This window comes from Microtus pennsylvanicus, chromosome 3 (assembly GCF_037038515.1).
Source record: "Microtus pennsylvanicus isolate mMicPen1 chromosome 3, mMicPen1.hap1, whole genome shotgun sequence".
NCBI classification, from domain to species: Eukaryota; Metazoa; Chordata; class Mammalia; order Rodentia; family Cricetidae; genus Microtus; species Microtus pennsylvanicus.
Window position 1 is genome coordinate 125299105 of NC_134581.1, and position 144179 is coordinate 125443283.

At 45.9% G+C, this 144179-nt stretch overlaps 1 protein-coding gene across 5 annotated transcripts; it reads right to left on the bottom strand.

Annotated features, from left to right (window-relative positions):
- Positions 1–3818: 3818 nt before the first annotated feature.
- Positions 3819–110558, bottom strand: Lyn (LYN proto-oncogene, Src family tyrosine kinase). Of its 5 annotated transcripts, none has more exons than XM_075967056.1 (13): positions 110297–110558; positions 56066–56139; positions 52483–52528; positions 51680–51785; positions 49185–49283; positions 48958–49061; positions 47829–47978; positions 45997–46149; positions 35975–36157; positions 34283–34359; positions 9032–9185; positions 8151–8282; positions 3819–5167 (listed from the first exon to the last, which is right to left on the bottom strand). In XM_075967056.1, the coding sequence occupies exons 2-13, from the start codon at positions 56132–56134 to the stop codon at positions 4965–4967; spliced, it is 1476 nt and encodes a 491-aa protein (XP_075823171.1). In that variant the 5' UTR covers positions 56135–56139; positions 110297–110558; the 3' UTR covers positions 3819–4964. The 5 variants fall into 5 exon arrangements, with proteins under 5 accessions (XP_075823171.1, XP_075823168.1, XP_075823172.1 ...); XM_075967053.1 differs by having other exon boundaries at positions 56003–56139; XM_075967057.1 differs by lacking the exon at positions 110297–110558 and adding an exon at positions 82772–82861.
- Positions 110559–144179: the final 33621 nt, after the last annotated feature.

Sequence of the window (144179 nt, forward strand, 5' to 3'; positions counted from 1 at the left end):
AGTTACGATCTCAGGACAGCCATCACACATTCGGCACACAACGGCCACTCTCCCACGGCCCGATTAGAGGTGATAGAAAGCCTGTCTCTGTACGCAGTCCTTTTGAGCTCCTTTGGTTCCTCACCCTGCACTTTACCGTGGCTCCCACAGAAAGCTTGTTGTAGTCAGTCCATACCACGATTCCCCCACTGAACTGCTACGGAGCAAATGTCCCATGGTGCCGTTATATTAATTAGAATGTATTGTTTCAGAGGAGTGTAACTAAATGGCTGCTTCAAGAGGGTTTCGAGCAGCCAGCGTCTGGCACCGACACTAAAGCTCCTGCATTCCTCATGCCACTGAGAACAGGCCCGTGCCTCCATCCACAGTTCCGAGATCTCCACACCCCCAAACAAAAAGGTGGTCAAGGAACTCACCTGGTGGCGAAAACCAATCTGAATCTATTCATAGTCCTCATCCCACCTGTTGGGAGTGTCTAGGAACTTCTTCCCCACAGAAATGCCTTATTTGATTAAAAGTTTCTTAGTGCTCACTGAGGTTTTACCAGCAAATATTCAGCATATTAATTATATTAAGCCTTAAAAAAAACCCTAGTGGCAGCCACTAAGTGATAAAACTAAAAAGTAAATAGAACTTACAATTATTTATTTATTTTTATTTTTTCAAGACAGGGTTTCTCTGTGTAAAAGCCCTGGCTGTCCTGGAATTTGCTTTGTAGACCAGGCTGGTCTCAAACTCACAAAGATCTGCCTGCCTCTGCCTCCCGAGTGCTGGGATTAAAGGTGTGCTCCACCGCCGCCAAGCCAGTTATTCTTCTTGCTTTGGGACCTGGCATCTCTCGTGCAGATAACTCTAGCTCTATATTAAGACTATACTTGGCGGGGCTGGAGAGATGGCTCAGGGGTTAAGAGCATTGTCTGCTATTCCAAAGGTCCTGAGTTCAATTCCCAGCAACCACATGGTGGCTCACAACCATCTATAATGAGGTCAGGTGCCCTCTTCTGGCCTGAAGGGATATATTGTACACTAAATAAATAAATATTTAAAAAAAGACTATACTTGGCAATCTAGATTATTCCTAACGTCTTCCCAACAACTTAGATTATTCCTAACGTCTTCCCAACAACCTAGATATTATCACCATGGAGATTGCTACCATCATTTTCACACTCAGGCAAGTGCTACCATATTGCGGCCACCCCAGGAACTCTGTGGTACTTTTCGCATGTCTATCTGAAGTATTTAACAGACTCAAAAGAGCACAGGAAGTTAGGGTCAGTGGGCACCTAGGTGGGTAAAGTTTCCTGCGGCCTCATGATGCACACTTGATGGCCTGATTACATCTCTAGGACCTACAAAAGGTGAAAAAAGACACCACAGAGCTGTCCCCTGGTCTCAACAGACAATCCTGCACTTGTCCCCACATCTCTCTCTCACACACATACACACATCAAAAGCATAGGAAACTAAATTGGAAATCTTTCCACATAGCAGTCTATAACTTGCTGAATCAAAATGTTATCAGTTTTAATACCTCCTCCCTCATAAAATGAACCAGAAATACTAGCAAAACATTTAATTTGAAAGCTAGAGATTGTGTTTCCAAGTGTATTGGTATATTTAATGGTTACATGATCATTTTATTAGCTTTGCGAATCTCAATATGACATTGTGGTGGTTTGAATAAAATGGCCCCCATAGGCCTATAGGGAGTGGCACTATCAGGAAATGTGGCCTTGTTGAAAGAATCACATCACTGAGGCTGGGTTTTGAGGTGGCCCAGTAGCTCACTCTTCCTTCCTGCTGCCTGCCGATCCAGATGGAGAACTCTCAGTTCTTCTCCAGCACCATGTCAGCCTGCATGCCGCCATGCTTCCCGCCACGATGGCCTGAACCTCTGAACTGTAAGCCAGCCCCAGTTGAATGTTTTCCTTTATAGAGTTGCTGTGAGCATGTTGTCTCTTCACAGCAATAGAATCCCTAACTACGACAGTAGCCCAGGCTAGCCGCAAAACCTTGCTTGCATGGCATTTCATAGATATAATGAAAAATTCTTAGGGAAATTTCTCCTCATGTCTATGTGGACTTTAGTGGATCACTTTGAGATTTATACCCTTGCCAATCAGAACATCTAACCGAATCACAGCCAATCTGCTAAGAAGGGTCCTAATCGTTTGATTTCATGTGGTAGGTGCTCTTGGTGGCCTAGTAGTTGGAGTTTGCTGTTCTCAGTTTATCTCATAAGGAAAGAACAAGGAAAACAAACAAATAAACAGGCAAACAAAACCCCAGTTTTGTCCTTCAGTGTTGAATGCACCCGATCCCTCAGTCATGAAATCTTTCAAGAATTTCAGGGCTGTTGTGTGAGCTGGAGAAAATCCTGATAAAGTGTGAAAGGTTTAAAAAAAAAAAACTTAAGTATATTCCTCAATATTTCCTTCACCAAAAATAGCCAGGCTTACCTGCACCGAAGCTACAAGGTAAAAGGAATGAGGAGGTGAAGACACCAGGGGAAGGTAGGACCAGGAGAAGGTGGAAAGCAGCCCCACCCAGGTGACTTTCTGCTGAGAAGATGGAAGGCGGTCACCAGCTGGCCGTGGGAGCTGGTGATGCAAACAGGGGGGCTGGCCGTCAACACTGGGGTAAGCATGTCCTTTAGCACAGTTGAGTTGGGCAGGGTCATTCCCCACTGCAAACATTTTAGCAGCTGTGGCCCTTGGATGCCATTTATGAAGGGGCAGAGGACGGAAATAAGTTTATAATTGTAACTGTTTCTTTGCCATTGATGTAGCCACTATGTGACTACAGAAAAAGCAGCCACGCCTTTTGTTATTTGTTTTCTTAACCTGTGTGTGCATGATGTGTGCGTGTGTACAGTATGTGCGTGCACATGTGTGTGACCAGGGTCAAGACCGGGTAATGGTCTTCACTTTTTACCTTAACCAGAGTCTCTTGCTTGTTGCTGTATGTGCCAGGCTAGCTGAACATTAAGCTTTTGGGGACTTTCCCATCCCTGGCTCCCACCTCCCAGTAGGAACCCTGCAATTGCAGAAAATGCCTTCCTTTTACAAGGTTCTGGGATCTGAATGCAGGTCCTCAGACTTGCTTAGCAAGCATTTTACCCACTGAGCAATCTCCCCAGCTGCTGCCAGGTCCACCTGATGGCTCGTGAGGAAGCCGGCACGTGGGAGAAAGGATCAGCTGCGGGATGGAGGAGAGACGCCAAGTGGAAAATGGAAGCAGAACGGAGAGCAAACGGCAAGGAAAATGAATTCTTAGCAACTTTCAGGAGCTGTCTTTAGCTTTAGGGACTCTTTGCACTTCCGTTCCATGAAATAAATTGGAGCCCACAGGTGAGTTCTGAAATCAGCGCGTGTAGGGAAGGGCGTTAGAGAACCTGCTGTTGTAGATCACGTGACCAAAGGGACACAGGCAATGTTTGTAAACAGGGCACTTGGAAACGAAGGGCTTGAGAATACTTTGAAAAGATATTATTTTAAAAGTCAGGAAATAGACAAATTAAAGTTTAAGGAAAATTAGAATATTTAACTCCTTCCCCTAGGCATCCAGCTAAAGTAAACAAATTAAAATTCTAACATACCTGCAAAGCCCGTTAGAAAGCAGACCCTCGGGCACCCCGGCCATCGACTCCTCAGTCCTCCACCCTGAAGTGCTCCAGCCACGGAGGGACCTCCGCAAGCTCGTGCCATGTAACCGACTGTACAGAATTTCTTCCTGCCCTTTCCCCCACCAACCGGCTCCTGTCTATACACTGACAAGAGTCGAAAACCTCAAGTTGAAACACGAGACAAAAACCCTCAAGATGTTATTGAGTGTATTAAAATAAAATCAAAAATAGAATTATTAAGTATGTACACAACAGCGTAAGTGAAAGGGGCGGACACAGCGGTTTCCAACTGCAGTTTACAGTGCAATACCCAGGTGGGTCCTGCTGGAGGCTTCTCCGTGGCCACCTCCTTCCTACCTGCAGGTGTAAATAGTCTCTCACACATCTTACACAATTCAGAAAAGAGAAAAGAATCACAAAAATAGTCCCAAACATGGCATTTTTTCACTTCTTAGAGTACAGCTAAAATGTATGATTCATAAAATGTTCAAGTCATTTGAGGCAGTCAAAGAAAGACTACGTTTTTTGGAAGGCCTTGTAAAGATTCTTACGCTTACGTCAAAGTTCTCCCAAAGGACCCTGTCAGAAAAGCCTTTAGAGAATACTGTAATTGAAATACCCAGACCATTAAAAACATTTCCCCAGATGGCAGAACTCTCTTGCCGTCACTGGGAGGTCTGGGTGGTGGTGTAGCTCCAAAGGGCCCCAGTTCAGCAATGATCTCTGCCTGTCCATACATGGCGCTCCTGCAGGGTGAGCGGGTGCTACCTCCCGCCCGGCCGTCCGCCTTAGCATAAAGGAAAATGTTTAACAGTCTTAGACTGGAGTGGGGGTGGGGTGTGCTGGGGGTGACGGGGTGCGGAAGTGGGGAGGAATGAAATCTCCACAGCGAAAACATTCAAAGTTAGAAAAGATGTCTTAAAGCTGGTGGCTTCACGTGTAAAACCTAACAGGCTGTATTAGTAGTTTTTAAAGAAGTAAGCCAAAGCATGGAGGAGGTCAGGGAACATCTGCTTGTGCACGAGGTTATTTTTGCTAAGTGAGTTTAGTTCTTGCTGCATCTGGAAATTTGTGGCCGACAGTCTCTGAGCCGGAGTCACGTGTAGAGCCGGCGCAGTGCGTATTGGAGGGAGCGGGTGTTTGTATTCTGCCTGTGGTCCCACCGAGCAGTGGCCACCCGTGTAAGAAACAGCATCTCAAGTCCAGGGTGTTCTTCCTGAGTTAATCTGGCCTGTCCGTCAGGAACCAGGAACACAGGGGGTCCTGGCGCGAGATGATTGACTGCGCCCGAAGGCTGCTTTTCCTGCTAATTACAAGGGGCAGGACTCCGTGCCCACTACGGCTGCTGCTGGTACTGCCCTTCCGTGGCGGTGTAGAAGTCATCCAGGACGCTCTGTAGGTAGTCAAACGTCGGCCTCTCCTCCGCCTTTTCTTTCCAGCACATCTTCATGATGTCGTAGAGCTCATCTGGGCAGTTCTCCATGCGTGGCATCCGGTAGCCCTGGGACAGCGCACTCATCACGTCGGCATTGGTTCTCCCTGTGGCCCAGAACAAACAAAACAGCAGCCACAGTGAGGTTAGAAGCCCAGTTTAACGGCTTAGCACTGCAGAGACCAGCTTACTGCTGACAGCCTGGGGCTAGGATGGAAAAAAAGCTTCCTTGAATCTGCTTATGGGTTGGAGGATATTCTCCCCAAATTCATAGGTTGGCATTTTAACTGTCAGTCCCTCAGAGTGGTACTGTAATTGGAGATAAGGCCCATAAAGAGGTGATTAAGTTAAAATGAGCCCTGCAGGTGGGTTCTGTTAAGTTGGGAGCATCACTCTAGCCCCTGGCATCCATCTCAGGCCCTGGCCTGGGAGTTGCACGGGTCTGGACTCCAAATCCCAGCATGCCAGGGTATTTAAGTGGGCTGCCAGGGGAGGAACACGTGGTCCTGGGTTTGCAAGTGCTCCCTTTTCTGTCTCCCCTGCCATGCTATCTGCCACCCGAGAGCACTTACTAAGACAGAGAAGGAACTCTGCAGGCAGCTCAATCACTATGTTCTGGAATGGACACACGTGTCAAGGAATCAGTTTGCAAAGGCAAAAATCAGGCATATCTCATAGGCATCCTAACTGAATTAGACTCCCAGATTCCACATTAAAAACCCAGCAAGGGGGTACACACTTGTAATCCAAACTCTGGGGGCCAGTGGGGGTGGGGCAGCGGAGGCTAGCCCATCGCCAGCCAGTCTAGCCTACTTGGTGAATTCCAGGCTAATGAGAGATTGTCTGAAGAAAATAAAATAGACAGCACCGAAGAGTGAAGCCCAGTGCTGTCCTCTGGCCTCGACAAGCATGTGCACACGCGCATGCCTGTACGTCTGTAGATTACTCCCTCACACTAGCGCGTGCACACACACATACAGACGGATACGGGACTCGGCTGACCTTTCACATTAACCACACCAGCCCGATATTCACCCTCAGCTTCCCCTTTGGCAGGGCAGATTCTTTTTAGCATTCAAAGAAATTACAAATATCCTACACACATCTCATCCTTGGACGCCCCTCCAGCCCTTCACTGACTTCCCTCCATAGCACAGGGGTGCTAAGGAGCCTCCCCTGATGTAACCTGTGGAAGAATGCTTGTCCCTGCCCTGCAGGAACTCTGGTGTCTAAATGGAAAGAATCAAATAAGCTTTGTAATAGTCTGTATCTCTTTTCTAAAATTTCATCTATTTATTATGCCCGAGTGTATGTCTGTGTTATCTCATGCACACAGTGCCTAACGAGGCCAGAAGAGGGCATCAAATTCCCTGGGTCTGGAGTTATAGATGGTTATGAGCTACCACATGGCTGCTGGGAATTGAACTCTGGGCCCCTGGAAGAGGAGCCAGTGCTCTTACTGCTGAGCCATCTCTCCAGCCCCTTTCTTCCATTTGTATCTCTTCCAAGCTGTTTAAGTGGTGAGTTAATTTTCCTCAAGTCTACTCATGAAATGCCGCTTTCCTAGCTATCTCCTAGAGTCCTCTGACTGGAAGATTTCAGGCCTTTCTGCCTAGGCAAGGAGCAGGTAGGTATCACTTTTCTGTAACTGGAACTTGGGTCTCTACAACATTCTGTGACTCTGGCTATTGGGTCCACTTCTGAAGAAATGTCTGGTTTTACTTCTGCTTGAAGTTCTAGGGTGCTAGTGGGGCTGCAAGCTTGGTTAGGAATATCTCTCTCACTTCCTTCCTGAAGAATCCTTGGTTGCGTTAAAGGTCAGATGCCCACAGAAGATAAAGCTTTGTGTGGTCTCCTAAGCCTCCCTGCAGATTTTTCTAAAGAGCATCCTCAAAGCTGCAGACCAAGGGCAGCACGTGTCATCCTGCCTGGGGAATCCACTTTCGAAAGAGAAGAAAGAAGAATCCAAAACTTGTCTTCTCATGCTTGAGTGAACAAACAGCAAGCCATGATACAGCAAGTCTAATAGAAGAGCGGAGATGGGAGGCAGAGCTCCGACCCATGCTAAACCCATAGTTGCCGCTTAGTTTGTGGCTAGGCTAAAGAAGGCAAATGCCCATGGGCTGGAAGCCTCCAGGCTTTCACACTGCATCCTTCATTCCTTCCACAGGGCTTGCTACTAATCACCATGGGTTATGAAGGAGCACTAAGTTCCTTTCTCATAGGAACTAGTGCTTGTTCTTGCGGGCCCACATTAGTCACCCAGAGAGAGTTTTTAGGAAGTGAGGCCATCCCCTCCACTTAGCTCATTCTACACGAGCCTGCTCGCCCATCTGCTTTCTACCATGCATTGAAGCCGTACAAGTTCCTCACCCCATGGCAGCAAGCTCCTGAGTACTGGGTACTGGAGTTACAGACAGTTGTGAGCTATCATGTAGGTCCTGGTCATCAAACCTAGGTCCTCCAGAAGAGCAGCCAGTGTTCTTAACTGCTGAGCCATCTCTCCGGCCACTAAAAATTTAGCTTTAAATTCATCTTATTCACACAGTTTTGACTAAAAGACACTAGTGAGAAATTGGGAATTTTAGAAGAACCCTTCTTCGTGTCAATACAGACTCTGGAGGCAGGCAGAGCAGGTAGAACAATGGAATTCAGCTGTAGATATGAATGATGCCCTCAGTGACATCGAAGATGGGAAGTCAGTCCTTCACTGCTGAACAGTAGCAACTACCTCCTGAAGGGAGAGACTACCACCCTGCTCACCACCCGAGTTCTCACAAGTAGATGTTGAAGGCCCTGGTTTCTTGTACGTTCTGCTCCATCTGGAGCCCTGCCTTGGAGGAGGCCATCAGTGTCTAAGGTGCCTCATTAAGCACCCAGAGCAGTGCCAAGTGCACTCTGAAGAGTAGGATAAAAGCCAAGAAGGACCCACACATCTTTCAGAAAGATTTTCACAGAAGAGGACGTCCCGGAGCTCTGCCGGGAGCACGGATTTGGGGTAGATGGCGCTATTTCACTTTGTAAACGTCTTCAGGCTGTTTAGTTCTTCCTTCACACAGAACACGCGAGAGGGAAGTAGGCAAGCGATACCTGGGTAGGGGATTTTCCCGTAGGTGACGATTTCATACAGGAGAATTCCGAAGGACCACACATCAGACTTGATAGTGAAGCAGCCAAAGTTGATGGCCTCTGGAGCCGTCCACTTGATAGGGAACTTGGCACCTGCAGAGGGAGACACAGGCTTTTACTCAGAGCTCAGGCTGGAAGGGCATGGATCATTCTCTCCTTTGAGTTTTTAGAAATTCAAGTTATTTATTTGGACTAGGTAAGATACATGCACAGTCAAAACAGACGTGGTATCAAATGCCATTCCCTTTGGGCCCTCACTTCCTTAGAAGCACAGTTTCTTTTAGAGCGTGTAGGGGGCTCTGTAACTGGCCTAACTTTAACCGCAAAAGGACATGGCATACCATGTAAAGACATTTTGCTTAGTGTGTATTTTTGCCTGTCAAACCAGACTTTTTAGCACTGATCTTCGGTGTAGACATTTTATAGAGTTGAGCATGCTGGTGTTTTCCTGTAGTCTCAGATGAGGCAGAAGGATCTCTTGATCCTAAGAGTTTAAAACCAACCTGGGACAGTCAAGCAGGACCCCATCTCAAAACACCAAACCTAACAAAATGTCCCCACAAAACAGTTCAGATTTTTCTTTAATAAGAAAAATCATGGAACAGCTAAGGGTTCGTAGCCATCACTTGAAAACATTGCTTTTACTGTGTCTTGGCATGAAGTTTCATACATGTATTGGCTGCAAATCAAGGCCCTGTCTTGAAGGTGGAAGCAGGAAGGGAGGGAACACATGGTGGGCTGGTGTGGGGTGGGGAAGGAGAGGGCATCAGGCATGGGGTAGAAGGTGGGGGAAGTGCACGATATGCTCGCATAGAAAAGGCCCTGTAACTCCGCGTACATACCTTCCCGCGCTGTGTACTCATTGTCTTCGATGACTCTGGCGAGGCCAAAGTCTGCGATCTTGCACATGAGAGAGTCCGAGACCAGGACATTAGCCGCTCGCAGGTCCCGATGAATGTAGTTCTTCCGCTCGATGTATGCCATGCCCTCCGCGATCTGCAAACGGAATGGGCCCAGGTTTGAATTTTAGGTAAGCGATGTCATGGCTTGCCATCACGGAAAACTCAACAATCCTTGAGTGTGTGACATCCCTTTATGTGAATTATTCTGATTGCTTGAGGTTTTAAGATAGTGATAAAGTCACCCTCAAGTCCTTTCTAAAATCTCCCCCTAACATCTCTAACGGTGGTAGCTTTAAAGATTTTTTTACTACGTGTGTGCATATGCGACCATGTGTGCGTGTGTGTGTGTGTGTGTGTGTGTGTGTATTGTGTCTTTGGGCCAGAATGTAAACTTTGAGGGCAGGTGCTCATGGAGACCAGCAGGGGGCATTAGAGTCCCCTGGAGCTGGAGTTACAGGCAGTTGTGAGCTGCCCGACAGGAGCGCTGGGAACCGAACGAGGTCTTAACTGGGTAGCTATTTCTTCAACCCCATGGCAATACTGTTTGTTTTGTTTTTCTTAAATAACAGTATATTTCAACATTTTTTATTTATTTTTTTAAAAATATTTATTAATTATGTATACAATATTCTGTCTGTATGTCTGCAGGCCAGAAGAGGGCAATAGACCTCATTACAGATGGTTGTGAGCCACCATGTGGTTGCCGGGAATTGAACTCAGGACCTTTGGAAGAGCAGGCAATGCTCTTTTCTTTTAAATTTTATTTATTTATTTATTTATTATGTATACAACATTCTGTCTATGTGTATACCTGCATGTCAGAAGAGGGCACCAGACCTCATTACAGATGGTTGTGAGCCACCATGTGGTTGCTGGGAATTGAACTCAGGACCTTTGGAAGAGCAGGCAATGCTCTTAACCGCTGAGCCATCTCTCCAGCCCTCAACATTTTTTAAAGTGTAAAACTATTTTGCCTCTAAAATCTGCCCACGCTGATGGGCAGATGTCATTCTTCAGTGAGGAAACATGTTATGCTCCGGATGTTTCTGTCCCCCAAGTTTATATATTGACACAATGACCCCCAATATTATCCTTAATGTTTTGGCGGTCATAAAGTAATTGTGTAAGGAAGACAGAGCAGACTTGGTGACCTCATATGAAAGGCCGCATAGAGCTTCCTGGTCCCTTCTACCCCAGGCTGCCCTAGCTATTAAGAGGCTGTCTGTGAAGGAGAACCGGCCCATGCCAGTCTCTGAATGTGCTGACGTTTTTTCCTGGCTGTCCCTAGGACTGTGGGAAATAAATGCCTTTTGTCTGAGCCATCCAGTCCATGCTATTTTGTGGCAGGAACCAGAACTGGGACAACAGGAATGGAGAATGTGATGTCCCAATACAAGAACATTCAGAGGGCACCAGGAGCAGGATGTGAGCGGCGTGCTGGCTGGCGAGATCCTCTCTGTCAGGCTAAGGAAGGGGTGTGGTTCCAGATCGCCAGAGCCTCCCAGCACAGTCCCTCGGGATGAACGGAGCATACCGACAACCAAGCAAGACCATGGGGGAAGATGAGAATTCAAACAAACAGTAGCAGAGAGAGGACAAACGACCACTTAGTGCGCTGGGAGACAACGCGGCACAGCTCCAAAGTCAGCGAAAGGATCATACCGCCAAATCACACAGTCAAGGATAAGGAAGTATGTGTGCCCGTGTCTCTGTGTGTGTGTGCGTGTGTGAGAGAGAAGAGAGAGTTAGAGGAAGTCACCATAGTGAGCTGATTCTGGCAGATTCTGTGTGGCCTACAGCAGCTCAGTTGGGAGGACCTGACTTCCTCCTCCTCCTCACCTCACTGATGTGAACCCCATCCGAGCCCCTTCCCCCTCCGCTGCTCAGCAAAGGAGCGACTCTTTATCACTCCCTTCTCTGGGCCACATCCCCGTTCCCCTTCCAGGGTCATCCAAGCACACAGGATCTGGCAGGTGCCATTCTTGGGGTCACAAAAACCCGAGAACAGTCAATATGTCCCAGAACTACTTCAAAGTCTAGTCAACCCAGAACTTCACTCCTGATGGCCACCAAGGAATGATGTGGGGTTCCCCTCTGTAAGCTGTCAATACCGCTGATTAATAAAGAAGCGGCTTTGGGCCTATTGCGCACAGAATAGGGCAAGGCAGGAATCCCACGCAGACAGAGGAGAGAGTAGGTGGAGACAAAGAGAAGCCATGTGGCCACGGAAGGAAACAGATGGTGGATGGAATCTTACCAGTAAACCATGAGCCTTGTGGCAATACATAGAATAATGGAAATGGGTTAATTTAAGATGTAAGAGCTAGCTAGCAATATGCTTAAATGATTGGCCAAGCAGTGTTTTAATTAATACAGTTTCTGTGTGATCATTTCGGGTCTGGGCGGCAGGGAAATGAATGAGCAGTCTCCGCCAACAAAAGAACACTGTCCGGATGCCTTGACAAGGCTGCCACGGTTCTGCGCATCCTCCAGCTTCCTCACCATGACCACTCCCACAGCCTCCTGGCTACCACCCTTGTGCCCGTGCATCTCCACCATTCCCCATTCTACCTGTGGGCCCATCTCATGTGCCCACTGCCAAGTGCGTGCATCACTGGGCGCAGGCGAGCTGCACACACTCCTCCATCCAGCTCTAGACACACTTCAAGTGCAATGGCACGGGAACCTGGCCGCGGAAGGCGTTGTACTGACAATTGGTGAGCACACAAAGCAGAAGTCAGGTGTTGACAACAGGAAAACCTGAGGCTGAGCTGGATAGCAGTGACGGGGTGGCCCCTGCTTTCCCCCACTCTCAACGTCCCTAGGCACTCAGAAGATGCACTCTGATCTGGAAAATATTCAAAACAGCTTCAACAGGAAGTCCACAGAAGGTGGTGAGAACGAGAGTCCTGGTGAGGGCGTGCGGCATGCGTGACTTCCTCTTTGAAGACCAGTGGGCCATGGCATAGAGGGCACAGGATGATGTAATATGAGGGAGGTAGGAGTCAGCCTTGGTTTTTTTGTTTGCTGGCACGCCAGCCTCAACCAGGCTTACTCAGGAGGGCCGCTAAAGCTGGAGCGTGCAGAGCACGCTGGGACTAAGTAGAAAATGAGGGCAAGAAGTTGTCCAACTGGGTAGAATATTTGAGCTTAAGGAGACAGTGAGATGTCTCAATGAAAGGAGCCAGGGGCAGGTTCAAAAGGGACACCAAGGAGCCGGGCGGTGGTGGCACATGCCTTTAATCCCAGCACTCGGGAGGCAGAGGCAGGCGGATCTCTGTGAGTTCGAGGCCAGCTTGGTCTATAAGAGCTAGTTCCAGGACAGGCACCAAAGCTACAGAGAAACCTTGTCTCAAAAAAAAAAAAAAAAAAAAAGAAAAGAAAAGGGACACCAAGGGACCAAGCAATTGCGTGGTCTCTATGGACACTGTCTGGGCCTCTTTCTAGTACTCCTTAGCAACCAAGTCTTTGTGGAATTTTAGGTCACAGAGACCCACCTAGCTCCTGTTCTAATAGTTATATAGAACCTGGGCCAGGCGGGCAAAGGAGCTGGAGCTGGCAGAAACGCCAACTTGGGCTGGAACTGCGGGGAACTGGAAACCTGTGTGGGACACAGGATCTGAGCAGCAGCACAGGCAGCAAGGGCTCACCTCAACCTCATGCTTGTCCATGGAGTCCCACGCTCAGCTCATCCTAAGAACATTCTAGGAACCTGAAGGAAGGTTCGCATCACACCCAAGCCAGGCACCTGCTGCAAGGGTTTCAAAGCGATTCTCGGAAACAGTGAGTCTTGAATAGGCCTTGCTTACTCGGGCTTTCCATTCTAGTCAGAGAGTTTTGTGGAACTCAACTTCCAGACAGTAGTATGGGTGTGGCTGAGACAATATTCTGAGCGTAGCTCTAGCTGGGCTGTGTAAATTGTAGTAACCCAGTAAGGTGAAAGGCTATCACACACCATAGCTCCTCTTGTCCAGGCCCCTCTCTTCAGTCCCCATCTCCACTGTCTTGTTCTTTTCTGGCTTCTAAAAACCAAGCAAACAAAACCCTTTAGAATTAAAATCGTTTTGCTTTAGCCAGAGAAAATCTGGCTATGTCTGATAGCACCAGGAAGAAGCCAGAGCCAGCTCCCACTGGTCCAGTCTGGGGACGAGGCTCTGGTCATAGGATTCCTTCTCCCTCTTTCAGGACACTTAGCATTCTGCACTGCAGGAAGAACTGTCATAGAAATACATCAAGCTGGGCTGGAGAGATGGTTCAGAGGTTAAGAGTAGTGGCTCCTCTTCCAGAGGTCCCCAGTTCAATTCCCAGCAACCACATGGTGGCTCACAGCCATCCATAAGATCTGGTGCCCTCCTGCATGCAGGCAGACCACTGTATACATAATAAATCGATGTATTTTTTTCCTAAGGAAAAAAAATACATCAAGCCAAGGCATGGCTGTCCCTGGAGATCCTAAGACAGAAGAGCCCAAGCCCCTCATTTTCTATGTCCCAACACCTTAGTAAAGCCGCTGGTGAGGCAGCTACTGGAGAGGTCAAGTCTAGTGAGGAAGGATCTGTTGGGCCCAGGAGATGGTCTTGTGGTGTTATTGTTTATGTATATGATAATAGTGGTGGTGACGGTGGTGATGGTGGTGACAGTGGTGGTGGTGGTGGTGGTGTTGATGGTAATGGTAATGGTGGTAGTGATGATGGTAATGATGGTGGCTGCAGCGGCGGCGGAAGCGGCAGGGGAGTGGTGGCAGTGGCGATTAGTGATGTAATTGTGATGACAGGTAGTCAGGGAGATGCTAATAATCACCACTTCCTCTGCTACTAATTAAGAACTCATTGTGTTTTACGTCCTTTATGTTTAATTTATGTCTGTCCAGTAGGCAGGTTTTACTTCCACTGAACACATGAAAATGAGCTTAGAGAAGTTAAGGACTCCATAAAACACCAGGGTGAAGGAAGCCGTGGAGGTTCACTCCATGACCTGGACGTCTGTCCAGTATGATGACTGGCACTTGGAAGTATTTACGACTGAAACAAATGCTTCTCTTTCAGTGAAACACACCACGGCTGTGTGCTGCTGTCCTGGGAGGAAGGGCCGAGCTACCAGGCAAGGCAGAGAACTATGAACCACGGGGTCCACACCAGCTGGCACCCTAGGCACAGAAGGTTGTAATGATGCTACCTGGGGTGAAGGACGGCCTTGTCTTGTTAGCTGCTAGACAGACTTGCTGCGTCAGAGGGCGAGCAGAGACACGGCCTCTCCAATGCATCTTAGGATGGAAGAGAGGCTTCAGGGGCTGCCTCACCCAGTCCAGTCAGCTGACTCTCCTCAACTGACAGCCGGCCAGCTGAGCACCTTCAGCGCCCATCAGCTGAGTGGCCTGCGCTTCACAGACAGAGCCCAGAGTAACAGGCCAGAGACAGGAAGTATCGGCCGCTAACGGAAGCCACCCAAGGAGCTGCAGCAGGCAGGAAACACCGCTGCCTCTTCCAAGGAGAGGCTCAGTTTGGGGGGCTGTAGGGTGAGCTGGGTCAGGGCTGGCTCTCAGGCCTTGGTCGGAATCCCAGAGTCCACTATGGACTGCTAGCCTGTCATGTTTTAGTCTATTCATAGCTACGCAGTTGCTTGGCAACAGGGATTCATTCTGAAAAATCTATCATTAAGTGATTTTATTATTGTTCAAGCATCATGTGCTAAACTCACATAAACTAAGGTGGTGACATCATCACGAGGTGACATAATCTGTGACTGTAGTTGTATATGCAGCCTGTGGGTGCCGCACCATTATCATGCCGTGTATCACGGTGTGGCTTTTCACACCAAGTGGTCCTTACAGCATGATAGTTCTTGCTATCTCATTTCTCTACAGTTAGCACACACAGAGTCTTATATACACACATAGCCTTTATGTACACACACAGCCTGACATATACACACAGGGCCTTACATATACACACACAGCCTTATATGTACACACCAGCCCTACATGTTTAAACACATTTATGGTGAGTGGGGTGGGGTGGAGATAAAATATAAACTGCAGAGTCTTTTTGCTTTGCAAGTAATTTTCTCCTAGGATACAACTTCAGGAATGTTCAACCAGACTAAAGATTTAGAAGAAACTTGTTTGGACAAGCTCACATACATTTTCCATCCACTAAGTGGAAAATTGATCTTCCCATTCCCCAAACAAGGGGTGTCCACTGTGATCTGTCTCATCAGCCCCCTTGACACTGCGGCAGAGTTGGTCTGAGGAAGGCAGCACTGGCCCCTCTCCACCGTGAACACAAGCTTTCTCTCACCACTGCACGCTCTGAGCGCCACGCTGGGGTGTAGAGAACATGGAAGACCCTCAGTGACACACAAGAGGCCTTCTTTATGGAAATTTAACTCTAGCGAGAGAGGTCAATTGTGTCGCAAAGCCAGGCAGAGCCCAAATCATTCTCCTTGCAGGTGGCTTACTTATTCATGATGTTCATTCCCAGGTCTGTTACCTGCTTCCCCCATCACCCCACATGGCGCAGCTTCTAGCTAGGCTCAGTGCATGATGCTCGGGATGCAGGCAGTTCCTCTCCTACCTCATCCCTCGCGTGTTCATGGATGCTGGCTTGGCTGTCACTGAGAAACTTCCCGATGCTTCAGACAGATAACCAAGTGCCTCATGGGTGACCTGGTGTCTCTGCCCGTCCTAATTGCTACAGCGTTGGAGAACTTCAGCAAATGGAGGGCGAAAGGTTGTTGTTGGTTATAAGAAGACCCACACTAGAGTCAGCTGACTTGGGGAGAAAGGAATCATGGTACCACATGAAGGGCTGAATGCCTCTCTACCCTCCTCAGGAAATCCCAGCCTCAGTGAGAAGCCAGGACTGAAAAGGCAGCCTGCCTAGGAACGGGCTGTGAAAATACATCAGTCATTCCAGCAGGTAGCAAGAGACACTAAACACAGGGCCAGCAAATGGCAGGGGAGAAGGGCTCAGCCACCATGTGGCCTCAGAGGCTCTGCTCTGTGGGGCAAGCTCACCTCCCTCCCTTGTTTACCACTTGCTTCCTAGGGCTGAGGAAAATGCTCAGATAGTTAACTCCAGGCACCAGGAGCAGAGGGAGCAAGGACAACATCAGTTAAGAGAAAAATGAGCAACTGACATACATCTCAGTCTCTGAAGTGACGTCCCCAGCAGGGAGAAGCATCTAAAGACAAGAGCGGAAAACAGCGAGTTTGCAAATAAACCAAACAAGGACCGAGAGCACAGCATTTGTCTCATGATACCCAATTGCCACAGAGACAACAGATAGTAATAGTCATTGATTCCCCACGGGGGTCCCTACACTGCAATCTGTAAATGCAGTCGGGGGATCATGCAACAGAAAGCCCATCATTGCTGTGCAATCTTCTTTGTGTGTGTATGGCGGTGGGGGGTGTCAAACTTTCTTGGAAATTTTAGTGTTATTGAGTTATAATATTCAGATTTCCCAAGAAAGAACCAGTTAGAAATAAAATCTGCTTTGATGGAGGTGATGAGTACAGCTACCATTGAACAGTTTCTCCTCAGCCCAACACTGCGCAGCTTCTACCATAGCCGGAACTAGCCCACATGACAGGTTCTGTTCACAGCAAAAAAGAGGAGATGGAGGCCGGAAGTCTGTGCCAAGCGAGGCCAAGATCTGAATCCATGTCCAGAGGGCTCCATGTGAGCACACGGGCTTCCACCTTGAAAAACAGTGCTCACCAAATTGGCAGCACAGATAAAGGAGGGAAGGAGGAAGATGATGATGAGGTAACTTAAAAGCCAGTCAAGGCGAAGCCTGCCGTCTGGGAGCCTGTCCTCACAGCTGAGGGTGAGGGCGGAGAATGGCGCACACACCTACGCGAGGGCACTTCTGGGGCTGGTCAGAATGTAACTGGCCACCAACATACAAGAATCCCAGCTTTCCAAGGGTGGCTCCACCAGGCCACGGATTGTGTTTAAGTTAGTATGTTACCATTAAAAAAAATCACTTTCTTTAGGGGTGGGGAGGAACTGTCAGTTACTTAGACTTTCTCTTGTGAGGTCACCCACGTGTGTCTACTTAACACTGCAATCAAGTGTGTAAATGAGTGAGAAAAGAACAAGTTCTAGTGCTGGGGACCCGAGCAGATGCACACAAGCAGCTTGGTGGGCTGTTATTGTTAAAATAGAATTACTGTAGGCCCCATAAAGTCTTTCTAACGAAGGAGAACTGACTCCCAGAATCGACACAGAAAAGCTTCTAATCCTAGAGCTGGGGAGACAGAGACAGGAGGATCCCTGTGGCTTGCTGGGGAGGTAGAGACAGGAGAACCCCTGTGGCTCACTGGACAGCCAGTTCAGTGAGAGACCCTGTCTCAACAAAAGGTGAACTACTCCTGAGGAATGGTACATGAGGTTTATCTCTAGCCCTTCATACACACATGCACATATACCTGTACATGGCTGCACACACACACACACACACACACACACACACAACCACTGTAGGGCTTGAGCAAGACTTACACACTGGTGTTCTGAGAAGCACTGTTCACAGTAGCAGCCCAAATACCCACTGGTGGTTGAGTAGATAAACAAAACGCAGTATGTGCATACCATGGAGCACTCTTCCGTCAGCAGAAGGTGTTGGGAGCCGGGCAAGCCAGTCTCGGAGCAGCGTATGACTATCTGTCCATCGGGTTCCCGCAAGGCACCCATGGCAACGGATTCTCACTTGGCAAGGACCAGGAGATCATGGGACAGTGTTGTTCTTTCTTGAATATTTTCCCCTAAGATTCAGCAGTTGGCTAATGCTTCTCAGATTTCTTATCTGGAATTATTAATTACAACTCCCAGTCCTAGGAACTTTTCTGACTCATGATAGATAGTTTGATACCTATGAGAAAGCAACACTTTGAACATTGACCGTGTCTCAAAGTTCTGGAGAGGAGAGTAAGGCACGCAGACACAGAATAGGGAAAAGGCCTCAGGAACACACACAGCGCCAACTGTTGAAATACAACTGTTGAGTTCCTGGATACTGAGAATATAGAATCAATGATAAGATCTAGTGTATTCTGATGGGAATAATATGTAAATATAATTATTTTACATTAATGTAATGTAAAATATGGGATGATAGGTCCATCTTGACCATACATAGGAGCTTGTACTGGGAGAAGTATGGTCTAGTGAGATAGGAAAAGCCTGCCTTACCAAAGTCTGCCTTTTACAGAGAGATGGATACAGGGGCCCCTCTTGTAGAAAAGGGAACTGTATAAAGGCATTTCTTGCAGACATGAAAGAACTGTCCAGGTCTGAATATGGTCGTCCTTAAAGCATTGTACCCATGTCTATTACTTTTTAACTTTGTAACCTCAAGTAGCTGCCAGCTGACACCAGTGCTGTAGGAGCAGGATGTGTCTGGCTCGGTATTTACTTAAGTCTGTAAAAATGCTGAACTCTGTGTCTAGAATAAGATATGTAGGGGGTGGGAAAGTGCATTTGGGGAAGCATAAAGGGGAACAATGGGGACTTTTATAATCATTATGATGTATTTCTTAAAATACTATGTATTTCTTAAAAGTCAAAAATAGGAGCTAATAATAAAGGTATTCATTTAGCCTGGTAGGAAAAACTCTGTTAAACAGTAAATAAAGACGGCTTGAGCTACTCGGGGCCACCTGAGTGCAATCCACTTGGTGGTCGGAATTCCTCCTTGTGATGATGCCCCTTTCCTGTCTCAGAACCTGAACCTGAGCTAAGGCTAGACCTCGGCAAAAAGGAAAGAGATCTGATCAATGTTACAATACATATGAACCTTGCAGATATTAATCTAAATGGAACAAGTTAGTTAGGACCTTTAAATTGTTCAGTTCAGAGCTACAGAAAGTAGAGTGGCTAGCAGGCTGGGAAAGGAGTATGTGGCTTGGATGCAGGGTGTCAAATGGAAGATTCAGCATTTTAGAAGTGCTTAATCCCAGAAATTAATAGAGGGTTAGCACCCTGGGTGACAGGCCGTGTGGAGGCCCCGAACAGCAGGGCAGGACCAAACAGGAACTGTGGAAGAATCTCTTCCCTTTCCCTCAGTTCAGTCTCAAAAGTGCAAATGGGTCAGCGAGATGGCTCACGGGATGAAACCTCTTGTTCCTTAGACTGAGTTCAACAACCTGACTTCAATCCTTGGAACGTGCGTGCACACACACACACACACACACACACACACACACACAAGCACACACATACCACACACACCCCACACAAATACCAAAAACACACATGGACAGGAGAATCATCTGGAAGTTTCAGGCCTTCTAGCCTGGAGTAAATAGCTTCGTAGGAACAAAAGAGATTCTGCCTCAACAGGGCAGAAGGAGAGAACAGATTCTAGAAAGTTGTCCTCTGACCTCCATACAAATGACGTGGCAAATATGCACCCACAATCTCTCTCTCTCTCTCTCTCTCTCTCTCTCTCTCTCTCTCTCTCTCTCTCTCTCTCTCTTTCTCTCACTCACACACACACACACACACAATAATAATAATAAAATAGTAACAATATGCTTCAAATAAACAAGTGTGGCATTACACAGAGTTAGGGATTAGCAGGAAATGAGAAGATTAGCAACAGCATCTCAGACCTCAGTATTGTGAGGATATAGCAGAGATTTGGAGTCAGTTGCTTGAGTTTATGGGAAATGGAAGCAGATGATAAATTCTACTTTTAATTTTTTTAGACTTATTTAATTTTTTGTGGCTGACTGCTTTGCCACATATGTGTGCATGTACCACGCACACAAGTATGACATAGGGAAGTCAGAAGAGGAGGCTGGAACTCCTGGAACTGGTTACAAAGTTAGAAAGTAATAAACATGGGCACAATGATGCCACACTCTCAGGAAAGGCTACATTGTAACAGATACACACCCATTTATAGAATTTAAATACAAAATGAAAATAGAAAGCTAAAGCATGCAGTTACACGTCTGCAAACAGGTAATAGCACATAGAACACGAACCTACCATGAGATTCAAAGGACAGTATCAAAGGATTGCTGGCAAAGACATAACAAGACAGAGTACCCAAGAAACTCCCAGGAAAATAACTTGCAGTAGTGAATAAATAGAAGAAAAGACCCCTGGGCTCATACACAGAAAATAAACATGACCGGAGTAATGGAATAATAAGAAATTAGACAGCGGTAGAGGATTGCTGTTCTCGAGTGTCCTGAGACATCAGCGCTCACAACCTCCTGTAACCCCAGTTCAGGGCATCTGATGCTGTCCTCTGGCCCCCGTGGTACTGCACACACATGGTGTGCAAGCACACATACATACACATTAAATAACTTTAGAAATAAAATTATACTGGATTGGATCAGAGAATGAATAGCAATACTTAGTCTGGGGAAGAACATAAATAAGAAGATATTCCTCCTTTTTTAAGACTTTTATGAACAACTATCCAAATTAAAAATGAACACACACACTTTGGGAGTGGTTGATCTCCAATCAAGGATTTATCCTTCCAACATACTTCACAACTCCATGTACATGGGCATTCACATATCACCATCCATGTCTGTCATGGTAAGAAACCCCAGACCAAACCAAACAACGAAACCCTAAAAAAGCAACGTGAATGTCTAAGAAGAAAGATGTGGCTACATAAATCACAGTGACCACAGAAGAGGCCACTGAGTGTGGCTCCATGAACTACAGCACAGACGCAGGAGGATGCTGAGATGGCAAATAGAGGTACAAGGTCCCCTATGCTGGACTAAAAAATACCCCAAATGCGGTCATTGATGACATTGCAACATAAAATATATGGGAGGAGAGCACAATGTATCCTTCTGTTTGAAAGGAAGAGTTGGGAAATAAATTTGAGTTTATAATCTGCAAAGTAATTGATTTTCTTCTTTTTATCCATTATCCATTATTATTACTAGTTCTTAAAATATTAATCAAAAATAAGGTAAAATGTAAATAAGAATAAACAGATATTTGGAATCAGAATTTACGTTCTATTTTTCCTATAGTACTACAACAAATATACACTGACTATTTATATTATTATTATTATTATGATACTGGGGGCTGAGCCCTGGGCCTCAGGCATCCTAAGTATTGAGTTTTATTCCAGTATACCAGGCCTGTTTTTACATCTTAATAAAAATGTATTTATTTTTATAGTTTGTATAAGGGTGTTTTGTCTGTACATATTTGCACGACATACATGCAGTTCCTGCAGTGGCCAGAAGAGGGAACCTGGTCTTCTGATTACAGAAGCTGTTACAGAAGGCTGTTTAATTGCAGTGTTAAGTGCTGGGGACTGACACCAAGTCCTCTGCAAGAACAAGTGCTATTAACTGCCAAGCTGTCTCTCTAGTTTCTTTACATCTTTTTAAAATTATTATTTTTAAATTTCAAAGTCAGGCCCTCAGTAAGTTGCTCAGGATGGCCTGGAATTGGAACTGTTTCTGCCCTAGCCTTCCGGGCAGCTGGGATTACAAAGCACCCAAGCAGGCTAAAATGCTATTTTAAATAATTAAAATTCTGAACATACTTTCCCAGAACCTTCAAAGTGTGGTTGCTTGTTTCATGTTATATTAGCTTTGAAGGATTTCCAGTGTCATCAAGCTGTTTGTTTTTGTATAAGAATACCAATGTTAGGGGTTTAGGAGACAGCTTGGGACGTTCTTTGGAATTCTGGTCACTGTGGCTTCACTCACCCACAGCACGTCGCTGCTGTTAGCATTTTTGTTGCTGTTGCTGAGCCTGGACCCAATGGCCTCACCGTGACTCAGCTATACCAGCACTGTCAGTAGATCGAAGGGCAGAAGGTCATGGTCCTTCTGAGGCAGGAGACTGCATTTACTGATCCACCCACCCGTCTATCTGATGACACAGTCCTCCCACCTCCCAGACCCTTATTCTCGAGGCAGTGGTCCCCTAGAACAGGCCTTGTCTACCATGTCTACTTTCTAATAACAGAGACAGAAAGTAAGAATTTGGCAAACAGGCACCAAGCCAGAAACAAAGGAAACAGATCGCAGGCACAGTGCCTTTCAGCCTGTGCGCTGGGAAGGATCTCGAACTCACTCGCTCTGTGATGCACTGCAAGGGAGTTTGTAACAGGATCTAACAAATTCCAAATAAACCTGAAACAGATTCGGGGTCATTGTTATTTATATATATTTCTTCCCCTTTGAAGTGAGTTTTCAAAATAGCCCGTGTTTATGGATGAAGCCTGGGACGGTTTCCCCTCCACCTACAAAGCTTTCCCTTACGGATATGAAAGCAGGAGAGGTAGAGGCTGGAACCACACTGGAAGTTACCATGTCTGCTCACCAGTCAGAATTTACCCCAGCCCACTGGGTTGGGCAGACATCTCTGGGCTCCCCTGAGCTAAGAGTGTGACAAAAATCTAGTTCCCCAGCAGACGCACCTCTGACAGGTTGGCCTACAAACTGATCTCCCACCACCAAGCAACTTCCCAGCCGCAGAGCTCACACAAGCCCTGGGCACACCTGTGGCTTATCCTTCACTACAGGTAACAAGACCCGGGTATATACAGGTTTAAACAAAAGCTTGGGGGGGGGCGATAAGAGGGAGGAGAGGGAGAAGGGGGGGAGGAGGAACTGTAGTTGGTATGTAAAATGAATTTTAAAAGATGCTTAAATGAGACTTCAGATAAGAAATAACTTAGACCCTGTGACACAGATTTCCAACAAATAACAGAAATTCATGAAGAGAAATAGCATCTAATATAAACTGTAGACCAATGGTCTTTATCAGGGCTCTGCCTGTCCTGAGAGATCTACCAAGCTCCGGGCATCTCTGAGCAATACATGAGTCAACGCTTGTCACCCGACAGCACCCTGACAGTGACCAGCAGGCTCAGGAGCAGGGAAACCAGGAGCAACGAGCAGCCAGGCAGTTATTCTGTGGATCATCAGGAGAGGTGAGGTGCTGGAAGTTAGCAGTGTGGGTCACCTGTGCAGGACTGGGTGAGCGAGCGACAAGGTGTGGGGGCTTGGCGACCCTAAGGATGGTGCTGCCATCAAGGGAGGGGACGAGCCATGGGTGGGAATGGTTCTGGAGCAGGAAGAAAAGGCACTCAGGTTGGGCACGGTCAGTGTGTGGGGAGAAGCCAGGAAAGCTGTGAGCTGGAGGGAATCATTCGAGCTGGAGGCTCAGAGGTGGATAGTTTGACTAGATCTACAGTGTCCCCAATTTACAGTCCTTTAGAATGGAAAAAGTATGCGAGTCAGTGATTCTCAACCTGTGGGTCACGACCCTTTGGGAGTCGACTGACCCTTCCCCAGGGGTCACCTAAGACCATCAGCTAGTATTTATAGTAAAGTTTATAACAAGCAGAATTACAGTTATGAAGTAGTAATGGAAACCACTTTATGGTTGGGGGTCCCCACAACACGCGGAACCTTATTAAAGTGTTCCAGCGTTAGGAAGGCTGAATACCACCGTTGTATATATTAGAATCTTTGCAGATTTAATAAGTTAAAGATCTCAAGATGAAATCCCATCCTAGGCTCATGGTGGATCCTGTGTCCAGTGGTTAGTAGCCATTAAGAAAACAACAGAGGGAAGTTTTTATTCTCCTGCAAAGGAGTCCTGGTGAAAGACAAGGTTAGGGGTGGGCAGGGCTTACTGAACCCTGCCTCAAATTAGGGAGAGCCAGGAGCCACCAGAAGCTTAAGAACTAAGGCAAGGTTTCCCCCTAGGGTTGTAGAGCAAGCCAGGCCTTTTGACACCTTTATTACAGACATTTAACTCTGGTGTAAGCAGAGGCTAAATTCCCATGAGTAAAAGCCTCGAGGCTGCCTCAGGAATACAGTGGCTCCATAGGATCATGGGGGAAGATGAATAAAGAGAAAATGAATGTAGGAAGCTGGAGGCTTGAATTCTGGAGCATCACATATTAAAATGCTTGGGATATGGCAGTGAGGCAAGCTGGAGATCAGAAAAGGAGAAGGGGGAGGGGGAGCCTTTGCTCTTGTTGTGGCTGGTGGACCATCCAGGAAGAGGATGAGGTGTGTTTAGTATCCTGGAGCAGCTGATGACCTAAGAGCATTTTTGGCTGGGGGTGGTGGTGGCTTCAGAAGGAAGCAGGAAGGAAGGAAGCGAAAGAGGTGGGTACAGATATGAGTGCCATTTGCTGGAAGGCAAGAAGAAGCCCTGAAGCAGAAGGGGAGAGGGAGGTCACAGGGATGAAGGCCAAAACGAATGTAGAACTTCCCTGACAACATCTTGAGAGACTAGGGCTCAATGAGAAACAGTGTATCAAGAGAGGCAGGCTGGCAGAGACTACAGAGCGGCACTCAGGGAAAGGTCCAGTCTGGTGGTCCACTGAGAACCGGACCACCTGGGCAGTGTGCAGGTGAAGGAGAAACCTTGTCGCCCAGGACTTCATGAACCGGTTGGAACATGGACACCACAGATGAGTGGCCCTGAATCAGGAGTGTGAAAAACCAGCTGTTGCATTAGTACTGGGCATAGATGTTAGGTTAAGGGGCTAAGAGGCTAAGAGCTGGCTTTGTACATGGTTAGGAAGGATTTTACCAAGAAGGGGTGACCAAGGGGTGTGTGCAACACCGGAAAGCAGAGACTGCGTGGATGGATGATGAAGTGTGGGGGCTGGAAGAACCGGAGTGATGCCAAAGTTACATTACGGCAATGGTGACAACAGGAGCAAGTCCAGTGGAGGTACAACACTGCACAGGATGGCTCAAGTCCAGTGGAGGTACAACACTGCACAGGATGGCTCAGGGAGACAAGACAGAATCCCGGAGGGCAGGAAGTCAAGAAACAGGCCTGAGTCTGAAGATGAGGACTGCTGGGAACAATGGGAGGTGTGTTAGGAGCCCGCGAGGGAGCCAGAGTTCAGTGTCATCGTGAGGGAAGCATCCAGGGACCCCAGGATGACTACATGAAACAGAGGCTAACCGTGTGGGCTCCAAGGGAGTTGAGGGTCAGGGATGAGGCAGAGGGGCTACAGTCAAGAGGATCACAAGCCAGGAATGCACCAGGGAAGCTTGGGCTAAGAAACACTAGGCCAATAGACACATCTTAAAGGAACAAGGACTTGTTTCCATAACATAGAGCATGGCCCAGGAGAAGCAGCTGGAAATTTTTCTACCAGCTACAAATCCTAATTTTGCAGAGAAGGGTGCCTTTACCATGTAAACTCCAGAGTCTAGGTGAGCTCCTTACCAAGGGGCGGCCCAGAAAGGCTCCGACTTACCGAGGGAGAAACTTGTTCTGCTGTGCCCCCACCCCACCCCTCGCTCCAGTTTCAAATGGGCCATTTATAAACTCTTGCTTTTCCTGGTGTTATGTCACACGGAATGTGCGGCAAAGCCATTCTTTGTTTTCTCTGGCAGCGCAGGTCCTCAGGCTCCCCTTCCTTCTCACTTTTGTTTTGACACACCAGGCAAGTTTTGTGCAGGTAAATAAACACCCAGAAGACAGAGAGGAGAAAAGCGTTGTTCACGCCTGAGACCCGGACAGCCTTCAAGGTGACACACACTCTTCCAGTCACTGGTTCAGAGCTGTGTGAAGTGAGAGAGGTGTGCCCCTCTTTAAGTGGCCAGTGAAATGATTCGGCAAGTGTTGGCTCAGCACCTGCTGTCTTGGAGGTGCTGTGGCTGCATGCTGAGGATCCAGACATAAACAAGCAGTCACTGAAATATTAACGGCACACGGTATGGGAAGAAGCGCTCAGAGGCGACAACAGAGAACCATGGAGCAGGCACGGTTTTAGGTGGGAGAACACACACTGGCAACAAGAGTATGGCCGCGAGACAAAGGACAGGCGCTCCCAGGAAGTAAATCTGGGAAAGGCGCTGACATAGAAAAGCGCTTCTGAGCTGCAGCGCCGAGGAAGGAGGGTGGGCTCGACCGCTGAAACTCGAGGTCTGGTGGGAACACACTGAGGGAAGTGGCCAGGCATGAAAGCCATCCATGTGGTGAGACGCATACAGCAGTCAGACTTAGAAAGATGGATAAAAAGAGTAATAGGAAGGCGTAGCCGAGGGTCACGGAGAGACTACGGTGAGCTGCGATGGTGCGAGGTCACAGAGGGGCAACAGCTAGCAGTAATAGTGGGGGGTCACGGAGGGACAATGGTGAGCAGCAATTGTCTGGGGTCATGAATGGCAAGGGTGAGCAGTGATGGTGGGGGTCACGGAGGGGCAGCGGTGAGCTACAATGGTTAGTGCTTTGTTTTGGCTGAGCAAGAAGGAAGCTTCTGGAAGTGCTTTAGGTTTTGCAACAACGTGAGTGGACTTAAGGCACATTTGTGCGTGCGTGTTGTGTATGGGGGCAGGCATGAACATATGCAGAGGGCAGAGGGCAAGCTCAGGTGTCAATCATTGCCTTCCACTTTCCTAGAGACCTGGTCTCCCTGATTTCTGCATGATTGCTGAAGGTCCAAGGACTTTTCGTTTCCACCCCAGTTTTATCTGGGCTTAGGGGATGCGAACTCAGTCTTTTCACTTACGTGGCAAGTGCTTTACAAACCACGCCATCTTGGAGCGTCTATTCTACCACCATCTTTAAAATCCAAGAATAAAAGAGGAGAGAGAGAAGAAGGGAGAAAGTGGAGGAGAGGGGGACGAAAGGAGAAACCTGGAGTTGGCCTGCCTGCTCAGTGAAACTTGGGAAGAAGGAAGTTGAGGAGACAGGAGAAAAAAAGAGCTGGGAGCCAGCTTCCCTGTCTGCAATTCATGGGCTCAAGTCAGTTTTTAGGTCAACTTAACACAGGCCAGAGTCATTTACAAAGAGATAACCTGAACTTAAAAAGTGTCCTCATCAGATTAGCCTGTGGGCAAGCCTGTGGAACAATTTTGAAATTAGTGATTAATGGGGGAGGGCCCAAGGGCCCAGCCCACTGTGGGTGGTGTCATCCCTGGGCTGGCGGTCCTGGGCTCTATAAGAAAGGAGGCTGAGCAAGCCACGGGGAGCAAGCCAGTAAGCAGCACCCCACCATGGCCTCTGCATCAGCTCCTGTCTCCAAGCAAAACAAAACAGCAACAATCAATTATAATCTTAGTGAGAGGAGAGTGGTTCACTACTGGTTACGTACGGTGTGGAGAATATGCATGGATATTACAGCGACTGCAAACTCTATCAATCACTAAATGGCAAAATATTAGCAAAAAGAGCAAAACTGCTAAGTCCTGCTGTCCCGGTGAGAGCTTTGATTTAGCATGCTGGCTCATGCTCTAATATGGGTTTACCTAGAGTCATCTTCAAGCAGTTCATGGCTCCTCCTTTTGGACTCTGCTTGAGACTTCCAGGTTCCTTAAAGCCTACTTCTATCCTGCTCGATTGCCTCTCTCCTTTCACCTCAAGCTCCCCTCGCAAGCCTCTTGCTTTCTTTCCTAGGCACTAACTTCCTGCTGCCAAAGCTCACTTTCACAGTCTACCGCTTTTCCAAAGCCAAGGGGTAATTCTCGGTCCCCACAGCTAGCCCTCCTGACTGTTTGGCCTTTCCATCCATAGTGCTCTGAAAGCAGCATAAGGTGCTTAATCAGAAAGCTCTGGGAACCCTCCTGGTGCTGAACTCATCCTCATCCGTTACTCATCTGCCTCCCTTAGCCATTTTCTTCTGGGAGACAGGAATGTGCCTTGCTCATCCTATCCCCAGGAAGGTGCCAGGCGGTGCTCCCTGCATGCTGTGCTCCCTGCATGCTGTGCTCCCTGCATGCTGTGGGTGAAAGAGAGAAGAGATGGAGCTGTGTGGAGAAGGTAAAGAGAACACAGGTAGAACCTAAAAAAGGCTTTCCCAGGGTGGACAATGCAGCTTCTTTCAAAGTGTAGTGAATGTAACATCCGGTAATGACTCTAGTCCACCCCATTTAAGTCTAGCCTGGCAGGACACCATGACAAATTCCCAAAGGGGAAGCTGGTGTGTGACTTACGGTAACACAAGCTAGAAACTGTCACCCCCGGACAGAACGGTATCAGGGCTGGAGGCTGATCTGACTCACAGGTTCTCACTGGTGCTGGGAAGCTTTCTAGGCAGGGTATCCGTGAGAGCACACACCTTAACGCCAGCAGCCAGCAGCTGGATGCAGGAAAGTTCGAGGCCAGCTGAGGCTGAAGAGGGAGGCTCCTCCAGCCGGACCCCTCTGCCTTGTCTGCAGCCTGAAACCACACTCCCTCTGCCTAACATGTTACTCCCCACTACCCCCCCCAAAAAAAACCCCGAAGTTCCTGTTTTATGCTATTTTTAACTGGCAGTTAAATACTTTTCTATTTGTTTTCCTGGAAGAAGACTGCATATCATCTAGTTTTGCAATTCTGACACTGGCCACAGTTTTAGTTGTCCGTTTCGTGAGTTTTCATGACTCCCAGGGCTGCCCCAGGCTTAAAATGAGTTTTGAATGAAACTCATTATTCAAAATGGATAAAGAGAAATGGGGTTAAACGATAGTCAAATGTATGGGATGAATTCTAGTGTTCTAAAGTCCAGGAGGGTGGCAACAGTTACCAGTAACTTACTGTGCATCTCGACACACACTGAATGTTCCCTGAGATGACCGAGCCCGTAAGGGTGCCAGCCTTGATGATTTGAGTTTGCTGGCGGGACCCCACTGATGGAAGGAGAGAAGGGACTCCTGCAGATGGTCCTCTGATCTGCACACGGATGCATGTGCACAAACATGCACACAGGATCAAAATGTATCCATTTTGTAAAGTCACATTGAACTGGGGACAGCAGCACATGTCCTATAATGCCAGGACTTTCAAGGCAGAGGCAGAAGGACGGTGAGTTGGAGGTCAACCGGGGATACCTAGCAAGACTCTGTCTCAATCATAACAGACAAAAATAATCACATTGCACTGCACATTATAAATATGTATGACTATTTTTATCAATTAAAATGTTTTAAATTTTGAATAGAGAACATTGCCATGTCTGAATATGGTTACTAAAATAATGCCATATATTTATGTCCCTTTGTTTAGAACATCAAAATCATTAATTATAACAGAGGCACAATTCAAGCAGTCTCAGCACAAAAGGCTTTTCTGCGTCATGGAATATTAAGGCTGAGGCTGTGGGACACCTAACTTGGGCGTGTCGCCTTGCAGGGAGTGACAGTTTTCAGGGAAGCATGTTTCCCGGCTCTTAGGCCAATGTTTTCTGGATCACTCTTGCTACGGATAGTGCTGTTTAAAAAATGTAGCAGTGTTTCCTCTGTTTCACAGGATGATTGAAGCACCAGTTGTGTAGGCCACTGTGCATGGGGAAGTAATGGTTTCCAGGCAACCACTCCCTAATGATGCACACCGAGCATCTTGTCCTGATCTACCTGGCTCCTTTATCTACAGCAACATCTCAGATCACAATATTCTTTTCAATTCCCACTTCATTGCTGGTCTTTCCCACTCTTGTGCTATCAAGAGGACCCCGAAAGTGCAAAGGTCACAATAGAGAGGCACCCGTGTGTATTCCCAGGAAAGGTTGCAATAGAGAGGCACCCGTGAGAATTCCCAGGAAAGGTCGCAATAGAGGCACCCGTGAGCATCCCCAGGAAAGGTCGCAATAGAGAGGCACCCGTGAGCATCCCCAGAAAAGGTCGCAATAGAGAGGCACCCGTGAGCATCCCCAGGAAAGGTTGCAATAGAGAGGCACCCGTGAGCATCCCCAGGAAAGGTCGCAATAGAGAGGCACCCGTGAGAATTCCCAGGAAAGTGAATGTGGCTTTCTAGAAGATGCAGAAGCCAAGGCAGTTGTTGGAGGCTTCTACTTGCCACCGAGCTGGATCCTATGTGCCAGTGCCTCTTGCTCTGTTGAAATAAACTGAGGAGGGTGGCAATCAGGCTCCAGACACTAGTGCTGAAGAGCTGGCTGCTGCGTACCTTGGTACAATGCTTGCCTTGCATGCACTGGTCTGGGGTTCAATCCCCAGTGCCGGATATTTTTAGATTTGAAATAATGCTTTGAACATAAAGTAGTTAGTTCCTTTATTACAGGTTCTTAACCTTCCTAATGCTGTGACCTTCGACAATTCATCGCATTGTGGTGATTCCAACTACAAATATTTTCTTGCTACTTCCTAACTGTGACTTTGCTACTGTTAGGAAGAGTTATATAAACACCTGTGTTTTCTAATGGTCTTAGGCGACCCCCGTGAAAGGGCCACTCACCCCCAAAGGGTTCTTGGCCCACAGGTTGAGAACCACTGCTCTCTTAGGCTACTATGGAAGCCATGGTGATGGTGAAGGGAAAAGGCTGGCTAGCAGTCACAAGCTGGGAAAGGAAAGGGCTGCTTCTCTTCGGTTTCTCCCGCAGACAGCAAAGAGATAACATGATATCATACTGCATCTGATGATACTGTCAAATATTTGGATGCTTCCTGAGGACATTTCCATCCTGGCCCTTTTGGCCTATTTATCACAAAAGGACTGGTCAGTCTCCTAGGTATTGAAAGAGGCTGATAAATACTTAGATGTAGTCCTTTCCTCAGTTTAATAATTTCAACTTAAGTTGTAACTTCAAATTTAATACCAATGGAGAAATACATCTTGAGAGTAATTGCTACATGATGCAAACATTTAGTAAGGGGTGGTGGTGCATATACGTAATCTTAGCATGAGGGAGGCAGAGGCAAGAGGATCAGGAGTTCAGGTCCAGACTCAGAAGAAAGATGTATGCTGTCCATAAAGACGAATGGAAAGATGAAAGGAGTTAAAGAAATCCTTAACTCATCAGCAAGGCAAAGATCTGTCAAGGATGTAAAATGCCCATTATGGTAGGCGGGCACAAAGTTGTGACAGGATGAACACTGGTCACCAAATGACAATGCAATACAGATGAAAGAGCCAAGTGTCTGTAGTCAGAAGACAGACCAGGACTCAGTCCAAGCAATCCTACCTGAAAGTTCATATTTTCTCACTCATTTGTGAAACATATAAATAGCAATATAAACCATCAAAGTTGTTGGGCTCTCATTGGGTAAGGGATGTGCTTCATCAACTAGAAGATGCTAAAACAAACATTAATTGCTGCCATGATCACATGATCATGACGAACTGGCTTTTGCAGCATTGCTCTGAGATAATTTATTGTTTCATTTCAGATAAAGTTGGCCCCTCAGAGATGTTGCTGCCAAGTAGCAATAAATGCTTTATTTCCCTGGGTTGGAAAGATAACGTGATTTATCCAATCACTGTACGGTCCTTCTGAATTCTGCACTTAGTTTTCTTCCCAGTTTTCAGAGCCTGTGATCCCACCTCTGATTCTGCCCCAGGATGTTGCCGACTAATTTCAAACTCTTCTCCTGCCAAGCATGCTTCTTCTATAGCCTGGGTGTAAGCAGAATACCTGATGAAAAGGCATTCTGCTTAGAAACGCCACTCTCCTCTGATCAAAGCAGAGCACAGAACTGCTCCAGTAAGTACAAGGAGAGAAGCTGTGAGGAACTGATCTCTTGTCAAAGTTTCTTCATCTCCGCCCAGTGAGCAGTACATGGGCTGAGGGGATGGCTGAGGAGCACGGGTTACATCTGGGTCCCATGAGACTTTTCAGAGCTTTCCGGAGACAGAAAGTGATGAAATCAGCTCTCACATGAACTGGGAGGTGGCCATGTGCACCAGGGGTTTCCTGTCTCAACTGGACACCCAGGGAAGGAGGGGAGAAGGTAGAGAGGAAGTAGGTCATGGGGAAGTCCCGACTCTGCCCCTCACACTTTTCCTTGCTCTTCTGAGGCTATGATTGCTAGCAGACCCATCTCCAGTCCCAATAGCCAATCTCTACTGTTGACTGTCATGGTATCCATGGCAACCAGTCATGTTATCCATTCACGACTATATATGACAATGATAATGGGACAGAGTGGCCATCGACGTATTGTACACCCCACTAACTCGTCAGGTTAGAGCTCAAATACTAAGTGGACTCATCTAATTTTCACCCCAAGAAATAAGCTGAGGAAAAGATAGAGGGTGTGGGGGTGGATTATCTGAGGATCTGACCACCAGCTGTCAGCTCGGATCAGTTTTATTAAATCATCAGTGTCTCGTGTGATTCACCACAGAGAACGGACAAAGTTAGTGGCAGGTGAGAAAACAACTTTCCAGGAAAGAGCAGGCAGCACACTGGGCAATGCCACCATACATAGAACCAAGAGCATCGCAGGGGTATCGGGAGGATTGCAGAGGTCAGTGTGTGAGGGGTGTGACTTCAGACTGTTGTCAGGGGTGAGTCCACCACCTCTGTTACAGCTGGAAAAGTCACATGCAAATAGAATTAATAATAAAGGCAGGAGGGACGACAGGTGCTCTCACAGCTGCAGCCCGAGGGTTGGGTGAGATGTGTCTCGAACAAATATGAACTCAAAGGAGCTAGAGCTCAGTTACAACGGAAACACATTTGTCTGGGGGTGTAGCTGAGTGACAGATACAAGCATCGTATGTACAGGGCCCAGGGTTCAATCTATGAAGGAATGAAGGGAGAGAGGGAAAGAAGGAGGGAGAGAAGATGAAAGGAAGGATGGACGGACGGATGGATGGATGGAAGGGAGAAAGGAAGGATGGCAGGGAAGAAGGGAGGGAGGATGGAAAGATGGGAGGGAGGATGGAAGGGGGAAGGGAGGATGGAAAGGAGGAGGGGAGGAATCTGTGCTAAGCCTGCATTCTTAGGATATCCCTGGCTGCGGCTGACCGTGACAGTCTCATTGACAACAGCTTTCACATTTGCCCTGAAGATTCAGCAGTTTGACCCGGGATCATTCACCAGAAGGATTCTCTGGGACACAGAGATAAGAGCTCATCCAACACAAGCTGGATAGAACAGTGGTGGCATCTTGATTGCTTCTAGCCTTTCCAGTCACCAAGGGGACTCAGGCTAGTTCTAGTGAAGTCGCCTGGTACCTAGCTGCACAGCCACAGTGAGAGCAGGTTCTGTGGACATCATGTCTGCAAGCTCAAAGTCTTATTTATAAGGCAGAAAAAAGTTACCCTCTGTGGTAGCCTCAGGCGCCCAGACTTGACCTCAGAAATTTCCACTACAGCAAGATAATGTTTTACCAAACAAGATGTACAAAATCAAACAAGGATGCCTATGCAAAAAGGGAAAGACAGCCTTTGGATCCGGCATATACCTGCCATGTGTAGTGTCTGACCCAAAGAGCTATGAGCGCAGACTGAGCCTCAGGCGGGTTGAAGAGCAAGCCTGTGTAGCCCTCGGGCCATGTGTGCCATCTTTCCGTAGCCCTGCCCCGTGTGAGCTCCTCTAATCTCTGGCCTAGTTGGAAAGCCCACATGCACTAGAGCAGAGGCCTCTTTATCTGTGTTTCGTGTGATACACACTTATCAGACTTCTGCTTTCTCTGCTTCCTGTTCTGCTAGCTTTGTGGGGTCCACAGCTGCACCCAGCCACGCTGCTTTTACTGCAGGGTGGTAGGCTTCATACTATGATGGTGAGTGCACGGAGCCTTGCAGGGGCACCCCGGAGCCAGGGCCAGGATGGGGGTGAAAGGACGGCTAAAAAGGCAGGGCTCCTGGCTCCTTTCCCTCATCGCTTCTCCACCATGGCTGTCACTGTTCTATCAGAGGCTGATGGTGCAGATCACATTCCCATTTCCTCCTTAGGCGATGAGCCCAGGTCCTCTTGGACCGTCACTAGTGCAACAGAGACGGTCCTTCTTAAGGTGTTCTCAGCTCCTTCCTACAGCTCTTAAGCATCTGCCATTGGACCGTCTCCCCACTCCATACTGTGGACTGCACCACACATAGCCTTTCCAGCCTGAGTCTCCAATGGCCAATACTGAAGAGCAAAGTAAGCAAAGTGCCAGACATGACTAACCGATCCAAGGAAGGCAAAACAAGGAAAGTGCCAGACATGACTAACCGATCCAAGGAATGCAGAACAAGCAAAGTGCCAGGCATGACTAACCAATCCAAGGAACTGCATCAGGCATGTTGCTTGGTTTTGGGGTAATTCGCTTTGCTTATAAACACACTTCAGGAAGTTTGTAACTCCAAAATAAATAGTCAACTCTTAGGTTAGTATTCAAAACATTACAAACGAATTTATCTCAGATTCGTAGTGAGTTAACAGGGAGTGAGATCAGGATGAGTAGGCAGGCACCTCAGTGTCTCCCCAAGAACACCGACTGGACACACACACACACACACACACACACACACACACACACTGGGCTTGCTAATACGTCACCTGTGCTGAAAAGTCAATGAGCTTTGGGAGCAGCACCTTGCCACCTTCGTCACTCTTGAGGAAATCCAGCAAGCTGCCTGCAGACAGAGGAATGACAGACAGGTCAATGCAACTCAAACACACGAGTAGAGAAATACCATCCAAGGGCTTGTGGGATCTCGGGCAGAGTGTTTGTCCAGTGTGTTCAAGGCTCTGGGTAGAGTTCTTGCCAGTGCATCATCATCCTGCCATTGCCTGATCAGCTTGTCCGGGACAGAAAGACAAGAAGTATGTCCTATCCTCATGGGATGGCCTGTCTCTTGCAGGCATCAGGCTAGGCTTGCTCTGTTCTGTTCCAACACAGAAAGGAGAGCCTGAGGCTCTGGGAGAGCTGATGAGTGAGGGACACATTAGCTTCCTAAGTCCAGTGCTGGCAGCAGCCTCTCCTACTTCCTTGGGTTTCAAATCTGTGAGACCTCCTTTCCCTGAGAACTCCCAGCACCAGGCTCACGGGTAGCCTTGGTGTACTCCCTTAATGCCAGGCCTTTGCAAAGTGGGCACCGTAGCTCTGTAGGAGTTCTTGTGAGGAGGTGTAAGCAAGAGGATATAAAGCAGACAGTGTGGGGCTTGGCAGATAGGAAACACTGCCCCACATCACCCATAAATCCCAGACTGACACTTAGTTCTTCGACACAGAAAGCACTGGAACAGTGGTAGAAGCTGAGTGCCCAGTAAGTGTTAGCTACTGTTACACTCCACACCTGTATTTACAGTTCAAATAGCATTAGTTAATTCAGTAGTATTTCTGACCTCATGAAGCACCTAGCCTTGAATATGGTTTCTGAGTTACAGCAACCAAAGCCATATAGTTTTATTTATATTTTTAACAATATCCATGAGGCTGGGACACAAAAGCAAAGCACAAAACTGAACACATCCTCTTCTGAGGAATGCTTTTGAGTAAATGCTATTCTGAATAGCAATCATTAACAGATAGTACGTTTTAGAAAATGTAGTAGCCATACTTCTAACCTATTGGCTAATAGGACGTCCTGTCTATTAGCTCAATGCTAAGTAAGAGTACTTGTCAACCGTGAGTGAGGACCTAGGTGTGATCGCCAGCACTGAAATCAATCACTCACATACCAGCTCTGACAGCAAACTCTACTCTCTTCCATGACACATGAGCAAGTGTTGATTTAGGACTGTTGCTCATGTTGATCTGTTTCCTTCATTCATTCTTCCAAAGATTTAAGAAAAAAGGGGAGGAGTTTATTTCTATCAGAATGAAGGTAAAGAAAAGACGGATGAGTGAAAGCCATCCTGAAGAGGGCTAACAGAGAAAGAGAGCCTAGAACCTCTTTAGGGCTTCCACAGCACGGGGAGTTAAAAACATTAACTAAATCCGTGCTCTATCCAAGCTCTCCATGTGAGCCACAACTACAGACCCTGTGGATGCTTAACCATAACATTTTTAAATAACACACAGAAATTTAAATAATGCTAAGTAGAAAAGAGAAGCAGTTTGAGAATTATTAAGTAAATAAGAAACATACTGTCCTCTGCCTATGCCTATGAAAATGCCCTTTCTATTACTTTCTGACTTCCAGTATTAAGTACACTTCACGTTAAGACGAAATGTTCTCTGGACACTTGAACACTTAGCTTTGGGGCCTGCCTCCTAGAGGAGTATGGACTCCGAAGGCTACTCACCCTTGGCCATGAACTCGGTGATGATATAGATGGGCTCCTCCTTGGTGACCACGGCGTAGAGCCTCACCAGCTTGTCATGCTGTAAGGTCTTCATGAGGTTGGCCTCTTCCAGGAAGGCCTGCACAGACATGGTTCCCGGCTTGAGGGTCTTTACGGCCACTTTTGTGCTGTTGTTGTAGTAACCTGGGCAGGCAGAAGCAAGCAGAGCACGTCAAAAGGAGAGTTCAAACCCTGCCCTTCCTTAATGCAGAGTGAGGAAGCTTAAGTACAGACTGAGCAGGCCTAAGGAAGAACACACTGAGGTGTCAACACGAAGGGACGATGACTGGAGTGTATGTGGGCGTTCTTTGTACTCTGTCCACAGAAGTCTAAAATTACCACAAAGTCAAAAGAGTTTTTATGAAACATTAGTTGTGAGAATTCTATATGCATCTTACCACAAGGACTAGTATTTTCTCCCAGTTAATAAAATTTTATTCAAGGCAAAATAAACAAGAAAATCAAAACTTTATGATATGAATAAGAACAAGAGAGAGTGCAAGGGGCAGTGCAAAAGAAACTATATCAACACACGTTCGTTAAACCCTCGTTATTGCTAACGGAACAATTACAGACCATTTCATACAGTGAGTACATAGACTGTTTTGTTTGTCTGTTTTTGGTTTTTAAGATACTACTTAGTCTTGGTTGGCTTCAGACTGGTGGTCTTCCTGCCCCCATCTCCTGGGTGCTGGGACTCGAGTGTGGGTCTCCATGCCTAGCTTCCATCATCTTTACAATCAGGAAGAAGTGTGAGACTTATGAAAGCTGTTTGTCAACTAAATGTTCCCCAAGGTTTTCAAAGGCCTGGGCTTGGTTGGCAGAGACAGGAAGACTCTTAGAGCTCAGTGACCAGCGATTCTAGACCAGTGTAAGGTGTAGTAATTTCTCGGGTCCAATAAATAATGCCGAGAGCAAATGAAGCTACCCAGTGTCAACATCTGGCCTTCACACACAGACACACACACACACACACACACACACACACACACACACACACACACTCACACGTGCACACACAAAGCTGGGGCGGGAGGGGAGGGAATGAGAATATTCTCCACGGCTTATACTACTGACAAACCATGAGTATCTTGCATCTATAATTCCTACAAACCAGCTAAGTGGCCTAGCAGTAAAGGCATGGGCGCACATTTCCAAAAGGAGACATTCCAGTGACTCAGATGTACAAAAGAAACTCAATTGTATTAGTAATCAGAGAAATGCAAAAGAGGCTATGAGGAGAAACCCGCCCTGTTGACCCAAGTCAAAAAGTAAGATGATAACTGTAGATAAACGCTGGTGTGGGGGACGGGGACACAGTGGCAGCTCCCTCAGGCCCTTTCCTGCGCTTTTCTTTTGAGCTTCGTGATTACATCCCAAGAGGCCCATGCAAGATGATGACAGTAGTGTCCTTTGGAGCGACCACACAGGCCGTGCTGCACTGGGGCCGTGCTGAAGGTACAAGTCTACCGTTCAAGAAAGTGCGCATTGTATATTTCTAAGGACAAGTGAAACTGGGACCCATTGACGGAATTAATAGAGCAAAGATTCATAAATAGTCTTCCTTATATAATCCATAGGGGACTGGCCCACCTACACCATCCACAGGGGACTGGTCTAACTATATCATCTATAGGAACTGGACCACCTACATCACCAATGGGGTATTGGTCCAGTTACACCATCCATAGGGGACTGGACCAGTTACATCATCCATAGAGGACTGGACCAGCTACACCATCCATAGAGGACTGGACCAGTTACACCATCCATAGAGGACTGGACCAGATACACCATCCATAGGGGACTGGACCAGATACACCATCCATAGGGGACTGGACCAGCTACACCATCCATAGGGGACTGGACCAGTTACACCGTCCATAGAGGACTGGCCTACTTAAATCATAAATAGAGGACTTGTCTCCCTAAATCATATATAGGGGATTGGTCCACCTACATCATCCACAGGGGACCGGTCCATCTACATCATCCACAGGGGACTGGTCTATCTAAATCATCCATAGGGTGTTGGGACCAATTGGAGTCCTGGCCTTCAGCTTCTCTTCCCTGTCTAGAGCCTTCTAATTGAAGTGACTAAAAGCTGTGCCTTGCCTAGAGGATCAGAGGATGGGATTTTCACTTGTTGGCCATTGAATGCTGGGTATTTAAGCCTCCACACGATGCTATTAAAAAGGGTCTTTGTACCAGTGAGTGGAGGTCCGTGTGTCTGTATGTCTTTGTGTGTGTTTTCTCAACTTCCAGCCCCTTGCCCATAGCTTGTGAACTGGATTCTAGCGAATTGTGTGCGGTAATAGGGGTCTAACTATATCATCCATAGGGGATTGGCCCACCCACACATCCATAGGTGACTGAACCACATACACCATCCACAGGAGACTGGCCTACCTAAATCATTCACAGGGGACTGGTCTAACTATATCATCCACAGGGGACTGGTCCACATACATGATTCATAGGGTGTTGGTTCAGAACCCTGGAGCATACCAAAAATCCAAGGATGCCTATTGGGCAAAATGGCACAGTATTTGCATCTAACCTGTGCATGTTCTCATGGATATGTTTAATTACCTCCAGATAACTTGATAGTAAAATGCAAATGCTATGGGCATAGTTGTTAGACTGTATTGTTTATTGTACAAAGAAAAGAATATGTACTTGTTCAGCGTAAGTGCAGCACCCTCCCCAAATATTTTCCATCCAAGATGGGTTGACTCCACAGACATGAAGGCCTGACTGCACCGTGTGACCCAAAAAATCCATTCCTCCTAGAAGAATCCATGTATGCTTGCATCACAGAACCACAGAGCACAGTGTTCACAGTAGCCACAACCTGGAACAAACTCCGATTCTCACCAGTCAATGTTGATATGAATGGATAAAACTCTATAGGCTTTTCATATACATTCTAACAGCACTATATAGCAACAAAGATGCATGAAATGTTATGACATCCCTAAATATGGATGAATTAATTTAAGATGCCTAATAAAAGGGGCAAAACATAAGAGACTGCATTCAGCACGAGCCATCTGTAAATGCAGACGAAGCTGGATTACATTGTTTGGTTCATGCTGTACTCTACGTAACAGTAACCAGACTTCGGGCCCCTAGCTCCACCTGCAGCACCATGGGAAGAAGGTCAGAACAGCAGCTGTCCCTGGGGCAGGCAAGGCTGTGATTGTGAAGGGACAAGAGGACTCTGGGGTCTGACAGTTTCCTCTGTGGGACTCTGTCATTACTCCGCAGTAGCTTTTCTGGGGACTTGCACATGGCACCTAGAATCAAAGTTAAAGAACAAGCCACTCCCTCTCATCATCATCAAAACAATGGAGCCTGGAAATGTTTACATCCTTTGAAATGATGAAAATCTGCTTCCAGAGGCAGGGCAAGAGTCATCAGGAAATGATGCGGCTGCTAAAGACACTGGAGAGAAGGAATTCGGAATCAACAGCAAGCAAACAGCTCCAGACGAGCAGCAGATGCCCCAAAAAACAATCATTTGAGGGTTCCATTAACCTAGTCACAGAAATTTGTGTTGCTGTCATGGATAGATTTAAAAAAAAAATCAGGTAATAAAGGACTCCTCGTGGAGTGACACTTTGTCACAGGCAAAGAAAACAACAGCTTGAGGGAGTTCCAGTTCTATCCATGGCAGGCTTGCTAAGAGATACACTTACCATGGGACAGAGAGCTGCTTAAAAAGAAACCAAAAAACTAGATTATTTGTTTGAGAAGCTGGCGGTGATAAGTTTTAACTAAGATGCCTCTAAATAAAACTAAGAATGTATCAGGGTGCGAGATGGCTCCCCAGTTAAGAGCACTGGCTGCTCTTGCAGAGGTCTGAGTTCAGCTATCAACACCCTATAACTCCAATTCCAGGGGATAGAAGCTTTTTTATGGTATGCACATAGTGAACTTACATACATTTAGGCAAACACTCATAAACAAAAAATAAAGGCAAATCAACCTTAAAAAAACAAACAAACAACAAAACAGCCCTCGGGAAGCAGAGGCAGGCAGACCTCAGTGATCTTCTGGTCTACAGAGCAAGTTCCTGGACAACCAGGCCTACACAGAGAAACCCTGTCTTGAAACAACAACCCCCACCCCCCAATACAAAACAAAACAATACAAAGGCAGCTGGTGGTGGTGGCACAGCCTCTGATCCCAGCACTTGAGAGGCAGAGGCAAGTGGATCTCTTCTGTGAGTTTGAAGCCACCTTGGTCTACAGAGTTTCAGGACAGCCAGGGCTACACAGAGACCCTGTCTCGAAAACCAAAGACTGTATATCAAGCAAAACTTCAAACAAAGCTTCCCCGAGACTATGCTGTCAGTAGAAACTTCCTCCTTGTCCTCACTGTCCAGTTAGATCTCTGGAATATTAACAATACGCAATACGCAGAGGAAATAAGACACCAAGGCAGGAGCAACGGGGTCACACGAACACGAGGAAACAGCTTGAGGCAGAGACACCTTTCTCTTTCATCCCCATAGCGGTCTTCCTGACACATAGGTCACAGCTGACAATCTCTTCCTCGTGTTTCATACCCTTGTGGAAAACCAGCTCACACATTCCTTGAGGATTAAAAATTGAATTCTGGGACGGTGATGGAGGTGAGGTGAGGAGGGGAGAGGATGCTAAATAGTTAGCACCAGCTGCTCTTCCAGAGGACCTGGGTTCCGTTCTCAGCATTCATACAGCCGCTCACAACCATCTCAGCTTCTGTTCTGGGGATCCAAAGCCCTCTTCTGATCTTCCTACATACCAGGCACACTCATAAACATTCATACACATAAACAACAAAGAATAAACCTTAAAGCAACAACAACAACAATAACCAAAACCAAACCCAAACAACTAAATCTGGGCTTTACAGTGAGCCTAGCAGCGCACACAGGAGTGAGGCAGCCCCCCCACCCCAACTGCTGCCTAGTCGGTACCACTAGCTTGATACCCGCTGCTAATTTTCTTTTGGCTTTGCTCCCGGAGCCCCCTGCTGAAGTTTAGCAGGATGAAATCTGCCAGGAGCCAAAGAGATTCCTGACCAGCAGCCAAACTCGGACTTCAGCATGACTTAAAACAAGTAGGCTTCCTGGTGGCTCCTAGCACCCCGGAGGGCTAGGACTGAGATTGCTAGGTCAACCTGGGCTCCTAGTGAGTTCTGGACAAGCCAAGATACATAGCAAAACTCTGCTCACAGATGAATGAGTGAATGAATGAATGGAACTATTGATGCCACTATCTTAGTAGTGATATTTTACTAGAATTCTGTGAGATATTACTATGGGAGTGGAAAGTGGTACCTGGAAGCTCACTGTATTGTCAGCTTTGTTGAAAGAGAACTCACAGGTCACACTATTTGTCCATTTCAAGCATACAATACATCATAGTTGGGCCGTTGTCACGATAAACAATTGGAAACACTCCCATTAAGCCCCAATGAGATCACATAGTCTTTAGTGGCACTAATTTCAGTCTCAGTAGCTTTGCCTGTTCTGGTGCCCCTGTGACCAGCTCCTTCCAAGGGCATCCACGCCATGGTGTGCACCAGCTCTTCATTCCCGTTATCACCAGTTTCTACTCTAGAGATATAACAGGTTTTGCTTATACATTAATTTCTTGGTGAAAGTTCAGGTTGCTTATACTTTTGTTTTTGAGACAGTTTTGCTTTGTAGCCCAGACTGGCCTCAAAGTTAAAGTCCTCTGCTTCCTTCTCATGACTGTGGGGATTCTAGACTACTTGCCCAAACATTTCTGTTCAGGCTTTTGGGAGGCATATGCTTTCCCTGTTCCCTCCCTCCCTTCCTCTTTTCTCCTTCCTATCCTTCCTTCCTTTCATGTAAAATTGAACTTGTTTCTTAAGTACATTGCTATTTACTTTGGCATTTTTTTAAATTTTATTTTAAGTCTAAGTTTTTTTCCTGTATGTCTGTCTGTACTTGAGTCATGGTTGGTGCCCAAGGAGGCCAGTACAAGGCATCAGATCCCCTGGAACTGGGGTTCCTGACAGCTAAGAGCTGCTGTGGGATGCTAGCGATTGAATCCAAGTCCTCTAGAAGAGCAGACAATGACCTTTACCCTCTGAGCCCCATCTGTGTTCTTTCTTATAATCCCACATGCATGCCAATGACCTAAAAAAATGTTAAAAAAACAAAAAAGAAACACACCCTAGTAATTCTGTCCTCTATAGTTTTCTCATGGTGCTGTAGGATTGTGTGTATATATCATTAGGTATGTAATACTTTCCTGCATTGCTCCTCTCAATCAGGACACAGTCCTACTAGACAGGGTCTGTTACAACCCACCTTCTGACAACTCATCCTGACTATCTCTTTTAAAGGATTTAATACTGATTTTTGAGACAGGGTCATGCTATGTATCACCAGCCTAGAAATTACTATATGTAGACCAGATCAGCCTTGAACTCACAGAGATCTGCCTGCTCCTGCCTCTCAGGGGCTGGGATTAAAGGAGTGCGCCACCACACCTGCCAACTAAAGAGGAAACTGGAATGGACCTGAGTGCACATTTCTCTAGCTGAGACACAGAAATGCCCAGTGTGCACATGAGAAGACGCTCAACATTGCTCATCGACACGGAAATGCAAATCAAAACCACAGGCCTCACCTCCCTTAGAACACTACCACAGGAACCTATCAAAGCTCCTGGAACAAAAGACAGCTAGCAGCGGATGGACATTTGGGACCTGGACCCTGGCACACTGTCAGTGGGGATGTAAATCGATGCTTCCACTTCAAGGTTTCCAAAGTATGGAAATGTTAAAACTTTACAAGGCAGGGCATCATAGAAGCCACCAGCTGGGGGCTAGAGATGGCTCACTGGTTAAGTCTACCTGCTGCTCCTTCAGAGGACCTGAGTTTGGTTCCTCAGCACCCACATTGGATGGGTCACTACCACCTGTAACTCCAGCTCCAGAGGCTGCCACCCTCTCCTCCCTCCACAGGCAGCCACACACGTGTACATAACCTTCCACCGCAGTCACGCATGCATATACGTAAATAAAATACCAATCTTCGAACAAACAAACGAGATCCAGCAGTTGCATCCCTGAAGGTGACGTCACGCTGGATCATGGCATCACTGTCCACTATAGGCAAAGCATGGGAGCAAGCCCAAGTGCCACTGGGTGAATCACGAGCTGTGGACTATGCATTCGAGGGCACATTGTTCCTTGTTAGGGTAGAAACATGACTTGAAGCAAGGCAGCTCTCGTCAGGTCTGCCCTGACACCTGTGCTACCCAGAGCAGATGGGCCTTTCTAACCCTCGTAGGCATCGCAGCAACCATGACAGCCTTTTAGATAGTATGAATCGAAATGTAAGCCCCAAACACACAATCCACCTAAGGCACAAATTGGATTAGAGAGTACTCAGTTTGCCAGTGGGTGTGGATATCCCTCAGCATCTAGTTCTAAGCCTTGATTCTTTTGTTGTTGTTTTGTTTTGTTTTTTTGTTCCACAGCTGAACCTGAGGAGGATGGAAGGAAACTCCAAACTTTGGGGAGAATGAGTCCAGTCCAGGAAAAGCACGGTACAGCTGAACTGCCCTACAGTCTTCTCGAGGACAGATGTCAATCCCTCAGCCAGCAAATACGCACAGGAAAACCGAACTGCATTCCTTTCACATTGGCTTTAAGGTTAAAACTGAGAAAGTCTATGAAAATACAGTTTTTAGATTATGTATGTCTATGAGGTCACTGTAGCTGGTCCCAGGCTTGCTGCTGTTCTCTTTGATTTAAGGGAACCCACCAAATATTTCTGTGGGGCCTCATGATTCTCTTTTGTATTTAATATGTAATCTGCCAGTAGATGTTTCCAAACTGTAGGGAAGAACTTTTCCTTTGATGGCTTTAGTGCAACATGACAGTACCAAGAACACAGCACTGTCTGATGCCTGGGTGCCACACACAACAGACAGGTGAGCCATACTATAGGACGCCTGGGAACAAATTCAAATCTAGGGTCACGCGACAAGACCATGGCCCTGTGTTTTTATAGGATATGCATCTCGTAAAGGATGAAGCTAAGACACAGGGATTTTCCATAGTAAGGGAGTTGAAGATGTATTAAGTGCAATTATGTGTTCCCAGGCATTGAAGAACCGTCAAAAGGATGCTGGTGCATCCGTAGGGGGCTGTAGGTGCCAAGGTTAGGAGCAAAGAGTCAGCACAGGCGAGTACTCTAAGTGCCTCAACAACAAAATGTGCACATGCATTCACACATGAGAGCGAACAGGGAAGAATTAGCGTGAGTGTTACACAGCGTACATTCCACCATTCTTGTCCTGTTCTGTGACTCTGGAAAGACAAATACATACAAATACCTCAGGGAGGAAAAAGGAAGATGGCAAGACTTTTTAAAAACTGGTTTTGTAGGTTCTAAAAGAGTTCAAAATAGAGTAACCTATAAATAGCCCTAGTAAATAAGAGAAATGAAAATGTGTTCATATGATATTTTGTATATTAATGTTCTTACCAGCAGTGTACCAACAGTAAACAGGGGTGTGGATGGGTGTAATGGCTGTTGTGGGGGTGATGAAAATGCGTGCAGCTAGCCTGGAGCGGATCATGCCCTATGTGATTGACGGCCGCTGAATTGCTCTGCTAGCAGCATTAACTTTGTTAGCTAAGGTCATGTTACTTTCTTTAAAGAGGAGGAAACAGAGCTGGTATGGCAACACAGGCAGCCGGGGTAAGAGACTGAGCTTAGAGCGAACAAGCAGGCCCAGTTCCAAAGGTTCTGAGACAGCCAACGAGGAAGGCAGAGAGCGCGACGTGACTGTAGTTTGCAGGAGCTGTGTAAATATTCCGAGTTCAGACTCACTGCAGTATCAATTAATTGCAGCAGGGTCAGTATTTGCATATTGAGGACTTCTGCCATGAGAGTGCCATTAGGCCAAAGTACACAGCGGAGAAAGCAGAGCCTGGGAAAACCCCACATTCCTTCCGGGTCCCCATGCCACACTCTGTGGCTGCTGCAGGCTGAGCTCCTCCATTACTGTCACCAGGGCTGTGACATGTTCAAAGGTTAGCCGTCCCTGCTACCTAGAAATTGATTTTCTTTTCATCCACACAAAGTTGGCACAGAATGATGCAGACGTGTGACCTCCCATGCTATCCTGGTCAAGACAAAAATCCTTATTTTTTTTTTTAAAGAACCAAAAGAAAAAATGTGATATTTAAAAACCCTAAAAAAAATGTACCTTATCATAAATTAATTTATACTCCATGAAAACTTGAGAAAAATAGTCAAGAAGAATTCCCTAGGGGATGGAGAGACAGCTCGTAGTTAATGTCCCTTACTGCTCTTGCAGAGGACCTGAATTCAAATCCCAGCACCCACATGGAGGCTCACAACTCTCTGTGACTCCATTACCAGGGAATCCGATGTCCTCTTCTAGCCTCCAGTGGGTGCTAGGCATAAAAATTGTGCACATATACATATACAGGCAAAATACGCATGCATATAAAATAAGATTTAAATTAAAAATAAATAAAAAGAATTCCCCAGAAAGCCTCTGCTCAAATCTCGATGCACTTCCTCCTGGTCTGAGAGGCAAATCCTGGACTCTAAGGAAGGGCACATTAATGGTGGGACTTTAGGCATCTTTTGTTGGTGACCTCCCATGTTGAATAAATTGGGGGCTTCCTGTTAAGCGAGTGTGGGGGGGGTCCTAAGCCTGAGTGTAGCCCAGACTATGAGGATGACAGACTGATGGAGGAGGAGAGACCATCTGGGTAAGCACCCACGCTCCTATCCAGGAAAAGATCAAAGGAATGACCAAAACAGACAGATCCTGCAGGCCCGAATTTGGCTTGAGACCGACAGAAAAGCAAGAAATAATGTTTCTGAGCAGCACACTGCCTGGCTCAGTGGCTGGCAGAGGCTTGAGCCCTTTGCCATCCTCTCCGGAGTGGGACACTGGCTGAACACTCACCCATCCAGACTTCTCCAAACTGTCCTGCACCAAGCTTTTTCACCAACTTAATAGACTCCCGAGGGATCTCCCAGGCATCTTTATCCCATGGCTTCTGTGGTTTGGGACTGATGCATGCCTTCTCCAACCTTCTGCACAGACCGTCGGACTGCTCTACAGCGAAAGGAGGAACACACGTTAGGGGACGCGTGCAGGGCTGGTGAGACGGCTCTGTCGGTAAAACAGCTACCAAGTTTAATGTCCTAGATTCAAACCTGGATTCCCCAACACATACACACAATAAACAAATGTAAGCAGAAGCAGAAGGAAGAAAGAGAAAGAAGGAAAGGAAGAAAGAAACATAAGCAATATAGTATGTAGCCATGGCAGATAGATGGGTACCAAGGTTCCCTTAAATTCCAAAATCCAGATTCTCAAGTGCCTTATAAATAAAGTAATGCATGCGCATACCTTATTTTAAATCATCTTTGTATTGCTTATATTACCAAATGCAATGTAAGCACCGTGTTGTAACCCTGTGTTGTTCAGAGGATGCTAACAAGACATGCTCCGTGCAGATGCCTGACTGGCTGCATCTGTAATGTAGAACCTGTACAACGCATTCTTTCTCTTTTAGAAGTGCCGGTACAGGAAGCCTCGAACAAGCTGTTATTCTTAAAAATGTCCAATGCAACACCAAATAAGTAACTTTTGAATAATCACAACTTTCAAAATGACTAGAAGACGATTTGAAGCATTTTTCATCAACACCGCCACCACAGAGAAACAAAAGCAACAAAGACAGTGATGGACTGCTACACAAAGATGTATTCTGGTTCCTGAGTCCTCATAAGCTCAGTGGCCCGTGGGCAGGAAGGTAGCTGTTTTACCTGCACTCCAGTATGGGGCCACGGTACTACAAGCCCCCAACATCTCAGCAGAAGCAAAAGTGTATTGGAATGAAAGAGGGAGGAAGGATGCTGTAAGCCCCGCCCCGTGTTTCTGGGCCTCAACTAAGCCTCAAAGAGCTTTCTCATAAAGCTTCTTAGAGCAGGCAACAGGAAGCAGCCACAGCAGCTCCCGCATCTGATGTCAATCACAACAGAGAGACCCAAGGCCACAGAGGTGAGCTTCACAAGACTAGAAACTGGTATTGGGCCCGAGGCAAACTTGCTACTTTAAACACCCCTCAGCGTTTGGCTGTGCGCTCTTACTGTGGTCACATACCCCTTTTACATTCATGCAGTACACTCAGTGACAGAGCCGCGGCTCTCCTACTTTCAACATTTGCACACATTATAATATAGACTTTCCTGCACAGGAAGGGGAGCACTGGCTGTCGAACAGCTCACACCTGGGGAGAAGGCCACACAGGGGCCATCACAGGGACCTGTCACTCTGGGTGTACTGACGGCCCCGCTTGTAGTGCTCAACTCAATGGTGCCCACACAATCCAGGACGAAAGTGTGCCTACACAACCAACCTGTGTCCACCTCCAGCCTAGCGCTCGGCGGCTTGCAACCACGTAGGTTATAAAACCGGCAGACTTTGTCCAGCTGTAGGGAAATTTAAGTGATTGAGCCAATTTACTGAGGGCGACATTAAGCTGGGGTGTTCTGAAGACAAAGGCAAATGAGATGCGTCTCCAGCTTACAATATTTCAGTTCACGATAGGCTTATGAGAACGCATGCTCATCAGAAGTCAAGGAGTAACGACATACTGAGTTAGAGCAACCTGTAGGGCATCAGCCACCATTACTGGAAAGAAAAGTTTTCGTACAAATAGTGTCGGCCCCTCGATATCAATCATTGTAAAAACAATCTTCCTCTCGCTGCCTTCGGTGTTTACTTACTTTGGTAATGCTTAATCATGTCACTGATGCAGGGAAACGTGATCCGTGGGGAGATGTAATAGCCCCCGTTGTCCAGACTTCTAATTTTGTAGTGCTTGATAACATCGCCATGCACGGGGTCGTAATCTCTGACGGACAGAGAGAAGCTGCCTGTGGGGAAAAGTGAGGAGGAGGGCATGCCCGTGTGTCATTCAGGAGGTCTACGTTATACCACACTGTGGATGGAACATTTTGCCGTAAAGCGTACAATAAAAACTAGGTACGTTTATAACGTGTCATAGAAAGCCCTGCCGCCAGGTGTTGCGATATTTTAATCCAAGCATGTGGGAGGCAGAAGCAGGTGAACCTCGGCCAGTTCCGAGCTGGCCAAGGCTGCACAGTGAGACTGACTTGATAAATGACAATAACATTTGTTTGCTAGACTAGGAGTCAGCACGCCATTTCCTTCTTCACTGTAGTTTTCTGGAATCATTTAGATGAATAGAAAAGTTACTTTGAGTTTCCTCTTGACATTCAGGATTCACTTTCATAACAACACGGCAAACCAGGAAGTGTGCTATGGCCTGGCCATAATTATGACTGCGTTTCATTTATTAACATTTATCGCTTGAGTTTATTATTTGTTACCAAAACGTGAAATTTTCACTTTGGAAGGGTTTGCGCAATGGCTAGGCAGGGAAAAAAGACTTCATGTACTCTCTCTCTCTCTTTCTCTCTCTCTCTTAAACACGTGAATAATAATAACAATAATAATATATTTAAAATTAATAACATCTAAGTGTGACTCAGGCTTTTAATCCTGGCACTCGGTAGGCAGAGGCAAGGGATCTCTGAGCTTGAGGTCACTTGGTCTACATATTGATTTGCAGGCAAGCCAGGGGCTACATAGAGAGACTCTGCCTCAAAACAGAACAACAAAACCAAACCAAACCAGCCGTCTTATACCAGAACCTACTATATTCTTCATTTTATTCATCTTGGAATAGTTTTTAAAGTGATTCCCTGGGCTAGGGCTGTAGCTCAGGAGTAGCGCTTTTGCCTAACGTGCACAACACCCTAGGCCTCCCATCCAGGAAGAGTCCCTGAGTTTCTACACAGTCTTCTCCAAGGTCTCCCAGCACTCACCCACCTTTTAAAGTCTCGCTTTCTCTGATAAGAAAAGCTCCCGCACTGTTCCCTGGTGCCAGAAGCTGCCGTTCTGCATCCTTCCTGGTTATGTCCTTGAAGAACCACCTGTGGAGATAGTTTCGCATTTTATAGGTGTTGTGGCAGGGAGGGAAAAAAGATGGTGAGCGGGTAAACAAGCAATGCAATACAGCGTTCAGAAACACCAGGGTGCTGTGTGCCAGGACTCACTCTTCTGTCTCTAAGGTGTTGACCTTGGCCACGTAGTTGCTGGGGATGAAGCCTTCTCTCTTTGTAGAAAGGGACTTGGCTTTCCACCACTCCCCATGCCTGGAACAGAAAGAGAAGCCATGAGCTGCGACGGCAATTGTCCTAATGGTGTTTGTTTCTCAGAGTGAGGGCAAGAGGAAGCAACCCCAGAATCCCAGAATCCAAGGGGAAAATGTTTTCCTTCTCATATGAGAGAATGTTTAGTTACAGAAACAAACAAACAAAGAAACATCCTTTCAACTTAAGGGTGGATTGATAGATTCAGTGCTGCATAGGAAAGGGTTGGGGAAATGGCCCACTGTGTAGAAACCAAACAGTCTCATTTCCCCACATGGCTAAGGTGTGTTTTTAAGGATTCCTGCAGCAATCAGAGTCAAGGGAATAGTGGCTTAGAATTCATGTATTATAAACTTGTTTGTAAAAACATCCGATTTCCCCAGAGACAGGTGCCATGAATAAAGAAAAACAACAAATATAAATCTAAACCAAACCAGGGTAAGTCGGCCTCATCACCATGACACTGCGTGATATTACACTAACCCAGAGGGCGACAGGGAGGTGAAGGAGGAAGGGCCAGGCCCGGAAGCAGCTGTTGAGCTAGAGAAAGGGGTGGGGGGTGGAATTGGTCCTTGGAAACCTCTGTGTTCCTCTCCAAATGCCCCCCACACAGACCAGGCCCTGGTCTGTGAGGAAAAGGCGATTCTAACTGTGAGCTGTACCTGTGAACTGTTTATCCACACGGGCAGCTTGTGCCTCCTCCACCTTCAAATTCAGTCAGCTGTACCCTGAACTTATACAGATGGAGCTTTGAGGCCGAAAGCTTTTATTTCTCCATGCAGGGGTATTGAACCTAGGGTCTTGCACATGCTAGGCAAACTTTTATGTCTATGATTTCTTCTTCCCTGTTTAAGTACAACATAAGGCTGTTTTCATAGCAATCACAACCACACGGTGGGAGACATGAGGCATCATCCAGAGGTTGTTTGACGTACTGGGGGGGGGGGGAGTAGTGGACGAGCTCTCCTGGCAGTGGCCAGCTGCCTGGCAAGGGAGAACAGGTCTTCGGGGATGTGGCCACAGGTAGATGGTCCCACACTCATGCACACGTGGGCAGCACTGATGGGTTTACTTGCTTCTGAGACGGAAAGAAGGAAGATGTGGCTGAAAGGGGTGTTCATGTGGGATGCAGGGGATACTGGAGGAAGTGAGGGGGTGAATATGATCATGTTTATTGTATATGCGCATGGAATTCTCGAAGAATAAATATTTTAAGATAAAGTATGTGGAGGGTGTGCTATTTTTGTGTCGAAGACAAGAACACATGGGCTTTAGTATACACCAGTGGTCCTGGAACCCATTCCTGACAGATGCTCAGAGACAATTGTACACACACACACACACACACACACACACACACACACTCACCACAATCCTGTGGTGTCCTGCCCACTTCCAAAGCTAAAAGGAACAGACTGAGTGCCTTTTCAAGGTCATGCAACCGTCAGACGGAAGGGCCACATTTACACACAAGTTCATGCTGAAACTCTGGCACAGCCCTCTGGAACCTCATCTTCCGTAAGGCAGCCTCCCTTCTTCCCCCCCTTTGGCAGATCGGGGTCAGGGTGCTGCTTCATGCAAATTCAGTGCAAGAAGGAAGTTAGAGGAAGTGCTCAGAGTTCCTTGTTCTCCCTCTTCACTGCCCTGTGCCCTGTGGCCTGACCAGAGTCAGGCATGTGTGAGTCAACACGCATAGGTCAAGGAAACAAAACATCCACGCAGCTTCAGGGCAGAAGCACCGCAGCTGAATAGGGCTTTCCAGCATGCCTGTGGCTATGGCACCACGTCCTTAGCAAACCCTTGGAAACCACACCAACAGCCCGCGAGCCCTGTCTAAATCCAAGCAATAGAACAAAGAAAAATGGCCTTTCAAGTTTGTGTGTGCATTCAAGAATGTACAGGTGCACTGGTGTTTGCTAGCACACATCACATGTGTACATGTGTGTACATGCCAGAGCATAGCCTCAGCTGTCGTTCTTCAGACGCTGCCAATCTTGCCAATCTCTCACGGGCCTGGAACTTGCCAGTGTTCTAGACTGGCTGGCCAGAGAGTCCTCAGGGATTCACCTGTTTCTTCCTCTCCAGTGCTGTGCCAACATACCCAGCCTTTTCTTTTTCAAAGGTGGGTCCTGGGCACTAACTCAGATTACAACTGAGCTATCTCCCAAACTCCACAGTGGCTATCTTAAGTAGCATGCCACACAGAACCAAACTTCTTAGGCAGTGCATTGGTGAAGAAAGAAACTAACGTCTATCGTAGTCGGGAGAAACGACAGAGGTGCCCACAGCCACACTTGAAAGGGACGTTCCTTTTGCTCTGTTCCTGCCACCTAAGGAAAGCGAAAGAGACATCTACAAGAGCCGTGGCCAAGATGCTGCCAGGGCCTGGGCACACTTACTCTTCCAGGACTTTCATCTTTTCTCCTTTCTTGAAGGACAAGTCATCTGGGTGGATGCCATCGTAAGGGTACAAGGCTACCACAATGTCCCCTTGCTCCTCTGGATCTAAGAACAAAAGATATAAGCAGAGACCTTTCAGAACCTATCGGCATAAACACGCAGGAAGAGAGGAAACAATGGGGAGAAGGGCCATGGTACAAGGCTGTGTGCTTCCCACCTACAATAACACGAAATGCAGACTGTATGCACCAAACCAAGGGAGCTACTTTAATTCCCAAACTATGGTTAGGAAAGGATGTACCTCTGACGATGACAGCACCGTCAGGGGCCCCAAAGGCAGAAGCTACTCTAGTGTCCATCAGTGGGATGAACAAAATGTGATCCGCACATACAATAGAATAATATTCAATTAAAAAGAATTGAAGTTCTGACACACAATATAATCATAGATGAACCTTGAAGACTTTCCGTTAAGTTAAATGACCCAGCCACAGATGACAAAGGCTATATATTTCCAGCCACATGGGCTACCTAGAGCAATCAAATTCAGAGGGACGGAAAGCATAATGGTGGCTGCCTGGAGCAGAAGGGAGAGGAGAACCCTGAGTGTTTCATGACAGAATTCCACTGTGGATCATGGAACCCTTCTCTGATGGATGCGGGTGTGAGGCTCACACAGCGGTGCGGATTTCCCGCCTCTGAGCTCCACATTTAAAAAACAGTCGAAGGAGGGATATGTTTATATACATATATTTCCCACAACAGCAAACTAAACACTAGTTATATTGTTAAGAAAACATACCTTTGGTTTGAAACCTCTGTCCTGGTAAAAGTTGAGATTCTGAAACCTACGAAAGAGTATTCGTTAGGGACAAAAAGTCACGTTCAGCCTTCTCTTCTCACATGCGTGTTGTTTGTCATTTTCTAACAGCGACAAGTGAGGCTCAGATTTGCAGTTGCGAAGCAGGAAAGAAGAGCTAAACAGACAAATCTTATAGGGCGATGCCGTTGCCAGCAAGGCTCCCATCTTCTGTAGGGTCCTACCTATACAGTCATTTTCAGGGCTTTTTCTGGACAGGTAGTCCTTAATCTGGGGCAACAGACCAAGTGGGTAGGCTTCACAAAATGGAATTAGATGCCAGCCTGCCGTGATTCTTTCTCTTGTTTTTAACAGAACTCTAATATTTGAGTGGCAGTTTGCCCCATGCGCGGCCTGTTTCTAGACTTACAGCCCCCTCTGCAGAAGGTGAAGAAGCATTCCTTAAACTCACTGTTGGGTGAGGTCTGGGTAAAATGTACCACTTTCTGCCTAGAAAGAATTAAAGGCTGGAGGCACAGTAGCCATGGAAACCAAACAGTAGGTAGGGCCAGCGCAGCAAAACATCACAGTGACAACTTTGAGAAGGTGTCACCGCCTATCTCCATGTTTCCTGAACTTATCTAAACATCTGATCAGGCCCTGTCACTAACAGAGAAACACAAGCCCAACAGAGTCAGACTTTCTTGTGTGACCCTGACTGTCTGGGGTTCAGGGACATCTCCAGTTATGACAGCAGCAGGGTGCATGGCCAGCAGATCCTGGTACAGAGGACGGGTACAGTCCCTTCTAATCCAATCCCTTTTCAACAAGAGCACTGCTAGGGGAGTGTAAGGGCTCCTGACAGGGCCTGAACTTCAAGCCATCTCCTCTGCTTTACCTCAAGAGTCATTTCAGGGAACAGGACCAAAAGGTTTATAGGGAAATAGAAATTTCTCTGAGAGTAAGCCCATAAAATCTACACTTCACTGGGGAAAGGACAGGAGGAGTAGGAAGTCAGGGGCCCATATTAACATTCAAGACTTAAAGACATTTTAGACTGCCGTTTTAATCACTCAGATTTGCATAATTAAGAATCACAGTCTATTTGGTATGATTTAGAGGAAGCAATTAGATGAAACACTAAAGAATCCGAAAGCAGCAAGGTGATCTGCAAATGCCAGAGAGGTTAGTTTAAAAAGACATTAAAGCCCGTCTTCAGGTGAGTCCCTCTGGCTGTCTAGGCTGGCCCTGAACTCTAAAGGACTAACCGACCCTCCTAGCCTAGGGACAGGGAATATAGGTCATGCTAGCTCATCCAGCCCATTCTGGACCACTTTGTAAGACCAAAGCACATACGTGTGACCCCGTGACCTCTCTCCAGAACAAAGTTTCTCTTAATAGGTTTTCTCTTCAATTGGTTTTCCATGAGTGTTGTTGGCTTTTCATCAGTTCCCCCTTCTCCTTTCGGAGCACTTTATAATCAATAGAGTGTGTGTATTTTTTCACATGGCTAAGGCTGAGAACCCTACTTAGGGTCATAGAATGAGGCCAAACTAAGGAGCTTTGGGAGATCATCTGTGGCCACAGAAGACCTGAACTTAAAGTTTTCTGGTAAGCATTAGGGAACGAAAAGATTTTAAACATGTTCACTATTTATTTCCAACTAACTTGTAAACTTTTTTACACAGAATATTTGTTTTTTTTAACTAGTCTTTCTTGATTTACTAAATAAAAAACACCTGAACAAATAAACATACCAAACAGACCAAAACAAAACAAAACAAACAAACAAAAAACCCTTGAGTTTTAAAGCACATAAAAATCAATAAAAATCAATCACAAAATTATAAAATCAAATAATTAGCATTTGTTAAGGGAAATAAATAGAACCTTTAATGAGAACTTTGAATTCTACAAGAAAACTACCATGATGTCAGTGCCTTTTACTTTTCTATTAATCGCATTTATTTAAGAATATAACTATATCTATCTGTACTTATGAAGTGTTTTTAAGTTGTATATTGATAGACATTCACCAACACCAAATTACTAATGTTTTAAATAATCTTATACATTTTATGTGGATACATTTCCTATAACTTTTTCTATATCTTTTTTTCAAGTTTTTTATTTATTTTTATGAGTTTAGGTATTTGGCCTTCACCAGGATCTGTGCACCATGTACAGGCCTGGTGCTGGCAGATGTCGGGACAGGTGTCCTGTGTCCGGGAACTAGAGGCACAGAAGGTTGTGATCTACTATATGGACAATGGGACATGAACTCAGGTCCTCTGGAACAGCAACCAGTGCTCTTAACCATCTCTCCAGCCCCTCTATATGCAGTTTTACATGATATGTAGATAAAGTGTATATCCAGAAACATCTTGTAAAATAACTTAACAGCACAATGTAGCCACCATTCACCTCCACTTCCCTTTAACTAACTTTGATTAATCAGTCTAACTGATGACAGTTAGTTCTGATAGGTTATAGATAATGGGGACGGGCTAGGCAACGGTCCTCAGCAGGACTGGACAATGACAATCTATTTCTAAATAACTATGTTTCCAAGTCTCTTAAAAACATAGGTACAACCGGAGAAACAGCAAATGCTTCTGTTTTTGTTTTGTTAGGGTTTCACTCTAGAGCCCTGACCATCCTGGAACTTGCTGCGTGAACCAGGCTGCTGCCTGCCTCAACTACCAAAGTGCTGTGATTGCAGGTAGACACCACCACGCCTGGCCAAACTGTCAATAAAGCCATTTGGGCTAAATTGGAATAAGTTGTTTTCATCTTAAATGCCAGAACAGTCTATAAAAACCAGGGTGTGGGAGGTATACAGGCATCCAGTGGAAGACTACATGCCAGGTTACAAGCTCCAAAGTAAAGCAAATTTAGCTATAGTTGTTGCACGTTCTGAATTCCCCGAGGCTTTAAAATAAAGAGGCGTCACTTCTTTCCCAAATGCATCAGGTGACTCATCACTCATGTCAAGTATCTACTGTGGACAGCCATGTAAAGTTTGGAGACTAAGCTAGATGCACCTTTTCTTAACCTTTTACTCAACTATCACAAATCGTGACAACCACAGTCTTTGTATTGTTTTAAATCAGTTGACAAAAAGACAAGATAGAATAAAATGCAATGTCCCACTAGCTTGTGTTTTAGCTTCTGGTTTAAATCCAGCAAATCCTCTTGTCCCTAGAACATGGAGCTGATATTGCTAACCTGCCCTGCGGTCATGCGGGTCTGGATCTATTCTGGGTCTTCGCAATAGGTGTATGAAAGATGCCTTTCTCTATGGTAAACATGCAACTGAAGACCTGGTTACCAACTAGTAAGTGACTTCATTATCCATAAAATCTCTACGCATTCTTCAAAAGATTAAGTTATGAGGCATATAAAACTTATTTGGGGTCTATGTGAACAATATAATTTTTTTGCATGCAAGATTGTGGTTTTAATTGCACAGCCATGCTCTGATCCTGCGGTGGGATCTCTCCCCTGAGACTATTCTACTTACTGGCCTTTGCTGCTTACTGGACGTTGGATCTCTCACATAAATAGTTCGGTCAGTGTTACGTACTGGTTGAGTCTTCGAATCTACTCCATCGTCATTCAGATTGTCTTTCCTTTTTGATTTTATACATCCCATATTTCCTGTTGGAATAGAAAAGCAATGGCATTGTTTTTTTTAATCAATCCAGAATTGGCTTAAAGCCATTCAAATCTCTGTATTAAAGAAGATCAAAAAGAATATGCTTCTATTCATTGTTACACACTGATTAATACACTCAAAGGTGGATGCTGTTTGGAAACAGGTTATCTTGGTTATTCATTGGTTCCTTCCTTCATTCACTGAAAACTCTTTACTGAGCGTCTCCCCTTTACAAGAACCCAATTCCTACAATAAAGGTGCGCCTGTTTTTGTGGCAAAGGAGTGTGAAATGGCATTACAGTATGCTCGGACGAGCCTGTGACACAGGATACACGAGTCCTTATGAAGGACAGGACTTCTAATTGAGGCAAGAAGAGAAAATGCTGGTCCGAGAAGCTTCCTGAAGGTTGAGATGAGATGGGTTTAAATCTGGTGTCAAAATCAGCGAAGGAAATCCAGGAAGGCTTTTCAGAGGTAGCCATAGAGACCCCGGGTAATTCTGTCCCATGAACCAGTGCATGAGTCCTTTCGTGATGGAGCAGGCAGCAAAGGCAAGGAGACAGAGAAAAGGCTGGAGACAGGACCACAGTGGGTATAATGCTGTCAGTTTAGTTTGCGTTCCCAAAAGACAAGTAACACAAAGGGCCGGAGTCTCCACCGGCGGTGGGATTTACATCTAGAGTCTACTGTACGGGGCTTGGGAGCCTACACACATGATGTTGCCATCGTCAAGACATAGGTCAGGGAGAAAGGATGCTTGAAAGACTGTTCAGATGGTCCAGTCTGGTAGGCTTCCCCACAAGACATCCAACTGCAAGCCAGGAAAGGCGGCAGTACTAAAGACACAGTGACAATGACGTCATCTATACCTACCAGCCGTGAAGACAGACAGAACTGAGGGGTGAGTGCCGGCACAATGTTTGTTTGCTCTGAGTCACCCCTGTCCCCAGACTGAGCCCCAAATGCCCCTGAAGGAGTCCAAGACTGGTGCAGAAACTAATTTGACTCAGCCTTTGAGGAAGTGCCTGAAACAATGTAACTATACTATCATCTCAAAAAATCCAAAAGAAGAACAGGAGGAGAAAAAGGAACAAATGGGACCTGGTCCCAAATAGCCACAGAACAAGTGAAGAGTGCACAGATGAAAACAAGAGGCAGGGACTTCACAGAAATCTCAGGAACTTGGCTGCCAACCTAACCAGGGAGGCAGGATTGAACTCTGGGTGACTGACCACCTTGGTCTCCCCTCACCCCCTTCCCTAATCTGCTGGCTGGGGTGAGATGGAAGAGATTTTCCAGGTTGTTAATTAACCCATTGTCTTCTCAGACCGCCAGCTCACTGCATCCAGTGTGGCTTTAAGATTGAATTCCCGGCTCTGCTCACCGGCTTCGTCAGTGGCAGGAATGGAACCCGCACAGCTCTGCTCACTGTCCTGCTCTCCCACAGGTTTTGGCTAGCTCTTGGGACCTGGGCTTCATTTCTTCCACAGGCAGGGTGTGAAGTCTCTGAGGGCCAGCCACTCCTTTTCTGAAACTAGCAAAGTGGCAAGGGGTAGTTCCCAGAATAAAGAGGAAGCGAGACCTTTGCTGCAAAACAGTCTCTCTTCTTCTTTTCATAGCCTATGTTTCTAAAATGGAGATGGGTTTAGGAGGTGATTTGTAAATAAGCCTAAACTCGTTCCCCAATCCATTCTTCACCCCACCCTTTCTCAAAAACGCTGTCCAGCTGATCATCCCTTCTGATGGTGACAGGAAAGCCCTGGAAGCCAGACCTCTGAGCACAGGGAAGCTCCAGAGAGGGGGCGGCATCTGGGGTCCTAACGGGCTGAGCATCCTGTTTGCCCACAACCTCACTCTGTTGGGTTTGCTGTACTGCCCCAAGGGCTCAAACAGCACTGCTGCTCCAGGAGGGACTCAAGGCCCTTCCCCCTTTCTTTCCCCTTTCTTCCCCTTTTTTCCCTCATCTTCCTCTTCCTCCTTCTCTTTTTCATTTTTATTTTTTATTTTTGACAAGGTCTCACTCTGTACCCCAGGCTGGCCTGGAACTTACTCTGTCTCTCAGGCTGGCCTCAAACTCACAGTGAGCTGCCATGGCTGGCGCCCGAATGCTGGTTGAGCAGCCACACCCAGTTCAGCCAATCAGTGAGAGAAGAACCAGGTGTACCACTGTGGACACCAGACTTTGTGCTCACAACAGAGCCACGTGGGTCCTGTCTGACAAAAAAAGTATCAGAGGTGAAGGAAGAGGACAGCGTGTGTGATAGAAGACTCTAGAATGGCCCTTTCCAAAACTGGGTTTGGAGCCAGGGATGGCTGCTCATCTGTACTCTCAAAGCTCAAAGATTAGAAAACACAGTTCAAGTCCAGTCTGAGCTACACTGTGAGACCTTATCTCAAAAAAATTAACTAATTAATTATTCTGTTTTTTTAAAAAAGAAGAGTCTTGATAGTAGAACTCACTTATTAGTTTGCAGAAAATATAGGTAGTGGGAAGACAGATACAATGAGAAAAGTCTAGAATGGGCCCTATTCCATAGGGGAAAGAGAGCAGCATTGTTCCATACGAAAAGGGCCTAGGGATGGGGTCAAGCTGGGCACACCCCTGAGGGACACGGTTCCATCTGCAGTAGGCACTGCAGAAAGGGATGAATAGCACAGGAACAGTATGTGGAGCGGGAACACAGAACCCACGGCCAGGGCAGTCGGAGGAGACGCCATGAGGATTCGTCTCACTTTTATAGGTTTGGCAACGGGGCCTTGGAGATGCAGGATGGGGGTGTGTAGGTGGGAGTGAGGGCGGACACATGTCTTTGCAACTCTTGATCCGTCCACCACAGTAAGAGGGGGTGGAGGAAAGGGACGATGTGTCTAAGGACACGAAATCGGTGACTCTATGAAAAGGACAGAACTTTTTACCTTTTCCTAGAGTTTTGAAAATTTCAAAAGGTAAGTTTGGTGAAAAACTTAAGTGGATATTATGGACAGATTTACAAAATTCATTCATTTTGGCCAGGGGGTGGTGACACGTGCCTTTAATCTCAGCACTCAGGAGGCAGAAGCAGGAGGATTTCTGTAAGTTCGAGGCCAGCCTGATCTACAGCCTGGGCTACACAGAGAAACCTTGTATTGAAAAACTAAATTAAAAGAGAAATACATATACATACATGCATACATATATTACAAAATTCATTCATTTTACACAAAATAGAACACATGTGGCATGTTGGTGTGCGCGCGCACATAGGTATATGTGATTAGGAGTGCTTTCTGGCACATGTTACGCCTGTAGCATGTCAAGCAGTGCCACCTTCGTTCCAGCAGGGAGCCACAGAAATTCTCTAGCTGGACTGATGCAGAGATGTGGAGAACTCTACTTCTGAGCGATACCTTTATGGGAAACAAGCTGGGCTAGCGAAAGCCAGTCGCGGGCAGCCGCCCCCCAACAGGGGCCCATCCTTCAGGCCCTGTGTGTGCTGGAGAGGGGCTGACTATAGTCTGAGGAAGACAAGCGTAGAGTAGCAGGTGGAGGGGGCGGGATGTCAATCTAGACCGGTGCTCCCACCAATTATTTGCTTGGTATTTTGTGTTTTTCCCCTCTCGCCATCACCACAGTGAGCGGAGTCAGATGTTTGTTGCGTGACAGACGGAAAGCGAGAATACCGCAGAACACCGCACGGCCCAGGCAGAGCTCAAGCGCTCACAGGGCTCAGGAGTGGGTTCCTGCACACAAACAGGTCCCACAGCTCCACATGCCGAGGGAAAGAACCGGAAAACCCCCAAATGCAGCTATTCCCGTCAAACACTGGAGGTGCTGTTAGACATTTCCGAAGGATATGAGCACTCTGATTTGCACCTCTTCTTTGACGTCTCTTATTAAGCCTACAATGTGCCGAGCTTCTCTTTAATCCCCAAAGAAAGTCACTGTCCAAGGCATTATGATGCTCACTTCATAGAGGAGAGAAACGGGGCTGGGAGAATCAGGCTGGCACAAAGCCAGTCTGCAGCTGGTGCGAGTTTCAGCTGGGCCTCCCTTCCGCACCACCCAGGCTGGTCTCAGGCTGGGCACAAGCTGGCCTCGGTCTAATCCACAGCCCGTGTGTTTAACATTTTTCCACGTGCTCCAAACTGGTTGGAAGTACACATTCTCTTAACAAAACTAAATAAAAGAGATCATTTTCATAGGCTGCCTCTTAAGATGTTATAAAAATGTTTCACCATAAGAACCAGTCATGAGATTAATACAATGACACCAGACAGTCAGGACCAAGGAGAAGAGGCAAGAGCAAGGTGCTTATGCCGTGGGTGACTTATCTAGCCCAGCTGAGCTCTGAGTTCACTCTGGGTTTACTTCAGGGACCGTGTAAATCACCAGGAGAGAGGAAAGGGACCAGCCTTCTTTGGGGACAGTGTGTGTCCCTCTCAATTCTAATTTATATCCAATGGACTTAGTGGAATGCCATAGGTGATACTGTGTGCCTTGTTTCTTCTTGGTATTACACTTCTTTCTTTCTCTCTTCACACTACTTCTATGTAGTTCAGGCTGGCCTTGAACTTGTAGTCCTCCTGCCTAAGGTTCCCCAGTGCTGGGATTTCAGGCATGTACCATGACTCCCAATTGATCTCATAGCATTTATAGTAGTAAATAAAGGCATATTTAATATGTAGGTACTTTATTTAAAAGTAATTATTATCCAGAGGGAGAAGGAGTGTTAACTAAAACTGAGAGTGTAAAAGAACCCTATGGAAAATCATTACTTTGTAATGTTAATTTTAAAAATATAAAAATAAGATGCAGAGGCCTGGGAAGTAAAGGTGCTTGCTGAAAGTCTGACAGCCTGAGTTATCCCTGGGACCTACATGGTGAAAGAAACTCTATATGTATGCTTTGACACGCGAGCACACACCATCTCAAAAAATGTAATAAAAATAGGTTTGTTTGTTTGTTTTTGCGGGGGCGGGGGCAGTGCTGAATACAGCTACCCAATATGGATGGACTGTGCTTCTCCAGGAGACATCAATTTCTCTGGGATAATTGTTCACTGTGTGAAAACGTCTTGCTGTGATTGGTGTAATAAAGAGCTGAACAGCCAATAGCTAGGCAGGAGGTATAGGTGGGACTTCCCGTCAGGAAGAGAAAGTAGAATTTGAAACTAGGTGTACAGGAGATGCCAGTGGGATTCTAAAGAAGTTGAACATACTGTGCAGATAAAATGTTACATACTCCATGAGCTATTACAGGAACTGAGCCATGCTACAGAAAGTAGATTAGAATAAATGGGTTAATTTAAGTTATGAGCTAGTTAGAACAAGCCTAAGCTAAGGCTGAGCTTTTATAATTAATAACAAGTCTCTGAGTCATTATTTGTGAGCTGGCGGCCCAAAGAAAAATCCGTCTACAATGAATTACTAAATAAAAATCTTAGTGCCAAGCCTGGCATACCTGCCAGTGAATTATTGGTCAGGAAGACTCCAATAAACCTCAAAACAACACAGGCTACAGTCATTGTTCTTGGCTGCCCGCCACAGCTATATGTCAGACCATATTGCGGAGACACTCCCCACTTTGGATACAGGACATAGAGAAATAGAGCTTGAATCGACCTGAAAATGTTCTCAAGCCTGGCTAGCTCTCATGGTGCTGAACATTGCTGTGTAGGTCATTGAGGGAGAGGAAACATCACTGCAGTACCCAGGGGTGAACCCTGAATACTGCAATACTAATATGTCAGATATGAACACTAGTTGAATGTAGGTTACGAGGTAACCAACATCTGACTGGATCTGAAGCCTGCTCTACAGGAAGGTATTAATGCTTACTGCTATAAACATGGTCAACAGTCCAAATCTCAGGGGTTCATAGACCCAAGTGTGTGTGTGTGGGAGGGGGACACACTCCTATTGCTGTGCTAACTGGAGATGTTTTCAAACTATCTTCAACAGATTTACATTTACACTCATAGCTTAGTGCTAGTCTCAGTCTTGGCCCGAAAAGCTTCTTTTTGAGGTGTGTAGTAGATAATGCTGAGACTCCTAGTTAGTCAACGTGTTGAGACTGAGTGACCGATGAGTGACGTCTGCCCCAAATGGGGCATCTACCATCCCCTCCAAGGCTCGGAGAACACCATGGAAGTGGGGGTGGAAAGAATGTAAGAGCCCGAGGAGCCCAAGGATGGAGAAGATGCTAGGAGACGTGCGGACATGGCATAGCTCTTCTCATGGACTCACAGCAGCTTTGGTTAGCTGCATAAGCTCGAGGTGAATCAACGAGATCCATTACTCTTTCACAGAGCTAATTGGACTCAGAGGGCAGGAAGGTACAGGGAGGGTTGCTGGGGTGTCTGTAGGAAGTAAGGAGGAGGAACTAGGGGTGGGTAGAACCAAGTTACATTGTATGACATTGTCAATCAATAAAAGATACTATAAACATTTTTAAAAATAAAGTATGCACTTTAAAAATCATCATCAGGATCTCTGATAATGGTCTACAGAGTGAGTCCTAGGACAGCCAGAATTATTGCATAGAGAAACCATCTCAAAAACAAAACAAATATTATAATCATTTATTTTTTTGTTTATTTATTTATTTTGGTTTTTCGAGACAGGGTTTCTCTGTGACTTTGGAGCCTGTCCTGGAACTAGCTCTGTAGACCAGGCTGGTCTCGAACTCACAGAGATTCGCCTGCCTCTGCCTCCCAAGTGCTGGAATTAAAGGCGTGCGCCACCATCGCCCGGCTCTTATAACCATTTAGAGTTTGACATATCAATAAAGACAAGTCTGGATTACCTATAAAAGCTCACTCTGTGGTCTAGAGAAGCAGACAGGCAACCCTTTGCTCACACAGGGGTACACACCAACACCTAAGAACTGGGAGGTTGATGACTTCTCTTTCTAGAAGCTTCTTTCATGAGAACAAGTATTCATTTGCATGGTTAGTTCTCATTTAAGGAACTTAAAACAGTGAACGAGTGATTTTTTTTTTAAACCAAAGAGCATGTTCTAGAATATCAGACTAACTCCTTGTTCCCAGCCTACTTCTTTGTCTCTCTCTGCAACAATTCCTAATGCTTGCTGTTTGTATGACAAGGAAGATGCTGTATACCTGGACCCCTGATCTCTGTGGCCAGGTTCTCTCCATCAGCAACCCTACAGGACCTCAGGGTGTTCACGGAAATTATACTCTTATACACAGACACCACTATATATCACTATATATACGATGTATCACTATGTATCCTATGTATCACTAAATTAGGTCAACGTGACAAGTTTCCAGGCAGTGTCTATTCATCTTGTTGCCAGTATGTAAAGGTTCTTTTTGTTGTTGCTGTTGTAATTATCCACTGTTCAAATTAAAAAAAAAAAAAAAACTTAAACCCAAAATAGAAATTAGATTTCAGTTTCTCCCCAAGGAATCTGACTTTCTGCTATCATGTGTTAGTTCATGCTCATGATCCTAGCACTTGAGACTGCTGAGGCAGAAAGATTTCTACGACTTTGAGGCCAGCCTGGGATACAGGAGGAATCTCTAAGGGGATGTGGGGGGGGGGGGAATCTGACTGTTCTAGATCCTTCTATCCCTCTAGTTCTATTGCTGTATTCTATTCCATTCTAGTCTATTCCATTCTACAGCCATGAATACTGTAACAGAATATGATTCTGTGAATGGTCTGTATAACCCTAGAGATCTTAAAATTTAAAGACAAACTGCTAGGATTTGACCCTTGACAACTTAAATATCATGCCATTATAAAGTAGTGTGATGTAAATTGTGTTATTAGCTGCAATGGCACAGACCTGCAAGCGCTATTACTGGTTAAGGCAGGAGGGGTACAAGGTTGAGGCCAGGTCTCACCCAAAGGCTTCTTGGGAGCCCTGAAGTCGGGCCTCTCTTACTTAACCTTGCAATAGTGCAAGTGCTTGCCTAAGGTAAACAGGGAGGAAGGAGCAGGGTTCTAGAGTATGGGCGAGAAAGGGAACAATCACTCTAGCCCCAAAGGACCCAGCCTGGTCACCCAATACCTCAGAACTTGGTCCATCTGGCTTTAAAACTACACTTGTTTTTAGACCTACCACGACTCTACTGCCGCTCTGTGAACAGGCTTCATCTCCGGAAGTTCCCTGAGTTAGGAATAGGAATGGAGACAGAAAACAAGAGTGGAAGCCCAAGAGGAGCTCTCGGCCTTCAAAAGTCAGGCTCGAGTTTCCTTCGGGAGCCGCTGATAGATTTGATCACCACGAGAAAGTCCCTTCCTCACCCTCCGCCCGTGCTTCCCTCTCTACCTCACTTGCAGAAATGAAACTTAGAGAGATAAAGGCACAGAGTAGCCTTACGAAGAGAGGGCCCCCAGAACAATCCTCCAAACAAAGACTATTCCTAAACCCCAGGTGGAACAGGCAGAGCTGAAAGGGGTATGGCCAGACTCTCTCTACAAATCTCAGTGGTCGTTTTCAAAGGGTCTCTGATCTTTTCACCCATATCCCAGAAAACCAGGGCAGCCACAGTGGCTAACCTGGTGACCTTACCTGTGGCCTCGATGGGTGAGTTGGTGCTGTGGAGTGACTGCGGAGATCACTGGGTGATGGGGGTGTTATCTGTGCACTAAAAACGTTTGTGTCTCCTGAGGACCTTCCGCACGCGCAGGAAGGGAGCCCCTGGCCAGTCTCCAGCTCCCTTTCCTAACTGCCTTCTGGCTCCCACGAGACAGGAAGTGAAGAGAGAAAGAGGAGGTTCCTCCTTCAGGCCTAGAGTCCCTCCAAATAGCTCTCTGGGTTTCTGTTTTCCAATTTCAACATCAGACCCTCCCTAGGGTTTAAATGTCATTGGTGAAAGGGAGAGCGGGAATTGGGCTGGGCGGGGGGTGTTGAGCCATTGTGGCTCGTGTTGCCTTATGGTAAGATGACTGAGGATGACCAGAGAGGTGGATGGAAATTACAGAAAGAGAGGAGTAGAAAGAACAGATGGATTGGGTAAAGCCAGCACTCACACTCAGCCCACATCTGCTATTGCTTGGTTTTATTTAGTTCTGAGGCTACATTTCACTGTCTCACGCAGGCTGGCCTCTAATTTTCGGTTCTTCTCCCTTACCTTCTCAAGTACTAGACTTACATGACTATGCCACACGCTGTGTCTGATGTGGTAGAGTCTTCTGTTTTGTGTTGATTTCATTGGTTAAATAAAGAAACTGCCTTGACCCTTTAATAGGACAGAAAATTAGGTAGGCGGAGTAGACAGAACAGAATGCTGGGAGAAAGAAGCCGAGTCAGGCAGTTGCCATGATTCTCCGACCCCAGACGGATGTAGGCTAGAATCCTTCCTGGTAAGACACCATCTCGTGGTGCTACACAGATTATTAGAAATGGGTTAATCGAGATGTGAGAACTAGCCAATAAGAGGATAAAACTAATGGGCCAGGCAGTGTTTAAAAGAATACAGTTTCTGTGTAATTATTTCGTGGCATAAGCTAGCCATGTGGGAGCCGGAGCAGCCGGAACGCAGCCCACCGCTCCACTTACTACATGCGTCTATTAGTGGTTAGCTGGGAAAGGGGTCGTGAGGTAGGAATTTGCTTTAAGAATAACTGATCTAGGCCGGGTGTCTAGCCTAGACATAGAAGAGACATAAGTCTGAAGGAGGGATCACTTCTTTCTTGTTGGTGTGGAGTGGGTATCATGACCAAAGACTTGGAGTTCATTTCCAGTCTCTCCTCACTGAACCTGTGGAGTTGTTTCTGGAGATCCACAGGTCCTCAGCATTCGTATAATTTCCCCCAAATCAGCAGCGCCCAGTCAAGTCTCAGCGGCCACTCTATGCCTAAGACTACTAACTCAGTAAGATCATGGAGGGATCTGTGCTTCTTCCCCAAATAGTATGAGAATGACCCTGCCCAGATAGACACCAGGTTGACAGGCAGGGAGGATAAACCTGGAGGACTAGGCTGCCATCCGAAAGAGATGGAGTTGTGTGAAAACAAGCTAGTTCCCCTGGAAGAGCCTGCTGGTTGATTAAGATGTTTCCCTATTGATTGCTAGTCAGAGGGCTGAAGAGAGAACAAGCTCACAAGATGTGGTGTCTTCCTCCTGCTGAACTGCAGTGTGTGCGTTCCTCAAGAGAGCTACACAGAAATTGCGGTGGGTTTCAGAACGAGGCAGTGGCGTCGGCGGAAAATACACTGAAACCTACTGAACTGGAGCTTTTAAAAATCACGCTATTCTTAGTTTTACATATATGTATAAGTGTGTGTCTGTGCGTGGGTTATATGCATGTGAAGTCAGAAGACGGAATCGGTTACCTGGAAGCTGGAGTTGCAGGGAGTCGTGAGATGCTCTGCATTGGTGCTGGGAACCTCTTGTAATGGCTGAGCCATTTATCCACCCCCTACTTTAAAATGGCGAGCTTCTTTGTATAGACCTTGTAAAACAGAAAATCGAACTTAAAAATGCCCCCACCTTGGGCTATGGAAAAATGGCTCAGGAGTTAAGACTACTTGATGCTCATGTAAAGGACCCAAGTTCAGTTCCTAACCCTGTGTCCGGCAACTCACAACCACCTGTAACTTAAGCTCCAGGGTTCCCGCATGGCTTCTGGCACCCAGGGACTTGCACACATGTGTACAAACCCAACCACATACCCCTAACTAAAATTAAGAAATCAAATACATTTTAAATGTCCCTACCTCAAAACTACATGTTGTTCAGAGAAGCTTATTTCCAGTTCGTTTATTTATTTATTTATTTTTAGTATTTTCAGTGATTTAATATAAGGCTTCAAGCATGCTCGAAGCAAGCACTGTAACTCTAGCATAGTCTACAGTGCTCTTTCGTGAGGGTTCCTGCAAGTGTCATGGCCGGTAGGAAAACAACCCAGGTGAGGTAAGAATGGAGCTTAGGTTCAGCTTGATTTAGTTGGCGCTCTGCCAAAACTTCTGGAGTTTGACACTAAACAGTTATTTTTTTTTAATACATTTAAACACATCAGAACTTTGGAGGGAAGATTTCCACATGACAACTGTCACAACAAAGCTTTAACGTGGCTACCCTGAAAGTCCCTTGCGAAGAGCGTCTCTATAGCAGAGCACCTGTGACCTTGTCCTCGAGAACGAATTCTATTGGCGGAGACACAGAGCTCAGGACTAGGGCCTAGGGAGGAAGCATTTGTTACAAGCATAAGGGTGGGTTCTACTGACCAAGATACAGCGCTCAGGATTCTGGGGGATTCAGTGAGGGCTGGCTTTCCAAAATGGCACAGATTACGAGGTATCCACACGTCCATTCCCAGCCTGCATGTTTATCCCCTCCAGTCTTCCTGGTGCTGTCTGCGAGCCCATGGACTTTCTGTCCATCTACACTCTTTTTACTTACTATTTTGAGAGAGTAGTTCACTAAGTTGCCCTGGGTGACCTTGAACTCTGTAACCAAAGCTGGCTTTAAATGGGTGGTCCTCCTGTTGACGAGAGCTGCTGGAAAGACCTGTTTCTGAGAGACTGATGAGAGATGCAGGGATGTGGAGAGGGGACATTCCGGGCTACCTCATCTTCAACTAGCTCTAGGCCCATTTTTTTTTTTTTGGCCCATCAGAACTGGCATCCTTTGATAAACAAAAGATAAACACTGTTTGGGATTTATTAACTTAACAGAACAACTCTAAAGCTAAGAATGACATCAGATAGCATATCGGGCCCATAGCAAACTTCCCATGTTTTTCTCTCACCCCCTCTCTGATAGACCCATACTTGCCTGAATTTATTAATTTCCTCTGTAAAATCATAAAACTTCATGAAGGTGATTCCACATTAGAATTTGGAATTTGGGGTAACTCAAATCTGTGTTTCTGGGCCATGGTCACTCAAATTTGGCTCTAGAATAAACTATCTCTTATTCTGTAAGGTGAGAGCTGTATTTTGTGTGTGGCAATGCTGCTATTACAGGCCTGTATTACTGAATCTGGCATCTTGAAAAAGGGTTGTGAGACTCTCACTATGTAGGACAGGCTGACCTTGAACTTGTGATCCTCAGGACTCTGCTTTCTAAGTGCTGGGATTATAGCTATGTACCACCATGGCCAGGTTTGTCTCCTCTTTATTTTGTTTCCTTTTCATTCTGAAATGTGCAATTGACAAAAACTGTGCACGGCCAATGCCTTCTTTGAAATTTGTGCTTATTTAGACCTAAGTTGCGTCTTCTACTGGGAGTCTCTCGAGTTTGAGGTGTTTCCTTTATGGTGTGTTACAGGAACCAAGCACAGTCACAGATCCGGGACTGTGAACTAGTTATGACATGGACAGCTTACAGGAGCAGGCAAAGCTCACGGATGCTGAGAGACTCCAAGACTTTGGCACACACATGCAACAATGCATCTGTCTGTCTGCCAGAACTTTACAATCCCTGGAGAACAGATTTGTAAGATGATCAGCTCAACACCTGCTTTCTTTCAACTCTAAGTCTTAGAGACTTTCCTATTAGATACCAGAGAGTTGTGCTGCTTTCACTAGCTTGAGAGTTCAACTTTTACCCAGTTTAACCAGTTTTCAAAAGCTCTTGTCTGTCTTTGACGACTTACGTTTCACTATGTATATAAGTATGAGCCTGTGTGTAGGTATGTGCATGTGTGTGTAGGTGCCCACACACAGGTCAGAGGCACTAGATATTCCTGGAGCTGGAATTACAGGCTGCTTGTGAGCCATCCAACATGGGTGCTATGAACTTGGGTTCTCTGCAAAAGCGAGTCTTGCTCTTAACTGCTGAGCCACCTCTCCAGCCCTACTCCTGAACATTGCTATGGTGTCTGTTAGGAGCATCTCTTGGGATAGGCTGTTAATCAGGGCCCACTGTGCAGCCCAGACACTGCTTCTCCAGCGCTTGGGCTACAGGTGTGCATCACATTGGGCTCAAAATGTCCCATTTTTAGAAGTTAACATTACTGAATTTCCTTGAGGCTTTATTAGTAACTCTTAACAGTAATTGTAGTTTAAGTATCCATGTGATGTCATATCCTTCTTTCCATGACTGCTAGCTTGTTCCTTATAATACCCAGTCTCACAGTTTCAGACTTCTCAAGTAGCCTTCACAGTGCTCTCACTTAGGGCTGTGTTTTCATCACTCGTGCCGTTCTAGACTTCTGCTTCTCTCTCATGTTCCTGCTCACACTCTCACTTCCACATCTCAGACAGATCGACCCTTTCACACCAACACTTTTTCAAGCAGCCGTCAAAGGAACGCCTCCTAGTGTGTCCTCCTTACCCTCCCCCACCCAGGTTTCAGCATGCTGTGTGTGTTGGGAATGCTTGATTCGCTTCGTGTTTCCTTCCGAGACTCTTAAATCTAAATTCAAACTTCAACCAAAATTTTATTTGTTCACTGCCAGAATATGTGTCGTTGTTGACCCGCCCCTTTGAAGATTTAGCATAAGTACCTTTCAAATGTGTAGTTAGGCCATGGCATGCTCAGCCACAAACAGGACATTTGCATCACGGATACCCATGGCTCAGGGACCTTTATGGAAGATGGGATGGAGAGAGTAGAGAGGAGCCAGAGGACAAGAAGCACTGGAGCCAGGCAGTGTCTACTGGACAAGACAGGGTCACACGCTCATTCACATCCACCAGGGTTGTCTGCTCAAGACCTGCACAAGATCAAGCCAGCCTCGCAACATGGCAGGGAGGGCTCATAGACCATCACCCTTCACTGAGGAGCTACTGACAGGTGATGGCTTCTGGAGCCTAAGGAATCTTTTGTTTAAGACTATGGCTCCGGGGACAACCAAACTCTGTGGATGTCTCCACGCCCGGGGTATATGGGTAGCACAAAGCAAACTCGGTGGATTGTTTAAATAAAGAAGGAAGGAAGGAAGGAAGGAAGGAAGGAAGGAAGGAAGGAAGGAAGGAAGGAAAAGAAAGAGAGAGAAAGCGAGAGAGAGAGCAGGAAGTTGGGGAGGATATATAAGAGGGGTTAGGGGGATGAACGGCATGAATGTGATCAAAATACTCTGTGTGCATGTGAGAAATGGTAAAAGAATTAATAAAAATCTCACAAGAAGAACAGCACCACCAGTAGCGCCAACAACACGACCCAGAAATTCACATGCTTGTTGAGAAGCCTGATGATCTGCCTTTGATCCCTGGATCACATGTAAGGAGGGTGGAAGGAGAGGAGTTATCTCCACACATGCATGGTACCCACGCCCCAACAACAACACACAACTGAAAAAATGTAAATGTAGTGTTTAAAGACAGAATCAACATCTAAACAGTTTTTAAAAATGTCTGCTTATATATTAAAGTATCTGAGAAACTATTAACCTCGTGCTCTGGTAATTGGCCTTTGGAAAGTGAATTCAATGTGGAGCAGTACTGAGTAGCCATGAGGCTGTTCACAGACAATCACTGACACGGAACGACAGCAGCCGCAGGACTGAGCGGGAAAGGGGAAGACAGTATCACGCAGCCTGGTACCGTGTTTGTGATGAGGGACGCGGCATAAATAAACAAGGAAAGGGTCTAGGAATAAATTTGATAAAATAATGTTGTTTTCAGTTTTGTTTTCCCAAATGTTATGTGACTATTAAATATGTGTATATAAGCAATATGTACACAACATACATATGTGTAGCATCTACATTATATATGTAACACATATGAGATATATACAACTTACATGTTATATAATAATTTCTATGTTATATACTATGTACAATTCACAACATGTATTTTATTATGTATTTTATATCTAACATATCAAGTGGGACTATTTTAATTTGAATGAGAACACATGAAGATTTATGTGTTTTCTGGCGGCAGTCTTTGCAACTCTGGTCGTCTGTAGTACTGAAGAACTTGAGACCGATGGGGACAGTTGGAGCTGTAGGCCTTGCTGAGAAGTTAAAATAAAATGAACTGTCAGTGGTGAAGAGTTTTTCTCGACATAAGAAAAATCTCCGGGCTTGCCAGTGGGCTCTGGAGGGCTGAGATGCTCCAATGGGGAATTTAGGAGGGGCAGAGAAAGAGCGGCCATGGCTACAGAGAAGCAGGCCAGGTCACAGGTAGAGGATACTATATGCCAGAGTACAGCCACCAACGAGCCTGTCCCAGCTCTGACTGATGGTCCCGGGTCACTGTGCAGGAAGCATCCCCTACCACTTGGCTAGCCCCCCTTGCATAACCCTCAGCTGTGGCAGCCCCACAGAGGAAGACAACAGCGGATTGCTGAAACCAAGAGTACCAAGAGTGGTTTTTTTTTCACTTTGTTTCTCTTTAAAAAAAAAAAAGGAACAATATGAAAACAAGATGATCTCATGGAAATGTATACACATCAGATAAATGAGCCTTGAACCTCCTGAGGGGTAAATTACAGGCAGGCCCCGAGTTACACAACGAAGTCAACCAAGCAGTTCCACTGAGCATCAGCTTTGGTTCTAGACCCAAATTTTAAGGGCAGCAACCCAGGCGTCTATATTTAGACGTGTACACGCCTGTGGACTCTGTTTCAATTGAGTAGTCAAAGCGTAACATAAAGTGCACAGAACAGATGAAATCCGGAAGAAGTAAAGCTGAGCTCCAGCTGTGGAAGGGTAGGCATCTGCACAGTCGTTAGGTGTGGGCAGCAAACCTACACACCTCTAACTTACCTAGAGGCCGACGCAATGAGGAGAACACGGCCGGGGTATAAATACAGTCCCTTCTCTGAACAGGGCTTCTCAGCCTTCATAATATTACAGTCCAAGCAGAAAATAACCAGGCAGGGGGGCAGAACTGAGTAACGTGGGACCCTCGACAGCAAGCCTGGCCTCTACACACGTGACGTCTCCAGCTCTCCATCTCCCTGAACCCACTACCATCTGTGACAGCCACAAATGTTTCTTGACACTGCCTCATGTCCCTTAATGACACCTACTGACAGGAAATCTGCCATCTTTTTGATGATAAAACCATCAAGTATTAAAATTTATGTTACAGACTGGACAGAACAAAAATGCGCTCCCAGTCATCAGTGAAAGATGGGTTAATATCTCACAGCCAACAGAAGAAGCATAGCCAGAGGACTTGACAGATGTCTGTCATTCTGACAGAGGTGTGTGTCGTCGTGATAAACAGCCCTGGTCACACCATGCCTGTGGACTTAAATATAAAGTACTCTCAGGAGCTAAAGATAGAAGACACAGTAAGAATGACCCAGCGGGCCTGTTTCCCTCTCAGAGCACAGGTAAGGGCCCCAAAGCCGAACCAAGATTAGCAACTCAGATTCCATTTTCACTAAAAGAAACTAAAATCTCATTTAAAATGACACACCAGACAGAAGTAGAATCTCCCCCACACATAATCACCTGGTCTCTGGCAGAGGAATAAAGGTGGTTTGGTAGACAGAGGGCAATCTTGTCAAAAAACAGTTTGGAACATGGAAACACCCAGATGGAACGTCAGAGCGATGATAAAGAGGATGGTGACCAAGACCCAACTCTTCTTCCAGGCGCAGTCACCGATCTAATGGGAAGTGAAAACCAGAAGATAACATAGAACAAAACAACAGGTGGACATGGGCTGGGCTGAATTTTAAGGCACAAAATCAAAAGAAAGACCCACAAAAGAAAAAAGTTGAAATTCATTAGAATTGAAAACTTCTGCTCTACAAAAAAAAAAAAAAATTGTTATGAAAGTGAAGGATGGCTCCATGGGGCGGGGTTCTGCTTTATCCTAGGTTCAGAAGGCAGCATAAGGCAAATCTCGGGCAGCTCCAGGTTCTTCTGCTTTATTTAAGAAGCTCCAGGGCTACTTGGTTAGACCCTCCCTTAAAAAGAAGAAAGGAAGACCAAAGAAACAAAGAAAAGGAAGTTAAACCTCTACAAGAAGGAAATTTTTATAAAAATTTTTCTTCTAGCAAAAGAGTGACATGAAAATTATATAAGGAATTTTAAAAATCAATTGTAAGAAAACAAGCAACCCATTTTTAAAAATGTATCAAAGACCTTAAAAAAAAAAGGAAAAAAAAAGCTCTGTAGGGCCCACAAGACAGAGTGCATGTGGCTAAGCCTAAAGACTTGAGTTTGCTCCCTTGGGCCTCTATGTCGGAAGGAAAGAATTGGCTCCCTCAGGTTCTCTGGCCTTCGTGAGATCCCCTCACCAATAAGAAGTATGATTTTTAAAAAATGTTAACAGATGGTCAGTGAGTCAACGAAAAGATCCAGAGAATTCAGGTCAGACTACAAAAAGCTGTACTCCACAAAATTGGAAAACTTAAGGGAAATGGACAATTCTCTGGATAAATATCACTTATCAAAATTAAATCAAGACCAGATAAGCAAATTAAATAGACCTATAACTGCTGAAGAAATAGAAACAGTTGCCAAAGGTCTCCCAACCAAAAAAAAGCCCAGGACCAGGTGGTTTCAGCTCAGAATTCAGTAAGATTTTCGAAGAACTAATACCAATTCTCCTCAAATTGGTCCACACAATAGAAACAGAAGGAACATTGCCAAACTCTTTTTATGAGGCTACAATTACCCTGATACCCAAACCACACAAAGACATTACTAAGAAAGAGAATTACAGACCAATCTTACTCATGAACATTGATACAAAAATACTCAATAAAATACTGGCAAACCGAATCCAAGAACACATCAGAAAAATCATCCACCATGACCAAGCAGGCTTCATCCCAGAGATGCAGGGATGGTTCAGCATACGAAATCTGACCATGTATTCCGCCATATAAACAAACTGAAAAGACTATTAAGGCATTTCTCCAAGAAGAGTTCTATGCACAGCGTATGCCTTTCGACACCCAACAACCTTTACCAAGGACGCACTGCCTGCTCAGCCTTCTTAGTAACTGTGATCTAAAACAAAACCGAAGGCCGGAGGAACACCTAGGTCTAGGAGTTTCAGAGTAGCCTGGGTGACAGAGTAAGAAGCGGGGATGGGGGGGGGGGGGAGAGGGAACTAGGGAGGACACAGTAGAATTTCACTAAATCTTCTCGGGACAGCTCTCAAACTTCTCCACTTCTGAGAAAGTGCCCGATAAGAGGTGGGAGAGCTATTTATATTTAAAGATAAAGTCATTATTCCTAGTACGCCCATGGCCGCCTGTAAGAAATGAAAAGTACAACTAGGCCAGGCTTATAAAAACAACAGAACCAAAGTACACCTGATAATGTACTTGAGATTGTTTGTATAATATATAAATTTACATAACGAACAGGACTTTATCACCTCTTTTAACCTCTACCTGTACTAAGGCAGGATGGGACAGCAGGCACAGGTAACTGTGGCCCTCTGCAGGGGGCTACTGCAGAGCTAAGTAAATTAAGGCCGGAGAATGGCTGACTCTGCCGGGGGTGGGGGTGGGGAATGGTTGGGACAACAAGAGTATTCTGATTCATGTACAAGCCTTTTAATTGTATATGTATTAACATATATAATTTTTTCTTTCTTTCTTTTTTTTTTCCTTGAGACAAGTTTTCTCTGTGTCGCTCTGGCTGTCCTTTATAGACCAGGCTGGTCTTGAACTCAGAGATTCACCTGCTTCTACCTTCCAAGTACTGAGATTAGAGGTGTGCTCCACCATCACATAGCTTATTGTTTTGATAATTTTAATATTTCTTCTGTCTCGTGTGTGTGTGTGTGTGTGAGTGTGAGTGTGTGTGTGTGTGTGTGTGTGTGTGTGTGTAACAGAGAGAGAGAGAGGGAGTGGGGAGAGACGGGGAGGGATCATGGCGTGCCTGTGACATCAGAGAACTTCCTGAGGTATCAGTCTGTTTAGAAAGTCTCTTGCTTCTTCTGCTATGGGGTCCAGCTGGCTGGAATGAGTATCTGCTGATTCTCCTGTCTCTGCCTCCAATCTTGATGTAGGAGAGCTGGGATTGCAGGTGGGTACCACTGCAGCCAACTTTCCATGGGTCCTGGGGATTTGAACTCAGACCCCACTTGTGGAAACCAACCTCTGAGCCATCTCCTTGGTCCCTGTTTTGATATTTAAATTATAGGCAATCTTCGCTTTGACAAAAGAGCTAGGAACTGCTTTTTAACTAATTTTTATCAGAGCTGGGATGCACTCAGTGGTGTTCAGCATGCTCAAAGTCCTCGGTCTAATATCTAACACACACACACACAAAATACTTTATAATCAATACACAAAGAATAAAAAAATTGTTATTTGCGGGGTACTATTTATTTTGATACATGTTCAAGAATGCTAAAAGAACTGTATGATTAAATGAAATATTTAGTTCAATTTTGTTCAAAAATGTTTTAATATGCAGTATGTTTATACAAAAAGATTACAAGGCATATTAGGAGCAAAGGAAATTGAGATAGAAATTTTAATCCTCACTCTCCCATGGTGGGTCAGGTTTATTTCTCTCTTTCCTCACTGCCAAAGTATACACACGAGTTACAATATTTTATCCTTATAAAGATATGGTTATAAAAGCTACAGATGAAACACTAGCTTATCCAGTTCACCTGCATCCACTGTGACCCCTGCAACTGAGGCAGGCTAGCCACACCTTTGGGTGATCTGATGTCTGGCTCTCCCTCACGAGAACGGGGCAGTCTCAGCTCACATGGCCAATGGGTGGTGCTGGGGTCCAAATATATTGAAAACAGGCAAGGGTATATAAAAGCTTTCTCCCTTGTGATCTGGTACATTTTTGAGCATGTGGCAAAGTATGACGATTAACCTCAGCGATGAACCTGGGCCATGATTCTCCAAATTTAGCAAATAAGGCACTTTATTATTATTATTATATTTTAGCACTTTACCAAGTGCTAAGCTATATAATGTAGGATGCTGAAGTGTCTTGGTGAGACCCTAACACACCCCAGAAGTTTAAAAAATGAAAAAGAAGAAACAAGGCGTGGCCAGATTTAAAGCCATTCCTCTTAAAAAATGATGATGGCCAAGAAGTGCCACAAGATTAGGGAGAGATGCCTTAAGAGGATGGCTCTCTGTGTCAAGCTACTCCAGGGCACCAATGATGTTACAGAGTGCCTCAGGGCACTTCCAGCTTTCAGGGAGAATGCCACGGTTTCTAGCAGTGTGGTAGGCCTAGCTGAAGGCTCACACTACTTGTATTCCGTTCAGCTACATCTTACTTTCGTGAAGACAGATTGGCTGGGCTTGGTGTGGTAAAAAAACAGCAAGCGTCAAACGGTAAAATCAAACAGAATAGAAACAGGATAGTAACACCAAGTGCATTTCCAAGGTTCGAGAAGTTGTGTGGCAAGGTACACACATCCCTTTTGTGAATGACTGTGGTTATTAAAAAAATAAGGCGGGGCAGTGGTGGCGCATGCCTTTAATCCCAGCACTCGGGAGGCAGAGGCAGGCAGATCTCTGTGAGTTCGAGGCCAGCCTGGTCTACAAAAGCTAGTTCCAGGACAGGAACCAAAAACTACAGAGAAACCCTGTCTCGAAAAATCAAAAAAAATAAAAATAAAAAAAATAAAATATATATATATATATATATATAAAACAGAAATAGGATTTTCCCTTCTAATGTGTACCATCTTTTCTTTATATATATATATATATTTATTTACTTATTATGTATACAATATTCTGTGTATATGTCTGCAGGCCAGAAGAGGGCACCAGACCTCATTCCAGATGGTTGTGAGCCACCATGTGGTTGCCGGGAATTGAACTCAGGACCTTTGGAAGAGCAGGCAATGCTCTTAACCACTGAACCATCTCTCCAGCCCCCTGTACCATCTTTTCAAATGGCACTGTGTGCCTTATAACCAAAACTTTTACTTACTGCAGTTTTGGGCCTCAGCACTCACAAAATGTCTTTCCTTCTAGGACTACCTAGAAAAAAAATTACAATCAAGAGCCAAGAGTTCTAGAGAAACTGGGACCGGGTCCTTGGGGGAAACAGGAAACAGAGCTAGCAGGTGAGGGCAGGGCAGGCAGAGGGACACCCAGGGGACAGTGTCAGGTCACACACTGTGTGACCACCAGCCAGCACTGAGAGCAGGGGCTGGCCCTGAGCAATTCTGCCTCCACTTTCTCCATTGCCCACACCCCCAGTCAGAGACACTGCTGGTTTCAGAACATCTTGTTTTATAGGGTGCAAAGCTTGCTCAGTTTTGGCGTACACACGCCTATAGTGCAGCACCCGAGTGGATGCAGGCCAGTCAGGAGTTCACGGCTATTCTCTGCCACTTCAGTTCAAGGCCAGACTGGCTCATAAGTAAATAATAAATAAAAAAGTTCTTTTTAAACAGTAAGATACAATTAAACAGAAATTTTTAATATTTCAAGAATTCAAAAGCACAGGTAACATTTCAGGTTATTATGTAATATTACCTTAAAATTCCAACACTGAAAGAAAATTTATTTTTGTGCCTCTGCAGTGTGTTGAAGGTTTGAGGGTTTTTTTTTTTGTTTGTTTGTTTATTGTTTTTTCTTTTTTTTTGAGACAGTTATTTTCTGTATAGCCCTTCCTGATTGTACTGGAGCCCACGCCATAGACCAGGCTGGCCTCTGCATTCCAAGTACTGGGATTAAAGGCACAGGCCACTGTGAGAAATTCTTCCATCACTTAACCTATCACAAAATTTTGTGGGCTTTCCGTTTTTTTTTTTAAATTAAAATTCCTCCCTGCAGTTATCTACCCAGCGTTGGAAATGCCAGCTGTCCAGTGTCCATCCTATTCATCAGATCCAGCCCCACCCAGTCCCATCCACTCTGTGTCAGTGACTGGAGCTCTGAGCGCACAGGATGGACTGTGTGGGAAGATGGTGAATCTTCGTTTCCCCTGCACGCTGGTCTTCCTTCCCAGCAGACCTGCCTGATGGGAATGACTAAGGTGCTGTCTGGGGATAGCCCTGCCCTGAGGTGCTGCTGCCCACCAGCAGCTCCCCAAATCACTGGTCTTTCCTCTGCCCTTGTCCTATGGTTATGGCAAGGATTTTCATACATTATTTTACATTTAAAATTCTTCAGAGACTTCCTCCCTTCAATTATCTTCCTGGTTTAAGACAAAAGACGCACAGAGAAAGAAGCTGTAAAAGTGGGATGTCCTCTTCTCCCTGTCCTCTTCCAACCCGTAGCTCTCTTTGTTCCTCTGTGACATTAACACAAGGATCTACCTATTTGATCGTCCACCAGTCTCTCACAGAAATGTAGGCCCATGAAAGCTTTGAAAGCAAGGGCTTTTGTCCATAGTGAACACCGCTGCACTGTCGGTACAAGGCTCTCGTACACGTTCTACGAATATCTGTACAATAAAGACGACTCGACAGAACACATACACAATAAACGATCAATATCGCCATTGTGATATCGCCTCCTAGTCTAGATCTAAGAGCACTGTCTGTGGCAACAGTGCCCACTCACAAAACAAGTCACACTGTGCCTCACAGTCTGTCAGGGACAGAGATCTCCACCAGTGAACATGGTGGCACCCTCCGACCTTCCGTCTCTACTTCATGCTCTTCCCACGTAGGCAAACCTAGCCGGCCCTCCAAACTGAACTCAAGGCCAGGCCAAGTGGGCTTCTCTAGCTCACATTTTCTCTGCCCTCATTTCATCTCTTCCCAATCACAAGTGCCAACGTAAGTCATTCTCAATGTGTGACTTTGCATGTGCGCGCAGCGCCCTCAGCCTTGGAAATGCATGCACTCTCTCCTCAGTCCCACTGAACACTCCCTGAGGGCAGACGCATCTTCACCTCCATCACCTCTTGACTTCTCACGCCTAGTAAACAGAGGCATCTTGACCCGTCACAGAAATAAAATGACTAGACAGATTCCTATGCCTCTGGATAAACAACAGGCATCTTCCAAACTCCTTGCTGGGACCATAAACAGAGAAGGACCCAACCTGCCTGTACTGCCACAATGGCTACCTGGTCACCAAGTCAAAGTGAACTCAGAAAGTCTATGAACTGTGTTTTGTGGTCCTTAACAAATCTGTAAGTAGAACCCACTCTTTTTTTATTTACCCACAATTTCTTTGGTTTATAATAAATGACCAATAAATGTTAGTTCCCAAAATTAAAATAACTTTCAGACATAGCTACATCAAGAACCGAGCCAAATCCCACCCCCACTTCACTAAGAATCGGGAAACACTCAAGGGATTTGGGCTAAAAGATTCTCACTTAAAACCGTCGTTTTCCTGCAGTAAAGCAACAAAGGTCTGCGGTGTGGTGAAATGAGGTCCAGCCTGGATCTTCTGTTTCTGAATCGCCACATAAACACTGAAGGGACACAGGTCCACTCGAGCTTGCGGCTCTGGCAGGCCTTGCCCTTCTCCCCCATTCCCTCCGCCTTGCTAAAAACCAAATAGATTACATTTCTAAAGCTAGCCACCAAAGTCTGTTCCCTTATTTGGTCACTTCCTCCTCCTGAGGCTGACTACCAAAGTCCAGCTATCAGCAGAATTAATATGCCCAATTAAAATGGAACACCTCATCCTAACCCTGGATTTTCCCCCTTTTTCATTATAAGCTGCCATTTGCCTATCCCGAGGCAGTCCTTTGTCCCTCTGGGGCACACATCTCTTCTCCCTTTCCCTTGTCCCCTTCCCTTCCCCCTCATCTCCTACCTCCTTCCTATAGCCTAGCACAGACCTCCCTCCCCATCTTCTCCTCCGAGGAAAGACCCCTGTGAGGTCGTTGCTGTGTTTGCTGCCTGAGTCAGAAGCAGCCACTTCACCTTTTCTTCCCCATTTAATAAAGGATCTCTGTGAAAACAGGTGTTTGGGTGTGGTTTGTGCCTAATCCAGTATCTGAGAGGAAGCCCCCACCATTGGGGGGGGTAGTCCTCCTTCAAACACCAGAAAGTTCCATTATGTAACTTACTTTGCTTCATCTGTGAAACTAAGATAATTTCACTCTCTCAAAGGTTGCTGTGAATTAAATAAAATACCAGATGTTAAAGGTGGCTCACAGAGCAGGTTAACAATGAGTTCTGTTCCAGCTTCCTTCCCTGTCCTTCCAAGCAAGGAAAGCAGACTACAGCAACTTAATCGCACTTGACGGAAGAGAGGCTCCTAGGACCTTTTGTACAAACAGAATCATTAAATAAAATTTGCTGAGGGATCTGAGGAAGAGTGGGGGATGAGGCGACAGGAAAGAAGATGGGGGTGATATTATGGAGTACAATAGGCGCACGGATGAAGATCTCGTAGTGGAATCTACTATTTTGCACAATTAACGTATACTGGGGTTGCAGATGACTCAATGTTTCAGAAACTGTTTGTTCTCCCTGAGGATCAGGGTTCGATTCCCAGGGCCCATGGGGTAGCTCGCAACCATCTGTGATTTGATGCCCTCTTGTGGCATCTGAGGGCACCAGGCACACAGGTGGTACACATACATACATGCAGGCAAAACACGCACACACAAAATAATAAGATGATTTCAAGGACAACAAAAATATGCTAATAGTCTTGTCAATTACACGGACATTAAAGTGTTTAGAAATGAACTATTTAATGCCTGAAAAGACAGCACTCCTAATAACAGCAGCACTTGGACTGTCCCAGCGCTTAGTAATTCAGAATAAGCTCCCAAACGCAGCCCTCAATTTGTTCTCCTGAAATTCAGTGGTTGGAATTTCGGCTCTTCAAGCTCACACTGACTCCAGGTGTCTCCTCCACTTGCTGCGTGGTTTCCCTGTATTTACAGCCCACGCTCAAAGACATGGCAGGGAAAAGCTTCATGTTTACGGATGGTTCTTTTCCAATTGGCTTTTACGTTTCTTCTTCGATTCTATCCCCGGGGAATTAAAAAAACAAAGAATTCTACTTTGTACTCTCAGGCCTCATTGAATTGAAGTAGGAGTCAGGAAGAAGCAGGGGAGACAGGAGGCGCAGCCATGGGAGCCCTCCCTTTTGTTCCGTGGATGCAGAATTACAAAGCAGCCTCTCTGCCTGAAGAGAGATCTTCCAAGCCGGTCACCTCAGCCAGTGTGTACAGCTTCTCACTCCCAGGGGCGCGAACTTCCCTTTCCAGCACCCTGTGGCCTCTTGGCCACCTCCCCAGCCAGTTTCACGCTGAGCAGGAAAGGGACTTTTTCAATCTGTCCTAAGAGGAGGAAGCTGCTTGTTCCCAAGGCCTGAGTTTTTCCTTTTTCTTTCTTTCTTTCTTTCTTTTTTTTTTAGTGTGCGTGTGTATTTTTTTTCTGCAACCAGGAAGCAAATTTGCCTAATTAAGCCCAAAGGATTAATTCTGTAGAGAATTACAGTTGCCTGTAGTGCACCCTATTCCTTCATGCTAAAATCAGCTCATTTCCAAATCAATCAGGCAGAAGAAAGATCCCTAGGCCTCGGTGAGGTTTATCTTTCTTCTTTCTTCCCTGTGGAGGTTACAAAGGAACCAAACTAGGCTTGTACATGCTAAGCATGCACTCTCTCAGGGAGCATTCCATCTGTCTGTCCCAATCCCTTCATCAAAAAAGCATGCCTTCCACAGCTCACCAAATTTACACTGTTCCCACCCAAATCTCTAGAAGTGCAAACACTCAATTTTATCTCCATTTCCTAAAAAGACAAAAAAAAAAATCAAAACGTCATTCCTCTTTATTTATTTATGTTGGTATTTTTTCTCAGGAATTGAACTCAGGATTGTGTGTAAGCAACGTAAACATACTACCACTGAACAGAATCCCCAGCCTGTTCCTCCTCTTTTAAACAAACTACCATTAGGTTCAGCCACGCACACGTATTTTTTGTATTTCCCTTAACCAGCCCTGAAGACCTAGAAAGGTCCAACTTTCTTCCTGTACCTGAAATTCTCTCCCAAGGCTTCTGGAAATATGTGCTCTCCCTTGGACACACATCTGAAATCCTTGAAGTCAGGAATGTTTGGCAGTATTTTTAGCATGGAAATCCACACACCTAGTACTAACCTCCAGGCAGGCGGAGAATTCTTCCCAAAGTCACCACTTGGCCCTTCATGAGCACCAACCAGAGGGAGTTGGTCGGTCAGAACCCTGGCATAGCTGGATGTTCTAATGGTTACATCTGCTGAGAATTGTGATTGCAGGCTAAATTGGAATCCTAAACAAAGCCAGACTTTGGGAAGACGTGTAATCTCTAGCCTCCAGCTGACTCACTCAGGAGGTATGGACACTACCGCCAACCCCCAAGGACATGAGGAAAATTATACCCAGAGCATCTACTTCTTAGTAGCTCCATCTGGGAGGGCTCTGTGGGTGTCCTATATATACAGTGGCATATGGATCTTCATCTCTGTTAGACCCATCGTCCTTAGTCCCCTGGAACATTGTCTTTTGTCAACCTGGTGAAAACAGAACACTGTCAGTGCAGAAGACCACAAGTCCTTGTTTCAGCTATATGTCTGATTAACACCAGATCTTCTAAGATAAATGTACAAGTGGCTGGAGAGATGATTCAGAGGTTAAGAGCACTGGCTGCTCTTCCAGAGGTCCTGAGTTCAATTCTCAGCAACCACACGGTGGCTCACAGTCATCTATAATGAGATAGGGTGCACTCTTTTGGCATGCAGACATACATGGAGGCAGAATGTTGTATACATAATAAATAAATAAATCTTTTAAAAAAAGATAAATAAATGCACAAGCTCTGGCTCCACCCCAGGCCAAAATAAATCCGGGTAAGAGGATGGGGGCAGGGAGGTGCCGTGGTGCAGGAGGCCTGCTTCAACATACCTTGCTCCTGCTGAGGCCCGTGGAAGGAAACAGCAGTCTCCTATTGAAATCAGAGAGACGGGGATGTCTGCTGGGAGCACTGTCTACAGTCCACCCCCGCAGTCTCTTCCCACCACAGTCTTGCTTGGTCAGCTCTTCCTTAAGCTTTGTGCAATTGTGCACCACACTTCAGCTTCCTTCCAATAAATCCCCGTTCTCGCTGAAGTTTCTGTAGAAAGCCAACGGCCTTCTCTGAGTACACACGTCATTTCCTTTAAATTGTCTTGTTGCTCAATTACACTAAACAAACTAATAACTTCAACGTATGAGGCTTGGGGAATCTCTCACAGCCTTACCTCTAAGGAACCCAAACACATCCTAACTCCTAGAGGAATCTGGACCCTCGTGTCACTTGTAAAGCAACTGAGGGACACCGGTACCCATCCATTCCTGGCAGCTCAAATTCTCTGGCTCTCTGAATCTGGGATAACTTTTACTTCTTAGATACAGAAGAAGACATGGGAGTAAAAGCCTGCAGGACAAGCTGAGGATATGGTCACCCCAGGGAGTGGACTGGAAATTCCCTTTCTTCCTTTTTACCGGTCTGAGCATGACTGTGATGTGCTATCCTTCTTCATCAAAGGAGAACTTTTGTAATAACAATTCTCTCTGATCCTGACCATCACTCTAAATTAACAGAAATCTGATAACCTGATCTGTTTTTCTGTCTATTGTTCACACACATACACACACACACACACACACCCCTTAAAGTCCATGTTCTGTTATTACTACAATGAAACACTTGAAGATGACTAACTTTTAAAGAAAAGAAGCTAATTCTGACTCATACTTCTTAAGATCAAGGTCAAGAGGCTAAATCTGCTCGCGGTCTTTTGGCTGTCAGAGCTCCAAGGTAATGTGAGACAGAAGGTGGGAGACAGGGACCACATGCAACCTTCTCTCATTCTGTCTCCTCTTCCTCGTCCTTGTCCTTCCCCTCTCCACGTCTCTCCTTAGGAAGCCACCAGAACCCAGGCCCTCCCACCTGACAACCTAACAAAATCCTATGCCCCTGTCCAAAGCCCCAGCTCTGCAGCAGGTTGGTCAGTTTCCACTCTATTCAAAGGTTAAATGTCAATGTACGAATGAATCCTTGGAAACCACACTCCAGCCACATTCAGAAACCTGCACACACACCCAGTCCAAAGCTGCAGATAGTTCACCATTCCCACAGATATCTACAACAGAGTCTGCTTGTGCTCCGTTCCCAGCATGAGGGTGGGAAGGCATTGTCAGATTCAAAGAGCGATGAAGGATTTATCTCTTCCTCCACATCTGGTGCTGGGGAATTATGGTCAAAGGCAGGATACCCATCAGCAGCTGTGCGGGTCCCAGACAGCACTACTGTTGAAAGTCTGTGCTCTCACACACACCCATGCAGACCCACACTGTGTTTGGGAATCAGGAGTCACCCACAGCATGCAGACTGACAAAGTTCAGAAGTCTGAGAGGCAGCTTTAAAAGCAGTATTTTAGGTATTGCTTTAAAGGTAGAAAGCAGGGCAAGCCCATGCTGTGGAGCTGGAAACGTATGCACTCCCACTGAATGTTAAACACATCCCTAACCCTGAATGCATTCCTCAAAGCCACATCAAACAACAACAACAAAAATTCATGCATATTTATTTAACCTTACCCTCCAAAAAAAATAATTTTAAGCCAATGATCAATTTAATTTTTTTCCTAAAAAATGAGATATCAAATGGGGCCATCACAAGCAGTCATGTGTAGAGCTTCCCATTCCACGGGGCCTGTAGCATCTCTGATCACTGCAATATTTTATGCACCATTCAAACACTGGACACTAAAGTATGGGCTGCCATTAACTATACGCCTGTACTAATGGCAGCCAGGACAGTGGCTCCCACCTATAATTCAGGTATAGGGGCAGGAGGACCAACACAATTTGGAAGTCAACCTGGTTTACATGGTGAGTTCCAGGCCAGAAGGGGTGATGTAATGGGACCCTGTCGCAAAAATAAGAAAACAAAAAACACATGGGAGGAGAGTTTGTGATATAGTAAATACATGCTTACCTGATTTTTCTTTATTTTAGCTATCATAACGAGCTTTGTTTCATATTTAAACACTATTTAGAAACAGCGCTGAGGACCAGTCACAGGGGCTCATGCATACTAGGCAAAACTTCTAGCACTGAATATCCCAGCCCTTCACATCCACTAACTGAGAAAATTTTGGTAATTATTGCAGTAAACTTCAATGGTCACGAGTAAGACGTTGGTCTGTGTCTTCCTGGTTAACGGTGAAAGCCAACAGTGCTGGAAGCCCAGCAATGGCTTATGGGAGTAAGTCACCAACTGTTCTGGGTTCTTCCTATGCAAACCAGCCCTGGCTGGGTATGGTGGTGCATGGCTGAGGCAGGAGGATGACTGCAAGCTTGAGGGCTACACGGAAACATCCTGTTTCAACACAAACAAAAACCTATGTTGCGGAACAGTTCTTGGTAACAGTTCTGTAACTTTGCCTTTTGTCTGGTGCTGTGTTAAGGACTTGCGTGGTTCTCTCTTACATCAGCCTTTTAAAAGCCATGATCTCCATCCACTCAACAGATGAGAAATCTGAGGTTTAACAGGGTAAGGCTACCTTCCCAGAGGGAAAGAGGCAAGAAGCAGTAACCAGAATCAGAGCATGCCCTTGGGGCACTTCACTGAGCGCTACAAACATTAAAGTAAGATTCCATACTTGAGGCACCAGAGCGGCAATGCAGCACCTGGCCAAAGCAGTTGGCCTGCCATGGCTCTTCTTTATGTACTAACAGAAAAAGGACTGCTGATTGTGTGGCAGAAAACATAATTATGGGGGGTGGGTAGGGGCATGGAGAGATGACTAAGCAATTAAGAGCACTGGCTGCTCTTCCAGAGAACCTGGGTTTGATTCCCAGAATCCACATGGGGGCTCACAAGTCTGGACCTCCAGTTCTGAGGGACCTGACAGCCTCTTCTGGCCCCTGAAGTTACCAGGTACACATGTAGAGGGCATGCATGGGCATACATTCAAGCACAGCATCCATACATATGAAATTACACACACACACACACACACAGCCCAGGCTATAATCATGGGAGTGAGGGGATTGGCAGGTGGCAGGAGCAGGAGGGAGCATTTCCAGAACCCACCTGCTAAAGAAGAGTGGAAACTGCAGAAACAAACACGACAGAAATGTCCAGTGGTGAGCACAGAGGCGACATGTGGGACCTAGGATGACTTCAACAGTCACCCCGACTACAGAACTAAAGTCTTCAGAGCCTGCTAGAAATGCAAGTTCTCAGGCCCCTCAGAATGTGGGTCTGAGCACAGGGATCCAGAGGCTAGCCCAAGCTAAGTTCTACTCCCTTAATTTGCAGAGAAAACAAGAGTCTCGGGGTCCAGCTACAGGGCCCACAAAGCCATTGCCTTCAAGAAGTGAGTCTGGGATCACAAACTCCTTCTCACTGCTTGGTTCAGATTTCACAGTAGAATCCTATTTCCAAAAACCCAAGCTTACTGAAACATACTTAAACCAACTGTAGGTGACATAATGAAACCTAGACACCGGATGCTCAATAGATGCAGTCTCAGTGTGCATGCTCACAGAACCTCATACGGAGAATGAGAAGGGCTGCCCAGCAGACGACATCAGCCTCCAGGTCTAGGCTGGCGACTGGCCGGATGCAAAGGGCACGGATGAGAAAGCCGTATTTCCAAGGGAAGAACAGACAACAGACAGGACTTTGACAGAGAGAAGCCAGACACACAACAACTTATGGCTAATTGGATGAGAATTATAAAATGTCACTTTTTCATCTAATTAACAGGGCCATTTGTGCTCTCCCAGTCTGACTGGCTCGTGATTAAACCATCCTAATTGAAAGCAGGTGAAACCAGGCACGTAGATGGCTCAAAACCAAGTTGGAGTCCAGTGGCCCATGCTGGTTTGCAGCGCTCACCTTTTCTACCTTTGTTTAGAACCTGGCTCCATTATTGCAAGCAACATGAACAGGGGGCCAGGAGCTGAAAGAACAGCAACTTCCCCTGCCTTTCTTATTGGGTAAACCGGCAAGGCTCTCTAAAGCAGTGATTCCTCAGATCTGGAAAGTCAAAGGCTGGCGGAAATAGAACCAAAACCAGAAGCAGCATGGCAATCCTGCTGTCGGAATTCCAGCCCGCTCCAGGTAAAGGAGGACCGGGAGGAAGGCGCTGATCTGCGTGTGCAGAGCATCGGGTACAATGGCTACAATGGCAGTGAACAGGCTGTGGTCGAGCAGTAGCACACAGCGCCGTGGGCTCTGAAGGAACCCGAGGAAGCACAGCTGAGATAGCACAGCGACATTCACGGCTCTGCAGCTTCCTCAGCCCTCACTCTGAGAGGACATTTGAAGTCCTGTCCGTACAGCCCTTTCTTCAACACTAATTTACTTCATGTGTGGGGGTGTTCTGCCTGCATGTGTGTACATGTGTACCTGGTGCCATTGGAGCACAGAAGAGGTTATCAGGTCCCCTGGAACTGCAGTTAGAGATGGTGGTGAGCCACTGTGTGGGTGCTGGGAATCGAACCTGTATCCTCTGGAAAGCAGGCAACATTCTTAACTACTAAGCCATCTCTCCAAACCTAGCTTTTTCTTCCTTAAACTCATACATAAAAACATACAAATTGTACAGATGAGTGGTTTGCCATGTGATGTTCCAGTGCATGTACACACTGGGGAACATTGAAATAAAATTAAAAACAACCTCAAACATTTATCATTACTTCTGCTTTTGGCAAATGTCAGTCTGTCTACGTATTTCTATCAACCTGATCAAAGCTTAGGGAAACTCTCTCACTGAACCATATTCCATATCAAATACACAAAGTGCTTCTAGGAAAGGCAGGACTAGCCTCCTCAGGACACACTCCTGTACACCTGCTTTCCCAAGGAATCCATCCCGAGCACCAATTCTCTTCTCCATCCTCTGACATCCCTCAGGACGACACCTCACTACAGCTGAATAAAACCGCACTGCCTCAGCCTCATTTTCTATCGTTTTCCCACTGTCATGCCCCAACACACATGCCAAGACAGCTGTCTTTCCGACAGCACCTCTGACTCTCAGTGTTTGTGGCTCCTGCCCTGGGACTGGATGACAAGCGCTCACAGTACAGGCGTTCTGCTTAGCTCCACGCTGCACTTTCCTTCCTACCCAGCAAGAGAGCAGCCATGGGAAGCACAGCTCAGCTCCTGCCAGCCTCCTGGAACACCTGACAGTGTGAGCGGCTCCGTCCCTAACCCCGAGGCAACGCCACACATCCCTCGTATTTTACACAGGGCGTTTGTTTTGTTCTTTATTCCACTGAGTAGCTTCAATAGTCAGAACACTGCCAAGCCCCTTAAAGCTGTGCCACACACCTTGTCCACACATAAACAAACAAGCAAACTAAATAAATAAATGTGATATTAAATAAAATAACTTCTTCCTCTCTTGTAACTTACTGTGAGGTTTGGGTCACAAGTGACTAACACAATAACAAATTAAAAAAAAACAAGAAAGAAAGAAAGAAAGAAAGAAAGAAAGAAAGAAGGAAGGAAGGAAGGAAGGAAGGAAGGAAGGAAGGAAGGAAGGAAGAAAGAAAGAAAGAAAGAAAGAAAGAAAGAAAGAAAGAAAGAAAGAAAGAAAGAAAGAAAGAAAACCACTGAATTAAACTAACTTGGGGAAGAAAGGGTTTATCTGGCTGACAGGTCCCTATCCATCAAGATAGGAACCTGAAGGTGAGAACCAAAGCCCAGAGTGTGGAGGAGCATTGCTTCCTGGCTCACTCTCCGTGGTTTGCTCTGCTCAGCGCGCGCTTTCGTATGTAGCCCAAACTTTCTGCCCACGAATGGCACTGTTCACAGTGGGCTAGGCCTCCCACACTGATCATCAATCAAGAAAATGACCCCATGAGGCCCGGCCAAAGTGAATCTGTCGGAGCCAGTTCCTCAGTTGAAAGTCTCTCTTCCCAGTAACATCTAGGTTAGTATCAAGTTAACAAAAAACAGCAAACATAATTGCTCACCTGAAGTTTTAGGGACAGCCTAGCAGTGTGTATTTTTGTTCCCTCGATAATCGGCAACTCCTTCTGCCCCCTGCTTTCTCCACAGAGCTAAACCTCAAGTATCTAAATCCTCTTTAGCTGGAGAGATGGTTCAGTGGCTAGGAGCATGTACTGCTCTTCCAGAAGACGGAGTTCAATTCCCAGCACCCATGTAAATATGCACTTTTTACAAACCTTCTCAGCTGCACTGGGAGCCACGCAAGGCCAGTGGTAAATGGCTTGTCTATCATGTGTGAGGTCTGGGAACCACCCCCAGCACTACATCAAAGCGCAGCCTTAGAGGCTCTCTTCACCATCGTGAGTATGATTTAAGGTCTTTCCTGAGCCCATCTCAGCATTTGGGTGGAAAGGGTAGGAGAGGCTGGCAGAAGTCACTCGGTGCCTCACTTGGTGCAAGGTCGATGCCTCGATGCCTCGGGTGTTGCTTAGCTCTCCTCACTTGGGGTTGTCTGCTTCACTGAGGTACGTGTAGCGCTCTCCACGTGGTGGTTACGTCTGCACAGCCCTGTCAGCGCACTGAAAGCCTCGGAACCACACGCTTACAGATGGTAAAACTAAAACCTTCATCTTGGTTTTTTTCCTAAGTGCTTCAGAAGTATACAAACCAAAAGGCTGTTGTCTGAACTAGTTTTGCTGTGTATCTATGCCCAGGTCAGCACCTTAGAGTGAGCCACCCATTCCTGTCACCTGTGCTCCCATCCTCTCCGCCTGCCTCGTCATCCTCCCTAGAAGCCTAGCCTCGGGCTCCACACACGCGAAGTACAGCAGCTGATTTGTTTGCACCTGCCTGACTTTGCTAAAGAGAAAGTGTTTGGGATGCTGGAGCTTGTACACAGGTCAGTGTCTTATCTGAGCTGAGTCATGCTATCGAATCTCAGGAATATTTCAAACGTCATCTTCTGATGACTGAAATTTAACAGCTGTGATCTTCCAGCGTTATGACTGGAACTGACATACACAGCACAAGACACCATTCAAAAGGAAGGGGGCTTTCATTTCTCTTCGAAGGGAATCAGCGGTACAGGGTATCTGAGAAGTTTTACATAGAAATTGCTGAAGGTTTCCCAGCAGCGGCCTCTACCTGTTTATATACGGTCTTCCTGTGTCCCAGTCCGGATTACGTGTTGTTAATAAGTTTTGTTATGGGTGGAGATGGCCAATTGAACAAACATTTAAGGGTTACATCCCCTCTTCTGCTGGAGTTTGGATAGGTTGCTTTCGTTCCATTTTTTTCTTTTTTAAATATTTATTTATTTGCCAGGTGATCTCTATCACTACAGGGGTGCAGCTCAGAGGACAGTTTGTGGGAGCTGACTCACTCCATCTACCATATGTGCCCCGAGGACGGAACTCTGGGCATCCGACTTGGTGGCAAGCATATTTACCTAGCAAGTCATCTCACTTGCCACCCATTTCTTTAACAATGTTCACAGTCATTCACAACCAATCCCAGTTCAACCCTGGTGAGGAATTTGTTGTACTTCATGGCTACCTCCACAGAGCAGGCATGAGCGGGACGCTGTGACAATTCAGCCCAGAACGGGGTGTCCACTGAGGGGCAGAAGCTCTGTGCTCTCCCATGCAGCGCACAGAACGGCCCTAGCAATGTCGTCTGGGAGAGCAGTGAGGCTGTCTCACCACGTGTGCCCCCATCCCATCGAAAGCTTCTTACGAGGACAGAGACAACTAGGAAAGCTACAGTGTAGTGAACATTACCATGACCTGACCTGCACCTTGGAATGAAAAAGAGCCTCAAAGCAATAGAGGACTTGGGGGTTTTCACTTCAGGTTCCCTGGAGGGTGATTAGCACAATAATGACCCCATATGGCTTTATAGTTCTCTGCCCTATTCAAGAATGGAGACTGAAATTGATTCACTTCCACAGCCACTCCAGGTCTGAGCTCAAAAGTCACCAACCAAAGAAACCTGGGAAAACAGAGCTTGGCACAGACACCTTATTAACCGTCCCTGGTTTCCAGGGGAGCTCTGTTCTTCTCAGGTCTCCTCCTCCCTCTCCTCCGCCATACTTTTTCTTGGGCAACTGTGAGGGATTTTTTTCTGGACTTAGTAACCTACAGATCTAGCAGTTCAAGGCTTGGCATTGGATGGGGTTGCTGTGTGGCTCTCGCTGTCTTGGAGGGTTGGTAGGGGATAGAATTTGGAGACTCATATTTGTGCTTTTAATGCTGATTCAGAAGGACCTTGAGACTTGGAGGGCCTGGTACTGGGTAAGAACTCAGGCTGTTGGGGTTGAAGAGCTGACTCCGTTCTCTGCACTTGTGATGTTGGGTGGCTCACAACTCCATCTAACTCCAGCTTCGGGGCATCTGACGCCCGAGAGCAGGTAGACTGAATGACACTGAGATTAAGCACTTCAATCCTTTTGTGTCCGAGTCAGTGCTGAAACATTCACACTTGTGTTGACTTCACTGAGACCAGAAATTGGGTTTTTACTAAATAAATCATCTAGAGAATAGGGGAATACACTCCACTTTCCGAAGGAAAAGCTGCAATCTTAGTCCTTGTTAAACTGCTACCCTGATCGGAGAGTGACAGCTGAAACGTGGCGGTCTCCACACCCAACCTCAGGGGCACCCTGCAGGAGCTATTTAGCTGTTAGTTGAGTGCAAGCAGTGACCACTGTAAAGCTCTCTTCATTTCTTGGGGATAAACTGGTTTAGCTCAGCGACCCCAGACATGTTGGCACAGGTGACACCAAGAAACCAGAGGGGGAATGAGGTATTCATTTACGAACCCACCTATTCTTCCTTTGGCTGCTAGTCATTTAAAAATCTAACCTTTCAAAGCTTAAGGTTTTGAAGCAGCATTTCAAAGAAAAGAGTTGCAAACACAACCACATCCAAGAGCAACTGTCAGGTGAGAAGAAAAAGACAAGGAGAGAACTAGCCAGAAAAGAAAGTTCTTTGCTCCCCAGGAAATGGTGACAATTGTAAGAGGTAGGAACCAAGCAGCCAGCTGAAGTGAATGCAGATGACAGTGACTGGTCAGCGTGTAGATTCCACTCAGTGTTTCAATTTTCTGCTTAATTTCATTGAATTTATTTCTCTTCATCTATTTATATTGTGACCACAGTAAACTGGCAGATTGGCAGAAGCGGTGCTCTCTTGTGGTGGTATCCTGCCAGGTTGGATGGTCTGGGTCTTTGCCTTCCATGCTTGTGGCTGTGGGTCAAACAGCTGGGATGAAAGTTCTGGCTTCACCGTGGTGAGCGACAGGGCAGCAGCGCCTTAACCTTTGCTATCTGCAAAGCGGACAAGCGTCACCTCTTTCCTGAAGTGCACCGCAACAGCTGAATGAGTCAAACAAAGCCTGGCTGCTGTTTACAGCGAGGAATGCACACAGTGAGTGCTCAATAAATATTTTCTACCTTGTATTTATTATGACGTTTTCAAAAGTCCCGTGACAAAGTAAAATCAGGGACGTTCCTCCCACGTACGAAAACACAGACGAGACTGCTGAGCTCCGTTCCATTTACTCGGTAGCTAAAGAAGCAAATCACTATCTCTAAATCTCAGTGCCCTCGGCGGTGACAAAAGTGAATGAATCATCTTCTAAGAACCTAGTAAAGCGTGAGCATTCAATAGCTGACTGCGGTTTCACTGGGTTTTGTGTAAAAGTTAATTATTTTAGATGAAAGTAAAACAATCACTATATTGCATCACTATAAAATTACTCAGAAAAGAAAAAAACCCCGCTTTCCCCGTCTGTGCTCAGCAGATCAAGCCATGGCTCCTTGCTCTCCTGTCTGTGCCCAATGGATGAAGCCCCTCTGCTCTCTTGTTCCCTGAAGAGTAAGTAACCATTGCTTAGCCTTGCAGGCCGCTCTCCATCAGCCGGTATTCAGAAAGAAAGCAGGAGGCATCCTGCCTCCTGGGCTGGGTTCAGGTCCTCTGGGAAGGATGTGAGAGACAAAGAGCCAGGAAGTTCCTTTCACTTCCTAGAGAGACTAAACAGCACGTGGGAAACAAATCATCCTGGTGTGTGTGCCTCCCTTGTCCATCTGGGCTCATCCAAACATTCTCTCCCTTTAGCAAACATTTCAAATGATAATGCTGGCTCAAACCAAAGCTTGTGTCTGGGTTGGGACTACTATGGTCTCGGCGAAGGGCTTTAGAAAGCCTGAAACTTAGGCAAGAGGACTGGAAGCTCAAGGCCACCTGAGATTATAAATAAAAAAGAAAGAGAGGAAAGAAGGAAGGGAGGGAGGGAGGGAGAGAAGGAAGGGAGGGAGGGAAGGAGGGAGGGAGGGAAACTACTTTGATGGTTTAGAGAATCGTATGCATCCTTACTAAACAGAGTATTTTGGAGCGTCTATGAAGTCATGGGTTTTCCAAGTAAATGAGGGGAAATCCAGGTTGAAGAATGAAACAGAAGGAAGTAAAGCTCAACCGTGGTAAGACTGCCCGGATCTTATGTAGTCAAGCTCCCCAGAACCACCGCATATGAAGCCTGATGTCTATCTCTCATACAGACAGAAATTTGGACTCTCTCTGTGTTTTAGTTAGGGTTTCTATTGCTATGAACAGACCATGACCATGACAACTCTTATAAAGTAAATATTTAATTTGGGGTGGCCTAGATTTTCAGAAGTTTAGTCCATTATCATCATGGTGGGACATGGTAGTTAGATATGGTACTGGCTACAACTTGATAAGAAGGCAGCAGGAAGTAATCTGTCTCACTGGGAGTAGCTTGAGCATAGGAGACCTCAGAGCCCACCCCACGGTGACACACTTCCTCCAACAAGGCCACACCTACTCCAAAAAAACCACACTTCCTAATAGTGCCAATTCCTTTAGGGGCCATTTTCTTTCAAACCACCATACACTACAATACATTAATTCCCTGGCATTTCAAAAAGCATGTACAGGGGAGTGTCTTCAACTGGAAAATCTGAAATGTTCCACAGTCTGAAATATTCAAGCACCAACAAAAGCCACAAGAAGAAAATGTCAGCCCTGAATTTATGTGATAGATTGCAGCCAAAATGCAGGGCCACTAAGCCTCTAGGCTAGAGCCCATCTCTAAGCTATCTTGTATGAAAAAATCTGAAAATCAAACAAATTGCCCAGCACTCTGGTCCTAAACAGTTGTCTAGGTAAGGGACATCTCAGCTGCTCTTTACTTCTAGCGGAGAGAGCGGAGCTAAGACAATGGACGGTCTAGACAGTAGCTCAGCACTGGCTACTCTTCCATAAGACACACAATTCAATTTCCAGCACACACATGGCAGCGAATTCCACTTTCAGCGAATTCAATGCATTTTTCTGGCCTCCTTGGGTACCAGACACTCAAGTGATGCACAGACTTATAATGCAACCAAAATGACCATACACATAAAATAAATAAATAGGTTTAAGAGATACAATTAAAAAACTTCACTTTCCTCCAAGAAAAAAAATCTGAATTTTCTTCTATAAGAGAAATAAGAATCAAAGAACCAACGGTTTTTTTTGTTTGGTTGGTTTTGGTTTTTGTTTTGTTTTGAGATGGGGTTTCTCTGTGTAGTCCTAGGTGTTCTGGAACTTTCTCTGTAGATCAGGCTGGCCTCAAACTCACAGGGATCTGCCTGCCTCTACCTCCTGAGTGTTGGAATTATAGATGTGGGTTACCATGCCTGGCTCTATGTTTTATTTAATAGCACTTGTGGCTGTTCCTTATCACTTGGTGAGGAAAAATTTGACCAAGGTCATTATGAAATCAGTCAGAGAATCTATGTGACCTTGGCTTTATGCAAAGCCAATTCTTTGGCCAAGTGTCATGGTTTTCTCTATTTTAAATAGAGATAAGGAGCCTAAGAATGCACCTTTGCTATATTAGGCAAAATTTTTATGCTTTGGTTGGTTGGTTTTTCAAGACAGGGTTTCTCTATATCTTTTGAGCCTGTCCCAGAACTAGCTCTTGTAGACCAGGCAGGCCTCAAATTCACAGAGATCCATCTGCTTCTGCCTCCCCACACCCAGTGTTGGGATTAAAGGTGAGCACCAGTACCACCTGGCTGTTTATTGATACAATCTGCAAAACAGGCAAACAAACAAAAAACAGAAAATCTACTGTCCCCTTCACATGATGCCTGATAACCATCTAAGAATAACAAAATTCCTATCAGACTTGCTGACACACCTGAAATCCCAGGACTATGGGGCTAAGGCCAGAGTACCCTGAACTACCTAGTGAGATTCTTTCAAGAAAGAAAAAGGGCCCATAAGGTGGCTCAGTAGGCAAAAGGTGTTTGCCACACAAGCCTGGCAACCTGAGTTTGAGTCCCAAAAGCCACATAAAGGTAGAAGGGGAGAAACCAGCTCCATTGACCTCTGGATACAGTGCACATGCCCACGCCTTTACTTCTCTCTCTGCCTCTGTGGGGGGAAGGGTATTCATGTGTACGAGCTCACGTGAGTGTGTGCACATCTGTGGGGAGTGCATGTGCACATAGAGACCAAAGTTTGCTTTCAGGTGTTCTCTTTTGCTCTTTTTCTCACAGAACTTGGAGCTCGCTGCTTAACGATGTTGGTTGGCCAGGATCCGTTGGTCTCTGCCTCCCCAGAGCTAAGATCGCAGGGGTGCAGTATTGTAATGATACAGGAGTGGTGGGGCTGCGTCCCCCGCACCCCGGTCGCCTGGCTAGCTTATGCCCCGAAATAACAACACACAAATTGTATTCATTTAAACACTGCTTGGCCCTTTAGCTCTAGCTCTTACTGGCTAATTCTGATATCCCGATCAACCCATCTCTAATAATCTGTGAGCACCGGTCTTACTGGGAAGATTCTAGCCTATGTCCATCCTGGGTCGGAGCTTCATCACGTGTGTCTGCCCGGGAGCGGGGCATGGCGTCTCGAGTCTGAGCTCACTTCCTCTTCCTCCCAGCATTCTGTTCTGTTTTCTCCACCCACATGTGTTCTAACCTATGAGGGCCAGCCAAGCAGTTTCTTTATTTTTTTAACCAATGACCTTCCTCCATCACAGTACAGGACCAATGTTTACGTGGGTCCTGAGAATCTGAATTCAGGATCTTTCTCGGCAAACACTTTACAGACAGAATCATCTCCCCAAACCTGATTTAACATTTTAATAGTTAATTAATTAACTCTTGGTTAATTAATAAATAATTTCTCTTGGTGTACACAAATCCAATTTCCCCAACAGAATGGCCATGATGTCAAAATACAAAACAGAGCAAAGTGATATGGACAGGGAAGAGTTGGGGAACTGTTGCTATCAAGAAAAGGATGGGGCTACTACAGTTCAATATCAAACCACAGCCAGCTGGTCAGATACGGTGGAATGTACCTGTCTGTATTCCCAACAACTTGAGAGATGGAAGCAGGAGGATTCCTTAAGCCCAGGAATTCTAAAACACTTTAGCAACACAAAGCCCATCTACAGACTGATAGACAGACAGACCAACTGACTGACCAGCCAACCAATATTCAAATGTTTGTAGTAAGTTAGAGTCCTCGAAAAATTCCTAGGAATTAGGACAGTTTGGATGAGTGTCCCCCAAAGGCCTTCATCCCTAAGGGGGTGATAATGAGTCATGCTGTACAGATTTCAGGGGATGGAGCCTTCCATGAGGTCCTCGGGTCACTTGAAGGGGACCTTCCCTTCTCTCTGTTGCTTGGCTCATGAGGCATGGTTGATTTGGTACAGCATGTGTTTCTCATATACAGTTTTATCAGAGGCCCAAGCAATGACATCACTGGATCTTCAGCTAAAACTCCAAACCCAAGAAGCAAAGTAGCATTTCCTCTGCAGAGGTAAACTTATTTATGCTGTCATAAATAAGGTGAAGCTCACACAGTGTCATTCCACGGCTATAACAACGAGGTGGAATCGCAGACAAGCCTCTGTTAGCACTATTTTATGTGACAGAAAATGAAGCCTGCAGAGCTGAAAGAACTTCAGCTAATGCTCCAACACTGGTGCCAAACAGAGTATCCACCCCCTGAGTCTCAGCCTGTAACTGTGACGTCACACACCCGTCACAACCTATCTTGGTACTAATCCATGTCCTGTATACAGCCTTTGTCAAGATAGGCAGGAATATGACTAAGCTGTTGTTGCTTCTGCTGTCTTCTTGATTTGCAAATGAGAGATTCGATTCACTTCTTCCCTTGGGCGTCACTCTGTTCTGATCGGGCTCCTGGGTCCTCTCTTCTATTCCCAGAACTCACACCCCTAGCTCAGTCCTTTACAGCAGCTCATGGTTGCCAACAGGGACAGGCAGTAGCAGTGTAGCTGCTGAACCTCAGTCCCTGCAGTGAGGAGGAACTCAGTAGCCAGGGGCTAAGAGCTGTCACCCACAGACTCAGCATGCCTGCAGGCAGTCATTTAAAATCTGCACAGCAAAGACAGCTTCCTCACAGCTCCACTGCCTGGCATGTTCATATGTTTTAAAACAAAAATTTAGACTTTTCATTCAGTTTTTAAAAACAATTTAATTTTCTGAATACAGCTCTGTCTCTCAGTATCAGTGGGGCGACAAGGTTTAAAGACTATGGATGCCAATGTCTGTGGATGCTCAGGTCTGTGGACGCTCAGGTCTGTGGACGCTCAGGTCTGTGGATGCTCAGGTCTGTGGACACTCAGGTCCGTGGATGCTCAGGTCTGAGGATGCTCAGGTCTGTGGACACTCAGGGTCCGTGGACGCTCAGGTCTGTGGATGCTCAGGTCCGTGGACGCTCAGGTCCGTGGATGCTCAGGTCTGTGGATGCTCGAGTCCATGGATGCTCAGGTCAGTGGATGTTCAAGTGTGTTGTATAAAAGCACCTTGGTATTTGCATACAACCCATGCATGTTTTCTCTGTAGTTTAGATCGTCTCTGGATTATTTAAGATACCTAATACAGTATAAGTACTGTGTAAGTAGCTGTTATGGTATATTGTTCAGGGAATAACAACCAAAATATCTGTAGTTGCTGGTACCAGTATAAATTTTTTTAAATATTTTCAATTCAAATTCGATTGCAACTGAAGATACAGAAGGAAGGGTGTGGAGGGATGCCTTTATATATGGAACAGCTCTGCTTCTGAGACAGTGGCTTTAACTGCCAGCCAATCACATGCATATTCATGACCATTGAGCATCCGAGAAATGTTGTCTGAATGATGAATAAATAAAGCTTGGCTTCATGGATTAACAAATTCCACAGGTCAAACTGGGCTTTTCTCCCAACAAAATCAAACATGCAAAGTAGCTCACGATGACACTGAAGAGCCAGTAATGGCGATGCTGTGTTTTTTGACATCAGATTCAGATCCGATTTAACGTTAGCAGGGAATCCACAGAGCTTCAAAGACCAGTGCAGACACTGGCACTGTGCCATGCACAGGGCGCCTGATGGCATTGAGTCGGTAGAAACCATCCGGTCACACCCGCACATCTGCACTTAGAAATTAGCTTTACTGTGAGGACGGGGTAGGAAAATAACCTGTACGTCGCTGGTGCCAACTAACTTTACTAGCTGATGGACAAATAAAAAGCATTTAAATAAGGCTCGGAGGAAACTGAAGTTGAGAAATACAGCAACCACACAGTCAGGGTGTATAGCAGGGCAAGAATTGACTCTCCTGGACAATGGCAGTAAGCCCAACATGCAGAGATGCTGAAGTCAGCCAGAGACAAGCAGTATGTAAATCTGTTTGTGAGACCAACTGGCTTTCTTTGCTTTTCAGTTCCTGAACTAAAAGCAGAAGCAGGAAGGTGGGTACATCTGAGACAGCACTGCAATGGATGCGTGGCCCATGGGTACAGGCAGGAAGCCCTGTGACTGTTTTTTGGTCAGTTGTTGCTGCACCAAAAATGCACTAAACTAGACATCTCTGTACTTGTCTACACTGTGTCTCAACACAAGACAGGCCACCACAGAAAAATAGAAGAAAAATCCCCCTGCAGTTTATGAAGAAGACCTCCAACAGAAGTACTCTTTCAAGGGGTTGGGGGGGATCTCTCTCTGTGCACCCCTAAGAATCTGAGTTCATATCCCTAGCACCGTGGGAAAGCCAGGTGAGGTGACCCCTGCCTGTATCTAGATGGGCAGTGACATCCCTGGGAAAGTGGTCCTGAACAGCATGAGAAAGCAGGCTGATCAAATCACAGGAGCAAGTCAGTAAGCAGCAATCCTTCATGGCCTCCGCTTCAGTTCCTGCCGTGAGTTCCTCCTCTAACTTCCTTCGACAATACATGTGATAGGAAGCATACGATGAAATAAGCCCCTTCCTCCCTGAGTTACTGTTGGTCATGGTTCTTACCACAGCAATAGAAACCTTAAGACACTCACCAAAGAGAAGGCACACCAGCCAGCTTGATAGGCAAGCCCAAGTCCAAAGAATGGTGACTTCTCAAACTGAATGATATATCCTGAAGATATATCTCTGTCCATAACTCTCTGTCCATATTCCTGCTCATGTACTTCCTTAAATCGCTGTTTAGAATTTTAGCAAAAACATACAGAACATGAAGCTCACCCCTGAACTATTTTAAGGCTGTAACTCAATGGTACAGCCATGGCGACCATCGATTTTCAGAACCCTTTCATCTTGAAAAACTGAAGCCCTGTGTCCATTCAACAGTATCTCCCCATCCCATCTCCTTGCAGCTCCTGGAAGCTACCATCTTATTTCCTATCGCCACAGGTTGACCCGTCCAGGGATATAAGATGATGTAAGCATGTTTCCTTTGGTACCTGGCCTGTTTCACTCTGCATAGCATCATCTGAGATCCTTTATACCCTCTATCAAGGACCAGAAAGCCCTTCCCTTTTAGGCTAAATAGTCTACTATACATACAGGACACTTCTGTTTGCTCCTTGGTTATTCTGAATTACCCTGAAATAAACACGGGCAGGCATATATCTCTCAGGGACCCCACTTTCACCCTCCCACACCCAGAAGTGGGATCGCCGCATCATTTCTTGAGGAACTGCCCTCAGGGTCTGCCCCATTTTACTTGCCCAATGTCAATGCATAAAAACTCAAATTTCCCCACATCTGGCCATCCGTTTACTTTCTGCCTGATTTTGTTTCCTTTTGGCTTTGTTTTTATTTTTGTTTTTAGTAGCCATTGAGCCACTGAGCACCTCTTGTCCAGTTTCAACACCACCTATTATCATTAACTCTGTGTTTTAAAGCCAGTTTTCAATCCCTCACAACCCGGAGCCCCCACCACCACCCTCTGAGGTTTAACAGGATCCCCTAGAGTCTAGCACAGCCACTGGGTTTCCGGCAGCCCACAGCTAGGAAGGGTTCATATCACAGCCCCAGGGTAATCGACATCACACGCTACACTCTATAATACATATATTCTGTCTGTGTGTATGCCTGCAGACCAGAAGAGGGCACAAGATCTCATTACAGATGGTTGTGAGCCACCATGTGGTTGCTGGGAATTGAACTCAGGACCTTTGGAAGGGCAGGCAATGCTCTTAACCTCTGAGCCATCTCTCCAGCCCACGCCACACTCTAATTTATTTGAAAATGAACAGAACCTCACAGACAGATAGTGGTTGTGGTGGGTGCTCAGGACACTATGCCTAATCATGCAAGTGGTTGCTTGGTTTTATCCAAATATTGTTCCCAGTTATGGTGATGCTCTTAGTAAGCTATAAAAAATAAGAGTGGTTCCAAACTGTCACATCACAACATTCTCTCCTTTAAACCAAATGACAAACTCGGATCTTGTAGACACGTTTGGGCAAGGCCAACACTACTCAGAGCAGCTAGAGGGACTACCATCCATCCACCTGCTGATTCCAGGTGAAGTCTACTGTTCAGAACAAGCAGCAATGGGTATTATTTTGTAGTTCCAAACTAACTTCTGTGGAATACACTTTGTATCTTTCAGTTATTCATCCACCTATTCAAAGCTTATGAAAGTGTGTTTGGTGCAACTACATAATGAAACCTTGTCTCCAAAGACTAAAACAAACAAACAGACAAACAAATACCTTCTTACAAAAAAGTGTCAGGTAGCTGCTGGTGATTGAAGGGGTGCGGTGGGGTAGGGTGAGGTGGGTGAGGCTCCCTTCTAAAGGCTCCAGGGGCTCTCCTGCATTCTGTAGTAACAGCCATCATTTTTAGTCAGGGCCTCTCCAAGCCCATCCATCAAGCCTTATTACAGATTCTAGAACAACGTCTGGGGACAGAGCTGGAGAATTGTTCCCTCAGGATCCAATCCTGAGCATTCGCCATGTACTTCCTCCTGGCATCTGGCCCTCTTCCTTTTGGATTTCCATCAACAACGGCTAGACTCCCAAGAGGTACTTCAGAAATGTTAGCTAAACTGATAGCTGAACATCATAGAGCCCTCTAAGGAAGTGCTCTAGCCAGTCCTGATGACGCACACATATAAATGCAGAACTGGAGAGATAGCTCAGCAATTAAGAGCACTTTCTGCTCTTCCAGAGGACCTACGTTCAATTCCCAGCACCCATATGGCAGCTCACAACTGTAACTCCAGGATCTGACATGCTCACACAGACACATGCAAGGAAAACACCAATGCACATGAAATAAAAATAAATGAATTACATAAATAAATAAATAAAAATTCCCAGAACTCAGGAGGCCAGAACTCAGGAGGCCAAGGCAGAAAGGATAATGAGTTTTAGGTCGCCTGGGCTACAGAGCAAGTTCAAGGTTAGGTTGGGATACATAGCAAGATACCTATCAATAATAAAAATAAGTTAAGACTGTTCTTAAAGCAGGACACAATGGCGCAAATCTATAGTCCTGGCACGTGGGAGGACTAGGGCAGGAGGAGTGGAATTTAAAGGTCAGTCTACAGTACCTAGTAAGACTTTGTCTCCAGTAAAGAAAGAAAAAACAAAGGGAGAAAGGAAAGAGGAGAGAGAGGAGAAAGAAGGAAAGAGGGAGAGAAGGAGGGAGGAAGGGAAGGGGAAGGCGGGAAAAGGTGGAAGAGAGAAAGGGGAGGGAGAGGAAGAGAATTTACATCTCTGAGATGCAAATTACAATTACTTTTGGCCCTTGGTATCCATGGATCTCACATCTGCAGATTCAACCAAGCCTGACACAAAATATTCACAAAAACCTGTCACTATTGAACATGTACAGACTCTTCTGATATTACTCCCTAAACAATACAGTCTATCAAGAGTTTACATTGTTCTGATGTTATTTCAGGTACCATAAGTAACCTAGAGATGGTTCAGAGGGCATGAGGGACTATGTGAGGTTGTACACAAACACATCCTTGAGAGATCCCGGAAGCAATTATTCACAGATCACTAAGGACAATAATAACATTCTTATGAGCAGCCTGCAGGCCACTATACCTCCAAAGTTCCCTGACTGTCCTACCTGGCTCTGTAGGCTTCATTTCATTATTCTTTGTACTGCTGTTTTTAATTAGAAAACACGTGTATTCTGTTCAGCAGCATCCAAGGCCAGCCTGGAAAACTTGGAGAAACACTATTTCAAAATACTATATTTTTAATCCAAAATGTGCTTATTGGGTGGGTTTCCAAATCATCTTGACTTGGGGTACTTTGCTGTCCTGCCATGAAAGAGCACTCTTCTTTCTGCCTGTCTTTTTTTCCCACCTGTGGAGATGGGATGGCGGGACAGTGGAGCAGATAACACACAAGGGTACCGTTTGTTCGTGGCTAACAACCATGGGGTTTAACAGCGTCCTGGGCAGTTCCCATCCATGAAGCAGGACCTGGGGCTCTGCACCAGGATTTCCCTTGAGTTCCTCCTCTCCTCTTCTGGAGAGGGGATGAAGGAGATCCTTTGTGAAAGGAATGTTTTCTAGTGAGCAAAACACTCACCTCTGGACATTTTGAAAGGGTTGGAAATCAGGCTTGCTGGCAGAGGGCTTGCCAGTATCATACAAATAAGTAAACGTAACAAAATAAAGATGAGAATTGGGAGTGGTAGAATACTTGCTTACTACACACAAGGCTCTAGATTTGATTCCCAGAACCACAGCAAATAAGTAAACCAATTAGCATTCATCCATCCTCCAGAAAAACAAACAAACAAACAAACAAAAGCACTATTAAGACTTTAGACTGGCCAGGCAGTGAGGGCACACACCTTTAATCTCTGCACTCGGGAAGCAGAGACAGGAAGATCTCTGAGTTCAAGGCCAGCCTGGTCTACAGAGGGAGTTCCAGGACAGGCTCCAAAGCTACAGAGAAACCCTGCCTTGAAAAACCAAAAGAAAGAAAAGGAAAAAAAAGAAGACTTTAGAATAAAAAAAAAAATTGATATGCAGATCTTACAACTGGTATTTCCCACCTATGAGTATTATTTCAGAAATGCTATCATCTTACCTATCAGTTTGTTTTATTTATTTATGTTTTTATAAGATGTTTTATTTATTTATGTTTTTATAAGAAGAGCATTTTATTTTGGCATCAAATGTGAGTGGAGTAGCCTATGATCTACTGTCCCTGTGCTTTGGGGCTATGATAGAGAGGCGCATTGTTGCTGAAACACGCGGCACAGATAACACACTTCCCATCACTATGACATAAAGCGGAGGAAGAGGAAAGGCCTGAGGACCCACTGTGGCTTCTAAGAGAGCAGAGCTCCCATGAGGTCCTCCCCTGGGAATTTCCACATCCTCCACACAGCACCAAGCTGGGAGTGAAGACTTAAACACAAAGTGCTGTGGAAAGCATTCCAAATGCAAATTGTGGCAGGAGCAGATTTATTCTTATTTAGACATTATACAATGTAGATATGTATTAAAACATCACAGAGCACTGCACAAATATATACATTCTTAATGTGTCAGTTAAAAATATATCTGGACTGAGGGAGTGTCTACCTGTGTGACACCTTAGCATCAAATAGAGATTTAACATCACCAACCTTGTCCTTTGTCTCCATCCTGGAGCAAATAGATGAGACATCTCCCCCTACACACTGAATGTCTGGGTCAGCTCTTTTTTTTTTTTTTTTTTTTTTTTATTTTTTTTTTGTGTGTTTTTTTTTTTATTTTATTTTATTTATTTATTTATTTATTTATTTATTTATTTATTTATTTATTTATTTATTAAAGATTTCTGTCTCTTCCCCGCCGCCGCCTCCTATTTCCCAGAGCCATAGCTGGAATCCTGGTCTCTTGGTTGCCCAACCTGGTACCATATCCTTAACATCTGTCCAACTGATTCTTCTCCATCTTATGTCAACCCCTGAAAATACTTAGCAGTTACAGTGAATCGAGTTCCAGATCAGATTTTTCAGGAAGTTTCTGGGCCGTATGTTCCCTCTGTGCCTACTCTCTCAGTTTATCTGAGAAGAATAAAAATGTCAGTGGAAAATAAAAAAAAAAAAAAAAAAAAATATATCTGGAGATTTATTATTTTTATAACCATTACCTTTTCTGAAATTATATCATTTCTCCCCTTTTCTCTCTTCAGTGTCTACCATGCATTCCCCCTTGCTGTCTCTAGCCTCTTTTTCTTTAATTGGTGTGTGTGTGTGTGTGTGTGTGTGTGTGTATTCCTAAACACATAACTATAACCTGCCCAGTCTGTATAATGTTACCTGTAAGCTTGTGATCTTTGGGCTGACTACTTGGTATTGCATAAACAATTAGGGGTTCTTCCCTGGGCAAGGCTATTTCTGCCACTCTCATCATCCCCCAGTTGTAGTGAGCTTTTAAAGGCACTTCTGAGCTGGGGAGATGGCTGACTCCATGGCTAAAGCACTTGCAGTTCAAACATGGGGTCCAGAACCCAAATGCACATCATTCAAGATTCCTGAAGAAGCTGGTGAGCAAACCCAGCTGTGCTAGTGAGTTCTGTACTAGGCAGATCCTGCTACAAAAGAATGATATAGAAGAATAGTGAATGAGAAGCCCCAAGCTCACACCTCCATACATGTTCACACACTTGAAAACCCATAAGGGAAAAAAAATATTTTTATTTTTGTCATATTAAAAGGTATAATCAAAGGCATTCACAAGTTATTCTGGTGTATGGATAGATGCCTCTGAATTTGTATTTGAACTTAAATTGTATTTGTTAGGGTTCGGTTTGGTTTTTAAATGAGAATCTCACTGTTTTAATCAGTCTGGCCCCAAACGCCAGGGCTCAAATGACCCTCCGACCTCAACCTCTTGAGTAGCTGGTAACAGGCCTGTACCACCCTACCCAGCTGAATTTGCATTTCTGTAATAAATCTCTAGCCAGGCCCAGGTTCACCTCTGCTCACTTACAGCCTAGCAGAGTTTCCCAAGCTGACTCAGAAGGATTCCTAAGTACCCCGATACAACGGAAGGCTCCTTAGTCAGATTTTGATGGCCTTTTTGTCTGTCGGCTTGTTTTTGCACACTACTGGCATGAGTAAAAGGTGTTTCTAAGATTGTGCTTGTGGAGATCTGACGGTCACAGCTGCATTCCAAAAGTTTCATGAAAGACTCTCATCCCAGGGCTTCACGAACATCCAGCCCTACACTACCAGAGTCAAGACAGCTCTTTGTGCGATCATATAAAGATTGTGAAATCTTGCTTTGAATTTCCACGAGGGGAAATTTCAAAATATACATCTTTCTGGTGCTGGAAAAATCAAGACATATTTCAAAATATACAACTTCCTGCTGGAGGGCTTTGCCTGAGGAGAGTCTACAACCTTCCTTCAGGAATCACCCTCTCTCCCTTCCCCCTCCCTTCCCCCTCCCTCCCTCCCTCCCTCCCTCCCTCCCTTCCTCCCTCCCTCCCTCCTTCTTGTCTCTCTCCAGGGAAAACTGGCAGTGAACCTCCAGATCAATCAGGGGTGGTAGAAGGAACCCTGAGGGGAAAGCAATTCTGGGTGACTTGAAGGGAGGGGCCCCACAGGCAAATGACTGGAGTGTGCAGGGCGTAGGGGGTATCACTTCCTTTGCGCCTTCACCCTCCGGCTGAGCTTTCCCATGGAAAGCAGAAGTGGTCCTCCCTCTCCAGAGAGCCTCTCAGAGACTAGTTTCTCCATCCCCTCTGACCCTTGGGAGTTAACACTTACGGGAAGAGTAGGCACCCACTTCACCCAAACGCCATGCAGCCGTTAGGACTTTGGGAACCAGAGTGAACACTGATCCACCTCTGCAGTTTCCCTGTAGACTCTCGGCACTCAAGCGTGGCCCCTCCAAGTTGGTATAGCTTCCCACAAAATGTTTTACTAGCACAGAGAGAGAACTAGAGGAGGTGTGCTCAAGATTAGCTTCCAATCAGAGTGGCCTGGAGTCAGCCAAGTGGCAAGGAACACTTTAGGTCTCACAGAAAGGTGGATTGGACCCAAAAGGCAATAATGGCCTTAAAGTTCAAAGCATAGAAGAGAAAATGCAACAAACTAAAAAACAGTCCAGGCTACACATATAGGAAGGCTCCTCCTAGGTCGGTAAGGCATTGAGGAAACTGCCTCTCAAACTGCTGTGGAGTGAGCTGGGAGTGGTGGATCACACCTGTAATCCCTGCTTTTAAGAGGAGGTGAGATTTCTCAGGAGTTCAAGGCCATCCTTAGCTCCGTAGAGGAATTGGAGACAAGTCTGGAACACTTGATTGTGATTGCAGCTTCTGTGTGGTTTATAGGACACCATTTAGGGATCACAGCCTTCTGAACAGTGACTGTAGGTACCAAAACGAGGACACGATCAGCCAACTAGCATCTTGCCAGCCACAAGGAGGAGAGTGTCTTTGTAAGATGAAGGGGTCACCCTGCAAAGGCACAGCAGGTGCTGGGACACAGTGACCTCAGCAGGACTTGCAGGGGACTGTGTCCTCACTGTGACCTCATTTTCAAGAAAGAGTTTCATGGCCAATGACAAATGCAGTGGCTCAACCTGTAGGAAGGGAGAATAGAGACTCTGTGTGTGTGTGGGGGGGGTGTCTTTCCTCCCTTCACCCTTTTCTCAATAAACTCCACACTCAAAAAAACAAAGCAAAAAAAAAAAAGGGCCCAAAGAATAAAGAACTAAGGCTATGGTGGTAAGCCATACTTGCTAGAATTTGATTTAATTTTTTAAGCTTGTTATTCAACATTTACAGAAAAGTTCCTCTAGATAACTCAAGACTAGATGAGAGGCTCATCAAGACAAAGAGATGAAGGCTTGAGTCTGCACTCGGGGCTGCCGTGCACTTTCTCACCCCTCAATTAACACCCCGTTTTCCACATTTGAGTGTCTCCCCTCAAATGGGAACTTAAATGTTGGAAATGACGACAGAATTTACTCAAAATTTCGCAATCTAGGCATCAGGAAACTGGGCAGCTGTAGAAATATTTCAGTATTTCTGACTGGAAAAGAAACTTCCTCTTCCATTTCCTTCTCTCCGTTATTAGTCTTCAGAGCTAGGAAGCCATGACTACAGCAAGCTGACTGCTGGGCCATCCACTGGCTTGCCCGCAGCAGGCACTCAGAAAGCCTGGCCTGTCTCCTACATGGGTGCTATAGGCTTTCCTTCTCCATCATGAGGGATGCTCTTGTTATAACAGGTATGTAGAGATGATAGAGTCCGTGGCAAGGCGTCTCCAGCAATGACAGAGAGAGGTCTTTTGACAGTTAGTCCTTGGACAGTCCTGGCTAACTATTGCGTACCATAAGCAAGGCTGCTCCAATGACACACAGTTATTACGGATGATCCACATCGAAGAGGAGGCAGTGCTGAAAATACAGGAGATGGCTTCCTGGAGATCCACTCCTACACACCCCCCTCTCCAAACTTAGTTCAGAAAAACTACCAAATAAGTAAAGAAAATTACTCTGCAATTCTGTCTCAAATACGTACTAAATAACACACTTATCTTAAGTAATTGACGACTGCAAAGTAGGAGTAGTCAGAAGACATACCTATAATAGCCAAAGACCATCTAGCCTTTCACCTCAAACAAGTCCCTGAATCTCTTTTTTGTATCTGTCCGTTCCCTTATGGAACATTTCCTTATGGGTAGGGAATCATGAAGGGTCCAGAAAAAGTCAGGAGGAGGCTTCTGAAGTTATACACACACACACACAAAAAGTATTATCTTCATTGCTATAAGCTGCTCAGAAAGGCTCTAGGCTGGTTCCAGTGCCAATGCGTCACCGACTAATAACCTACTGATTGTGGTGGTCCTTCAATGTTCTGTTTATTAATCTATGCATCCTAGGGATCATTGGTCCCAGTGAGATGCAACGACGTCTTATGCTGTATATGTGCGCATATTATATTCCGATTTATGAAATCAGTATAGGTTCATATATGATCATACGGTCTCACTTTGCTAAATGACATCTCTACGGGACTACACTCTAATTAGATCCTTCTGTCGTTTATTTCTGAACACAAAACCTGGAGGAACGAAGAGGTCTTCAGAGCCACTGATTTGCCAGGCTGTGTAGGACCTCTTCTGTGGCAAGGAAGCCACTAGCAGCGAAGGGGGAGTTTTACAAAGTATCAAGACTTTAGGATAAAGAAGGGTGACCTGCTTTGCAGAAACTGTCTGACTGCCCATCAGGACTTCCTCCAATGACACCGAGAACAGTCCTGAGCAGGGATTTCCACTTAATGTCCTTCCACCCTTGTTACAGAAGCCAAGACAGGGTGAGCAGCCTACCGCAGGGTATCCAACAGACAAGCTCCCTTCTTCCTTCCGGGCCACCTCCACAGAGCACTTCTCAAGCACCAGGCCTTCATTTTGGACAAAAGAGATAAAGCCGTTGCCAGTCATTGTCGGGATGACCAGTCTATAAACATGGACATTTCCTAATACCTCTGCTGCCGTGAGGAAACACTGACTCAATACACGGACCAAGTGGGTGTTCCGTGAGTTCAACCCTGGCCAGTGGTGCAGTGCCTATACCACAGCTCAGGATTCCTGGATCCTGACCTCTCTTCCTTCACACCTGCTGGCCTCTTCCCAGGCTCAGGTCACCACACTCACAGCCCAAGAGGCTCATTCACCAAAGGCTCTTGTGAGCCAAATTTAAAAAACAAAAGCAAAACAAAGAAACAGGAAAAGTCCCAAATCACCCAGCTCAGCTCCAAAAGAGAGCCAGGAGAGGCAGATTTAGGGAGAAGGATTCCCCTCTCTTAAGAAGGACTGGAGAAGCTCTGCACCCCTCAGGGCGCAGCCTATTTCCGTAAAAAAAAAAAAAAAAAAAAAAAAAAAAAAAAAAATACTAAGGACGTTACTACACAGAGAAAACACCCTACAGCCGCTGAGCTTCGGGAGCAAACCAGGAGTCCAGCGTCTTCCGTGCTAGGTCTTAGGTTTTAGGGCCTCTCCTTGGAATCAGAGGAACCGTGGGACACCACAGCATTCAGGTCTTTATTAAGCAGATTTTTTCAAAAATCAGATGGCTCACTCTGACTTGTGGTTTCAGGTTTAAAATCACCAAACTGCCAAGACCCAAGGACCTTCGTTTTTATAGATACCAGCTGTACCAAGTACCATTTACATAACGCGGCGTAAGTTCCAGGACTTTCAGTTTATTAAACCTAACGGGTAGGTTCATTCTGAATTATGAGGAAACCCAAACTGGGAACTTGAATAATCCGCAGACACACACAGCTGGGAGACTGCATGGCCTAGATTCCCACCTGCATTCTGAGTGGCAAGGAAGTTGAGCGGATTGGCAAAATTAGTACAAACATGGATACTCAAAGAAAGGAAGAGACAACCACAAGTGCTCAGAGGAGCAGATTGTTGGGAAGAAAATACAACCTAAACAGCACGGGGAAGCCACTACAGCCAGCTAAGATAAGGCGGGTGAGTGGGAACTGTCGCACACACCCTCTCCCCCCCCCCCCCCCAGCCCGAAGGAAAGGCATCCCTGAATTCTTAAAATAACTGCAGCTTCCTCTTGGCCAAGGCGTCGGACCGCTCCTCAGTCGCCAGAGAGAAGCCCGGCTCCGCGGGAGGTCGAGCTCCAGCCTCCGCCGTAGCAGCTCGACGTCACCACCTTGCCCCGAGTCACCAGGGACCTCAGCCAACAGGCAGCCTTAGAAAGAGCCGGCCTGGGGACCCAGGGTCTGGCAGGACGACTAGAGACAGCATCCCAGGTGACCCCCTCCCGAATTCCCGCCGCGCTCCTTCCCGAGTGCCCCGAAGCTTCCCTAGCAACGAAGAGAAGTTGGAACGGGGCCCGCAGGTGGCCCCCGCCAGGGACCCAAGGACTCCCACCCTGTGCGCACCTCCCACCACGCCCCCGCGCCGCTCCGCTGCGGACACCTGCGGAACCGCCGCCCCCGCGTCCCCGCTCGACCGCCCGGGCGAGTCACAGTCACCCCAGGCTGGAGGCATCTGAAAGCTCTCACCACCCGGAGTGAGTGCCGGCAAGAAACGGCGCGCAACCTTTGCTGCGCCGAATACCCGGGTCCCTAGCCAAGCAAGCTACCTGGGCTCCGGTCCCTGGCTCGGTCTACCCGACGCGCCCACCCCGCGCTCGAGCCCCTCACTCACTCGCTGGCGGTAGAAGTTTCGGGGCTGCGGAACTCCACGGTGACTTCAGTTCAAAGCTGCGTACGCGACGGGACGGCCCTCCGGGGCCCGCCTGAGAAGCAGCTGCCGGCCCGAGTAGCAGGACGCGTGGCCGGCGCTTGCGGGCACACTGCGCCGGGGACACTGCCCGGCCTGCAGCAGACTGCTTAGTTGCAGAGCGTCAGCCGGGGAGGCGCCCGGGCCCGGCTCGGTGGGAGAGGAACTGGCTGTCGCTGGGCTCGGCCAAGAGGTCCCAGCTACTTCCTGGTGCTCGGATTTGCATACTGTGCTGGGAGGGCGGGGAAGTGACCGTTTGGTTCCAGTCCAAGGTTTGGTATTTGGTGTGGCCGTTGCACTGGGTTTTGCAAGCAAACAGATTTTGAAGAGTAGGGGCAGCCTTGGAACCATCATTCTTCCTTAGGAAGATCTGGGGATCCCCAGGAATCGCGAAAACTTCCACATCCCTTTTCCTTTTCTTCCAATTCAACTCCTCAACGTGTCAGAAGTGGTGGGCGCCTGGGAATAGGGGCAGCACTGCGGTGTGTAGAGCCCTCCACAGAGAAAAGAGTACCATAGAGTTGATGTGTGTGTGGGGGGGGGGCGCTGTTTACCTTAATAAGCAAAACAGAGCAAATTCCTTAAATGTTTAAGTGCTCAAGACTTTCATTGCAGTGAGGAGTAGGGCCTGTGAAATTAAATGGTCTGGCAATCGCTGAAAGCCTCCGTTTCTCCAGGAAAATGGAGCTAAGGAAGACCGTTTAGCCAGAACTGCCCACTGGAGCGGGCCATGGTAACTGTTAATGCAGTCCTACAAACGTTGTGTCCTACCTGCACACATGCTTGGCATACAGTGGGTGCCTAACCAGTGCTTATTGCGAGACTGCATGTTCATACAAAAGTTTCAACTTAATAAATGCCTCTTACTGAACCAAGGTACACAATTAGCCTCTGTCACTATGACGCTCACCTAGGCTAATCTGACTTCTGTTTCCTCAGATTCCCAACCCTGCAGTACCTTGTAGAATTAGCGAAGAAAAGTGTGGACACTGTAGGAGACTTCGTGTATTAATAGTTGGGTGCAGATGGCAACCAGGCATGGCTCTAAACACTTGACTTTTTTGTATTTGCAATGTGGGTAACTGTCTCCCCAAATGCAGTCCAGTAGGTCAGAGCGGCCACCTTGTAACCAAGTAGTACGGCTGTTGTTTGTTCCTAAGGAAGGAAGCCTAACACCAGCAAGCATAATGATGCATCCGTTTTTAAGTTGGTTTGGTCTTTGGTTTTTCAAGACAGGGTTTCTCTCTGTAGCCCTGGCTGTCCTGGAACTCACTCTGTAGATGACGGTGGCTTCAAATCCAGAGATTGCCCTGTCTCTGCCTCCCAAGTGCTAGGATTAACCTTGTGGGCCACCACCACAGGCATATCCATTTTTTTTTCACTCAACCAGGGACTACATAGAAGAAGATGGTACCAGATATTGTAACAGAGCTGAAAAATTTCTACAATGTTATAGGTGTCATAGCTCTCACAGTGTGGCGGTACAAGGCAGTTCCAGTGTTTGAGCTGATGTTGGTGCCAACAAGCCCACTTGTACGCCAGTCACATACCAGCACAGCACATAGAGTCTGTACAGTAGAGAGAACTGATCGTGTTAACCGTGAGTAGGGTTTATGATTTGACACAGCATACTTTTATTTTAAAGGCTTGCCTGTAGAGCAGTGTGCTGAAGGTTAGTCAGTAGCGTCTTGTGTTGTTTACCTTGACTTCTGGTTGCATCAAGAAGGACAAAGTGAGTGTACCCTACGATGGCCATACAAAGACAAAATCACATAAGAGCATACTTCCTCAGAGTGTCCCCATCACTGTCCCTAAGCCATAGGAAACAGGTAGGCGGATGGTCATTGCTACAGTCACTTTCCTGCTGAAGAGTGGCCAGGGGCTTACCATGGGAATTGCTGTACATAGGAGCTGCTATCTGTCAAATACCCTATAGAACAGGGGTTTTCAACCTGTAGGTCACAACCCCTTTAGGGGTCAAACAGCCCTTCCCAGGAGTCACCTAAGGCCATCAGAAAACACAGATATTTACATTATGATTCATAGCAGTAGCAAATTACATAACAGCAGCATCAAAAATAATAATTTTATGGTTGGGGGGTCACCACAACATGAGGAACCGTATTAAAGGGTCACAGCATGAGGAAGGTTGAGAAGCACTGTCTAGAAGAACTCACCACCTGAGAATCCATATCCTGGACTTTTTTGAATGACCTCTTTAGTACATTGGCCCTAAGTAGTAACACTCTTATGCTGAGCCCTTGAAGTCTTGGCTGACGGCATGTGGCAAACAAGAAAAGCATTTAAATTATTTGGCATTGCCTGCCACTGGTGCCCCTTCCCCTCTCCTGGGAATCTTCCTCCAGAGGTCTAGCTTTTGGAGCCTAACATGGACACTCTGCACAAGCTTCCTGTTGACTTTTGTGAGAAGATGCAGGGTGGATACAAAGATTCCCTTTGACTCTTGCAAGTCTGGCCAGAGACCCATGTGACCCAAGTGGCAACACCGCAGAGAAACAGCAACAAGTTGCAATCGTGTTGGTGGTCACAGTATCCCCAGGGCCAGACTTGCATAGACCAATCAAATCAGTCTCTAACGATCCCCAAGCTCCCCAGGTTGCTCTACTAATCAGCCACCGCCGGGAACCACTGCGAGAAACTCAGCCGAATGCAGGTTGCCCGTTTGTAGTGTGGCTACAATTGACGTGAAACCTTCTGGTTGGGGGAAAGCATGCTACAAAGATGAGAAGGTCCACTTGGCTGGAATGGCGCGACAGAATTTTACAGGGGAAGTGAGTGTTGGTTCATGCAGGTTCTCTGGAAGGAAGGTGACTGGTGACACCTGTGTGGTAACTAAAAGACTTTAGTGGATCTCCTACTAGACACTCACAACCATGCCCTGGGTTTTACACTGTGTGAGAAAGAAAGGCTCAATGCTGGTAGGCAACTTGTTCCAATTCCCTCTCTAAAGTGGATGGGTTAGATTTGAACCCCATTCTGTGTGGACAACATCAAAGCTTTCTGTTAAGTCACTTTCCCAGCCTGAGATGCCACAGAAGAAGCAAAGCCCTAAGAAGCCCCAGCCTTGCAAACCGGAAGAAGTCCAGCTCCAAACCATGTTAGTCTGACGTTACGAAGGAACAGACAAACTGCCTAAACATTACGTTATTAAAACTGAGCCACATGGTAATGGTTATGACACCAATAACATAATTATAGTTTGGATCTTATTAAAGTTAATCTGTCATATGATGACACACAGAAATGTACTGCATGGTAACTAGACCAAAACAGTGAACTGCATATTAAAAATTGCCTCATACAGGCAGATTAGAGGTTTCCGAGGTCTACCCAGCACTGTCTGGAAGGTAAAAGGATGAATCAATGCGACCAAGTTTCTGTTCCTTCTGAGGGAGGGCGGCTCCAGTGGCCTTCCCAATTTTCCTTCCCTCAGATCTTCAGTGTGGGTGCCCCCCTCTCCTCTCCTATCAAGCTGGCTCCACGACCTTGGTATCTGCCCTGTTCTTGGTTCAAATTTGATAAATGCCAAACCTGGTGTCTATGTAGCCTTGTGATCTCTAGAAACACGTTTTAGTTTATACGTAGAAACTGTTTCAGAATCACAGGAAAGCATCTAAGGGAGCACAAAGAATCACCGTGTGTTCTTGATCTAATCCTCAGGCTATTAACATTTAGCCAAACTCCATTAACTAACACTCTCCTCCCTCATACCCCTCTTCCATCAATCAATCTCTCTGCCTATAATTTTTTATTTTTATTTATTTATTTGGTTTTTTTGAGACATGATTTCTCTGTAGCTTTGGAACCTGTCCTGGAACTCACTCTGTAGACCAGGCTGGTCTCGAACTCACAGAGATCTATCTGCCAGTCTCTGCCTCCCGAGTGCTGGGATTAAAGGTGTGCACCACCACCACCCATCAATCTCTCTGCATATAAATTGTCTGAACTGTTATCTGAAACTACAGGAATAATAATCCTTAGCCCTCTAACTATTTCATCAAATATTGTCAGTTAAATATAAAGTAGAAGGGGTTTTGAAACATAAATGACAAGAATTAAGGAGAAGACACAAAAATCACCCAGTTTTCTGCGCAGTTTCCCAACGTAGTTTAATCAGAGGGCTTTCAGCGCTGTGAAAATAGCTGGATGAAGCAGAAGTCATGCAGGAAGCTGGCACTGGGAGGAGCCTGGTGCTCTCTGGAGGCAGACAGAGGAGCCGGAGTTCAGCTCTGATCAGGGAGAAGTTACCGAAAGACACTTCCCTTGGGAGAAAACATGGCCACCTCCAGAAGCAACCCTGATAACACAGATTTTGATCTTAAAACATGAAGAGATGCTTGATTCCTGCTGGAAGATGTAGCTCCAATAATTGTCACCTTAAAAGTTCAAAGGACAGATGAGTCTGTCGACACACAGGCATCGAGAAAAGACTCTGTGGGTAAAGAAGATGACAACCCATCCTCAGGCAGGACCAGGAGTACTGCACAGGTGCACAGGGTCACAGATGCAAGAAAGGAGTAGCCAGTCACTGAGCTGTGGCGCTCTTTCCCCCCTCCTCCTCATCTGTCCCCTTTTCTTCCTCCCCCTCTGCCTCCACCTCTTTCTTCTCCCTCTTTCTTTCATTCTTCCTTCCTTTCTTTTTTGAGGCAGTTTCTCAATATGTAGCCCATTTGTTAAGTGTGTGATGGTCAACTCGATTGACTTGTTTGGATAAGGAAATGACTAGGGTTTTAGCGAGGCACACCCCTTGATGTGGTCCTGAGGATATTCCTAGAGATGACCAACTTTCGAAAGCTGTCGGCACAGTTCCCTGGGTTGGGGCTCGACCATGAGGAAGAAGAACAAGGAAGGCAGCAGCTCAGAGGCAGCCCTCTCCCTCCTCGGCTTCCTGGTCTGCTGAGCCGCCATGGATTCCTACCGCCTGCCACCGTGCCCTTCACACCAGACTGTAGCCTCTCAAACCATGAAATGAGAAAAAGAAGTAATAGAAGTAGGTGTCCAGACTAGGGCTGCTGCTACAGCGAGACCTACTGTGTGATTTGTAGGAGCAATGTGGGGGAAATTGTACATGGGAACTAGCACGTCTCTAGAATGAAGTAAGAGCTTTAATGGGGCATCCTGGCGGCAACGAGAAGGATCATAGTATCAACAGAAATGTAAATAATGACCATCGTGAGCTTTCCAAGGAGACCGACGACACACTGAGGTAGAGATCACTCATGCTGTACATTGGTAGACAATCTGACGGCATTCTGGCCACGTTCTGCAAACTTGAGCGAGGCTGAATTCAAAAGTAATGGGCTCATTTGGTGTCAGCGGTGGCGAGACAGACACACTGCTCCATCCTCACAGCTGAAGAAATTCCCTTCAGCTCGTAGGGTCTTCTAACCGGGTAAAGCCAGAGTCTTGGCTTGGTTGTAGCAAAGGATTTCAGTGCCAGGAGGAATGAAACAGAACTGGGGGTTATAAAATAGATCTTAACACAGATGTTAAACATGAGGATCAAGGGAAAGAGGCACTCTGAGAAAAGGTATACCTGACACCAAGGGCTGGACTTCTCAGAGTCTCAACAGTTATTTACAGTATATACACTATTTACAACTATATACACTTTTTTTCTTGGCCTTTGAAGTTATATCTGTAAGGGTTGCTAAGGAATCTAAATGACATAATAGAGCGGTTCCTATGAATTAGATAGGATTAAAGCTGGTTACGTAAAGCCTTAGGTTACAAGACTTGAAAAAGTTTAGATTTAAATTCTTCAAAAAATCGATATTTTATTATTTTGTGTGTATGGATGCTTTGATTGCATGTCTGTGTATCATGTACATGTAGTATTCTTGGAGGTCAGAAGAGGGCATCACATCTGAAGTGATCCTCCCTGGGGTGCTGGGAATTGAACCTAGGTCCTCTGGAAGAGCAGCCAATACTTTTAATCACTGCACCATCTCGCCACCTCCCAAAGTGATTTTATTGAAAACAAAAAGTTCAGTCTTGTTTGTGGGGTTCCTAGAAAATATTTCAGAAAGCATTTAGGCCATACATGAAGACCAGATTGGCTTAGGCTGTAAGCATGGTTCATTGTTAACGTTCTCTATATAAAGGAGTAGAGTTTGGATGTCAATGACTGTCTTAAGTTAGGGTTTCTATTGCTATAGATAAAACACCATGACTAGAAGCAAGCTGGGGAGGAAAGGATTTATCTGGCTTATACTTACTTCTACAATATAGTCCATCACTGAAGAAAGTCAGGACAGGACAACTCAAACAGGGCAGAAACCTGGAGGCAGGAGCTGATGCAGAGACCATAGAGAGGTGCTGTTTACTGGCTTTCTCCACATGGCTTGCTCAACCTGCTTTCTTATCGAACCCAGGACCTTCAGCGCAGGGGTGGAACCACCTACAGTGGGCTGAATCCTCCCTGTCAATCAATCACTACTTAAGAAAATGCTCTACAGGCTGGCCCACAGTCTGGTCTTATGGAGGCATTTTCTCGATTGGGGTCTCCTTTCCTCATGTGTCTGTAGTTTGTGTCAAGTTACATAAATCTCTCCAGCTTAAGGATCACAGCAAAGTTCAATTGTTTTGAAATTATTTTTTTACAATCATTTCTTTATTTCTGTGTATGTGCGTGTGCGTGTGTGTGTCTGTCTGTCTGTCTGTAGAAATGGTAGCCCTCCCGCTCTCCTTCCACAGGGGTTGAAGTCAGGTCATCAGGCTTTGTGACGGGTGCCTTTCCCTGCTGAGCCAGCTCACTGCCTCTTAGCTAGAAGTTTCGATTCTCAGTTGCCAAGAGGCTCCTTCCTTCTCATGGCCTCCTAGTTGACTCGGCTTCTCTATCCCACTTCCTTTGGCAGAGGAAAATTCACGACTCACAATGTTCAGGCTAGAGCATGGTATTACTCAGCACGTTTGCCCGGATTTATAGTGATGTTAGAGCAGAATAGCACGAGACATATTGAGCTTTGGGAGGAAAGGCATTCAAACCAGTTAAACTTAAGAACAGAGTTGGTGTCAAGAAAGCTTCAGATTGTTTGGGAGAGTGGCATCATTGAGGAAGAGTGTCGGCCTCTAGGGACAGTGCAGGGAGCATGAGAGTCTCTCCACTCATGGCTCCAGAGTATACCAATGCAAATTCCTTTGCAAGGAGAGGGTCTGAAAGCATCCAGTCCCTCCTTCAGTGTGCTCTGCTAGAAAGCAGCTGCCGAGGAAAGAGCTGGGATCCAGGACATAGAAGTCACTCTAGCTGTGGTCCCAGAGTCAGTCAGCACGTCAGCCTTCCGATGCTGACACTGAACACACGGATGAAGGTGTAAAGGTGGAATGGAGCCAAGAAATGTGTCACAGGGCTGAATAGGTTGCATAGAGTTCCTAGATGGGCTGTGCATAGAGCTCTGAAGGCGAAGCCCTAACTGACAGTGGAGAACCTGGGTATCCACTGAAGGAAGCTGCAAACTCGAAATAGAGCTAGCATAAGAGAGGTATAGGTATTAGTTAAGATTCTCAAAGGGAACAAAATGCGATAAAACGGATGGATGTCTATACTAAAAGGGGAGTTGCTGGACTGGGTTACAGACTGTGTCTAATGAAGTCCAACAATCGCTGTCCTGTAAGAACAAGAATCAGTAGCTGTTCATGGATGTCTCAGCTGTCTCTGTCTGGAGCCGGAGTCCTAGAAGATTCCCGGACAGCTGATGAGCTTCAGTCTCTGTCGGAATCTCCAAGAAGTTAGTTCTAAAATACGGGCAAGGGAATGCAATGCCTCCGCAACAGGACGGAGAGGGAAAGTCAGAAGGGGAAAACCAGAAGCTTCTTTTCCCATATCCTTTTTATGTGGGCTGCCTCTAGAAGGAATGGCTCATCTTTAGGGGGGGTCTTCCTGCCTCAGAGAATCTGACCAGACGAGTCCTTCACAGGCATGCTCAGCAGCGTGGACTTCAGCTGATTCCCGTCGACAACTCAGATGAGCCACTACGAGGGGCCACAAGGGATTCAGGCCCCAGTGCTGGAGGAATGGATTTTCCCAAGACATCAGAAGCCAGCTGAGCCAAGATGCCAGGTGTGGAGCTGCAGGGGTTGTGCTTGCCCTACCTGGTTTTGGCTTGCTTATATTTCCTTCTTATCTTCTGACTACCCCCTTGAACATATGTTGAAAATATCTAACAGTTTTTAAAATGTGGGACTCGCGGCTAAGAGTTTGGCTTGAGTCTCAGAGTGACTTTGAATTTTCAAACCATTGAAAGTATAAGACCATAGTGAGTTTTGTTTTTAGACTGAATGGATTTTGCATTATGGAGATGGTGATGAGCCTATGGGGGTTGGAAGCAGGTTATGGTTTGCATGTTGATATATTTGAACACCTAGGCTCCAGGAGGGGGTGGTACTATTTGGAGAGGTGGTGAAACCCTAAGAGGTGGCAACTAGGTGGAGGAAGTGAGACGTTAGGGTAGGCCTTGAGGTTTAGAGCCAAGCTCTGCTTCCTGGTTCCCTGAGGTGTGAGTGAGCAGCCTCCATATGCTTCCGCTGCCATGGAGCATCCTGTCCCAAGCCTTCCAGGCCACGATGAACTGTATACCTTCGAGCCCAAATCCTATGAGCCAAAAGTCTTTCCTCAGCATAGCAGCAGGAAAGGTAAGCGATAGAATGGTGGTGTTGCAACATGAGCGGAGACAGGAGAGGAAGGTGTCACGTTAATACTCAGGGTGTGTAAGATCTGAAGGGTGTTTTTGTGTTACTTGCCACATCGACACACATTTTTACATCTTTGCTTTCATTCCCGTGTCTCCCTTGCCCTCTGTCTTCACGTGTCCAAGTCTTACCCACTCTTCAGGGACCAGTTTAACTGACACACCATTAAAGAAAGCTTTCCCAGATGCATCATGTGGCTTTGTTCTTCAGATCCTACGGTAAGTTGTCAACAACAGTCACCTTACACCCTTATTCTAATCTTCTAATTCACCTGGTGAACCACACAGTGAAGAGGGATTCAGAACGCCTTCATTTGTTAACTTAAGCGTTAAACTCAGTGCACATAAGCAGAATGTATTTGCAATTTTTTTTAAAGTGATCAGGCATCTAAGAGGATATTACTACTATGTTGAGATTCAAAGAAGTGCCCTTCTGCTTTGATTCATGGGGGAAACCTATGTTGCTCCTGTTTTGAGATAGGGTCTAACTACTATATCATCCTGTAATTCTGTGTAGAACAGGCTGGCCTCCAATTCTCAGATTAGCCTGTTTCTGACCCCTGAGTTCTGGGAATAAAGGCATCAGCCACCTTGCCTGACTCATGAGGGACCCTAACCGTGGTCTAGTCCCTGGTCTGCTGCAGGATCTGGGCACGTCACTAGTGTACATCAGATCGCTACATTTAGTCTGATTTTAAAAACCTTACATTTGTTACAATTGAGTCTAAGGACTTAAGGAAAGATTCCAAAGTTGCAACGGTAGTGACGGAATAAAAATTTGACCCCATGCCGGGCGATGGTGGCGCACGCCTTTAATCCCAGCACTCGGGAGGCAGAGGCAGGTGGATCTCTGTGAGTTCGAGACCAGCCTGGTCTACAAGAGCTAGTTCCAGGACAGGCTCCAAAGCCACAGAGAAACCCTGTCTTGAAAAACCAAAAAAAAAAAAATTGACCCCACGAGCTGGAGAGATGGCTCAGAGGTTAAGAGCACCAACTGCTCTTCCAGAGGTCCTGAGTTCAATTCCCAGCAACCACATGGTGGCTCATAACCATCTGTAATGAGATCTGGTGCCCTCTTCTGACCTTCAGGGATACATGCAGACAGAACACTGTATACATAACAAATAAATCTTAAAAAAAAAAAAGAAGATGACTTAAAAAAAAAAAAACAAAATTTGACTCCAGGTCTAGCTCACCACACCTGGAGCCTCTCTACTGCACCATCCCATGCCTCATCTGCTTTCTGCAGACCCCCTGAAGCTATGCCAAGGTTTCCCCATGGTAAACAAGGGGCACTTTCATCGGTGATTACTCCCACCGAGCCCATGTCAGCCCTCTGATTCCCAAAGAACACGTTCCTCGGTTTCACAGGATCAGCCCTTATATTTCTAGTACATTGGTTTAAGACTACAAGTAAAGTCTAGTATATGGAAATTGAGCAACAAATGCTGAAACATGAACAAAATGCAGACTGTTCCCTGACCTGGAAAAGGATTCCTTGCAGTGGTCAGAGGTGTCCAGAGAAGCAGAACAAGAGAATAAGCGTGTGAATGTGTGTGTGTGTGTTTATTCTCTCTCTTTCTCTCTTTCCCTCTCTCTGAATAAGAGAAACACTTAGCCCAAGGAATTGACACCTGGGGGTTACAGAAGTTAAAGCATATGCTATCTGCATGACACCCAGCATACTGGAAATTTAGGGATGCGTCAATATTACAGCTCAGGTCCAAGGGCATTCTACTGACAGAATTTACTTTTCTTCATAGAACCTCAGAGTCTCACACTCCCAACAAAGTCTTTAACTGGCTGAATAAGATCCACCTACAACATGAGAGATAATCTGTTTTTCATAAATCTACTGAATGAAATATTAGTCTACAATTCTGAATAGAGACTTCAGGATTTTTGATACTTGGGATCACAGTCTGGAAGTATTCACCAGCTTAGTTCCTTTCTAGAAGGAGAAGGCATAACTATAGGGCCTTCTTTACTATAAGGGGAATTTGGCTAGCATTATCTTACTTTATTATTATTTGAGTTCATGCATGTACACAACGTATTTCGATGATATCCATCTTTCCTTCTTCCACCCCAGAGCTCCCTAAGACATCCACCTCCAAATTTTATGTCCATTTTAATTTTTATTTTTGACAACCCACTGAGTCCATTCCAAAACCCATATGTGCATAGGTGTTGAGCCAGTCACTAGAATATGGAGCTACACTTCCAAAGAAATATAACCGTCCCTCTCCCAGCAACCATCAAGGTCAACTGCCAATAGCTTCTCAGCTAGGGGTTGGGGCTTGTGAACCACTCCCGTGTGCTGGAAATGCTGGAATGCTGACTGACTCGATCCTGTAAAGAGCTTCACAGATACCTACAGCCACTGAGCTGAGGGCAAGGACTGGGTCATGTCCCCAGGTGTGCGTTTCACAGCTCTCCTCCCCATCTTCCGGCTCTCGCATTCTTTCCATTCCCTCTCCTGTGCTGCATCCTAAGCCTGGTGTGGGGTGGGGATGGAGGAATGCTGATGTAGATGTCTCACTTAAGGCTAAACATTCATGGCCACTTGGTCTCAACACGGACCAGTTATGAGTCTTGGCACTGATGAGCTGCCACGTGAAAAGGAACCTCTCAGATCAAGGTTGAGAGTGGCGCAGATCTAAGAGTATCAACATAAAGAGTTAGAAGGCAGCTTTGCTGAGAGGCTTTTCATATATCATTCCAGATATGCTAAAGTGACTCTCGTGGTACACACAAAATTGAGACCTGTTCAAAATCACATCACTGGTGAGTGGGGCACTGGGAATCAATGCGGGTCCTCTGCTTCCTAGTGACCTCAGCTAACATTTAGTGATGGTACATTTATCTGTCCATGTAGACCTCAGATGGAGATTCACGTGGCCCCATTCCAGGCTGGGGCTACAGGGCACATCCAGGGGGATCCTGTGCCTCTTACAGTTGATACATCCTTGCTCCTCTTTGCCACCCCATACCCAGCTCAGTGAGTGGCCCCTAAGGTATCCAGTGAATATCTGTTAGATAAATGAACTGTTCAATGTACTGACAGTTACGTAAACAATACTTTTTTTTTTTTTTTGGTTTTTCGAGACAGGGTTTCTCTGTGGTTTTGGAGCACAATACTTTATTTTTATGAATAAACAAAGCCTAAGTTTTAGGGATATCTGTTGGCTACACAAATCATCTTTCTTGAAGAGGATGAACTTGGTATAGAAATCCCAAGATCCCAAGTTCCAGTTGTAATCTTATGGTTTCTCAGCTGTGAAATGTTGGTTTGTACATTTTGTAAAACAGGGGTTGGTCCGGTGGCATCTGTAATAACATCTAGATCTAAGATTTGCTGCTTCTTATGGTGAGGCTAAAGCCTTTTATTGTCGGTTCAAAGCATTTTGCCTAAGAAGAAAATCCATTGCAACCTAGACCCAAATTTAAGGAGCACAGCGGAGGTCCTAGCACTTGGGATGAGTGGCAAGAGGATCACAAGGTTAAGGTCAGCTTGGTCAACTTAGTAAGGCTGTCTTAATAAAACTTAGGGTTGGGGCTTAATTCCAGCGAAAGAGTGGTTTTCTCTTGTGCATAAGGCCCCATGTTCTGTCACCAGGACTGAAAAAAAAAGATTGATAATTAATTAAATAAACTAGTAATCAAATGCTTTCACTAAATATAGAGTGAAGGAGAAGTTTTCGAATATTTAGGCCGTTCTTTACAAGGAAGAGGCCATCACTGTATATTTAAATACAGATTCGTAGATATATTTGGTTTGTAGATCATATATATATATATTGGTTTGACAATTCAGTGTGTCCCATAACCCATCTGCTAAATGCTTAGTTACCAGATTGTGGCAATGCTGGAAAGTTGTGGAGACTTTGGAAAGGGTGATGACTCCCTTGACTGTCAACTTGGTGAGACTGAGAATCTCCATGGACCAGATCTCTCTCTGGGCATGTCTGTGAAGAATTGTCTGGATTAATCTCATGGAGATGGGAAGGGCTGCCCTAAATGTGGGCTAAACTGTTCTATGGGCTGAGCCTAGGACTAAATGCTCAGGAGAAAATGTCCTGAGCACAGGCGCTCATTGCTGCTTCCTGACTGTGGAGGTCATGTGACCAGCTGCCTCCTGCCCTCTCTGCTGTACCTTTCTTCCAGGATGGACTGTATTTCTTAGAACTACAAGTCAAATAAACTTTCCCTTCCTTCTTTAGGGTGTTTCCAGGCATTTTTTTTTGCGGCAACAAGACATCAATACGGAAGGGTGGTGCCTTGTGGAAGGAAGACAGGTCTTTGGTGGCATGTCCTTGAAGTAAATCTGGGGCCCTACCTGCCTCCACTTTGCTTCCTGGACACCCTGAGGTGAGCAGCTTTCCTCCACCAAGTGCTTGCTGTCACCACACCCTGCTGTCTTGTCACCAGCCAAAAGCAGGGCAGTCAACCACCAAAGCCTCAGGAGCCACCAGCCCAATTCAATCTTTCTTGATTTTGAATCGACTTTTATAAGGCGTTTTGTCTGGTGACAGAAAGTTGACTAATGCAGTATGTGTGTGTTATGAATTTGGAAACAGGAAGCAGAAATAGGAGCACCCAAGATAGGCCCCCTGGAATTAGCTAAAATATCCAGGCTGACCCTGTGAGCAGGTGCGATTTCCAGCCTCCACAAGTCCAGCAAAGCTTTCCAGGAAGGAGTGGAAATTCACAGACAGAACGAGCCTTCTCGTTCTAGATTCTTTCCTGCTTTCCTGCTAATTTATGCCTTGGTCGCTTACCTTGCGCTATTGCACAAGGACCTCAGTTAGCAAACTGAGGATCAAGATCAGGGAAAAAACGGAAAGTAATGCCCCACTGTTACGGCCCATTCTTGTATACAGTTCTGTGTCTATCACAAAACATTCTAGAAGTCACTTACTTTTAGTCAAAGCTTCATTTGTGTAGAACTATGGTGTCGTTGGGGGGGGATGTTGTCATTCTTCTTTCAGGCTCAAGTCATCTGTATTCAGTAATAATGCGACTGATACTTTTTTTCTCTTCAATAAAATCTGCTCTTTTTTTATTTTTTTTTATTTTTCGAGACAGGGTTTCTACGTAGCTTTTTGGTTCCTGTCCTGGAACTAGCTCTTATAAACCAGGCTGGCCTCGAACTCACAGAGATCTGCCTCCTCTTGCCTCCCAAGTGCTGGGATTAAAGGCGTGCGCCACCACCACCCGGCAAATCTGCTCATTTTTGTTGCTATTTTTTTCTTTAATGACACAGCCAAAGAACCCGAGAGCCAGGAAAAGATCTCAAAGGACCCAGCAGGGCAGGAGTGGACCTGGCCCTTCATATAATCATGTGTTCTGCTTTGGTGCCAAGGACTGAACAAGGGCATTTACAGGCAAGGCACCTGTTCTTGTCCTCATTTACTTATATACTGCTTAGCCTTTGTTTTTGAGACAAGGTCTCACTGTGCAGCCTAGGGTGACTTCAAACTTAGCTCACCATGCATCCCGGGCTGAGTTGGCCACGATGCTACAGTAAGTAAAACAAAACTACACTACCAGACTATGTCCCATCTCTATGCAAAGTTAGTAGCTACGACCTGGTGCTACTGCGGTGATTCTAAGTTTCCAGTGCGAAGCTTGAGGGGAGTCTGATTCAGTGGTAGAACTCACAGGTATGAGATCCTGTCTTCTACCCCTACTAAGCTAAATGAATACAAAATAGAATTAATTTGAGAATAGTCATAAATACTTATTTAACCTAATTTGCTAATGTTTGCTTATGGTTCATCTCACTGTAAGGAAATTCAAGCGATGTGAGAAGTCTTAGACCCAGGGCATTAAAGTAGTGAAATCAGGACTTCCACGGTGGAATAGGGGCTGTGCTGCCAGACTGGCCTCAGACTATGGCTTCTGTGACCCTCTGCTGCGACATTTGAACAGCAACTTGAAACAGGGACGAAACTGCATTCTTTTTTTTTATTGTTGTTTGTTTGTTTGTTTTTGTTGTTTGAGACAGGGTTTCTCTGTAGCTTTGGAGCCTGTCCTGGAACTCACTCTGTAGACCAGGCTGGCCTCCACCTCACAGAGATCCGCCTGCCTCTGCCTCCTGAGTGCTGGGATTAAAGGCGTGCGCCACCACCGCCCGGCTCGAAACTGCATTCTTTAAGCACAACTAAATCATAATTTATTGTCTTGTGATATTGTCATCCGTTCTATCATTTTTAGCTGGCTTTTCCCAATCTGTGCACACTTGGCCATCATTTCCGGGGCCTGGTCTGTTGTTGTCTCGCAGCTGAGCATTCTGTCGCTGTTCTCATAGGAAGAACAGAAAACTATTTCACGGAAGACATGAGAGTTCAGCATGAGCAGAGTCACCTCACCAAACAAAATTATCCACCATTTCTTCTTTCGGGGAAGCTAGAATTTCCATGAAGAGTAAAATCTGGGACCTGAGGACAGTTATAGGTACATTGCTATAACACGGGAGAAAGAGGAAGGAGGGTTACCAGAAGTTCTAGGCCAGCTAGGGTTACGCAGCAAGAGCCCATCTCAATAACAAATCAGCAAAGCCAAGCAAAGGAGAATAAAGAGTCAGGAACCAAATGCACGTGAGGAGTGGGGGTGCAAGACAAGAATGAAAATATCAATAGGAGAGGGTGGGGGCATGAAAGGAGAGTAAGTGAAAACCGACGTTAGTGGGGCGCACTTTAAAACAGGGGCTGGAGCTGCTTGTGTGCCCCGGACCCTGCATGTGTGAGGCTCGGGCTTCAGCCCTGCAACACCCCAAAGGGGCATGGTGTCAGAGAGAGTGGTGATCCAAAAGCATTTTGAAATTATTTTTACGTGAACTTGAAGCTCTCAATACAACGTGCATTGGTCGCAGTTCCGTTGCCTCTGTAGCTTCTGCAGAGCCCAGAAAGAAACAAAACACCGAAGTGTTGGAACAACTGTGCAGCGAGGACAGGATGTCCTGTTACATTATCTGCTTAGGCAGACCCATGACTCACTATACGGTTTGACACATCGGAAATGGGTTTATTGTACATCGTCCTTCTCCCTCATAAATATTAAACACATAGATTCAATGATAACAAGCTTCTATTTGGCCTGATTGCAAAGCTTCTGATGCGATTCTTTTCGAAGAAGAAGAAACTTCAGACATATTGATGATGATAACAAAAAACACAGAAGCCTCAAGTCTTACTTTCTCCAAAGACCCCCAAGTTCCTTTGGTTCCCCTTCTGGAGGTGAGACTAGCAGATGGTGTGGAGAAGCTGTCCTCTGACCAGCCTCTGCATTTTACCACTGTCCTCCAAATCCAGGACAGCACTTGCTCAACTTCAAGCCTTCCAGCCCTTTACCCATGGCAGAAAGATATGCTGGGGGTGGGAGTGTGTCTCAGTGGCAGAATGCTGGCCTACCATGCTCAAAGCTCTGGGTTCCATCCCAAGCACTGAGGAAAACCAGGGGTGTATTTTTAGAAACTCACCCTTAAATAACAATAATCATAAGCATAAATTTATTAATAGTAATCACTCATATAATCATAAAAAGGGACCACAATAGTTTCTTACTGTGAAGATGTCAAACACAATTGAATGCCTTTGAGTCTGCAATCCTTTGAGAAACGAAACTAAATGAAGAAGAACACACCGAGGAGGAGCCATCTTCCTCTTTTTAAAATGGCAGTGCTCTTTAAGAAGCCCAAAATGTCTGCGGTGCAAGATTATGTTGCCTCACAGAATCTCAGTGTCCACTTTCAGTAGACGCCGATACTAAGTCTCACTGTTGCTGTTATTCTGTTTTGTTTCTAAGGCGGGGTCGCCTTCTGTACTTTAAACTGGCCTGGAACTCATACATGCTAGTCTCAAACCTACAGCCATCTACCTGCCTCAGTTTCCTAAGTGCTGGAATTATAGGTGGAAGGGATGACACCAAGCTACCAAGCCACATTATTTGTAAAAAGAAATCATTTTGTAAAGAAAGAAAATGCCCCTCAGTCTTGTCACTAAAATTGCTAAGTGATAAAATTTAGCTTTATTCTTATATCTCTGCATAGTCATCCATACACAGATTTTGATCTAGTTAATGTATGTGCGTGTGTGTGTATACATTACACACATGCTCAGGGCATAAGTGTACAAATACATCTGTGTGCATATGGGTATGTATGTAGAGGTATGTGTACAAAGAGTGTGTATAGGACTACACATGCACACAGATGTAGGTGTAGTGTGCTTGTGTGGGGAAGATGTGTGGGTATTCAAGGGTGTTTTTAAGGTAAGAGTGTATCTGTAGAAATGAACATTGCAAACTTGTGTGTGTTTATGGAGGAATATGTGCAAGGGGATATACTGGGCTGGTGAGACACACGTTAACTTATGGAAATGCAGATACTTGTGTGCATAGGAAAGATTCTGGGGAAAGCGCTGTGGAAGATGAATTGGCTCTGTGAAGGGTTTTGATGACACCGGAAGGGAAAGACACAGGACCGTGGAAGCTGAACTATGCACAGCCTTCAGATCAAGGACAAGAGTCAAGACATCACGGAGAACAGGAAAGGTGATGACCCCCACCTAGTAGGGCAGTGAGGGGAAGAATCCACATAAGATACTCTGAGTAATCACAGCAGCCACAATCCTGGGTGAACTGATGTTGGGTGGCATTAGGGACAAATGACTATCAGTCTGTAAGGTCCCATTTCATGAAGGACAGGATGCTACTTCCTTTAGGCAAAAGAGTTGCTGCAAAGAAAAGCATAGACTCAAATTCCCATCCATCTCTTTTTTGTTTTTGAGATAGGGTCTATTTCTGTTGCCTTTGATGGCCTGAAACTTTCTGTGTAGACTGAGGTAGCCTCAAACTCACAGAGATCTACCTGCCTCTGCCTCTCTAGTGCTGGGACTAAATGCTTGCGCCACCATGCCTTGCATCTACTCTATCTCTTAAAAGCTTGGGAAGGGATAAACTCAGTAAATCTTGAGTGTGTTTTTAAAATATTGTTTTCATCATTATTGTGTGGAACACAACTTACTCATGTCAGGTACATGCTGTGTTATGAGCTATATCCCTAGTCCTAAGTGTGTAATTTTAAATGGAAATAAGGTTTTCTAGAAGTGGCCTGGTGATTTAATCAGACAGAACACAAATAAATTAGTATAACTTGATTCTCATGGAGAAAGCAGAAGAGGTAGAAGAAAGGATAGGGATGTCCAAGGATGTTTTGTTTGGTAAGGAAATGAGCCTTTTCTGACTCCGATTTTTCAATCCATTTCTACTGTATCTAATTCAGAGTCTGAGCTTGGGTGTTTTCAGACTGCAGGGAAATAACATTTTCTTTACACATAGATATGGGGCTATAACACAGGATATTCTACACATACAACATAAGCCTGCATGAGAACATTAAATAAATAAACAACTGTTCACAGAAGTGATGAGAAAAAGGACAGAGGTCTTTGGTTGGTGTGAGATAGTGTGAGCCAGCATTCCCGGGGGATGCTGTCTACTCAGGATGACTCCTCCTTTAGTGACAGGCAGAGGGTGAACAGCAAATACTTCTCTAGGTCCAAGAGCTATGTGTCATGTTCCCATCTCAGTCTAGTCTGAAAAGTAAAGTAAAACGGAACATTGATGGCCTATGTGATCTACTGTGTAGATGGGGTCAATGAGATGCCTCGTCTGCAGGAAACGGTTCTAGTTTCCTACAGTTTGCATATTTTGCTTTGTATTGTCTTGAATTTGTACGTTGATAGTATTTGGAGAATGGGCATTTAGTAGACGCTTAAGTTTGGGTGAAGTCACAAGAACAGGGCCTCTGTAAGAGGATTAACAGCTTGATAAAAAAAAAAAGCTAAGACATAGTTGTTCGGCATTTTAAAAACTGAGTAGGGTGTGTCGGGGGTGTAAGTCAGTAGACAACCTTGTATGCAGTTTGCCTTGGGTGGAGTAGGATGGGGACAAGCTCTCTAGTTGGCCTGGAGCTCACCAAGCAGGCTAGGCTAGAGGGCCAGGGACCCCAGAGATTCCTTCACCTTTCTGTCTCCCAGTGCTGGGCGACAGCAGGCACCACTGCACCTGGCTTCTCTTTCTGCATGTGAGTTAGGGATGGAACTCAGGGGTCCCTGTTGCAATACAAGCACGTCAGAGATTTAGCTTCCCCCTCTGCCACCCAACTGGGAATTACCGTGTGGCTGACACCGGCCCAGGAGTTTTCTTGTAGCCCTAGGCCTGACCTCAAATTTTCCACTTGGCCTCCTGCGTGTTGGCTTGCAGATACGCACCTTCATTGACTTAATCCTGTCCACAGGAGTTAGACTTGAGCGCTTGCTGTGTGCTTGGTTCTCTGATAGGTGGAAATGATCCTTAATTTTAGTCATGGAAATAGAATCTCAGGGGGATTGAATTTGCTGGCATGGCCAGAGGGGGGCAGGTGGTGAAGGCCAGGCTCCAACCTCCTGCCTCCTCCCTCCAGCCTCCTGCATCCAACTCCTTCCTCCTGCATCCAACCTCCTATCATCCAACTCCTGCCTCCTGCATCCAACCTCCTGCCTCCTACCTCTTGTCTCCAGCCTTCTCCCTCCTGCCTTTTCCCACCTTCATCCTGCCTCCTCCCTCCAGCCTCCTGCCTCCTGTCTCCAGCCTCTGGCCTAACTTTTCTTCCTCACTCTTTCACCCGCAGCTTGAGGGCTGACCCACAGAAGCTGTGTAGGACTCTCTTCTGATGAACAGAAACTAGACTTAAGAGAGGGGAACAAGGGCTGGAGATATGGCTCAGTGGTTAAGAGCATTGCCTGCTCTTCCAGAGGTCCTGAGTTCAATTCCCAGCAACCACATGGTGGCTCACAACCATCTGTAATGAGATCTGGCGCTCTCTTCTGGCCTGCAGGCATACATGGAGGCAGAATGTTATGTATACATAGCAAATAAATAAACTTATTTAAAAAAAAAAGAGAGGAGAACAAATAACACATTTGTTTTAAGGAGTTCAAAATTCAAACGAGTGTAGGATGTCCTCCTCGAATTCACCTCCTCAGCCAGCTTTCTATAATTTTCTCTGCCCCAGATGCTGACATTGTAGAACACTGAAACCCAATGGACAGGAATAACTGCAGTTTTTCAAGCATCCTGTCACAGAAAAGAGGAGATTTAGAGAGAGAATAAATCGAATACTGGACTGACCAGTAAACTAACTTTTAAATTCACGGTAAGATGGATGTCCCTTGTTTCCAATGGCTGTGTGCAACTGTAGTCCCAACTATTTTGGAGGCCGAGGCAGGAGGATTGCTCCAGCCTAACAGTTTGAGGCTAGCCTAGGCAACAGAGTGAGATCTGGTCTAAAAACAAGTCAACTGTCCCGCGACAAAACAGACAAAACCCAAAACAATCCCTCGAAACTAAAAAACACCCCTGAGCTTAAGCAAAACAAAATGAAACAACACATGAATTTTCCCTTCTAAATAGAACTTTCTGGTTGACTTTGAGGCTGGTACCAGGTTTCAGTCTGGTGAACATTTTTGTTAAAGAGAGACAGAAATAAGCCAAAATAAACGTGTTTCCTGTCCAGTTCAGTTAAAATAATAAAAAATAAAGAGAAACGTCCAGCCAAACATTGAACCGACAATGGTGTGAAACAGGGAATTTCTGAGTGAGGAGACCTCACAAATGCGCTGGCTTAGCTTACACTCAAGATCAACGTGCCATGAATGAATTAATACAGCGAGATGAATTATTCTGAAAGGACATTGCGCAGTGTAACCACATTGTAAATATAGAAAGGAAAGGGTGTGTGAACTGAAGGCAGACTCCTCTGCTGCACCAACGTAAACGGGCTTAGGCTGATGGGTGGGAACCATGACAGTGTTTTTAAAGTATATTTTCCTGCTCACTTATTTTGTTAAAATCTAACGTCTCTTGATTTACAGTACATGGGTGTTAGGTTTCAGACCTGGCACAAATGGCTGTTGGGCCTATTTAATGTACCAAATCAGACCGGACAGCCAGGTTCTCCCAGAGTCTCCCAGTCCCTCCTGGCTGCATACCCGGCCCTCTCCCCTAAGCTTCTCCAGCCCCGGGGCTGTGCTGCCCATGCCCCAGCTGCCCATCCTTATATAACTCTGCTATGTTGGTTACCCGGTACTTTTCCTCTCTTCTCTTTTGGGCCTTTTTGCTGCTGCACCTTGTTCCTTACCACCATCACATGGCATAGCTCAGATGGACCATGTCCACCCTGGACTTCTCTTAGGCATCCCTGCCTCTGGCTAAACGCTCTTCCGCATAGCTACAACAAACCTTCTCCTCCGCTTAGGAGCAGTCATGTCTTTCCTTTTTATTGTTTGTTTTCATTAAACTGGGTTTTCCCTACTGCATCTTCACGCTGGTGAACTTGACTGAATTACATCTTCCTAAAATTTATACGTTGAAATCTCTGAAATGCCAATATTTCATGACTCTGTGTGGAAGCAGGGTCTTTAAAGAAGCAACTAAGCTAAAATCAAGTCACAGGCATGAGCCTTAATCTGATGTGACTAGCCTTGTCAGAAGAACAGAAAACTGCGGGGGAAGCCTAGCTCAGCAAGGCTGCTCATTGCTCTTTCAGAGGACCCGAGTTCGGTTCCCAGCACCCATGTTTGGCAGCTCACAACCACCTGTAACTCCAGACCCAGGGAATGTGGCACCCAAACACAGAACATAGTAAAATGATTTTAAAAATAAAGAAATTCCATTGTCTAAAAGGACACAGAGCTCCAAAAGAAGAGACCCTTTCTACATATGGGCCCAGTAAATATAAGACAAGGTCAAAACAGTCAGAGGCGAACTGCAAACCACGACAGGAACGGCACCAGAAGGCTACCCGCAAGGAGACTCTGCTGCCACAGGTCAGGAAAATGTAATATAAAATAATGAAAACAACACATTGCAACAGATTACAACTTGTAGAATAAACAAGAAACCATGAGTTTATGCTGATATTTATCTGAAAGAGGTTAACCTTTGCCAAGATGCTTATTAATTAGAAAGGAGAAATGAAAGAACCTGGCAGACATTGCCATCATCGGTTCATTGCAGCAAGGCAGTCTGAGAACACTGTGACCTTCTAGGACACCGGACACAACGGCACTTCTGTGGGGCTCTGCCAGAGAAAAAGCCTAAGAGATGAGAAGATATATCAGCCATGTCTGGTCAGGCAGGGCTCTTTCTCCAAAAGAACTGCTTTGTGTGCCCCCAAAGGTCACTAAGAATGGTCAGAGGCACCGTAGCGGTCTGTACCGAGACTCCTAGACTCTCCATCATGCCTCATGCTGGGTATGGGGTCTTTGCTTTAAAGGGCATTGGGCAGGATGGGTGACTGGCAAAGCTTGTATCAGAAAGGTGTCCATATTAATGTCCCAGGAGCCCAGGCCTCTAGCATGCTGAGTGACTATACTGAGCCCCTGACTTCCCAGGTTTTACAGTTGCTTATAGTTTGATGGGATTGCATCTGCAGTGGTCAAGGGTGACGGCATTTTAGTGCAGGCCTTTTCATAGCCTAACTGCACAATAAAAGCACATTGGGAGATGACTGCCATTGGAAAAAAGAGCTGTGCTGGGCATGGTAGCACCTGCCTACATCTCTAGCACTGGGGAGGCTGTGGCAGGAGGATTAGAGACTTCATTATAGAAGAGGAGAAGGAAAAGAAAGAGGAGGAGGAAGGAGAGGAGGAGGTAGATCTGCGAGTCTGTAAGGGGAGGGGCCATACAATGGCAGGAGATGGGCAGGGCACACAGGGAAGCCCCAGGTTAGGCAGGAGGCAGAAGGAGCAGGACCATATGGGTTATGAGATTTTTTAAGACGGTTTCCATAGGAAAGAGCAAGCACAGAAGGACCAGCAGGCATAGGAAGGGCAAGGAAAGAGGTCTCAGGGGGCGTAGAGCTGTCCCAAGTCAGTTGCCTGGCCCTGGGATGACAGAGCAGGGGACTGTGGCCCATAGAGAGAGAGTTGGAGTTTTGGTCATAGATTGGTTGTTGGAACAAGGTGAGCCTCCTGGTTGGGAAGTGGCTCTTGCTGTAAGTAAGTGGGTGTGAAATCCATGGTCCTCTCTCTCACAACCGAGGTCCCCGATATCACAATGTGAGAGAACAGAAATAAAGGACATGGTGTCTGGTGATTGGGGTGGGTCTTCATATCATAGAAATTAAAGATTTTTCTTTTTTATTAATTTATTTTAAGATTATATTGAAGTTAGAAGAAAAATAACAAAAGCAAGAGAGAAGCATTTACAGCAATACCCCTAACTTCCCCCCAGGACACTGAGAATGTTGACCATCAAGAAGGGTGTTGTTTGTTTTGCACACTCCGAGGATCCAGAACATTCTGGTACATGGCATGAACTAAAACGTGAGTAGCACACGGAGAGTGACCTACAAGTGAATGGACAGGACTTGTCACAGCTTCTTCTCTGTGGTCGCCCCGTGAGTGCCCCATCATGCCCCATGCCCTCTATCCACACAAGGGACGAAAGGTCCATTTTACTTTGAGATTTTCAAGTATCAGCAGGAAGATGAAAAACCAGAACACCTTCACTTTGAGGGGCTGGCGAGATGGCTCAGTTGGTAAAGCGTTTGCCACACAAGCATTTAAGCTTAACTTTGAGCCCCAGCACCCACAGAAAAAGCCAGCTGTGGCCATGCTCGCCTGTAACTCCAGTGCGTGGGAAGGCAGGAATAAACAGGAGGGTCTGTGGGGCTCGCGGGGTCGTCAGTCTAGCTCAAGGGTCAGTGAGAGGTCAAACACTAAGGTGGAGAACAATTTTGGAAGATACTCAACCTCTGGCCTCCCACACACGCTGCGTGTGCACCTCACACACCTGCACATACACACAGGAATATGTGTGCACTCACAAAGGAAAAAAATAACTTCGTGCTGGTTTTCCTGTTGCTATTGATATCCACTTTGATTCTAAATGTACAGTCAGAATTCTACAAGTGCTAACAGTGTCTTTTATCAGAGATGAGGATGGGTACAGAGTTGCGAATTATGGATGAGGTGGGAAAACAAGAATTTATTACAACTTTATGGAAGTCTTGTCACTGTATTTCCAGGGGATGGAGCGGAGTTTGGAGCATCAGTTCCTGGACGGTATTGCCCTTGGAAAGGGAGGCCAGAGCTGACAGGTGCTGTGGTGGTATTGGCTTTGAAGATAAAAAGAATGAAAAGCAATGGTTTGCTGTGGGGCCACTCATCTCCCTTTCCAGCAGTCTGCCCTCCATTGGTCCTGTAGTTAAAGGAAAAGGGTAAGTTGGAAATGCTAAGCGGAAAGGAAGGAGTATCTGTATTCTCAGGACTATCTGATAGGGGCCCCATTCTAGAGTGTTACTATTTAAAGATAATAATGAGTGGAAGCACATAGGTCATGGGTCATAGGTCACCAGAGCTCATAAAGGGTCAGAGCGGCACCCAATACACACTAGGAGCAACAGAAACTGAGTGAAGGAGTGTTGTGTGAGGTGAGAGATACAGATGCATGAAGGATAGAACCACAGCGAGATATTCTGAAAATCAGAGTTTCAAGATGCGAATTTCTGAAGGCGACACCAAAGCTGTAGCATCCTGTGGACAATGCTGGCACACAGGTCCCCAGGAAAACAGAGACAGGAGCAGAAAGAAGGAAAAATGGACAAAGCGGAGAAGGAAACCTCATGTGGAAGATGGAGAATGAAGCTACTCTGTTTCAACAGGCGGGTTTTATGTTTGCAGCTTGACTCACTACTTTTTGTGTCACACACAATGCAGACAAGCACACACGACTCCCAGACCTGCCAGCAACTGCCAGAAGAGAGTGTGGGAGGCCTCACTAGCCTGCCTTAGGGAGGCTACAGAGACAAAAGTCCCTCTGGCTGTTCAGAAATATTTAGTCAGAATTGTATACCTGGGATGAAGGCTTTGAAAGGTGTGGAAAGGCTTTGCTTTATTTAGGCCTCGGGACAAGAAAACGTGCTATGCATTGTTGTTTAACGGTCCCTGGGCAAAGTGGCTGCAGGCTGTCCTTAAAGCAGTCTTTGGGGGAAAGCTGCAGCTTCCTCAGGCTTGGAGGTTGACAACCAGGCAATGCGTCCCCAAGGTGCGTGGAACAGGAGGGCCAGTGGGAGGGCCTACCAGTCACTGTAGATCTACTCCAGCTCTCTGGGGGCTTCTGTTCGCGTAGGCCCGAGAAGCGTGTGCCACCATGAGCCTGGGAACTGGGTGACCTTGGGTACCCTGCTCTGTGGTGTTCAGGGTAGGCCTAATTTGCTGCGTTCTTCACAGACGATTCGTTGACGTGTTTCTCAGGAGCTGATGGTTTGCCCTACAGGAAATAATCCCTTAGGTCACTTGAAAAGGAGGTGGCCATTTGAATTTAAAAAAATAAAATAAAATAAAACAGGAAAGGAAACAAATGGTCCCGGTTTTTGGCACCAGATGAATGAAGAAAAGAAATAAACAGGAAAGGACATGACCACTTGTAGGTATGGTGGAAGAGAAAGTCTATTGGGTATGAAAGGGAGAGCACAGCCAGAGGCAGGGACATCTGGGAGAGTCCCCGTGAGATGGATGTCCAGAGTGGACATGACCTGAGCCATGGAAGGAGATGGGGGAGGGGAGAAGGGAGAGCCCGGCCAAGAGACCAGGAGGATGAAGCGCAGATGAAAAGACCAGACAACTAAAATGGTTGGATTACATAGAGATCACAGGCAGCTGGGGGAGGGCAGCCTGGCCTTTGGGCTGGAGAAGTCTAGGGGAGAGGGTGGAGTATGCCAGCCACACCCTGTCACAGGTAGGGACTTGGGGATGCAGGGAGAATCTGGTGGCCAGGCTGCTTCAGGAGCAGCCATTTGTCCTGGGTTTGAGACCTAACAGCCAATTATCAGGAGCCATTTGCGTGTGGGTTCTGCTGCTGTTCCTCAGGCCTCCATAAGCAGGAACTTGCTCCGCCTGAGTTGCACTATCAGAGGTCAGAAGAGATCCGTTTCCCTACAGCCTTTCTGGACAACTGCACCTCTTCTGTGACTCTATGGTTGGCCTTACTCTCTGTTCACAGCTCTGAATGAAAAGTAAGACCATAGCCAGGCTGTTCGTCAGAATTTGAAGTGTGGAGGGCTGAAAAGGACCACATAGATGCGGGGTTATCTTGAACCCCGCAGACACCCAGCATCATAAACAGGTGTGAAGGCCTTGTCATCATCTCTCTATGTCCTTACTTCTCCAGGAAAGCCTTATTCCTTTAAGCCAATTTTCCTCATTTAGAGTTTACAGAAACGCTCAGGGGGTGGGGCATTTGCTCAACTTTTCCACAACCCTGGCCTTGATTTCCAGCGTCACAACAATAAAGAAAACTACAATATGAGCACCAAAAGAAACTGAATTAGCTACAAAGCTAGACGAGGGTGATCTAGCAATACCTGGTTCTTGAGCTCAGCGTTGCTCTTAACCAACTCTTTTTTTTTTAATTTTTTTTTTATTGATAAAAGGAGAATAATAATAAAAAAAAACAAATTTCCACCTCCTCCCAGCCTCCCATTTCCCTCCCCCTCCTCCCACTCTTCTCCCCCTCTTCCCACCCCTCTCCCCTTTCCCCCACTCCTCTCCCCCTCCCTCTCCAGTCCAAAGAGCAGTCAGGGTTCCCTGCCCTGTGGTAAGTCCTAGGTCCTCCCCCCTCCGTCCATATCTAGGAAGGTGAACATCCAAACTGGCTAGGCTCCCACAAAGCCAGCACATTAAGTAGGATCAAAACCCCGTGCCATTGTCCTTTGCGTCTCATCAGCCCTCATTGTTCGCCATGTTCAGAGAGTCTTAACCAACTCTTTTGTGTGGCACAGGCCATAGCCTTCTTCTGGCAAGAAAAGGCTTGACTATGAGACCAGTGGTTCTTGCACATCCATGTGGCAGCATGCATAGACTGCCATAAGATGTGTTGCTAACTCAAAATCACAGAAGGCCACTGTTTTAGACTAAACACCTGCACTGGATTCAATACACTAAAAATTAGAAGTCCACGTCACAAAGCAAAAGAAGCCTTGTGTCTGACCTCTTGAGACATGAGGATTAGGAGACAGCCATATCCACACAGGGTGTTTTCCAGGACACGGCGACGGAGATCTCTCCCACTCAGTTCATAGAAAAGGCAGCCAAGGGGTTCAGATAGTGACTGGAATTCTGATAGTAATTCACTTTATAGAGAGCAGGACTTTAAAATGACCAGTCAGGCTTTTGTTCATTGCTTGTACTTCTCTCAAGCCTTCTGTGTATAAAACCAACCCCTTTAGCCCACTGTATTTCAGGGAGTAAAGTGTTGACTAATTCTAGACTACAGAATGAGCTCAAACTAAATCATTGTAATTTAATATTTTCTTGGGGTCCTTAAAAGATTAACTAAGTATTCAACCTGATGCTCTGATGTTAACTGGGGTTTCATGGGGCTCATGACCATGATTAGGGTGAATTACCCTGAAGTTGCTGAGGCAGTTTTTTTACTATGTGGCTCAAGGATGGTCTTGAACCTAAGGTTCTGCCTCAGCTTCCCGAGTGCTAGGATTACAAATGTGGGCCACCACGCTCAGCAAGCATGACATTGTAAAGAAAAGTAGCATTAGGCTAGAGGGTTTCCAGGAATAGTGATGATGGAATCACAGAGAAACATACCAGGACAAAGCACTGGGAGGCTTCATGGCCTCTGCGTGCTGATATTCCTCCTAGCATCCTCTGCTGAAGATCGAAAGAGCTGCCAAGAGAGTACCTTTCTGGAGTCTCTGAAAAGTGAGGTCTTAACAGATGTTGATAAAGATAGAAGGAAAAGGGAATGGAATACAGAGTAGCAGGTCAAAAGAAAAGATACACAGAAGCTCTCTGTGGTGGCTCATTCCTGGAGTGCAGTATTCAGGAGCTGGAGGCAGGAGGATTCTGAGTTTAATGCCAGGTTGGGCTACAGAAAAAGGCAGAAGCATCATGCTTGTCATTTGTAGCACCAAGCTGCATGCAAGGACTGTTGCTTAATGTGCCATAAATAACTTTAAGAGTGTGTTGCAAACACTGACAAGAAAAGAGAAGAAGAGATCTTTAACTACCAAGGAAGGAGCCCCAGGCAGAACAGCCCAGGGGCTTTCCAGGCTCATTTAGAAAGATTGTATCCCAGGTATTCCCACAGTGCTGACAGTGGAGACTTACCAACCACAGAGAAAACCATTAAGTTAAGCAGTCCAGTAAGCAAAGCAAAGCTTTTAAACATCCTGATATGGGAAATCCTTTTGTATATGTGGGGGTATGCCATAGAGATTTACATTAGAATGTATCTTGGTTTGCTGATACAAATTTAAGGTCAATTTTGTTATATTTATATTTCTGCTCTTGATTAAGATATTGTGTTTATGGGGCTGGAGAGGTGGCTCAGAGGTTAAGAGCACTGGCTGCTCTTCCAGAGGTCCTGAGTTCAATTCCCAGCAACCACATGGTGGCTCACAACCATCTGTACTGAGATCTGGCACCCTGCTCTGGCGTGCGGGCATACATCGAGGCAGAATGTTGTATACATAATAAATAAATAAATCTTTTAAAAAAAGATATTGTGTTTATGCAGCTCATTTAAAAACCTAATGAATAATTAAGAAATACAGATTAATAGAGTCATCTATAAGAATCAGGTTTATAGACATGTCAGTTAAGTTTTCTAGATATATAGATATATTTCAGATAGATAGGTATTCTTCAACTACTTCAAAGAGTTACAGAATATGGCATTTAAAATGTTTCAAGAACTTAGGGGGCTGGAGAGATGGCTCAGTGGTTAAGAGCACTGACTGCTCTTCCAGAGGTCCTGAGTTCAATTCCCAGCAACCACATGGTGGCTCACAACCACCTTTAATGAAATCTGGTGCCCTCTTCTGGCCTACAGGCAGGATACTGTATAAATAAATATTGGTTATTTTATTGGTTAATGAATAAAAAAGCTGTTTTGACCAGAGGCTTAGCAAAACAGCTAGGCAGAAAAAACTAAACTAAATGTTGGGGGGAGGAGGTGGAGTCAGGGAGACACCCTGTAGCCACAGTTGAAAACAGACAAGCTAAAACCTTGCTGGTAAGCCACAGCCACGTGGCGATACACAAATTAATAAAAATGGGATTAAAATGTAAGAGTTAGCCAATAAAAAGCTAGAGCTAATGGGCCAAACAATGATTTGATTAATACAGTTTCTGCATGGTTATTTCGGGTCTAAGCTGCCCGGTGGTCGGAAAATGAACTAACAGCCTCTCCCAACAACACCCCATGGTAATAAAAAAATGGTATAGACAACATAAAGCATAGAATTAAAACAGTGATAATATGTGATCTTACTTAGGAAGTCCCTTTGGCTCAAACCCATTGCACAGCAGCCATTTGAAAAACAACACAAATTGCATAAACAGTGATTTCTGGTTCTCCTGGGAAACAGGCATCGGGATCAGAGCACTTTAAAGGAAAATAGCAATTTGGTGCTGTGGCAACTTGTTCACAGGTTTCTAGCAAGTCAAGGGCCAGTGGTACAGCCAGAGACTGGATCTTCAGCTTCAGCCCAAGGAGTGGACGGCGTATCCGTGGTTTCCTGTAAAGCCTTGTGAACATGATCCCGGATTCATACAACACACGGCCCTTCAGCCTCCGTGGATGAATTTCACTCTGCTGAACTCCCTCCGCCGAGTTCACACCGAAGGGGGGACAACACAGCCTTGTTTAGTGACTCCATGCGGAGTTGGTAGAGGTGACTGCAATCCTGTGAGACCTTAGAATTTCCCCTTGAAATCCTGCTGGTCTCTGAGAGCAAATCCAGGAACCAGGAGGATCTCTGGCAGAGGAAGATGCTGTAGAAAAGCCAGATTGACATCTATCCTGTCTCAGGTGGTCCTGCTGCTTCCATGAAGCCCTCGGTCTTTCCCCCCAAAGTGTAAGAGGGCCATCCAGATGACAACTGAAGCCCTCCCTTGCCCTTGCTGTCTGTCTTGCCCTATCCTGCATTCCTCAAGACTCCAAATGAGGCTATGAGACCAAGTGCTCACACCTCTGTAATTGCCCAGCCATTAGAAACCCACGCCATACGCATCAGGTACACATGCATGTAATTTAATAATAGAAAGTACTGTGTACCTGTTTTCACTAGAATATTCTATCTATGTGCAGGGAAACCGTGACGACACACAGTGAGAGAGAAGGGCATGGGCTCCTTCCTTGGACGCCCACAGGGCCCTTAATTTGGTGCCCAGGGAACGTCATTTGCTCGGCTCCACTGCTGAGAGTCACTTTATTGGAGGGGGGAGCAGGTAATGTACTAGACACAGGTGACACAAAGGTACTTGACAAGAAGCCAGCTTTGCAGCCACCAGAAGAAGGCGCCAACCAGTGAAGCTGGGTACAAAGGTGTCACATGACAGATAATGCCGGTGAAGATTAGGTTGGGGGCGTAACAGTGGAGCACGGATTAAAGGGATAAGCGTAGAGTATGTCCAGATATGGGTTTGAGGATACGTGTGTGTTGCTTTCTGTGGTTAGTTTCGTCACCTTGGCAGAAGTCAGAGCTATCTGGAAGAAGAGACTGTCAGTTGAGAAAAATGCCTCCTTAATAGCCGGGAAGCAAGTCTGTAGGGCGTTCGTTGATTAATAATTGATGTGGCAGGAGGAAGGCCAATGTGGGTGTTACCAGCCCTGGGCAGGTGGGCCTGAGCTGTACAGGCACACAGGCTGAGCCCACCATGAGAAGCAGTCAGTGGTCACGTTCATCCAAAGCCTCTGCTTCAGTTCCTGTTTCCAGGTTCTGAGGTCCGCCTTGGCTTAACTCAATGGACTGTGACCCGCGACGTGTAAGCCAAATAAATCCTTTCCTCCCCCAGATGCCTTTGGCCCTGGTACTTTATGATAGCGGTGGAAAACCCAAGACAGTCCTGAGTACCACTGTGAAGATTGGAGTTTGCTATCTAAAGGGCCCTTGATTCATTTAACAATAACGGATGGGCGCCACCCACATTCAGAACAGAACTAAGCGGGGACGGACGAGGGAATGAATGCAGTGTTGCTTTAAAAGCATTTGGGGCTGTCACCATCTACATTAGCGGGCTATCAGGCCTGTGCCTAGGCATTGCCCTACTTTGTATCACTCCTAGTGATACAGTGCCACACTAGAGGCGGGGCCTCACAATGTTGGCATGGGGAGGATGTTTTCATGTCTTTCTTCTGGATTAGAAGCAGAAATTTAACAGTAATTTATCTTGCCAGCTGGTAAATTATTGGAGAGAAAGCCATTTGTGGCCTGGCAGACACTTCCTTGTTCCTTATACTTAGCAGCTATTACTGTAACTGAGTTCTGAATGAGAGAAAGAGGGGTTGGCAGGCTCCCCCGAGGGCTGGAGGAACCCAGGGAGATGGCAGCAGCAGCTCACCTCTCCGTCAAAAGAGCCCTGGGTGAGCTGGAAAGCGTTTGCTCGTCTCTGAGTCTGCTGTGAACCATCCAGCTGAAGGCAGCTGGTCAGCGGGAGGAAGCCCATGGAATGCAGAAGTGAGAGCGCAACTGAGTGCGCAGCCCCCCTCGCTGTGGCCGGAAAACCGCAAATGGAAAAAGAGAGACTGCCCGAGAAACCTTCTGAGAGCTTGCAGTAAGTACACAGCGTCAGCCAGGGCCTAATTTCCTTCCCTGACCCTCCTCCACATTCCTCTCGCCCACAAGTGCGCGCGCGCGTGCGCGCGCACGCGCACATACACACACTTTCTTTTTTTAAATTGCAGCCCTCTGCTGCAGTGCCGGACCTTGGTATGTTAGGTGAGGCTTAGTCAAGGAAAGCGAGATCTGTGATCCTCCTCAGCTTGTGGGTTTGTTTAGTCTCAATTTTGGTAGGGCTGGGGTTAAATCCAGGTGCAACAAATTCGCTGCACCCCAGCCCTCCTTCTTTGGCTTTGTAAGCTGACCTAAGTCCTGGGCTCCAGAGAACACTGTAACTCTGCCACGCAAGTTGCTGGGACAGGATGACAGTCAGGAGCTGAGCCTCAGCATAATTTTAGGGAGGATATGGGTGAGCTCAGAGGATATAGTTTAGCAAGTGGCCTTGGCTCTCACGATGAAGGCAGCATGACCTAAGCTCTCAGTTCCTCTGGTCTCATACCCTTAAAATGATGTGACAACTCTGAGCTTAGTTCCCCATGTATAAAAATGTAGCTCATTCTAGTGCCCCTCCTCCAGGCTGTTGCAAAGAGAAAAACTGACTTTAAAACTACTTTTAAAATTGAAATTAAAAATTATCACAAAAATTACTTTAAAAACCATTGGAGTACTGCTCAGTCCCTCCTTAACTACTAGCTAGAAAAATCATTCACATAGCAACATCAGTGTTTACCCCTTGCTAACTTTCCCCTCTTTTCTTACTTCCTCTTTTTCATAGACCCAAGTATACATTTTGTTATTAAATTAGATCAATAAACATCCAACGAGTTCCACATCTGACTGCACTAAATAGATTGAAGCTGAAGCGCCCTCAAGAAAACCACATTATGAACACGTGGAAAGACTTTAAATGATGCTCGTGTCAAATGATAAATGAGCGGAGGAGGAGGGAGGGCTTTCTCCTCAGAGTATGATTTAATTCTTCAATGAGTGTTCTAGGGCTATCATAACAAAATACCAACAACTGGGAGACCTAAACAAAACCGTGCTGTGTCATAACTCCAGAGAAGTCCCTGATCAAGACGATGGCTGGGTCGGCAGAGTATTAGTGTCTACTCCATGACCTTGTATGGTTGCCTGACATTTTGTCTGAGCTGGTCTATGTAGTGCAGATGGTACTGAGCCCTGCTGGGAGCTGAGACGACAATGGTCACTGTATTCCGCTTCTGTGGAGGCTTTCTCCCCTCACAGAACTGGAGATCAAGTCTCAAGACCCATTCCCCACAAATCAAAGGGTCTCTCGAGAGCTACCCTGTGAACCTTTCTGGAGCATCAACTACGAGTGTGCCAAGTCATGGTTCCATCCCATGTGCACAGCAAACACCAAGCCAAAGGACAGGAGAGACTGAGGGTAGCGTGGTGCCAGCAGCCCTGTGATAGAGAAGACACCTCGAAAAGGGGAACAAATCCTTTCTACCTGATTGACATGCAGCTGCAGAGACCACCAACACAGGGTTTTCTAACCTCTCTCCGAGTGGCGCTGTGCGGTATTTCTTCTGTATATATGCCACAATACTTAGAAAATTGCTTCCCTTGAATGTTTGTTTTCAACTCTATTTTTTTGGGGGGGGTTTCGAGACAGAGTTTCTCTGTGGCTTTGGAGCCTGTCCTGGAACTAGCTCTGTAGACCAGGCTGGTCTCGACTAACAGAGATCTGCCTGTCTCTGCCTCCCGAGTGCTGTGATTAAAGACGCGCACCACCATCGCCTGGCTTGTTTTCAACTCTATTCAAGAGTACCGCGGTGAGCATCATGTCTACCTTAGCCTGTCTTTTTATTGTTTTTGTTTGTTGATTTTGAGACACTGTCTCTCTATGTAGCCCTGCTAAGTCATTCTTAACATGCAGGCCACAAAAAGAAGGTGAATGGTGAGCGTGGCTCATAGGCTGTTGCTCGCTAAACTCTTACTAGAACTGGAAAATTTCACATGCTCACATTGTCCTCTGGGCAGTTACAGGAAACTGAAAATCAGCTGCCCGCTTAGACAGCGGTAAGATATGCTGCGTTGGCCGGGTCAAGACTCTCTTTCCAAGGCTTCTAGAGACCGGCAGTAGCTGCAGCTCATTTTTAAAGGCTGGGTCCTGGGCTTGCATTGCACCTGTTGCATGGTGGCTTCCAACAAGGGTCACAATATGTTTTGAAGCAAGCAACAAAAAACAACCCACCTACTTAACAACGCCGACGAAAGGGCAGAAAGCACATCACAGGAGGCTTTCCCATCCTGCCAGCCTTGTCTGGTAGAGACACTGAGAATCAGAGATGTGTACTGATGAGCCCTTTTCCCCATGTCTCCTTGAAGGCCCCACATGGTCACTATCTGGGGATGTGTATATCCTGTGTGGCAGAACCCAAGAAACTTCCTGCAAGTGGCCTGCATCATAGACAACTCACTTCATTTGGATTCCACACTCTTT

What these genes read in the sequence shown, in the direction of transcription:
- Lyn (XM_075967053.1), bottom strand. Translation starts at nt 56,134, where the DNA reads ATGGGATGTATAAAATCAAAAAGGAAAGACAATCTGAATGACGATGGA. An exon ending in GTTTGGAGAAGTCTGGATGG is followed by an intron (nt 36,158 to 45,996) that starts GTGAGTGTTCAG and finishes CTGCCTGCCCAG; the next exon opens with GTTACTACAACAACAGCACA. An exon ending in TCATTGACTTTTCAGCACAG is followed by an intron (nt 9,186 to 34,282) that starts GTGACGTATTAG and finishes TTCCGTTTGCAG; the next exon opens with ATCGCGGAGGGCATGGCATA.